Here is a 144179-nt window from a genome sequence, read left to right as displayed (position 1 = left end):
ATTGTATTTTTAGAATTTCCTTTGTTTTTACCTCTTCCTACTTTCCAGTCATGGATGTGGCAATTTTCTTCTGATCAATATTATTTAATGCTAAAAAAAATAATTTTGTATATTTGCACACCAAGAGAGATCTTAGTTTGGGAATGTGTACCCAAAAAAATAGAGTCTATATTGCTTGACACTAAAATATAGGAGAAAAAAGAAATACCCCATTCACTTGCATATTTGAGTGTTTTATGCATTTGACAAGAATTGTGGTTTTCATAATATATACAAGACACATCCTCTTTATTCTGCCAGTTTCAGAGAACTAGTCATAACTTTGCAATTTTCACATAACATCCAAGTCACAATAAGAATAAAAGCATCCTTCACATTTCTTCAATCACTGACTTTTTTCAATTCATCTCCAGAACTTTTAAAAATGTGATGATGGTAAGTAAATCAATATCAATCATATCTATTACATCTGCTCTTTTGTGATGAATTTTTGAATAGATCATAATGTATAACAATACATTATATTTGATCAAGTTCTTACATTTATGAATCAATCAGCTTTAATCTTAATATTTCTCAAAATATTTTTCTTTGGTTTGTTTAGCCAGTATTTTAATTTTTAAAAGTCTATCCACTCAGATATGAGCAAGCACATCAACCACACAAAAAGCCTGAGTCTTGAGGAAATGACATCTCAGTGCTGATACATTTACCTTAAATAGTTCGTTCACACAAACAAGAAGGTCAGCATGACAGTATGTTCTCTGGGTTTGTCGGGAAATAGTTCATTCCAGCATGATGCAGGTTCCTGGGACTGTAGGAAGGGAGTTCTGAGAAAGCTTAAGTGACATGTAAATACAATATTTCCTGTTCACAAACATAAGAAAATAAACAGGCACACAAATACAAACACACACACAATCCATTTAGGATCCATATGTGAAGTGCCCTGAGAAGTGTTCAAGCAAATGCCTCAGGTTCAATGGGAAAAATCCAAATATCAAAATAAATTCTGATGTTGCTATAAGAAAAAACCTTGAAGAAATATACTTCTCCTTTTCATGGGAGGATCAAGGTTGTATTCCTTGCCAGGGTTATTTGGATATGGAAAGAATTTCTCTTTGAAGTCATTAACTTGCTCATTCATTAATCTATGAAATATTTATCTAGCCTCTATTATGAGGAAGATCCCCTGGAGGAGGACATGGCAACCCACTCCAGCATTCTTGCCTGGAGAATTCCATGGACAAAGGAGCCTGGCGGGCTACAGTCCATGGGGTCGCAAAGAGTCAGACATGACTGAAGCGACTGAGCATGCACGCATGTCTAGACAGAGCACTAGGGAGATTTTTAGTATCTTCCTCATAAACCAAGACTGACACTACCATCATTTTTAGAGTAGATTTCCTGGGACCATGAAGTTGCCACAGCCCTCCACATCAGAGGAAGGCGCAAGGGTCCCTCAAAGCCCCTCCTGCCCAAATACTTCTCCTATGGGGACCCACAGTAGATGAGGACCTCTTACTTCCATTCATAGAGCACCTCCTCTGTGCCTGGCACTGCCCTCTTTCTAACTGTGGGAATAGAAAAGCAAATGAGACTCAGACCCTACCTGCCAGAACTCGCACCCTACTGGCGGAGAGGTAAGAAGTCCTATGTGTGTAGCAGAAGCAACAATAGTTGCTAAGGCACCCAGAAGGGCAGCTGGCTCCATCCCTCATGGCATCAGGGGCACTGAAGGGGCATGAAGAGGAGGGGAAAAAGACCACGTGTGCACGGCAGAGGGGGATGCTGGTACCAGTGCAAAAACAAGCATGATCTGTTTGTGGGGAGAAGCTCTGGACAGCTTGAGACAAAGTGAACATGAGAAAGGGGACTAAAGAGGGAAGAAAAGTGAAGACAGGAGAAGAGGGTGGTAAGAAACAAGGCTGGACCAGATAAGGAGAGGTTTTGCTTGCTCTGGGAAGGCTTTCTTGCATGTTACTTGAAGTCTATCGTAGTACAGTCAGATTGCATTTAGAAACATCCCTCCTGTGTTAACCTGGGAGTGAACTAAGGTGAGGAAACCTGACGTTAGCAGGAAGGATTCAGACTACCCCAGAGAGACTTGATATAAGCCAGCAAAAGGGGAGAGCTCTAAGGAATAAAGAGGGGGCTAATGTGAGGTAACCAATCGGAGGTGGAGGATACCTGCAGTGAGCGGGGAACCCTGGGTGACAGGCAGGTTTCCAGACCCCACAGGTCTGGCCCAGGTCTAAGACTGTCTTTTCCTTTACTCCCCCTCACTCACTACCTTATAGGCACATGGACTTTTTTGCTATTTCTTGAACAAGCCAAGCCTGTTCCTGATTTGGAGCCTTTGCAGCTGGCATCCCTCCTGTACAGAATGCTCTTCCCCAGTCTTCACAAGGTAACTCCTTGCCATCCTGGTCTTACCGAAAAGGCATCTCCTCAAAGAGTCCTTCCTGTCCATGGACCGAGATAAGGTTCAAGCTTCACCTCTATCATATTATCTGGTTTACTTTATTTTCTTTCTTTTAATTTACATTTAAAATTTTTTATTGAAGTATAGTTGTTTCACAGTGTTGCATTATTTTTTTGCTGTAAAGCAAAGTGAGTCAGCCATATGTACACATTTATCCCCTCTTTTTTGGATTTCCTTTCCATTGAGGTCTCCGCCAAGCATTAAGTAAGGTTCCCTGTGCTATACAGGAGGTTTGCATTAGCTATCTGCTTTAGACACATTATCAACAGCGTGTGTATGTCAGTCCTAATCTCCCAACTCACCCCACCTTTCCATCCCCTCTGTTGTCACTTTCTTTAAAACATTTTTACTATCTGAAGTTACTGTGTCTATTAAATTGCTCCCTTTTTGTCTGTCTCCCTTCATTAGAGTGCACCCTCTGAGGAGCAGATATGCCTTTCTTGTTTACAACTCTGCCTCCAGGAGCTGGTGCAGAGTAAGGCTCAGTTTTTAAAACTGACTCAGAATGCCGAGCCTCCCACAACACGTGAGGACGCACATGCATGACTTGCTGGAGAGCAAGGGGGAAGAGAACATCAAGAGAAACAGCAGTTTTGAGGATGCAACAGCCTGCTAGAATCTTCTCATGGATGACCTGGGTCAGAGGTGGGGTTAGCGGGAAACAATGAGCCAATCTGCAGAAGGTCATGGGAACAGAGCAGAAGCACATTTTCGGTAACTGTACTGAAATTTACCTGACCCAGCTCACAGTCCCTGGATAGAGAAGCACCGACTCAGGAAGCGTGAGCCTATGTCACGCATTTCGTCACTCAGTTACACCATGTCTGGTGTGGTAATTTGACTCGTCAATGCATGTGTGAGTGCCTAGTCATGAGAGTCACCGTGATGTGGTGAAAAGTACACTGGCCACAGGATCAGAAGGCCCAGATCCTGTGTCCTTAACAAACTCTGTGACCTTGGAGAAGACCCACACAAGACCAGGCCCACTGACTAGTCTGTTCTCTGGCTTCCAAACCTGTTAGGACACAAAACCTTTCTCCTTTGGGCTAGGATTTTAAAATGCTACTGCTTTGATTTAGTAACTTGACCTTGGCTGCTCTCAGTCTTAACCCACACTCGGTTATTTCCACAATGCCCCACTTTTATTTATAGCCTTATTTTCTTTCCTAGGCCAGATTTGCTTTGAGGTCTTGTTCATGTCTGGATCCCATCTTCCAATTCAACTCCTCATCACTACCTACTGCCAACTTTGTCCCACTAGTATTATGCATATGGAAAAAAGTCAACAGTGTTTGTCAAAAATTTTTGGAAAACAAAGTAGTGATACATATGAAGTACTTCAAACATTCTCTGACCTAATTACTTTTGTAGAACCGTAGATTTAATAAATAATTCCAAATGCAAACAAAAACATATTTGCAAAGATGTTCAATCCAGTGCTGCACTGACTGCAAAACAAAACAGAACAAAAAACAATGATAAATAATCAAGAGAAGAAAGTGGAATAATTTATGAACTATCCAATGGTGGAAGCATCATATGTATGATGTATGTAACAGAAGAATATTAAACATCCTTGAAAATGATGTTTTAATGGACAGAAAAGTGAAACATATTAAGACATCAAGTATTAAAAAAAAGAAACCTATGCTTTATGATTCTGGTTGTGCAATGTTATAGCCATAATACACATGGCGAGAAAGAGATAACAATGAACTAAGTATAACAAAATGTTACTCAGGATACTCTTGGAATATTATGCATGATTACTTTCTTTCAAAATCCTTTTTTTTGTTTGTTTTCAGTTTTCTATAATGTATACATATTACTGTTTAATAATCAGAAGAAAAAACTTAAATGTTGCTAATGAATTAACGAATTTTTTAAAATTATTATGCTAATTCATTTAACTATAAAGTGAGACTAATAATGCTAATCTCCTTTCCATATTCTCATATATGCAGCATAATGGAAACACTTACACTTTCCCATATTCTCATACACAAAGCATAATGGAAACACTATCATACTTTGTATTCAAATTGTTAATATTGGTACCTCAGATGGTAAAGAATCTGCCAGCAATCCAGGAGACTCAGGTTTGATCCCTGAGCAGGAAGATCCTCTGAAGAAGGGGATGGCAACCCACCCCAATATTCTTGCTGGGAAATCCCGCGGGCTCATTTTGGTTTTCCCTGGTGGCTCAGATGGTAATGAATCTGCCTGCAATATGGGAGACCCAGGTTGGATCCCTGGATCGGGAAGATCCCCTGGAGAAGGAATGGCAGCCCGCTAAAGTATTCTCGCCTGGAGAATCCTGTGCACAGAGGAGTCTGGTGGACTACAGTCCTTGGGGTCGCAAAGAGTCAGACGGTACTGAGCAACTAACGCCATGTTAGTAAACTTTTAAAGAAAAATGGCAAGGTCTATATTTCTTTCAAATTAATGATTTAAGGGCACATAGTTAGACGTGGCCAAAACATAGTTGTTAAACTACAGCTTGTGAAGATTAATTAATTTCTAAACTCTGAAATTCACAGTAATGCAAATCAGTGCTCATCCACAAACATCACAAAAGAAAAAAAAAGAGCTAGATTTGTTCAGAGCATTCAATTTCCAACTGTTTACTGAGAACTACAGCAGAGACAGGGATCATTAGCCTTGTTTGACAGTCTGAGGAGACGAGATTTAGAGAAGTAACTTCACTAAGATCTCTGTAGTAGATTAGATTCAGACTATTTTCTGCTACTTCCAATGAGTCTATTATACAATCCTACCCTCAGTGAGTCAGGCTTGGCCCTGTGCCTCGTTTAAGCCAGTGAGTAGAAATCTCACATTGTCTATCATGGGCTCTCTTTTTTCACCTCTCCCATGAGGCCAACAATGCTCTCAAGATATGGGCTTCTTCTTCATTTGGGGTTTGAAATAAAAAATCTATAGAGCAGAGGCATGGCCACCCAATAAAACATGCAACACAAGTGAGTAATAATGTTTGCTGCCATGAGCTACTGGAGGATCTGGACACAGTACACAGTATTTTAACCTGCACTGATGCTGACTGAGGGTCACTAGTAACTGGTGAGGACAAAACTCAAATCCAGATCTGTTGACTCCAAAGTCCATGTTCTTTTCACTATTTCATACTGCCTTCTCTTAAGTTTTTAATTATTTTGATGATTATTTTTATGCTGAGAAAAAAATTTATAGTAAAACAATAGTCTTGGTGGTGGATCAGAAGTGAAAGTTGCTCATTCATGTCCAACTCTTCTGTGACCACATGGACTGTAGCCCACCAGGCTCCTCTGGTCCATGGAATTCTCCAGGCAAGACTACTTGAGTGGGTAGCCATTCTCTTCTCCAGAGGGTCTTCCTGACCCAGGGATAGAACCCAGGTCTCCTGGATTGCGGGCAGGTTCTTTACCATCTGAGCCACCAGGGAAGTCCCTAGTGTTTACAGGCGTTTTTCAAATATAAAATCACAATAGTTCTTTGTGTTCCCATAACTTCCATATCTTCTATTATGCAATAAATAATTTTACACATTTAATCTAACACCCTGGAAATTGTTACTCACGCCTGCAGATTGATGCTGAACTAAGAATTTATATATTGGGTTAGCTTTTATCACCTGGGTGTCCAGAGAGAAAACCCACATTTGGGTAAAATCCCTGCCCCTTTGCTTTGGGAAGATTGTTTGAGGTAATGGGTACTTGTCACTTGTTATTTGGAACTTCGACTTCCCTGGTTACTCAGACAGTAAAACATCTATCTACAATGCGGGAGACCCGGGTTCAATCCCTGGTTCAGGAAGACCTCCTGGAGAAGGAAATGGCAACCCACTCCAGTATTCTTGCCTGAAAAATCCCATGGACGGAGGAACCTGGTTATAGTCCATGGGATCGCAAAGAGTCGGATGCGACTGAGCGACTTCACTTTCACTTTGTCACTTCTTATTTGGAAACAAACCATTCTTATAGATGAGGAAACAGGCTTTTTTAAGGTTTCTGCTTTTAACTTGGCCAGGTGCTACAGGCCACTCTGTGGGTGGAAATCTCTCAGTCCTAGTGTTGAAGGTGACTCAGAGACCATCAGGAAGCCTTTCTGAAAGAAATGGCCTGTTCTACTCAGTAGGATCAGCTCCTATTGAGCATCGTCATTTGCTGTCATGGAGATTCAATCATTCAACAGGTACTGCTGGACTGGCTATAGGATTTTACAAAATTTATGGCAAGCTCACCTGTACTGTTTTGAAAGTCTGGAAATTGAAAGTCAGGTTCTAACTTATTACAGATTGTATCAGTAAAATTGATGCTCAAACCCATCAAACTCATTAAGCACTGATTTGGGGACCCAAGAGCACTCACATGAAAACAAATACACACATACCATCTTCTTTGGAATGTAACTCAAAATCCTTAGACTCACCAGTTTCAAAGAAAGTTGAAGCCACAGTAATTTTAATACTCAATGTCTCTGACTCATCTATTACTCTTTCATATAGAATTTTTAATCCTTTTTAAAATAACATCCCTGCCCCAAAGATGCATTCTGAATCAAGTCTGACTTGTACATAACTTGGACAACTTTTCCCAGCCTTATATAGGACAAGCATCCCCTGTGTCCACCATTATTTCTATTACTTCTAGAGAACACTGTCTTGCTAAAGGTGCTTCTGATGTATTGAAATCATATGGCCTTTAAGGTATAGAAACATAGCTGTGCTCACATTCTCTCTAAGCTAGAGATCTGAATCCATATGCCACCCTCGGCTACCTTTATTTCCATCCGCCCACTCTTCCCAGCAGCGATGCACAAGCTCTCTCCTCCCTCAACCAAAATACCAAAACCAAAAGGCAGATTAAACTGTTTCCTCAACACCCCTACCACTTCTTCAGGTTTTTCTCCAAGATGATCCAGCACAAACTGCCATTATAATCTCTCTTTTCTTTATAATATCTTGAGTTTTTCTAAATTTGTATTTATAGTACTTTAAAGTATAATTTATATATTGAACAATAAAACACCTTAGTTGCACAGTTTGATGAACTTCAGTGTGCATTATACTTCATGTAACCTGATTAAAATAGTATTTCACAACCCTGGAAAATTTCTTCAGTCCCTTCACCATCCGTAACATCCCACATCTGCAGATAATCACTATACTGATTTCTATCACCATAAATGAGTTTGACCTATTCTTGAACTTTATGTAGACAGAATCATCCATTTGCTTTCTACATCAGGATTCTTTTGCTCAAATAATTTATTAGTAGTTTATTCCTTTTCATTGCTGAGTAGTAGTCACATTATATATAAATATACATATATAAATCAATATGCCACAGATGGTTTATTTACTATTACAGTAATGGTCATTTAGGTTGTTTCCACTGAGGGGGCCATTATGAACAAAGCCACCATTCATATATTTATGAAGGTCTTTCTCTTAAGAAAGAAAAAGAAGGGTGTTTCTTTATTAGAAAGTGCCAGTTTTACAAAGTCATATACCTTTATAAACACCCTTTATGAAGAAAGAAGGGTGTTTCTTTATTAGAAAGTGCCAATTTTACAAAGTGGTACACCACTTTATGTTCCCACTAGTAATGATGGGAAATCCAGTTGCTCATATACAGAAGGATGTGTAGTGATGTTTCATTGTCTTTCATATGAGTTCCTGAAAGACTGAGCAAATCCAATCTAGTCTATGGCAAACATAACACAGTCCCTGTGTTCAAATTAAACAATGATGATTCCTATAGGCTTAAAGATTTCTAAACACTAGAAGCTCAATATAGATTTTAATTTTTTGAAGTCAGAGAAAAAAACATCACAATAAAAGCCTGTAATCTTTCATCCAAATAAAATTTCTCTCTATAGGTTACTACTGCTGTGCATGCCTTTAGGAGAAGTTATTAATCTTGTCTTGATGTATCTGTTGCCTGATAGATCATTTTCAGAATTCCTCATCCTTGAAGGGTATTTTGTGATTTCATATATCCATTGGCATTCACATCACAGCCTAAGTTAAGGAGATAAAGGTGCTATCATCCTGCATGGAACTCCATAGTCGGTGATGGGTGCTGAGCAAAAATAGCTACCATGATTATGAGTTTTCCCAAAGGAGGTGCCTAGATGTGAAGTTCACTGGTCTGCCTGAACTATGTTCCAGATCAGCACAAAAATCACAGTGAAAGATGTTTCCCACCTGGAGATGCAATCACTGAGCTCTGTATTCCACAGTATATCTCAAATATGCAGCAATGTTTACCAATGAATCTGCAGCTGCCGCGTGCTGTTTACTTCTGGGCTAGTTATTTCATAACCAGCTTAGCTAGGGCCCAAATCAACAGTTACAAAGTGAAGGAACTCAAGGAGATGACAATTTCTTAAGAATCTGTTTTTATAACAGACACCCTCCATACACACCTTCTTCATTGGAATTCTTCACATGCGAGGAAGTACATCCTAGGTTTCCTTTTACTCTTTTGTATCTTGCTGGCATTCAAGGTTCATTAATACGTGAAGTGTATGATTGCCCAATATTTTCTAGGATTATTTCCTTGGATACATTCCACTGTAACAGTAATATATTTTTAAATAAGTTATTCAGAAGAAGAGGACTAGATACATGTAAGGTAACTATTAGTTAAGTTTAAAATGAACTAAAATGATGGCTCAGCAGGTAAAGAATCCACCTGCAATGCAGGACACGTGGGTTCGATCCCTGGGTTGGGAAGATCCCCTGGAGGAGGGCATAGAAACCAACTCCAGTATTCTTGCCTGGAGAATCCCAGGACAGAGGAGCCTGGTTGGCTACAGTCTACGGGGTCGCAAAGAGCTGGACTTGACTAAGTGACTGAACACACACAAAATTAACCAACTTTGTCTAATTTTGCTTTTCACTAATTTGATATACATATCTGTAGACGTGTGTTTGTATATGTGTATGTTTGTACACATGTGAAAGCCTCATAATTAATGAAGTCAGGAGCCTTCAACCTGCCAAATGCTGCAAGCCAAGCCTCACCATCTTTGTCCTTGCACAATCTAAATGAATGCAAAATGTTCGTTCTCTTCTTTGCAATCTTGAACTCTGGGAAAAAAACATCCGATAAAAACTGGGAATTGGTGGGGGGCTGGGTTCTGTAATGTCTTGCAGTCAAAAGACACTTGCCCAGGGAACTCTTGGTGGCCTGAGGTGTGGCTGTAACTGCTGCTGCTGCTTTTTGTTATTTTTCCTTAACTCACTTGCTTTCCAACACTCCTTCTGGTTATTTCAAACCATGGAAATTCATTAAGCCTTTTGAGGGAATTGCCTATCGACTTCCCCAAGAGTATTCTTTTGATGCATGGTACTTTGTCCACTCATGCAGAGTTGCATGATCTTCAAGAGCATCAGTTTCCTACTCTTAAAAACAAAACTCACAACACTTTGTCTTAGGATAGTTGTGAAAGTGAACAGACTAGTGAATATGAAAGTCTTGTGTTAACTTTAAGGCATGGCAAAATATTGCCTGTTATTCTTTAAAAGCAGAAAAACCAAAATGCCTGCCTAGAACAGGGTATCAACTAAACGTCTTCATTTGAAGGTAGGAATAAAATGTATATTTTTCTCTATGTGTTTTATATTTCATGTCAATGAGAAACATAAGATAATGTCCAAAAGAGAGGGTGCTGACAGAAGGTATGCCAAGACGATGTCTGACAGAAAAGGGAGACATTAACACTAATGCTAAGAATAAGAGTAAAGGAAGGGCAACTAGGAAAGGTAAAAAAAAAGGAGTGGTACAAAAGTGATACACAAACAAATGAAACGTAATCACATTCATAAAATGTAGCTAAGGCTGATAGAGTATATGATAACTAGTTCTACTAAAATATACATTAAAGCAAGGTTTAGAGATCATAAAATCAAAGAACCATGTCAGTTCTCTTTACAGGTATATCTGATGTTCCCAAAACTTGTCCCTACCTAATGTTCAGCCCTTGTGCTAAGGAATCATCTTGAAGCTTTGACCCAAGAGTTGTTCAGTGATTGTGCTTCAGACTGTTCTGTGCTATGGTTGTTTATTGTCTGCATCCAGGCTGAGGATCATCTGTGCTCTAGACTATATTGGCCCCAGTTCAGTCCCCTTACAAACATTCTGGGGGCCATCCTACTTTTTTATACTCCGGTAGCTCAGTGGAATTACCCCTGGATGCAGGAGACCTCAGTCCTGATCTTCATAATTTATTACTGCTAATCAGAGCTTGACCCACTGAAGTGAACTGAGAGGTGACTCTGATTAAAGTTCTCTGATTTCTGTATGTGGTGGGGCTTTGTCTACTGCAGATGTCCTTCAACCTCCATGTGACAAACCCAATTCACAAAAATGCCTATCACCTCAATAGATCCACTTGAAAATGCCCCTCGGGTTTAAGAAAAGATTTGCTACAGGATTTCTTTAAATAACTCTTTTGCTGCATTTGAGTAAGATTTTATCTACTAATTTTCAGGAATACATCTATCACAGATAAAATGTGATATCTCTGCATAAGAATATCCTTAAAAGCCTAAAGGTCTGCCTAGATAGCATAATAATAAATGATGAATATTACTAGAAGACTAGTAGAAAATGCCCTCATTCCCTACACCCACCCAAGTCCTTCTATGGCTCTGCCCAAGCAGGAGTCCTTTGCTTAGACTTGACACCTAGGTATCTAGAATCACTATATATTTTTTTTAAGGATAAACCCCCTTTCTTTTAGATTAAAAAAAAATGAAAGAAAGTAGACTCTGAGAGGGAGTCCTAAGGTTGAAATTTTATTTCAAAAATAGAGGGAAAAAAAGAGTAGAAGCAAGTCATCCTCAATCATCTATGTTAATAAGGGGCAAAACTAGATTACTTAATCCAAAAATCTTCATTTTAGACAACACATTCAGTTTTTAAAATTCATTTATTCATGATAAACACTGCTTTTATTTTTTTCCTTAATACCCTCTCCTTCCTAAGTGAAAGTGAAAGTTACTCATCTGTATCCGACTCTTTGTGACCCCAGGGACTGTAGTCCATGGAATTCTCCAGGCCAGAATACTGGAGTGGGGAGCCTTTCCCTTCTCCAGGGGATCTTCCCAACCCAGGGATCGAATCCAGGTCTCCTGCATTGCAGATGGACTCTTTACCAGCTGAACCACAAGGGAAGCAATCTCCATCTGATTTTTTTTTTTTCCAAAAAACCCAGCAGCATTCTATAGACATGAAGAAGTTAGATCATACCTCTTCAACTAATTCGTTTAATTACCCAACTCACCCCCAAGCCATGTGCTAACCAGAAAGACTACATATTTCATTAGTGAGTATCTCTGGTTGCCAAAACTGGATCAACCAGATTCTGCTCTGTTCTGCTCTAGAAACAGGTCCTAGTTTCTGAATTTCTGTTCACAGTGAAGCACTGTAGGGTCAGGTGGTATAGCAAAGGTACTGAAGGCTTGGGTGAGTTTCTGGCTTCTTCCTCTTTCAATATTCTTCAAACATGTACAAGACTCTTCCATTATCTTTTTTTTTTTTAATCTCCTTTGGTCCCATTTCTGTCTTCTGGTGTACCCTTCAATTTTTTTACCCCTTCTCCAAATATCTCAAAAGCACAACCTACACTCCCATTTGCTTGAGAACTCCGCAAAATCTAACATTTGCTTCATGACTAGCCTGAAATTGTTCTCAATGCTTCCCTAAGTTCCCAAGCAACTTCTGAGTTCCCACATCCGAGGGCTATTTTTCAGTCTTTACCTGTGGAAGGCAACTTTGTTTTAATTCTGTTGGTCATCTCCTGCTTCTTAAAACTCTAGCCCCTTGGTCTCTGAGCCAACTTCCTGATCTTCCTTATTTCTGTGAGTCTTCCTTTTGCCTACTTTCCCTGCACAAGCATTCAATATTGCTCAGATCCAGAGCTTTACTGCACTTTTCTCCATCTACAATGTTTGCTTCCTACTGTGGTTTCACCCACACCTGTATTTTAACAACCATATGTCTACTAATGGCTTCCAAGTTCAAACTCTTGGTTCTGATCTCCCAGTAGAGATACATGATGAACTATAAGTTGGATAAATCCAAAGAATAAACAACAAAATTTCAAATTCAACATGCCCAAAACAATTCATCAGATTTCCCTTAATTTTGTGCCTGTTCTATGTTCTCTATTTAGTGTATGATACTGCTGTTCAAACAAATATTTAAACTAGAAACCTAGGTATCATTCTTGACTTTGCCATCTACCTTCATTTTCACATGTAATCAGTGAAATCACAAAACTTTGATGATTTTACCTCAAAATGCTTTTAAAATCTTTTGTATTACCCCAACGACTACTTTATTCCCAGGTCTCTTGTCTCTGCTTAAACACTTCGCATTACCCCAACTCCGTATTAGTTCATCTACTACTTTAAAACTAGGTCTCTTGTTTCCACTTAAACACAGTGGCAACCTCCTCTCTCACCTCATTTACATTCGTTTTGTTTTCTCTAGCCCTAGAGTTATGTCTAAAATATCTGTTTTTTTAATGGAGTCCTAGCTCCTCAGAATGAAGTCCAACTTTCTTGATATGGAACATGGCCCGTTGCCCACCTCTATGCCCCCATTTCCTGCCATGCAATCTCATATCTTTAATTTTTCACCTTTCAATCTCACGCTCCACATTTGAGAAAGCTTGAAATGACTGTTGTTTCCCACACAGCATTGAATTCTTTGCCCTCATACTTTGCTCAGACTCTCTCCATTCCTCTCTCTTCTTATTAACCCCTCACCTCTGCCTCCCTGCCTAGCTTCTACTCAGCCTTTGACAATGAGCTAAATATAATTTCCCAAAGTTTTTCTAATAGCAGCACGCCCCTCCATACCCCAGGTGGAGTTGAATCTCTCTCCTCCAAGATCTCATAATATCTTGCATAGCTCTCCCACATATTATACTCATCCTCAGTCTTTAACACAGTGACTGGCAAAAACTGGCTCTCATGAATATTTATTGAATGAATGGGTGTGAAAGAACAGGTTGACTTCCTGCTGACTGTGCTTTTAGCATTGTATCAGACTAAGAGGTGATGTCACTTCTTTCCAGGGTAGAGGAGACTAAGCAGGAGAGTGTGACAAATGATTTTATCACCATTTCCTCTTAACAATTCAGCCTCATGATTGTGCTGGAAGTGTAAAAGCCTTGCAGATTATCAGACACATTTAGATCTAAATGTAGCCATCAAATTACATTCCTAAATAATAATTTTAAAATAGGTCTCATTGTTCAAAAATGGATAATGTTTCCTCCGATTGAGGACACAAATCAAAGTTTGTCTACAGTTTTTATGTCTTTAAATTCCAAATTTTTCACCGGAGACACCAACAAGCAGGACCAAGTTCACCTGTGTGTCTGGTTTCTATCCAGACCCTGGTATAGGGCTGGCAATTGATGTGAATGGTTAGGAAGTTCGTCACCAAAGAGAAGGAAAATGTAAAAGCATGAGAACCACCCTTCCAATAATCAAGAGATAACACAGTGCATTTTTACACTATTTTAGCATTTTCAACTAGGGAAAAAAAAAAAAAGGAACAGTGCTTCCTGTAGCTCACAAGTCAGTGCCTGCGCTTTGTCTCACAGGAAGCATCTGGGTGCTGCTGGTCAGAGGAGATGAAGGTCACAATGGGCAGGTTTCACAGGGAGTGATTAAGTGTGCGGAAACTGCAAGTTTCAGGGAATAGGATGTGAATGCTTTTTAAGATGAGCAAAGAGGCACAGACAACAGAACTATCTGGAAAGACCTACAAAAACAGCAACAAAAACAAAACAAAACAACATACAAAAAAGAGGCTTTGAGAGGCACAAACTAAGACAATTACTACCTAGAATGTATAAATGATAGAAAGGGAAAAATTGAAAAATGGGGTCTTAACTAAAAAAAAAAAAAAAGTGACAAAAGAAATGCAGCAGCATCTGTAGATGTTGTTGATTAGTCACTCAGTTGTATCCAACTCTTTGCAACCCCATGGATTGTAGCCTGGCAGGCTCCTCTGGACACGGGGTTTCGCAGGCAAGAACACTGGAGTGGGTTGTCCTTTCTTTCTCCAGTGGATCTTCCTGACCCAGGAGTCAAGCCGGTGTCTCCCACATTGCAGGTGGATTCTTTATCACTGTGACTTCCCTGGTGGCTCAGATGGTAAACAATTGGCCTGCAATGCAGGAGACCCAGGTTCAATCTCTGGGTTGGGAAGATCCTATGGAGAAGGATATGGCAACCCATTCCAGTATTCTTGCCTGGAGAATTCCATCAACAAAGGAGAATGAAGGGATACAGTCTATTGGGTAACAAAGAGTCAGACATGACTGACTGACTTTCACTTTCTTTCACTTCAGTTCAGTTCAGTCACTCAGTCATGTCCAACTCTTTGCAACCCCATGGACTAAGCACACCAGGCTTCTCTGTCTATCACCGATTCCCAGAGCTTGCTTTAACTCACGTCCAATGAGTTGGTGATGTCATCCAAACATCCCATCCTCTGTCTTCCCCTTCTCCTCCCACCGTCAATCTTTCCCAGCATCAGGTCTTTTCAAATGAGTCAGTTCTAAATATCAGATAGCCAAAGTAATGGAGTTTCAGCTTCAGCATCAGTCCTTCCAATGAATATTCAGGACTGATTTCCTTTAGGATGCATTCCTTGGATCTCCTTAAAATCCAGGGGACTCTCAAGAGTCTTCTCCAAGACCACAGTTCAAAAGCATTGATTCTTTGGCACCCAGCTTTCTTCATAGTCCAATTCTCACATCCATACATGAATACTGGAAAAACCATAGCTTTGACTAGACAGACCTTTGTTGGGAAAGTAATGTATCTACTTTTTAATATGCTGTCTAGGCTGGTCATAGCTTTTCTCCCAAAGGGCAAGCGTCTCTTAAATTTATCACTGCAATCACCATCTGCAGTGATTTTGGAGCCCCCAAAATAAAGTCTCTCACTGTTTCCACTGTTTCCCCTTCTATTTGCCATGAAGTGATGGGACCAGATGCCATGATCTTAGTTTTCTGAATGTTGGGCTTTAAGCCAACTTTTTCACTCTCCTCTTTCACTTTCATCAAGAGAGTCTTTAGTTCTTCTTCTCTTTCTGCCATAAGGGTGGTGTCATGTGCATATATGACGTTATTGATATTTCTCCCGGCAATCTTGATTCCAGCTTGTGCTTCATCCAGCCCAGCATTTCACATGATGTATCCTGCATATAAGTTAAATAAGCAGGGGGACAATATACAAACTTGACATATCCCTTTCCCGATTTGGAACCAGTCTGTTGTTCCATGTCCAGTTCTAACTGTTGCTTCCTGACCTGCATACAGATTTCTCAGGAGGCAGGTAAGGTTGTCTGGTATTCCCATCTCATGAAGAATTTTCCTCAGTTTGTTGTGATGCACATAGTCAAAGGCTTTGGCATAGTCAATAAAGCAGAAGTAGATGTTTTCTGGACCTTTCTTGCTTTTTTGAAGATCCAACAGATGGCAATTTGATCTCTGGTTCCTCTGCCTTTTCTAAATCCAGCTTGAACATCTGGAAGTTCATGGTTCACGTACTGTTGAAGCCTGGCTTGGAGAATTTTGAGCACTACTTTGCTAGCATGTGCGAAGAAGACAATTGTGTGGTAGTTTGAACATTCTTTGGCATTACCTTTCTTTGGGATTGGATGAAAACTGACATTTTCCAGTCCTGTGGCCACTGCTGTTTTCCAAATTTGCTGGAGTATTGAGTGCCACACTTTCACAGCATCATCTTTTAGGATTTGAAATAGCCCAACTGGAATTCCATCACCTCCACTAGCTTTGTTGATAGGGATGCTTCCTAAGGCCCACTTGACTTTGCATTCCAGGATGTCTGGCTCTAAGTGAGTGATCACACCATCATGATTATCTGGGTCATGAAGATCTTTTTTATATAGTTCTTCTGTGTATTCTTGCCACATCTTCTTATTTCTTCTGCTTCTGTCCATAGCATTTCTGTCCTTTATTGTGCCCATCTTTTCACGAAATGTTCCCTTGGTATCTCTAATTTTCTTGAAGAGATCTCTAGGTTTTCTCATTCTATTATTTTATGCTATTTCTTTGCATTGATCACTCAGGAAGACTTTGTTGTCTCTCCTGGCTATTCTTTGGAACTCTGCATTCAAATAGTTTTATCTTTCCTTCTCTCCTTTGTCTTTAGTGTCTCTTCTTTTTGCAGCTATTTGTAAGGCCTCCTCAGACAACTGTCTTGCTTTTTTGCATTTCTTTTTCTTGCGGATGGTCTTGATCACTGCCTCCTGTATAATGTCATGAACCTCAGTCCATAGTTCTTCAGGCACTCTGTCTATCAGTTCTAATCCCTTGAATCTATTTGTCACTTCCACTGTATACTCATTAGGGGTTTGATTTAGGTCATACCTGAATCACCTAGTGGTTTTCCCTACTTTCTTCAATTTAAGTCTGAATTTGGCAATAAGGAGCTCATGATCTGAGCCACAGTCAGCTCCCAGTCTTGTTTTTGCTGACTGTGTAGAGCTTCTCCATCTTTGGCTGCAAAGAATATAATCAATCTGATTTTGGTGTTGACCATCTGGTGATGTCCACATGTAGAGTGTACAGGGGGTCTCTAGTGGAGGCATGCGTCAGTGGAGGCCTGCTGCAGGGTTGGGGGCACTTAGTACTGTGGTGTCTTCACAGGACCTTTTGAAGGAGGTCACCATTTTCTTCATTACCTCCACCAGAGTTTGGTCTCAGGCCAAACAACAGGGAGAGAACACAGCCCCACCCATCTACAGAAAATTGTATTAAAGATTTACTGAGCATGCCCCCCCCCATTAGAACAAGACCCAGTGTCCCCCACAGTCAGTCTCTCCCATCAGGAAGCTTCCATAAGCCTCTTATTCTTATCCATCAGAGAGCAGACAGAATGAAAACCACAGTCACAGAAAACTAACCAAACTGACCACAGCCTTGTCTAACTTAGTGAAACTGTGAGCCATGCCACGTAGGGCCACCCAAGATGTATGGGTCATGGTGGAGAGTTCTGACAAAACGTGGCCCCCTGGAGAAGGGAATGGCAAACCACTTCAGTATTCTTGCCTTGAAAACCCCATGAACAGTATGAAAAGGCAAAAAGATAGGACACTGAAGGATGAACTCCCCAGGTCGGTAGGTTCCAAATATGCTACGGGAGATCAGTGGAGAACTAACTCCAGAAAGAATGAAGAGACAGAGCCAAAGCAAACAACACCCAGTTGTGGATGGGACTCTGGATGGAAGTAAAGTCTGATGCTGCAATGAACAGCACAGGAACCTGGAATGTGAGGTCCATGAATCAACATAAACTGGAACTGGTAAAACAGGAGATGGCAAGAGTGAACACTGACGTTTTAGGAATCAGTGCACTAAAACTGACTGGAATGGGTGAATTTAACTCAGATGAACATTACATCTACTACTGTGGTCAAGAATCCCTTAGGAGAAATGGAATAGCCCTCATAGTCAACAAAAGAGTCTGAAATGCAATACTTGGATGCAGTCTCAAAAATGACAGGATGATCTGTTTCTTTCCAAGGCAAACCATTCAGTATCACAGGAATCCAAGTCTATGCTCCTGAAGAAGCTGAAGTTGAACATTGCTATGTACACCTACAAGACCTTCTACAACTAACACCCAAAAAAGATGTCCTTTTTGTTATAGAGGACTGGAATGCAAAAGTAGGAAGTCAAGAGATACCTGGAGTAACAGGCAAATTTTGTCTTGAAGTACAAAATGAAGCAGGGCAAAGGCTAAAAGAGTTTTGCCAAGGGACACACAACAAACATCCTCTTCCAACAACACAAGAGAAGACTCTACACATGGACATCACCAGATGGTCACTTTCTTTACCACTATACTATGAGAAATGACCAAATCTAAATTCCTTTGCAGGGAAATGGTGGGGAACAAGGACACTTGAAGGAGGAAGAGTATTTTTTTAAAATCAGAAAGTTTCCCAGCTTCATAAATAAGAAAGTATTTAATTCTTTTCCTGAATAGTGTTCATTTATTAAATCTTACGTTAACTATCTCTAATTTTCATTTAGTTTTGAAAGTAAAGAATTTGGTTGCCTTAAATATTTGATTCTAGGTAAAATGAAACTCATAAGACTGTTCCACTTATCCTGGTTTTTCTAATTCACAAAATTAGCATTTGGAGATGTGTATTCTCTTATCCAGTTGATATCTCCCATTCAATGTATCCTCGGAATCCTTTCTGATCTTTGCCTAAGATCAAGTGCAAAGAACCTTAGTGGAAGTCAACCTCCAAACTCTCCAGGCTCCTGTGCTCCCTCAGCTACCAGAAGGATTCAGGCTGATTCTATATTTCCCAGGCCCTTTCTCCAATAGCTCAGCCACTATGAACACTGTAACAGTTTCTGAAGACCCAGGATTTCAAATGGAATAAAGTTCATACAAGAGAGTTTATTTTTGTCCCTCTGGTAAAATTAATAGAAAAGTGCATGCACATATTATTTTATATTAAAAATGTGTTTGATCTGAGTTCAGTTGTATAGTATTGATTAATATTTTATAGTAACAAATACATAGGTACCATTAATACAAAAGCTATCGCTTCAGACTATTTGGACAAATTTTTAAAGTTTAGGTTTAACAAATCATTTTATATACCAGAAGCTCAAGCTCCACAAAGAACAGCATATAATCCAGTGTTTTAGACCTAGCAGTAAAAAACAACATGTACTCAGAAGTCAAATTTATTACTATGTTGTAGAATCCTAAATTCATCTACTTGTTAAGCAAAAATTGAGTAATTTTTTTTCATTTCTCAACTATAAACATGCTTGTAAATGTTATAAATAGGACATCTTATTGATGCCTAAAATTAACTCCATTATAAAACTTTATTCCAGGCTGTTCTCCCTCAACTATAGCAAATCAGAAGTATAAGAAGAAAAGGCATTAGCACTTTATATTTTACTTGGCTTCAGCATTTCTTTTTTGCTTGGGGTTGGTCACAGGTAGTAATTCCATTAATTTTCATGTAGGACATTCCTATTATTCCAATGAGAAGGCATTCTGTTAATATTCCTCCACAGCAGTTGAGGTAAAAATTAATATGCCAGGAAAAATAAAATGTCCCCTGTCATACAGGAAAGTAGAATCTGGAGAAATCTACTAAGCAGAGGTGTAGAAAATTACAGCCTAAATCTCTGCATTTTTCACTATCCTTTTGGTTGGGACAGAATGTGGCTTATTGGTGTGTTTGATATTGTATGTGAATTACTTATCAACAGTGGTTACAAATTACCCACAAATTACCACAAAAAAAATTTAGTACCTCAGGAATACCAGAAAGTCAGGGCTCTGAGAGGGGTTAGCTAACGGGTTTTGAATCGGCAGGGGTTGGGGGGTGGTCTCAGAAGATTGCAGCCAAGCTAGGATGACCAACTATCTCAGCTTGCCTGTGACCCAGGAGTTTTCCTGGATACAGAATTTTAGTGCTAAAGTAGGAAAGCCCCTGGAAAACCTAGACAGCTGTCCCCCCCATCCCCCAACCCCACACACAAAATCATGTAATTTGGGGCTGCAGTCTCTAAAGACTTGTCTGTGGCTGGAAGATCCATGTCCTTCATGCATGTGACTGTTGGCCACTCACTGCTGTGTATACCTCTCCGTGGGACAAGTTCAGGGCGCGGCTTCCCTCAGAGAGAGGGATTCCACACTGTCTTTTATGGCCTAGTCCCCAAATCACACATCCTCACATCTGCCTCCATCTTTTCATTAGAAGCAAGAGATTTAAGTTCAGCTCACATCTGAGAGTAGGTGATTACAGAAGGGTATACATACCAGGAGAAAAGGCCATTAGGTCTGTCTTGGAGACTGAAAACACCACAGGTAGGTGTCCAGGTAAAATCCTTTCATGTTCTCATTCAGCAAACATTTATTAGGGAGTAGATATCACATTTTTTTCCCAACCCAGCAATTTTATTTCTAGGATGGTGTCCAGCATATATTCCCACACATACAAAACACAACATATCCACAAGGTCATCTATTGTAGTTTTATCTGTAATCACAAAGAAATTAAAATATCCTTATTATATACATCCATATAAAGGAATATTATGCCAACAAACAAACAAAAAAGAGAATAAGTCCTCTTTATACTATTATTGGATGATCACCAAGCCTTATAGTTTATAGAAAAAAAAAAAGGTAAAAATCAGGATAAAGAACTATCTGCACTTATTTTTTTTTCAATTTTGTATTGGGGTATAGCCAATCAACAATGTTGTGATAATTTCAGGTGGTGGTGAAGGGACTCAGCCATACATATACATATATCCATTCTCCCCCAAACTCCTCTCCCATCCAGGTTGCTGCATAACATGGAGCAGAGTTCTCTGTGCCATATAGTAGGTCCTTGCTGGGACCAAATGCCATGGTAAGCACTCTTGCTTGCGTTTACACCAGGGGGATATTGCAAGCAGAGCAGTCCCCAAGGCAATGGGCCCTCTAACAAGTCATTCCCACAGCAGTTTACACAGGAGAAACTGGACTGAAAAGAATTTCAAGGTTAACCTGGAAAGGGAAAAGTAAGTATAAAAGGTGAAGTACGGTAAAGTGACTATGGTATCTTACAGCTTCTCCAGAAACTTAATGGACCAAACTCTCAGTACAATACAATGGGACATACAGGCTCAGATGCCAGAAAGGCTGGGTTCAAATTCCATTCTTACCATCTTCTAACTGCATGACTCTGGCCCAGACACAGCTCTCAGACGGTGATAAACAACAGCACCCAACTCGTGAAGTTGTTGTGAAGGCAAACGAAGTGAATTGTAGAGTATCCAGAATAGTGTTTGGCACACAACGGACAATTGTGAGCCTTTATTGCCAATCGTCACTATTCTAGAAGCCCATGTCCCTCACTTCTATACCGCTGTGCTTTAGTTCTGTCTTCTTTACAGACCCTTTCTCCTCTAACTCAATTTTGGCTGCCATTCCTCTTCCTCTCCCTGTGTTTCTCAGCTTCCTTGCTTCAAACCACATTTTCCCTACACATTCTCCCTGGGAAATGTCATATTCACACACAGTTTAAACCACCAACTGCATGCCAAAGGCTTTCAAAATCCATTTGCATGTTCATGCTCCTCTCCGGTCAGCTTTAGACATCAGTTAGATGCATAAGCCATAGGAACACAATAGATCCAAAGCTGACATTACTACATTTCCTGTTCCACTTCTCACCCCTCTGGCTCCCTTTCTTGGTAACAGGTGTCACTATCTTCCTACTTGCCCAAGCCAGAGTTCCACCCAAGAGTCACCCTTACCTATTCCTTCAGTCATACTCAGCATTCAGTCAGTCACCTCATCTTCACAGTTCAGTTCAGTTGCTCAGTCGTGTCCAACTCTTTGTGATGCTATGGACTGCAGCACTCCAGGCTTCCCTGTCTATCACCAACTCCCAGAGCTTGCCCTACCTCATGCCCATTGACGATGCCACTGGTGATGCCATTCAACCATCTCATCCTCTGTCATCCCCTTCTCCTCCCACCTTCAATCTTTCCCAGCATCAGGGTCTTTTCCAATGAGTCAGTTCTTCACATTAGGTGGCCAAAGAAATGGAGTTTCAGCTTCAGCATCAGTCCTTCCAATGAATATTCAGGACTGATTTCCTTTAGGATGGACTCCTTGGATCTCCTTAAAGTCCAAGGGACTCTCAAGAGTCTTCTCCAACACCACAACTCAGAAACAACAATTCTTCAGCACTCAGCTTTCTTTATAGTGCAACTCTCACATCTGTAAGTGATTACTGGAAAAATCATAGCTTTGACTAGACAGACCTTTGTTGGCAAAGTAATGTCTCCACTTTTTAACATGCTGTCTAGATTGGTCATAGCTTTTCTTCCAAGGAGGCAGCATCTTTTAATTTCATGACTGCGGTCACCATTTGCAGTGATTTTGGAGCCCCCCAAAATAAAGTCTCTCACTGTTTCCACTGTTTCCCCTTCTATTTGCCATGAAGTGATGGGACCACATGCCATGATCATAGTTTTCTGAATGTTGAGCTTTAAGCCAACCTTTTCACTCTCCTCTTTCACTCTCATCAAGAGGGTCTTTAGTTCTTCGCTTTCTGCCATAAGGGTGGTGTTATCTGTGTATCTGAGGTTATTGATATTTCTCCTGGAAATCTTGATTTCAGCTTTGTCTCATCCAGCCCAGCATTTCACATGATGTATTCTGTATATAAGTTAAATAAGCAGAGTGACAATATACAAACTTGACATAACCCTTTCCCAATTTGGAACCAGTCTGTTGTTCCACATTCAGTTCTAATTGTTGCTTCTTGACCTGCAGATAGATTTCTCAGGAGGCAAGTAAGGTGGTCTGGTATTCCCATCTTGTGAAGAATTTTCCTCAGCTTGTTGTGATCCACACAGTCCAAGGCTTTGGCATAATCAATAAAGCAGAAATAGATGTTTTTCTGGAACTCTCTTGCTTTTTCGATGATCCAACAGATGTTGGCAATTTGATCTCTGATTCCTCTGCCTTTTCTAAATCCAGCTTGAACATCTAGAAATTCACGGTTCACAAACTGTTGAAGCCTGGCTTGGAGAATTGTGAGCACTACTTTGCTAGCCTGTGCAATGAGTACAATTGTGTGGTAGTTTGAATATTCTTTGGCATTGCCTTCCTTTGGGATTGGAATGAAAACTGACCTTTTCCAGATCCTGTGGCCACTGCTGAGTTTTCCAAATTTGCTTTCATATTGAATGCAGCACTTTCACCACATCATCTTTTAGGATTTTAAATAGCTCAACTGGAATTCCATCAACTCCATTAGCTTTTTTCATAGTGCTGCTTCCTAAGGCCAACTTGACTTTGCATTCCAGGATGTCTGCCTCTAGGTGAGTGATCACACCATCATGGTTATCTGGGTCATGAAGATCTTTTTTTGTACAGTTCTTCTGTGTATTCTTGCCACCTCTTCTTAATATCTTCCTCTTCTTTTACAGGGTCCAGGGCACTGAGTGTGGCACCGAGTGTGGCACATGTGCACAGGACCTTTTGAAGGTCACCGTTATCTTCACGACCTCCACCACAGTTTGCCCTCAGATCAAACAACCCGGAGGGAACACAGCCCCACCCATCTACAGAAAATTGGTTTAAACATTTACTGAGCATGACCCTGCCCATCAGAACAAGACCCAGTTTCCCCCTTAGTCAGTGTCTCCCATCAGGAAGCTTCCATAAGCCTCTTATCTTTATCTATCAGAAGGCAGACAGATTGAAAACTAAATCACAGAAAACTAACCAAACTGATCACATGGACCACAGCCTTGTCTAACTCAATGAAACTATGAGCCATGCCATGTAGGGCCACCCAAGATGTACAGGTCATAGAGGAGAGTTCTGACAAGATGTGGTCCACTGGAGAAAGGAATGGCAAACCACTTCAGTATTCTCGCCCTGAGAACCCCACGAACAGCATGAAAAGGCAAAAAGATAGGACACTGAAGGATGAACTCCCTAGGTTGGCAGGTACCCAACATGCTACAGGAGATCAGTGGAGAAATAACTCCAGAAAGAATGAAGAGAAGGAGCCAAAGCAAAAACAACACCCAGTTGTGGATGTGACTGGTGGTGGAAGTAAAGTCCGATGCTCTATCCAGCAATATTGCACAGGAACCTGGAATGTTAGGTCCATGAATCAAGGCAAATTGGAAGTGGTCAAACGGGAGATGGCAAGAGTTAACATCGACATTTTAGGAATCAGTGAACTAAAATGGACTGGAATGATGCACCAGAACACTGACGTAAGCTTCCCTAACCAGGAAACCTTGACAAGCCAATCGTCCAACCCCACCCACTGGGTAAAACCTCCACAATAAAAAGGAACCACAGACCTCCAGAATACAGAAAGCCCACTCCAGACACAGCAATCTAAACAAGATGAAAAGGCAGAGAAATACCCAACAGGTAAAGGAGCATGAAAAATGCCCACCAAGTCAAACAAAAGAGGAGGAGATAGGGAATCTACCTGAAAAAGAATTTAGAATAATGATAATAAAAATGATCCAAAATCTTGAAAACAAGATGGAGTTACAGATAAATAGCCTGGAGACAAAGATTGAGAAGATGCAACAAATGTTTAATAAAGACCTAGAAGAAATAAAAAAGAGTCAATTAAAAATGAATAATGCAATATATGAGATCAAAAACACTCTGGAGGGAACCAAGAGTAGAATAATGGAGACAGAAGACAGATTAAGTGAGGTAGAAGATAAAATGGTGGAAATAAATGAAGCAGAGAGGAAAAAAGAAAAAAGGATCAAAAGAAATGAGGACAACCTCAGGGACCTCTGGGACAATGTGAAATGCCCCAACATTCGAATCATAGGAGCCCCAGAAGAAGGAGACAAAAAGAAAGGCCATGAGAAAATACTCAAGGAGATAGCAGCTGAAAACTTCCCTAAAATGGGGAAGGAAATAGCCACCCAAGTCCAAGAAACCCAGAGAGCCCCAAACAGGATAAACCCAAGCTGAAACACCCCAAGACACATATTAATCAAATTAACAAAGATCAAACACAAAGAATAAATATTAAAAGCAGCAAGGGAGAAACAACAAATAATACACAAAGGGATTCCCATAAGGATAACAGCTGATCTATCAATAGAAACCCTCCAGGCCAGAAGGGAATGGCAGGATATACTTAAAGTAATGAAAGAGAATAACCTACAACCTAGATTACTGTACCCAGCAAGGATCTCATTCAGATATGAAGGAGAATTCAAAAGCTTTACAGACAAGCAAAAGCTGAGAGAATTCAGCACCACCAAACCAGCTCTTCAACAAATGCTAAAGGATCTTCTCTAGACAGGAAATGCAGAAAGGTTGTATAAACGTGAACCCAAAACAACAAAGTAAATGGCAATGGGACCACACTATCAATAATTACCTTAAATGTAAATGGGTTGAATGCCCCAACCAAAAGACAAAGATTGGCTGAATGGATACAAAAACAAGATCCCTATATAAGCTGTCTACAAGAAACCCACCTCAAAACAAGAGACAGATACAGACTAAAAGTGAAGGGCTGGAAAAAAATATTTCACGCAAATGGAGAACAAAAGAAAGCAGGAGTCACGATACTCATATCAGATAAAATAGACTCTCAAATAAAGGCTGTGAAAAGAGACAAAGAAGGACACTACATAATGATCAAAGTATTAATCCAAGAAAAAGATAAAACAATTATAAATATATATGCACCCAACATAGGAGCACCGCAATATGTGAGGCAAACGCTAACAAGAATGAAAGAGGAAATTAATAGTAACACAATAATAGTGGGAGACTTTAATACCCCACTCACAACTGTGGATAGATCAACTAAACAGAAAATTAACAAGGAAACACAAACTTTAAATGACACAATGGACCAGCTAGACCTAATCGATATCTACAGGACATTTCACCCCAAAACAATCAACTTCACCTTTTTCTCAAGTACACATGGAACCTTCTCCAGAATAGATCACATCCTGGGCCATAAATCTAGTCTTGGAAAATTAAAAAAAATTGAAATCATTCCAGTCATCTTTTCTGACCACAGTGCAGTAAGATTAGATCTCAATTACAGGAAAAAAATTGTTAAAAATTCAAACATATGGAGGCTAAATAACACGCTTCTGAATAACTAACAAATAATAGAAGAAATCAAAAAAGAAATCAAAATATGCATAGAAATGAATGAAAATGAAAACACAACAACCCAAAACCTATGGGACACTGTAAAAGCAGTGCTAAGGGGAAGGTTCATAGCATTACAGGCTTACCTCAAGAAACAAGAAAAAAGTCAAATAAATAACCTAACTCTACACCTAAAGCAATTAGAGAAGGAAGAAATGAAGAACCCCAGGGTTGGTAGAAGGAAAGAAATCTTAAAAATTAGGGCAGAAATAAATGCGAAAGAAACTAAAGAGACTATAGCAAAAATCAACAAAGCTAAAAGCTGGTTTTTTGAAAAAATAAACAAAATTGACAAACCATTAGCAAGACTCATTAAGAAACAAAGAGAGAAGAACCAAATTAACAAAATTCGAAATGAAAATGGAGAGATCACAACAGACAACAATGAAATACAAAGGATCATAAGAGACTACTACCAGCAGCTCTATGCCAATAAAATGGACAACTTGGAAGAAATGGACAAATTCTTAGAGAAGTATAACTTTCCAAATCTGAACCAGGAAGAAATAGAATATCCTAACAGACCCATCACAAGCAAGGAAATCGAAACTGTAATCAGAAATCTTCCAGCAAACAAAAGCCCAGGACCAGACGGCTTCACAGCTGAATTCTATCAAAAATTTAGAGAAGAGCTAACACCTATCTTACTCAAACTCTTCCAGAAAATTGCAGAAGAAGGTAAACTTCCAAACTCATTCTATGAGGCCACCATCACCCTAATTCCAAAACCAGACAAAGATGCCACAAAAAAAGAGAACTACAGGCCAATGTCACTGATGAACATAGGTGCAAAAATCCTTAACAAAATTCTAGCAAACAGAATCCAACAACATATTAAAAAAATCATACACCATGACCAAGTGGGCTTTATCCCAGGAATGCAAGGATTCTTTAATATCCGCAAATCAATCAATGTAATACACCACATTAACAAATTGAAAGATAAAAACCATATGATTATCTCAATAGATGCAGAAAAAGCCTTTGACAAAATTCAACACCCATTTATGATTAAAACTCTCCAGAAAGCAGGAATAGAAGGAACATACCTCAACATGATAAATGTTATATATGACACACCCACAGCAAGCATTACCCTCAATGGTGAAAAATTGAAAGCATTTCTCCTGAAATCAGGAACAAGACAAGGGTGCCCACTCTCACCACTACTATTCAACATAGTTTTGGAAGTTTTGGCCACAGCAATCAGAGCAGGAAAAGAAGTAAAAGGAATCCATATAGGAAAAGAAGAAGTGAAACTCTCTCTGTTTGCAGATGATATGATCCTCTACATAGAAAACCCTAGAGACTCTACCAGAAAATTACTAGAGCTAATCAACGAATATAGTAAAGTTGCAGGATATAAAATTAACACACAGAAATCCCTTGCATTCCTATACACTAACAATGAGAAAACAGAAAGAGAAATTAAGGAAACAATACCATTCACCATTGCAACAAAAAGAATAAAATACTTAGGAGTATATCTACCTAAAGAAACAAAAGACCTATACATAGAAAACTATAAAACATTGATGAAAGAAATCAAAGAGGACAAAAACAGATGGAGAAACATACCGTGTTCATGGATTGGAAGAATCAATATTGTCAAAATGGCTATACTACCCAAAGCAATCTATAGATTCAATGTAATCCCCATCAAGCTACCAACGGTATTTTTCACAGAACTAGAACAAATAATTTCATAATTTGTATGGAAATACAAAAAACCTCGAATAGCCAAAGTAATCTTGAGAGAGAAGAATGGAACTGGAGGAATCAACCTGCCTGACTTCAGACTCTACTACAAAGCCACAGTCATCAAGACAGTATGGTACTGGCACAAAGACAGAAACATAGATCAATGGAACAGAATAGAAAGCCCAGAGATAAATCCACAAACCTACAGACACCTTATCTTCGACAAAGGAGGCAAGGATATACAATGTAGAAAAGACAACCTCTTTAACAAGTGGTGCTGGGGAAAACTGGTCAACCACCTGTAAAAGAATGAAACTAGAACATTTTCTAACACCATACACAAAAATAAACTCAAAATGGATTAAAGATCTAAATATAAGACCAGAAACTATAAAACTCCTAGAGGAGAACATAGGCAAAACACTCTCCAGCATGAATCAGAGCAGGATCCTCTATGACCCACATCCCAGAATATTGGAAATAAAAGCAAAAATAAACAAATGGGACCTAATGAAACTTAAAAGCTTTTGCACAACAAAGGAAACTATAAGTAAGGTGAAAAGACAGCCCTCAGATTGGGAGAAAATAATAGCAAATGAAGCAACAGACAAAGGATTAATCTCAAAAATATACAAGCAACTCCTGAAGCTCAATTCCAGAAAAATAAATGACCCAATCAAAAAATGGGCCAAAGAACTCAACAGACATTTCTCCAAAGAAGATATACAGATAGCTAACAAACACATGAAAAGATGCTCAACATCACTCATTATCAGAGAAATGCAAATCAAAACCACAATGAGGTACCATTACACGCCAGTCAGGATGGCTGCTATCCAAAAGTCTACAAGCAATAAATGCTGGAGAGGGTGTGGAGAAAAGGGAACCCTCTTACACTGTTGGTGGGAATGCAAACTAGTACAGCTGCTATGGAAAACAGTGTGGAGATTTCTTAAAAAACTGGAAATAGAACTGCCATATGACCCAGCAATACTACTTCTGGCATACACACTGAGGAAACCAGATCTGAAAGAGACACGTGCACCCCAATGTTCATTGCAGCACTGTTTATAATAGCCAGGACATGGAAGCAACCTAGATGCCCCTCAGCAGAGGAATGGATGAGGAAGCTATGGTACATATACACCATGGAATATTACTCAGCCATTAAAAAGAATTCATTTGAACCAGCTCTAATGAGATGGATGAAACTGGAGCCCATTATACAGAGTGAAGTAAGCCAGAAAGATAAAGAACATTACAGCATACTAACACATATATATGGAATTTAGAAAGATGGTAATGATAACCCTATATGCAAAACAGAAAAAGAGACACAGATGTACAGAACAGGCTTTTGGACTCTGTGGGAGAAGGCGAGGGTGGGATGTTTCGAGAGAACAGCATGTATATTATCTATAGTGAAACAGATCACCAGCCCAGGTTGGATGCATGAGACAAGTGCTCGGGCCTGGTGCACTGGGAAGACCCAGAGGAATCGGGTGGAGAGGGAGGTGGGAGGAAGGGATCGGGATGGGGAATACATGTAACTCCATGGCTGATTCATGTCAATGTATGACAAAACCCACTGCAATGTTGTGAAGTAATCAGCCTCCAACTAATAAAAATAAATGGGAAAAAAAATGGACTAGAATGGACAAATTTAACTCAGATGGCCATTATATCTACCACTGTGGGCAAGAATCCCTTAGAAGAAAGGAAGTAGCCATCACAGTCAATAAGAGTCCAAAATGCAGTACTTGGGTGCAATCTCAAAAACGACAGAATGATCTGTTTGTTTCCAAGGCAAACCATTCAATATTATAGTAATCCAAGTCTATGCCCCAACCAGTAATGCTGAAGAAGCTGAAGTTGAATGGTTCTATGAAGACCTACAAGACCTTCAGAACTACCACCTCATCTTACCCCTTATAAATCTTTTCAACCTATCTCTGTCCTACTGTTTCCATCTCATGCCTCAACAAGACCTTCCCAGCCCTAGAGGAGTTGGCATAGTATGGGCAAAGGACATGGGCTCCAAGTCTCAGCTTTGTCTCTTCGTGTTTGTATGACTCCTCTAAGCCTCAGTGTGCTCTCTATTAAAAACAACAAAAACAAAACCTCTTGCGACTGCCCAAGGGACATTGGGAACCCCCTATTCAAGGCTCCCACAGTAGCCTCTATCAGGATGCTGGTATCTGACTGTCCCCACTCTGCTACAAACCCCTTGATGGTAGAGGTTTGCCTCTGTGGTGGTATCTACTCAATAAAGTGTGAAGCCTGGCCCAGAGAGTCTCAGAAATATTTGTGGAATAAACTGCATTGCAATGTATGCATACTAATTCAATTCAGTTGTGTCCAACTCTTTGCGACATTATGGACTCTAACCCACCAGGCTCCTCTCTGTTCATGGGGTTCTCCAGGCAAGAATGCTAGAGTGGGTTGTCATGCCCTCCTCCAGGGGATATTCCTGATCCAGGGATCAAACACGCAGCTCTTAGGTCTCCTGAATTGGCAGGCAGGTTCTTTACCACTACCACCACTTAATAGGTCTTAAATTTTTCCAGCACCCAGAGTTAGAATCATCACTGCTCCCTTGCAATGGCATCCCTGAGCCCAGGGTATGGATGTCTACCATACCACCCACGTTTGACCACCACGAATGACTTACTGCCTGCTGATCATTTTACATAAAACTGCATTCTTACCATACAGCAGCATGTACACATTACATGAAGTATATTTTCCTCTTTTTAAAATTAACTAATCAAACCCATGATAAAAACCACTTTAATTTGATAAGAAACATACCTTTTATATAAAATTTGTCTTCAAAGATAGGGAATTGGGGAGTAAATAGTATTCATTACATTTTGTTTTCCTTTTAAAAAATGTAATAATACCTTATGTAATTTTCTCCCCACTTCAGGCCTGACAGCTTAGATAATGATTTCAATCAACTTTGGAAAAAGAAATAATTATTTTTGCTGGTATAAGCCCTTGAAGTATAATTGGGTTTCATGCTGGGGAAAACAAAGTATGAGTTGTTATCAAGCCTTCTCAGTTCTCAAACTACAAATATAAATTCTGAGTCCTTTGCAGCACTGACAGAGAAGGCAATTCAGGTGTCCAATATCATCAATAGGTAGAAATACCCCCACTGTGGCTGAATATCACAACTCTAATATCTTGTCTTCAGAACCCACAGCTCTGCTAAAGCTTCCCAAACCCTGGATACACCTCAACATTCTGAAATATTCTGAGTCTGGCTGAATTAGTTTATACTTAAGAAAATGTTTTTGTTAAGTTCAGGATGTTTCTATGTTTGTGATTCAGAGCAATTGACATCTGACATCTCACAGCTAAACAGCAACAATTCTTTATACAAGGACAACCTGCCATTTGTCACAGATTCCATAACAGTAGAGATCTCTATACAATTTCATCTTTGGTCTACTTTGGGTATTAGTCCCATAATCACAGATCTGGGAAATGACCTTATCAGTTACATGGTAAATATTCCTGGAAAGGACAAACCTATCAGTGTTCACATTAACCTGTGTAATTAAAGTCAGTGTGAAGTATAATTAGACTAGAATTGAAAAGAAATGAAACTAAGTTTTTAAAGCTCTTTATTCAAAGAGAGCAAACATATGTAATATTTAACTTTAGAGCCTGAGGAAGATTTCTAAGAATTTTTCTTTTTTAAGAGAATTTCATTTTTTCCTCAGAAAGACGTGTTATTATTTCTCACGATTTTGATAGTCCCTTATTTTTAAACTTAAAGCTTTATCCTTTGTCCTTTTGAAAATTAAAAAGATAGCAGGATAGCACTGACATATAAAAGAAGCATCTCCCTTTACAATTTTGTTAAAAGACACTCAAGCACAAGTTTTTTTCCTTATTCCTCTCTTGCCCCCCAATTTATAATGCACATGTGTGCATGCTCAGTCACTGAGTTGCATCCAGCTTTTTTGTGACCCCATGGACTGTGGCCTAGCAGGCTCTTCTGTCCATAGCATTTCCCTTCATAGACAAGAATACTGGAGTGGGTTGCCATTTCCTCCTCCAAGGGATCTTCCCAAGCCAGGGATCAAAACTACATCTGCATTGGCAGGCATGTTCTCTACCACTGAGCCACCTGGAAAGCCCCCTAATAGTGTACAGTGGGAACCAATTACTGATTATTGCAATGATGATTATCAGAAATAGCCAAACACTGTTAAAATTTTAATAAAATTTGTTGTCCTTTTTATTATCCCTAAATCATTTAAATTTGTAAAACTTGTTTAGAAAATGTAAATAAAACATGAAGAAGAAAACATAGGACATAATTTCACTTCCCTAAAAATCACTTTAATATTTGGAGATGGTTCTTATTTCTATCTCTAACTTTTAAACATTTAAAGAAAATATACTATGCTTATATTTTTATAACCATCTAAAATAGTTCATGTTGATATCTTGCTTAGTGAGATTATTACAAAGAAGAAAGCAGTAACGAAAAAGAACTATTGATACTCTATGATGCCGCATACAGAGCACTTATAAAAGTGCTCAATTAAAATGAATGAATGAATGATTGCCTGATTTATGAATAATTATTTTTGTGGAATATTGAATGGTTGTTTTAACATAGTGCTTTTGCCAAAAATGATGAGTATTCACTGGCATTTTTAATAGCCCTTTGCTAAGCTTCCTGGTAACCTGAGAAGATACAATTTGTCCTCCATCTCCACCATTTTAAGGGTCTCTGAGAGATGAAGAACTTGCTCAAGCCAGGATTCAAACTCACACTTGACCGAATTTAAAAACTATACAGCTCTTTGCACCATGACACAGTGCCTTTTAAATATTGCTAACATAATAAAGTGAAGCACTGTTGAAAGGACAGCCCAACCACCTACAATAAAGGGAATCACCTAAGGACCAGCTTCTCAGAACTGTGCGGTGCACGTACAATTACTGTCTTCCCTGGTGTTAGAGTGCAGCTGTTGCCATCCATTTGTGCGCTGACTGTTTCACAGTGCATTGTGAGGGTCACTGAAATCACAGACACAGTCACTCAGAAGAAAATGAGTGGATTTTCTTTTTCTTTTTGAGAAAGCTTTTTCCATTAATCCACTTAATCCCATGGCTGATTTGCCATTGAAATCTGAAGCAGAGCTTCTTTAAGGGAATTCCTAACATTGAGAAAAAATTTAAATTAACCAATAAGATCTTTTTATTGCCCCTTCCTTACCTTTCAAAAAAAAAAAATAAAAGTATGTGAGTGTGTGTGTGGTTGGGAGGGCAGGGCTGGGGAAGTGGGAGGCAAGGAACAGATGGATCCTTTCAGCAAAATGAAGATTATTTTACCTCTGAGGAAAACAACAACATATTCCATAAAAGCAAAGAAAATGTGGAAATTTATTTGCTTAGTAATAGCTAAAAATAACTTTTTTTAAGTGGGATTTTGGATAATGTTATTATACATTTATCAAAATCTATAGAATGTACAATACCAAGAGTGAACCCTAATATAAACTACGGATGATAATGATGTGTCAATGTAGGTTCATTGATAGCAACAAACATCCCACTCTGGTGGGAAATGTTAATGGTGGGGGAAGCTGTGCATCTTGGAGACAATAATTTTATGAGAACTCTGTACTTTGCACTCCATTTCCTGTGAACTTAAAATTGCTCTAAAAATAGTTATTAATATTTTTTAAAGTCAATTGGCATGACACAAATAAATGTACTCTGTAGGTTTCCAGAGAAGTAAAAGATATTTTTCTCATTCCAGTGGGATAAATAGAAATGTATATATAAGTACATATAAATGTGCATATATAACTGGCCTTGCAGCAGTTTAATTATTTGTAAAGGACGTGATCCTATAGTTATAGAATTGTGCCTTAGTTCTCCCCAATCCTGAATAATGACATCACAACCTCACATTATTGGGCTCAGCCCAACATAGAATCAACATGACCTGAAAACTTGAAAGAAACACAAATTCTTAGGTACTACTCAGACCCACTAGATCTGAAACTCTTGTGGTAGAGCCTGGCAATCTTTTTTTTTTTTGAAACAAACCTTCCAGGTAATTCTGATGCATGCCAAAGTTTGAGGATCATTGGTTTAGAGCTCAACATTACTGCATTCCCTGGCCAGACCATTCTTATCCTCAGAAGTAAATAGGACTACAGAAATCCAGCATTTTCTTTTCATAAACACAGGACCCAGTTTCAGAGATCAAGAGTTTAATCATCTGTAAAAATGGGAAAACACTTCACAAGATTCCTATGATAATTAGTGAGTACATATAAAATACTTAGAACAAAGCCTGGCACATATGTGTCCCCATATATTAGATTATTGTCATCACCACTACCATTATACGGTAGCATTATTCATGAAACTGTTCATGAGAATAACTCAAAAACTCTGATTCAACAACTGAACTTTGATTCTGTTATCTGCCCTTAAATTCTTTATTGAGAGGAAGTGTTTGTACACCTTGCACTGACAGCACACCTGTGGACCTGAGGCAGGCTCCACACAGGTTCCTTACTGCCTGGCACCACAGGCCACTAACATCCTCTCCTTAGGGTCTAGTATGAGAGTGATGACAAACCAGTCTTCCTGGACAAGATGTTGAGAGCAGGTGAATAACGTCAGAGCTCTTAAACAGGCACTCAATTCCTGGAGAAGGGGGAGATGGATGCCAAACAGCTAAGAGAAGTGTGATAAAGACACGTTTAAAAAATAATGGGGTAGGAGGTGGGAGAGAAGGTTGAGAAGGTGGGGACATATGTATACCTGTGGCTGATTCCTGTTGATGTATGGCAGGAACCAGCACAAAATTGTAAAGCAATTATCCTTCAATTAAAAATAAATTAAAATGTATAAATAAATAAAATTTATATCTGGGGGAAAAACACATTAAAAAAAATCTATGTAGATAAATAAAATTAAGCCACGTAGCCTAACTGTGGAGACCCAAACAAGATATTTTCTACAGCTGGAGGGGTAATGCTGAAATGAAGGAGGGAGGACCAGGAATATCAGAATGAATGGCAAGGATCAAACACAGGCCAATGACATGGGTGCATGGCCTCATCAAGATGGTTCTAACACATTAAGAACTCAACAAGGAAAGAGTAAGAAAGAGTTCAACCTAGAACAATCACAATGGCCATTGCTGCAACTGGACTCTTAAGATCCAGATCAGACCAACATAAACTTCTATGACCCAGTGTGCTCCTAAGATATCTGCACCTTTCCAGTGGATTTATATTCTTATGGTACTCATCAAATTAATATATCTTATGGATTAATAATAAGAGCTAACATACTTACCAAACCAAACTCTGTTCTCTGAGCTTTACAGATACCTTGTTTAATATTCACAACAACCTTAGGGGAACTATTACTATTATCACAGGAAACTGAAGCACAAAGATAATAACTTCCTGAAATTAAGCTGGTAAGCATTGTTGCTAAGATCCAAGCCCAGGCAGTTAGGTTCCTGAGCCCAAGTTCTCGTCCATTAAGTTTTGCTGACCTAATACTGTCCTGTCTTTCAGGTGTCGGACAGTAGGAATGTACTCTTTATTTGATTTACAAAAAAATAAAAAAGAGAGATAGAGAAAGAAAATGAAAAAATGATCACACAAAGTCTTTATGTAGCAGACTTTATTAAAGGTTTAAGGAAGTGGACGGAACAAGTCTGCCTCACAGCTATTAAAGCAAAATTGAATTGTAAACACCAGTGTACCTAAAAGGCCTTTTTTTTCTGTTCTCACTTTCCAGACTGAACCTTCCGAAAGAACCTAGGGCTTCTTTTTCACACTCTATTGGGCCACTTAACCTTGTTTATAAAGAAAGAAAAAACCCAAACAGCTTGTGCCCTAAGAATAATCCTGTCACTTGCCACCAGGGTGATTGTTTTTATTTACCTTTGTTGCCCTAGCATTCAGAAACCAGAGAAAACCAAAATCCAGTTTTAAGTAAATACCCTCGAAAGGGCTAAGAAGCTGGAATTACACTGACAGTAGTCTCTAACACAGGAGAAGGCAATGGCACCCCACTCCAGTACTCTTACCTGGAGAATCCCAGGGACAGAGGAGCCTGGTGGGCTGCCGACTATGGGGTCCCTAAGAGTCAGACACGACTGAGCAACTTCACTTTCACTTTTCACTTTCATGCATTGGAGAAGGAAATGGCAACCCACTCCAGTGATCTTACCTGGAGAATCCCAGGGACAGAGGAGCCTGGTGGGCTGCTGTCTATGGGGTCGCACAGAGTCGGACACGACTTAGCAGCAGCAGCAGCAGTCTCTAACACACATCTGGCTTCACCAGAATGTAATGTCAAAAGGACTGTTGTTCATGGTTCTTTTTAGGTCACACACGCATGTCAAGGGACAACTCTGTTAACAGCAGCAATATCTTCAAACACTGAGGCCACATGGGCCTGAGGACACCCTAGAATGACCTTCAGAGGGATCCCTCCTAGAGCATCCAGCAGTGCAAGCACATGGTGTCTTGCTAAGGTATTAAGTTCAGCAGGGGCAATTTGAGTATGCCAGTCAAACATCATAGGTGTGTGACCTTGCCAATTGCACAGAGCACTTGCTACCCTCAGAACGACCCTGCAACTTGATTTAATTCCCTGACATTGCTGTCTTGGAATTCTTAATAATTCCTGAGTAAGGAGCCCTGTACTTTCATCTAATACTGAGGCCTGACCACTGTAGTGCTAGCACTGGCCCAGGTGGCTGCTTGGCATCTTCCTTCTGCTAAGTCAGCAAAATACCTTCCAAAGGGACAGAAAGTGAGTTTAAAACTGTCAGAAGATGTTAAGTCAAACAGCATCACAGCTTGATTACACACCAGCTAGAATTCAACTTTGAATGGCATCAGGTATTATTAATACCTTGGAGCTGTGCTTCTTCAAGTACAGCCCAGATGCTGTAAGCCCATCTGCAAACTGTTACCAACCCTCAAAGAATTGAACACAGAAAATGAAAGTAAACATTAGAAATGTTTTTAACAATTTGACATTTTGTGGCAACAATATCCAAATACATGACCACTTTTCTAGTCATTTGCATTGGACTTTATAAAAATAGAGTCCATGACAGATTAGGGGTGGGGTGGGGGGGTACCCTGGTCCCTTTCCACAGATATATTGAAAAATCCTGCCCAAGAGTCAGAATGTCTTTTCTAATCAAGACTAAGAAACAAGTCAAGAAGACCAAGAAGAGAGAGACCACCACCATATCTGAAATGTCAGATGGAGATGCTGCCCTTAAGAATTCTGGTCTCTGGGACATCCTACAGAGATTTACAAAACATCTAAAATATTTTAGAAACTGACTCTTATATAACACCTGACATCGAAAAAAATACTTCTTGGAAAGTCTTCTTGATGTTATTAAAGTATATTCTTTAGACTCAAATGTACGACAACAGTAGTTTTCTATTCCTACCATTTTCAGGTTAGAATTAGAATGTTACCAGGCGGTATGCTTTAGGCTGGACCTGGCCTTTCCACGCCGCAAGGAAGACCAACTGAACTTAGGGAATTGTTTACTGCCCTAGTGTGCTAATGCTAATTAAAGATTGTATATGAAAACATGCTAACACAATTTATCTTCTCTGGAACTCAATTTTCTAGGCAGTATTCACTTCCTCTTGGGAGGAATATGACTCAGTTAGCTTACATTCCATGTAGATGGGGATCTAGGTGTTGGCCTCTGCTCAAACTAGGCTGCCTTCACTTCCTCTCCTGAGCTTTGTAAGGCACACTTTTCTACGAAGCACACTATAAGAGGCTAAGCAGTGACTAACGCTCATCAAATTGTTGTTACCAACCAGAGTTTTGGCAAGATGCCATCTGCTCACACCAAGATTTGCTGGATGAAATAGCCCCACAAAAAAATATTCTTGTGTCTACTAAGAGGTGGTTTATTGGGTTTTTTTGTTCATAACTTTATACCCTCAGGAGAAATTCCTGTCTGTCCTTATTACCAGCAATAGTTAAGGTTTTTTTCTGTCCAATTAGTCTCTTTTTATGTCAAAGACTCTCTAAGTTATATAATTGATCAAGCAGTGTTTTCTTCTTGGCTGCTAGGATGCCAATTAGCATCAGATTCATGGTCCTTTTGTAGGTACTATGTAGGCTTTTATGGAACGTGTTTTTATACTTGGTTTGTTCTTAGCTCTGTATTATATTTCACTCTAGTTTGCTTTCTCTTTTCTGAACTACTAATAATTTATATCTCACTGTGAAATACTTCAGTGACTGTTGGAAGAAAAATATCAGGAAAAGATAGACTGTAGGAAAAAGAGATGGGGCGCAGATTAGGGTAGAAGGGAGAAGATGAAGAAGGAAAAAAGGGAGGGAGGAATTTAGGGGGAAAAGTGAAGTGAAAGACAAGGAAGGGGGGTGCATATTCTTACAGTGATGAACTGAAGACTCTCACAGGATGCAGACAGTGAAAGGGTCGTAGAAAAGGAAGTACAGATTACTATGGACTTGAACTATGTAGAAATAATACAACTGCAAAAATTTGAGTAATGCCCTCCAGCTGTGTTGTTCATGATCTATCACTACTAGAGTACATCCGAGTTCAAATGTAACAAGATATGAAATAAAGCTTTTCCTATTGTTTCAAAAGTTCAGCTTCAAATCTAATGACCAAAGTTGACTATTATCCCCTTCTGCATTTGCAAAAGATGTTCTAGAAACATCCCCACACAACTTAACTAAGAGGTGGTCAAACTGGTTTCTTTCACTATCAAGTACACACACGCACGCATGCACACACACAGAAAGAAAAAGGGCCCTAAGGGAAACTCTCGTAGAGATTGAAATTATCTTCTCTAAGAAGCACTGGGTGCCTCAGCCTCCAACTAGGTATGTGCTCAGCTGCAGAATCTTGGCTGCTTATCCTTGAGGGAGGGCTGGAGAAAACCTGACATGTTGACAAGTGTCTCCAGAACTTTGGGACTATACATGAAGAGAGATACCAATGGCTGCCTCTCCTTAGAGAAGATTGAGGATGGGAGGCTGTCTGGAGGAAACTAGAACAGAGGGCGAGGAGAGAGGGCAACCGTGGGGGTAACCTACACTTCCTGAGTTTTCCTCTAGGCCAAGAGAAAGTTGCAGAAGGTAGCCAGGCTCCAGGCATCTTCAAAGGATCCCAGTAGAGAGGGCAGGCCATAAGGTGGAGGACACCATGGGGTGTATCTCTGAAACAGGAGAGAAGCAGGCTTCAGAGGACTGGACCAGAAGAAGCCTCGCCTGTGGGAGAACTGCAGAGCGGACATCCGCAGACGGGCCTCCCCAAAGAAGTCACCAATGCATCAGCAGAAAAGCAAGCACTCGGTGTCTGCCATAAAGAGGACTGACAGCTGGATCAGTGCACAAGAATCATTGGGCGGGCGGAGGCGGGTCGCTTCTTTTCCCTCTGATGCCTGGGAAAGCAGAGGCCATGCCTGAGTTAGGCCTTAGTTAGACAGAAGTGATACCCCTTCTGAACTGAGTGCCAGCTTAAATTATTAAATTAATCTTGTTCGTAACTAGGGGAAAAAAAGACAGTCTAACACCTAAAAGCAACTACAAAAGCAATGGGCTCTCTCGTTCCTGGCAAGGGAACTCTCAGACATAGAAGGAGAAAAAACGTTTTCCTCATTTATACCCTGTCAGGTCCCACCCATTTAATAAATCATTTACATAACTTTAAGAATTCTGATTCAAAAGACAAAACACTGGAAACATTACAAAAAAGATAGGAAATCTACTTATAATATAAAGCACTAACATTCTCCTCCAAACACTTATGTGTTAACTAAAAATTAAATTGATATTATCTCACACCTTATTTTTTTCTCTTTCTTAGGTAAATGTCTGATTTCCTCTCTTCCTTCTCCTTTCCCAGATTCTCGCCTTTTTAATTTACTGCTTCTAATAGTTTAATTAAAGGGAAAAAAAGGAAAAATAACAAAGGCAGGAGTTTGAAAATTTCAGGAAATTAGTACGGTTCCTAAATTCATAGGGTATAGCAGTTATAATAACTTAGTTATGGACACAGTTTCATACAACAGTGAATTCATTTGATTTTGTATGAGGCACTATACCCTGTGCCTTGCTTAGAGGACTTATTCTCTGAGAACAGAAGGTTTATAAGCTGTATATGCATACTGACTTACTCAGACTATATCACTTTCGACAATGCAACATCATAAGTCCTCACCAAGTTCCTTGCTCAAAGCAGCTTCATATTCTTGCTGCAATCAGCAGTGCCAAATGTTTTGCCATTTGGATAAGAAATTCTCCACTAAGAAATCCTAAATCATTTGCAAATTGCTTTCATAACTATACCCTAAATTGGGCCTTCAAATTTTTTCCTCTCCATAAAATTGAGTTTTCAAAATGAGTATAGTTTATTTTCTTTCCTAATGACTACTTCCAAAATCTCTGCATACAGGCTATTTTAGCTCAGTTGAAACAGGTGGCTGGAGCCAGAAAAAGTGGGGCCTATGTCTCCAGCCTGTTTAAACCTGTTTCCTTCCTGGCAACAGCTGCCCTTCTGAGCATAAACTATGAATCCTCTCCACTAATAACACAATTAACCAGTGACTGCTTTCAGATAAATGCACGGAAAATCTAGAATACACAATTAAAATTGGACAAAAACTGGACAGTACTGTAAATCATTTTTTTGGACTGTATGTGATTCTAATTGGTAAAGACCTTCAAATTTACAAATTTGTTCCAGAAATACATAAGTAAATAAATAAATCAGTGATTTCATACAAATTTTCTGATACTTTTCTAGTTACATGTGCTGTGTCAGAAATCATTACAAAACGTAGCGCCTTAAAATAACTGCTTTATTGAGGGTAGTATTTTGTGGATCAGTGATGTAGGAAGGGCGTGTCTGGAAAGTTCTCAGTTGAGGTCTCTCAGGAGGTGACGGTGAGGTGTGAGCTGGGACGGGGTCAACGAAAGGCTCGAGAGGGCTGGCTCTCCAACATGTCCTCCTCACAGGGCTGGCGACTGAAGCTGGCTGCTGTGGGGCATTGAGCCGGGGCCAACCAGAGTGCCAGCACATAGCCTCTCCTACATGACAGCCTCAGGGTTGGATTATATGGCAGCTACTTCCGCTGGAGTGAGTTTCCCAAGAAAAACTGGAAGAAGTTGTAAGACTTTTTTCTGAACAAACTTTAGAAGCTCCCCAGTGTTACCTCCACCGCAATCAACTGTTTGCATGCATGCTCAGTAGTGTCCAACTCTTAGCATCCCCATGGACTGTGGCCCTCCAGGCTCCTCCATCCATGGAATCTCCCAGGCAAGAATACTAGAGTGGGTAGCCATTTCCTTCTCCAGAGGATCTTCATAACCCAGGGATAGAACCTGGGTATCCTGCATTGGCAGGTGGATTCTTTACCATTGGGAAGCCCTAATCTGTTGCTTACAAGCCAGTGACTATGGATAGCCCAGATTCCACAGCAGAGGACATGGATCCCACATCTCCATGGGAGGAATGTCAAAAAATTTGAGGACATGTCTAAAACTTCCACATTCAATTCATCTATTACAATGAAATTATCTATCTCTTTGTATACTAACTTCTGAAATTCCATTCTCCTTTAAAATTTTTGACTGACATGTAAAGCACTTGAAAATACAAGATTTAGTTATTTAGTTTAAAGCCAACATTTTTGGTTTAGATTTTCTTTGGTGGGGGGCGGGGGAGGGGCGCTGTCCACAGTTTGACTATTTTCATCTGGATGGAATAGATGAAATTTAAAGATTTTTAAATGGTTTTGATGCCATTTCACTGAGATTGAGCTGTCTCTACGAATAATTCAACTAATGAATTTGGTTCTAAGGTATGGCTTGATTAGTATTTTGACACATCCATTCAAACAAATTTTCCAAAAAAGAGTTCCATTCTGTTAACTATAACATAATGAATCATCAGGCTTCTGACAATGCAGAAGTCAATTAAATGCTTCTGTATTTCTTTTGCAATACATAAATCATTATTCTTTTCCATAGCTCTGAAGTTATCTTGCCTTGCATTATCTTTTTCCCAGGGAGACTAGAGGAACTTGACTCTTAGATTAGAAGTTCCACTGGAAAGATCATGAATTCATCTAAGAGTTTGGGTGTTTCAAAAACTTACTTTCCTCCCAGAAAAACAGCATACTCCATTTTCCTATCCCATTTGGCCTGTGTATGGATCACCAGGGAAGTCCCTAAAACACTTTTTAAACTTTCATTTTGAAATAAATCTAGACTTACTTAAAAGTTGCAAAAGTAGGACAGCCTTCCCTAATGTTAGCATCTTACAAAACTGTAGTATAATTTTCAAAACTAAGAAATGAATATTGGTACAAAACATTCAACCCAACTACGGATATGAATCAGATTTACCAGTAATTTTACAGTAATGTCCATTTTTGTGTGTTCCAGGATCCAGTCTAGGATCCCACATTGTATTTAGCGGTCGTGTCTCCTCAGCCTCCTCTGATCTGTGACAGTTTCTATTCTTTTCTTGTCTTTCATGACCTTAACGCTTTTAGAGAGTACTGACCTGTTGATCTGTAGCCTGTTCCTCAATCTGGGAGCATTTAAGGTTTTTCATTTTTGCCAGAATACCACTGAAACAACGTGTTCTTTGCTAATAAAGTAATTTTGCCACCCCTTTTTCCACCTTTAAGAAACTTTTCTTTTCATCAGTGTGGCAGAACTCTTTTCTACTCACTAGATGGGATGCTGACCAATCCATACCTTGTTCAACAAAGCCAATTAGATCTTTAAAATTCACTCAGTTAGATTTTATTTAACACCACTCAAAGTGTGACTTGGAGAAGGAAATGGCAACCCAGTCCAGTACTCTTGCCTGGAAAATTCCATGGATGGAGGAGTCTGGTAAGCTACAGCCCATGAGGTCACAAAGAGTCGGACATGACTGAGCAACTTCACTTTCTTTCTTTCTATAGTTCCTTTTGGAGAAGGAAATGGCAACCACTCCAGTGTTCTTGCCTGGAGAATACCATGGACAGAGGGGGCTACAGTCTATAGAGTTGCAAAGAGTCAGACATGACTAAGCAACTAACACACACACACACACAAAGTGTGACTTACAGACCAACAACATTGACATCTTCTGGGTGCTTATTAGCAATGCAGAATCTCAGGCCCCATAATGAACCCTACTGAATCAGAATAAGAAGCAGTGTTTTAGTCCATTGAGTCATTAATTTAATGTGTAAAAGAATAACCAGAGGATTTTACCAAAATGCAAATTTTGATTAGTAGATAAAGAGTGGACCAGAGATTCAAAATTGCTAATAAGCTCATTGATGATGCTTATGCTGCTGGGTCTCTGGTCTACACTTTGAATATCAAAAATCTAGTCCAGTCATCCCTAAAATGTTGTTGTAGAATAGTATTGTCAGTATCACCTGGGAAATTTTTAAATATGCAAATTCTTGGGCTCTATTTCAGAACTACTGGATCAGAAATTCTGTATTACTCAGCATCTGTGTTTTAGCCAGTCACTTTAGTGATTTTTGACACAAACTAAATTTGAGAACCACTGGTCTAATCTGTTCTCAAAGTTGGCTATACATTAAAATCATCTGGAAAGCATTAAAGAAAAAACACTGACGCCTAGTTCCCTCACTCATAGATTCTTGAACACAGAATATGTTCACTTCTCTTTTTTTAAAGTGTCCATGGATCACTTACTAACACAGATTATATAAAGTAAGTCTCGATAAATTTAAAGGGATTCAAATCATACAAAATCTATTTTATGCCCACAGGATAGTTAACTTAGAAACCACTAAGAGTAAAAATATCTGGAAAATCCCCAAATATTTGGAAATCAAATATACATCTAAATAACCCATGGTACAAAGGAAATATCAAAAGGGAAAATATTTTGAAATGAAAACTTCCTCTTTTTTGTAGATAATGCATCTACAAAAAAATTACAGTTAATATCTTGTTTAAATGGTAAAAGACAGAAAGCGTTTCCTCTGAGATCAGCAATAAGACGAGGATGTCTACTCTCATTATTTCTACTTAACATTGCCATGAAGATTCTTGCTAGTGCAATAAGACAAGAAAAAGAGACAAAGACATCAATATTGGGAGAATATGGAAAGAAGTAAAACTATCTTTATTCAAAGAGAACACAATTTCTATATAGAAAATCCTATGGAATCTACCAAAAAAACGAATAGAGCTAACATAAATCCTAATTTGATCTATATGTTCAACATATCGCCATCAAAATAGGCTCCCTCCCCCCACCCCTGGTAAAATTTGACAAGTTGACTCTAAAATTTAAGTGAAAATTCAAAAGACCCAGAATAGTCAAAAATCTTTGAAAAAAGAATAAAGATAGAGGAATTATACTACCAGATTTAGTCTTAGGATAGTAATCAAAACAGTGTGGAACTGACATAAAAATAGGCAAATAGATCAGTGTAACAGAATAGAGTCCAGAAATAGATGCACACATATATAGTCAGCTTGTTTTCAATAAAAATGCCAAGATAATTCAACTGGGGAAAGGATAATTTTCTCAGCAAATGGCTTTGGCACGATTAGATGTCCATATGGAAAAATAAATAAAACTTGACCCTTTTCTCACAATTAATTAAAAATGAATTATAGACCTAAATATAAAAGCTAAACTATGCAACTACTAGAATATCAATGAAAATCTTAATGACCTTGAATCTGGCAAAAGCACAAACCACAAAAGGAAAACTCAATAAAATGGACTTCATAAAAATTAAAAACTTTGTTCTTCAAAATACACTGTTAAAAAATTGAAAAGGCAAGTCCTCAGAGTGGACTTTTATCTATAACACATTTAAAAATCCTTACTATTCAATAATAAAAGGAAAAATTACCTAGTTTTTTAAAAGTTGAAATCATATATATATATATATGTATATATACATATATATATATATAATTAGCAAATGAGCACATGAAAATATGCTCAACATCATTAGTCACTGTGTTGTTAGTCACTCAGTCGTGTCCGACTCTTTGTGACACCACAGACTGTAGCCCACCAGGCTCCACTGTCCATGGGATTCTCTAGGCAAGAATACTGGAGTGGATTGCCATTTCTTTCTCCAGGGATCTTTCTGACCCAGAACTCAAACCTGGGTCTCCTGCATTGCAGGCAGATTCTTTACTGTCTGAGCCCCCAGGGACCATCACTAGGGAAGCACAAATTAAAACCACAATGGGACATCACTATTAAATCAATTAGAAATGACTAAAAATATAAAAGGAATGACCATATCAACTGTCATCAAGGATGCAAAGGAACTAGAAATCTTATACTGCTAGTAAAAATACAAAATGATACAGCCATTTTGAAAAATAGTTTGTCAGATTCTTAAAAAACATCTATCATATGACCCAATCAATTTATTCTTAGACATTTATACAAGAAAAATGAAAGCCTACTCCTACACAAAGAATTGTACATGAATGTTCATAGGATCTTTGTTATAAGAGCTACAACTCGATGCCCATCAAAAAATGAATTGATAACCAAATTATGCTTTTTCCACACAATGGAATACTAATTAGCAATTAAAAAAAGAAAAGCCATTGAAACATACAATTTCTCTCTGTTAAAAAATAAAAAACCAGACCTTACAGAGTATGTACTGTATGATTCTATTTCTACAGAATTACAGAAAATGCAGACTATAGTGCTAGAGAGCAGACTGGCAGTTGCCTGGGAATGGCAGGGAAGGGGCAGGAGGAGGAAGAGTTTACACAGGTGCATGAAGAAACATAGGATTATATTCATTATCTTGATTGTAGTGATGGTTTCACAGGTGAACATATACGGCAAAACTCATTCTTTGTTCAAGATAACCAAAAAGGGTGTTTTTTAAATATATATATATATAAGAAAACAAAATCACACATCCAAGTCCCTCATGAACATAGATTAAACAACAACCAGATCTCAAGTTCCTTCACCCAGAAATTTGAGTTTAATCAGTATATGATATGACCTAGATTCAAGATTTTAACTTCCCTACATAATTTTGATACGCAACAAAATATAAGAAGCACAGTTCTATTCATGATCCTAAACTGCAACCCCTGCCATGAAAAACTCTCACTTAAATGAATGCCCATAGTTGCAAGGGAACCATGGTGGAAAAATACAAGTGGACAATATAGATCCATCATCACTTCCAGAAAACAACCTGAAATATCTAATATTTCTGGCTAATCAGTAGTATCATCTTAGTAAACTGAAGGGTAACTTCATTTTAAAAATAAACAAAAAACAGAAGTGGGATGCTAAGAGTTCAGTGCAAGGTGCTGAAAACTTGCACTGAAAACAACTGAAAAACATGTAACCACAGCTGCAGCATGTAAGGAATAAATAACAGTAAAGGAAGTTTTCTGAAATGCCCTGATGAACAGGGTAAGGTGAAAGGTACAAGATAAGCTTAAGGAAAAATGCGTAAGTTCTGGATAAGGGTCAGGAAAGAAAGGAAGTCAACACTTGAATCATCACTCTTAAAAGCACTCTCTGTCAATAGAAGCTTATATTTACTTTCTTTTATTTGGTGCCTTCAATATTTTTTTCTATTGTATAGTATTTAATATTGTTTTAGTTTTTAACCCACTCTTTTATAGTTCTTTTCTTCAAAAAGATACCTGAAATTCTTTTCTTCTTATCGTGAGGCAAATAGTTGCACAATTTTATGTTTTGGTTTACTGGTTTATTAATTTTAAGGATTTAGGGCTTCTTTTTGAACTCCTTTTACTGTAAGAATGTTTACATTCCTTTTCACCAACTACTGTTTATTGAAGGATGTGGGGAAATTCATTCACTGTGCTCAATTCTCAGCTGTTTTCTTTCAGCTACTCTGATAAAGCCCAACAGAATTCCTTTAGGAACAAGAATAGAGACAGAAACTGTTGATTTCAGTCATCTGTCTCTCTCTAATACTGACTAACTTTTGTCCTGAATTCCACTGAAACACTTTGTAGATAATGATAAATCTGTATGATCCTACCTGAATACTTGCCAACATGCTGTTTTTCAACGGCAAGAACCCAAAAGGGAAGCAAGAACACTTCCAGATAATCTTTGACCTTAGATCAATGTGCAAAAATTAAACGTGCTAAAATCCCTAAATTGTGTCCAGGTCTTCCTCCACTTACAAAGAGGTTAGGTTCTGATAAACTTCTCACAAGCTGAAAATATCATAAATCAAAAATGCATATAATCCATCTAATTAGCCCAACATCATTGCTTAGCCTAGCCTACCTTAAACATGCTCAGAACACTTACTAATGTAAGTGTTTAGCCTATAGCTGGGCACAAATAACACAAAGACTATTTTATGATAAGGTGTTAAATATCTCATGCAATTTGTTTAATACTGTACTGAAAGTAAAAAAAAAAAAAAAAACAGAATGACTATGTGGGTACAGAATGGTTGTAAGTGTGTGGGTTGCTCACCTTCATGATTATGGGGCTGACTGGCAGCAGCTGCTCACTGCTATTGCCCAGTATTGTAAGAATATCGACTGCATATCACTAAACCAGGGAAAGATCAAAATTTCAAAATTTGAAGTATAATTTCTATTGAATATAAATCACATTTACACCATTGTAAAATCAGACCATAGTAAGTCAGGGACCACTTGTATAAGGAAAAATTTAACATTCTTTATTTATTAGAAATGGTAAAACTGCAGTTTTCTTTTCAAAATCTTTCTAGTTGGGATATTATTGAATGGTAAAAGATGCAGAATTCTTTTCCAAAGGAAATGAAATAAGAGAGCTCAGATCTATATTATAATAATAATAGAAATATAGCCTATATTATTTCATATGGAAATATGTCAGGTAACATTACAAATTAAGACATGGATCAAAAATGACCCCTAAATATTTGTACCATTAGGTGATACCAAACAAATGGACCCTGGTTCTACATAGCCACATTAATCAGAAGAGAAAATAGAACTTCCAGGCATTCTCTGTGAATGTGAGGGGTGAAGCCTTAATGAATTGGGCTATAGGACTGATGCTGACTTGAAGCTCCAATACTTTGGCCAAAGAGCCAACTCATTGGAAAAGCCCCTGATGCTGGGAAAGATTGAGGGCAGGAGAAGAAGGGGATGACAGAGGATGAGATGGTTGGATGGCATCACTGACTCAGTGGACATGAGTTTGAGCAAACTCTGGGAGATACTGAAGGACCGTGAAGCCTGGTGTGCTGCAGTCCATGGGGTTGCTCAGACTGAGCAACTGAACAATAACAACAAATAGGAGATGAAATATATTAGGGTTTCTGGAGAGAATCTAAAAGAGAGAATGAAAAGTCTTTACCACAGGCAATCTTGAGCACATTTTGATAAATGTGAGTCATGATAAGAACATGAGGGGAAAAAACTTCACAAAGACATATGCATCATTACTGACAAGTATAAGGACAACTCAAATACAGAGAATTGCAAAGTATATTTATGTAGTAGACAGAGTCATGACCAAGGTCCCATTAAGATAGGATGACCTTATAATTTAATATCTAAACAGGACAATTTTGAGAGTAAGAAGACACAATTAATAATTGCTCTAGAGTTAACAGGAATAAAGCAAGACTATCTTGGGTGAACCATGATATATAATTCCTTACAGAGAGCAGAGGGCAGTGAGATTAGAGGAAAGGGGGCCATGGAAAGACCAGAATTGCTTGAGAGGATACATAAATTTGATGTGACAGTTTACTGGAAGTTACTATTAGAAAAGAAAATAATATTTTTTGTGTGAATGCAGCTGTTCAAATGAAGATAGACTAAAGACAAGGAAATTAGCAAATAGGTTGCTAAAGTCTGTGTGACTATAGAATGAAAAGATGTCAAGAGTGGATTTTGGAAATATGTGAGGGAAAGAAACACAGATAGATGGTAAACTGATGTAGGCCAGTCAAGCAAAACAATACAGTGATATGACCAACAATGTAGGGATAGGAAAAGAGTTCAAAAAAGAAACCTGGAGCAATGTCAATATAAAGATGCTCAGAAAGCACATGCCAAAATATGTGCACATATTTTTGCAGAATATAAGATGGGGAAATAGCAGAGTCCAGAAAAGTGTGAACAAAAGGAGAAAATAAGGTGAGAGAATGGTGAAAAGTGCACATACGCTTAGAAATCAAGAGGACCCAAGATGAGTAGATAGCCAGTATTGTTAGAACAACATCAAGACTGAAAAGAAAGAGAAAGATAGTAGATTTTGCTTGAGGGACCTCACCAAGAGGTTTTGTTGAGCAACTGAAGCCAGAGATTAATTTTTGTTAACATGGTTATAAAAAAAAGATGAGAGCTATTACAAGTTCTTTGAGAAATACCTGCAATTCTTTCCATGCAATATAAGGAACTGATTGGAAATAAAATTAGAAAATAGGAATTTTATACAATTTTGGAAAAATGCATAATGACTGCTGTGTTGCTGCATTTATTTATTGTTGCATTCAACATGCAGAACCCTTATTATTATTTCACTTCTTTGATACTCTCATTTCTGGTTCCTTTGGGCTCTCCTTGGTTTACTGACGTACAACTGCTCTCAGTTTTTAAATTTAAACTCCTGTTAGTCAAGCTTCACTTCAATCAAATCCCATCCAAGCTAACTAAAGTATTTTGAACCTTTACTCCTTAGAATGTATTCACCTTTCACTGTGATATAAATTGAGGAAGTATTGAGTATGATAGTAGTCTCAAACAGAGCTAGGGAAAAATGAAAATAATCCTTTGGGCAAGTTCTTCAAATGACCTAGAATCTTTAGATCTCTCAGTCACCTGTGAAATAAGGTGGAAAAAAATTCCTCTTTTCCTAAATCGCTTGATAGTTGAAGTTTTGTAGATTTATTTTCTAATTAAATCTAATTTTTTGAAAATTAGGCCTGCTGTTTGAAATTTCTATACTCACAGTGTTATCTGATGAGACACCTATAATATGTAGAATGTACTGTTTTTCTTTTTGCTCTTAAATATAAATTGGGTTGTATTCTCATAAATTGCCTTCTAGATTAATTGGCTGTGAATAAAGAATTCTAATAACTTTTTTTTTTTGCTTAATTCTCATCTTTTTCCATAAATTTGCCCTGATTCAGAACCCTAGTTGCCTTCAACTTTTGTATAAATTAGAAAGACACCTTTTCCCCAACACTTTCCTTCTCTCTGTTGGAACAGTATCATAGTCAGTGTGAAAGTCTATAACATCTTTGATTTGAATGGTGCCTCTAAAGTTGTGTAGTGCACAGCCTGCACAACTGTCCACAGCAGCCTTGGGAAGCAGCCTTGATGTCTGTCTGCCTCTACTCCAGTGCAGAGTCACCTAGATGAGGTAAGGCATGGACCTGAAGCCCAGAGGAATGAGGCAATTCTTCCATAAAACCTCCTAACACACAGTGATAAAACCAAAGGCAGAGCTCTGACTTCCTGGCACTTCTGTCTAGGATAACCTGAATCCCTCTCAGTAAACCTGCCAAAGCTGCCAACCTCCCACTCAGCAGTGATGCCCCAGCACGCCTGGGAGAGATGACATCAAAGCTACCTCTGCTGAGGTTGAAGCTCGGCTACGGAAGCAGCCTTGTTCTGGTACAGAATGTCATTTTCTGACAGTGTGATTCTAATAACTGTCTGTGCTTATACATCCAAGCAGGATGGTGATATCTACCTACATATCTTACAGACTTTAAGACTCTCCAAAGGAATAGCCTATATGAGCGTTTCGTTAACTATAAAGTGCTATGACCCCATAAGTTGTTATAACCTTAAAACATGAAGATGTTGACCTTAAAACATAAAAGGTAAAAATAATAATAATAATAAAACTTACAATTAGTGGGAGGAGAGGCTGGGTTGGCCTTACCCTGGGGCTTTTTCCAGGAAGCTCTGGTTCCAGTACCTCCCTCTCTCTGGTCCTGTTATTGCAACAGGCATACATCATCTCCCCAAAGAACCTGGCTGCCGGCTAACCAGGTGAGACGCATCCTAGCCAAACACAAACCCGGCCCCGCACAGTCACTCTGTCCTAAGAATAATTTTATGCAGTGCCTTTCATCTAAGGATTTCTAAATAGATTTTAGTCAGTAAGTCTTTCAGCATCTAGTCAGCCTCCTAAATTTTAGAAAAGTTGCAGAGTTTCAAAGCTAAAAATCAATGCCTCAATGGAAATGAACTAATCACTAAAGTTCATTCCTCTCCTTAGACGTATGTGATAATCTCATTTTAACTTTCTTTTTTATCCTTTGTTAAATCAACATCCATGAACCAGATTGGAAACTGAGTCTTGACAAAATGTACAAAATGTACAAAGCGGCTTTCTAGCCGCCCAGACCTGTGGCCAAGTTCAGCCACCTCACCTTCCTGGGTCTCACTGTGTACATTTAAAGAACTTGAGACCACTGGGGCTAATGGTGGGAGTATATTTAGGGACACAGATGTGAATTAATTGTGAATGAAAGGAAGATTACATAGCAAACAGCTGCACGAAAATTCAAATGCATGTTCTCTACATTAGCTTTTCATCTTCTCTTCTGTATCTGGTCTTTGTTCCCAAACCTGTCACCCTGTTGATTGATTGGACATGAACAGTAATGAGACAGTAATCAATTGGTTCCAACCAACTAAGATGTAATCAGATTGTTGTTTTGAATATCAAACACTTTGCAGAGTTTTCAGATAACCGATCAACCTGCTTTGATTACTACTAACATACTTGAGCCTCTTTAGTAGTAGTACCTATTTTTCCCTCAAGCCTTCTGGCTTGATTAAATGTTCCTAACACTTAGAAGTGCAACATACTCAAGTGTACTGTCATAAGATATCTTACAGCCTCTTGCCTGCTGAATCTTCACACATGTCCTTCATACTTGGCTTCTCTTTGAAGTTAATAGACAAAGTTTGATTAGATTTAGTTAAGCTTCTCCCCAGCTCTCATCCCATGTCACTTTCAAAAGCCTCACATTAGATTTGTCCTGAAGAGGTAGAGGAATGAAGAAGAAAAAAAAGACTGAGAAATGATATGCTTGATATGTATCCCTTCTTTCCAGGGACATGCTGTTGCTATTAAAACATTGATTTAATGGAATTACTTTATACCCTAAGACCCCAAGCAGAAGAAGACTGAAGGAATTCAGATATTCAGTTCTTTTCAACCTCTTCTTAGAAACCATAAGAGATAATCAATGCTATCCTGAGGGTCCTCCTCCTATAAAATAAGAATTAAAATCCAACAAAGTTTCAAAGCAGTATTTTGATTTTTGCTTTAACTTTTGGGGCTGGCTATGCCAGAGGACCATTTCATGACTTGAGGCTAATACTTAATCCTCATGGACCCCTCAACTTCCTTAACTGAAGCTCAGGAGTTGGGACCGAATGACCTCTGAGATTTCCCTTTCACCAACAACCCAGACACTTTAGAGGCCCTAGGTGGAGATGGGGAGGGTTGAAAATTGAAGGCTCTGGGGTTGACCTGTTGGCTCTGCCACTCCCCTGCTCTAATTTCTGTAATATGTTCATTATTCTCTGCCCAAATATGGCCTCTTCTCTATCAAACTGCTCAGATGCAAGTGTGGTAAATTCTTCCCCAAATGGGTCTTCTCCCCTCCAGTAACCAGATCCTCTCCAAAAACCTCACCACATTTTCTCTTCATTAAGCTGAACATCTTATGGCTGCACCACATACAATCTACCAGGGAGGGGAAAATATTTATCAATACTGCTTATCAAATAGCCTACACAGAATTGGACAGAATCTGTTCCCAAATTCAGGGTACTGTCAATAACCTGGATATCACAATGGAAAGTTCAAGTTGGAAATTCAATCAGTAAGACATAAGAAATTAGATTTTCTTTTTTTACTCACAATGAAGATAATCATTTACATTTATCCATGTCTTCATTAAAGGAGAACCCTTTTTTATTTCCTGATTTTTTTTTTCTGCTTTGTTCCTTGTGGTGAAAAAACCATCAAGTGACTCTCTCGATTATTGCCCTGTGTAATTACACCCGTATTTACACCCATGTGTAATCTTTCCCCTTGAGTGTAGATCAGATCTGTAATTTGTGCCTTACCAACAGAATACAGCAAAGGTGACATGGAGTACAAGACTGTTGCTGTTTGTTGTCTTAGTCACTAAGTCATGTCTGACTCTTTTGCAACCCCGTGGACTGTAGCCCACCTGTCTCCTCTGTCCATGGGATTTCCCAGGCAAGAATACTGGATCAGGTTGCCATTTCCATCTCCAGGGGATCTTCCTGACCCAGGGATCAAACCCATGTCTTCTGCATTGCCAGGCAGATTCTCTACACTGAGCCACCAGGGAAGCCCATACAGGTTTACATGTACATGCTTATATTACATAAAGTTGTAATGTCCTTCCTACTAGGAGACTCTCCCTTCATTCCTGGCTTAAGGAAGTGAGCAACCATGTTTGGAAAGTCCACAAGACAAAGAGCTGGACATTACCGCCAACCAAGAATGAAGGCCTTCCATCTGACAGCCAAGGACTGAAATGCTGCCAGTAATCCTCTGAGCGTAGCACTGGCTCCTTCCTCAAACAAGCCTCAGACAAAACCCCCAATCCCAGTCAGCAGTGATTGCAGCATTTGTGAGATAACTTAAGCAGAGGTATCAGCTAAGCTGTGCCTCAAATCTGGATCCCCAGAAAACTGTAAGATAAAAATGCACATGTCTTAACCCACCAGGTTTATGCTAATATTATTATGCAGCAATGGACAAGTAATACAATCTTCAACTATCTTCTTGAGTCAAACCTGTTTCCTCTCTCCTGTCTTAGTCAGATTAGGCTGCTATAACAGAATACTATAGACTAGCCTTATTATATATATAGCTTTATTGACTATGCCAAAGCATTTGACTGTGTGGATCACAACAAACTGTGGAAAATTCTTAAAGAGATGGGAATACCAGACCACCTATCTGCCTCCTGAGAAATCTGTATGCAGGTCAGGAAGCAACAGTTAGAACTGGACATGGAACAAGAGACTGGTTCTAAATCAGGAAAGGAGTACATCAAGGCTGTATATTGTCACCCTGCTTATTTAACTTACATACAGAGTACCTCATGAGGAATGCTGGACTGGATGAAGCACAAGCTGGAATCAAGATTGCTGGGAGAAATATCAATAACCTCAGATATGCAGATGACACCACCCTTATGGCAGAAAGTGAAGAAGAACTAAAGAGCCTCTTGATCAAAGTGAGAGAGGAGAGTGGAAAAAGTTAAAAACTAAGATCATGGCATCTGGTCCCATCACTTCATGGTAAATAGATGGGAAACAATGGAAACAGTGAGAGACTTTATTTTGGGGGGCCCCAAAATCACTGTAGATGGCGACTGCAGCCACGAAATTAAAAGATGCTTGCTCCTTGGAAGAAAAGCTATGACCTAGATAGCATATTAAAAAGCAAAGACCTTTGCCAACAAAGGTCCACTGAGTCAAAGCTTTGGTTTTTCCAGCAGTCATGTATGGATGTGAGAGTTAGACTATAAAGAAAGCTGAGTGCCGAAGAATTGATGCTTTTGAACTGTGGTGTTGGAGAAGACTCTTGACAGTCCCTTGGACTGCAAGGAGATCCAACCAGTGATTCCTAAAGGAAATCAGTCCTGAATATTCATTGGAAAGACTGATGTTAAGCTTAAACTTCAATACTTAAGCCACCTGACGTGCAGAACTGACTCACTGGAAAAGACCCTGATGCTGGGAAAGATTGATAGTGGGAGAAGAAGGGGACGACAGAGGATGAGATGGTTGGATGGCATCACTGACTCAATGGACATAAGTTTGAGTAAGCTCCGGGAGTTGGTGATGGACAGGGAGGCCTGGCATGCTGCAATCCATGGGGTCGCAAAGAGTTGGACATGACTGAGCAACTGAACTGATAGACTAGATGGCTTAAACAATAGACACATTCCCCACAGTTCTGGAGGCCAGAAAGTTCAAGATCAAGGTGTAGCCACATTTAGTTCTTGGTAAGGGCCCTCTCTCTGGCCTGCAGACAGCTGCAATCTTGCTGTATCCTCCATGGTGGAGAGAAGAACTCTGGTGTCTCCTCCTCTTATAAGATCACACTACCACCGTGTCCTGCCATCACCACCTCATCTAAACTTAATCACCTCCCAAACGCCCAGCTCCTAACCATCACATTATGGGGTAGGGTTTCAACATATGAACTTGAGGGGAATATAATCATTCATGCATGTGTTCGTGCATTCTACAACAACTCTTTTTTATTCCTTCCATACTTTAGTCATTCTATTACCACTTCCTGAAACATTCTGCATTTTTCAAAAACAAACACAATTGGCTCTTACTTTTCTGGACTCTCAAGGAACCAAGTTATAACATCAGCACTTTTTAAGAGTTAGTTATTTTTAAATGCCACTATAGGTATAATGCAGCTTCCTGGCGGCTCAGCCAGTAAAGAATCTGCCTGAAATCAGGAGACCAGAGCTCAATTCCTGGGTTGGGAAGATACCCTGGAGAAGTGAATACCCACTGTAGTATTCTTGCTGGAGAATTCCCTGGACAGAGGAGCTAGATGGGCTACAGTCCACAGGGTCACAAAGAGTCTGACATGATTGAGTGACTAACACTTTCATAGGTATAATGGCTGTGCCTGCATGCTTAGTCATGTCCAACTCTTTGCGACCCCATGGACTATAGCCCACCAGGCTCCTCTGTCCATGGGATTTTCCAGGCAAGAATACTGGAGTGGATTGCCATTTCCTTCTCCAGGGGATCTTCTAGACCCAGGGATCAAATACGAATTTCCTGTGTCTCCTGCATTACAGGAGGATTTTTTCTTACCATCAGGGAAGCCCCATAGGTATAATGGTCTTTGCTTTTTGAAACCTAAATAAATAATAGAGCACCTTGCATATAACAGAAACTCAAAATGGTTATCTTTATGTTAATAGAAAATACTGTTCCAATTTGTATTGATGAAAAAATACAATGATACATACTTTTAATGAAAACATTAACTACTGCTAGAAGTAAGTGTTAATAGCCCATTAAACCAAATATATGTTTTAGGGACAACCTACAACTTGAAATTGGGTATTATACTCCATTCATCAAGGGTGTAAATATTCTTGTGGAAAGAATTCTTAACAAATGGGTGAATAAAAAAAATAAAAACTTTATAAATAACATATTTGTTTTGCTTATTATATTTTCTTTTTGGAAATAATTATTTGTTTCCAGAATGGTACTTATTATAGATTCAAAAAGTTAAAATATACACTTAAATCTTTAAATTTCTGTTTTTTAGAAACTGTCTTTGAAAAAAGATAATTACTTGCTTTAAAGATGGAGTATATTTTAAATAATTCATTCATAAATACAAAAGACTCTTTAATATCTTAGTCTATTAAAACTAACCCTCATTAAATTACTCACAGTAGTGAAAAAGAATGGATGCTAAAATGCTGAAGTTTAAAATAACCCCAGGCACTGATGTTGTTTTCAGGGTTCACAGTGAGCTCAGAGGGGTCCAATCTGGCCTCTCTGACCAGGGCTCTTGAACTACATGCAGGACTCACTGGTCTGTGGGAGGCAGAGTGACTCACTCAAGGATGCTCTTTTTCATACAAATACATTACAGCACTGCTCTGAGACTCAGACCACATTCCCCTCGGGCAAATCAGAAGAGTAGGAGCTTTGTCTGTATCTGTGGACTAAGAAAATATACAATGTTCATTCTAAAGAACAGTTGAAACCAGATAAGGCCAAGGAGGGAAGAACTTTGAGTTCAATATGAAAAGAATTGTAGATAACCATTCATTTTTACTTTATGGAAAACCAAAAGGAATTTGTCCTGGAAGATAAAAAGACTGACAATGTTCTGATGAGGGAAAAAAGGGAGTTTTCAATTTTAGTGTTTGACCCTATTGTTTCCCAGCATTATTTCTCTCTTTGCATTTTATCAGACATACACACTGTGAGACAAAATAGAGGGAATAGTCATGTGGGCGTGTATGTGTATGTATTTATATACATTATTAATGCATATGTATGCACAGGCATATATACATACTTAGAGAGAGTGAGGGAGAAAGGGAGAGAGTAAGAAGGGGAATGTAAAATGACCTTTGTTCATCACCAATTTAATATATCTTTCCACCAATGTTTTCAGGGCTGAAACTCACTCACTCCCTCCTACCCATTTTTATACATATATATATATAAAAATATACATATATATATATATACACACACGCACACACACACATATATATATTATAGAAAGCATAGAAATGTATTACAAAACTTGGCTATATTACTAATAAAATATTAAAAGTAATTGGGGAAAAATATTTGTAACCTTAAGGCTTATATGCCCCTGTAACAATATACAATGTCTTTTTTTAATTTGAAACAAAAGTGGAAACTCTTAACAGTTAAGGAAAATAAGTCTAAAACAAAGGACATATACTTTTATAGTAAATATGACAAATGCTCTTCACCTTGTAGTTATTAGCTCAGCTCTAGCATCACAGATCATTAGGTAGCAAATGCCATTAGTACTTGAAGAAATCTGAGTGGTGATGCAGAGTAACCTGTGGCTATTAAGAAAATGAATGGAGACTGGAACATATTATTGGTTCTTCTTAGATGATGTAATTTTAGAAGACCTGAAATGTTGTGTCATCGACCATGAGGAATAACAAAACACATAATTACACAAATACTTAATTTTCCTCAACTAAGTGTATTTACTTGTCAGGAGTATAAAAACAAGAATCGAAAGAAAACTGACTGATGGAATGCTAACTCTTTAAAATCAAATTGTCATGTGAATGGTTGAAACCCAGATTACAAGAAAACTTTCAAGATGGTCACGAATTAAAAATACCATATGATTGTTTGGTTTCCTTAATTCTTAATGGCCCTGAGACGTCCTTTCTGAAATCACTCATACCCACCAGAAGTTGACTTAGACCATTCAGTTGTTAAAATATCTTGCAAATTTTCCTTTGCTGATGAAGTTGGGAGAATTTGGCCGTGGCTATTACTTCCCTAGTCATTTACATTTATTAAATGCACTTTAACTTCCATTAAATTATCAGGCATAAAATGGAGCAGAGCTCCAACCTATTCTGAATTCTACCGTGAAGGGCTGAGGAGAAAGACAAGTGATAGGTGAGAGGTTCTTAAAATGCACCTAAGCAGGCTTTCCTAGAACCTTTGCCTTGGGGTCTGGAAGCTAAGTCAATGCTTCTCTCTGCAGCTGGTCAAGTGGCAGTGGGTAAAATCCCAGAGTATTCAGTTTCAGCTCCGGAAGCATTAACAATGGGAGCCCCTTCAGATGAGAACAAATGATTTGCAAATAAGCTATCACATTCTCCACTGTGGATAAGAATCTAAGTCAAAAACAATGATATGCTCTTTTTTTTTACTTTGCCATTATCATAAGTATAAAGAAGTTTCCAAGAAGCTTGCTTCAAGGTTAGGGCTGTCAGGCAAACATTGGAGGCTGCGGAGCTTATATACTTGGGTCCTCAAGTCTCTCTCCATTATCTCCTCTCAAATTCTTTTCCTCCCACTCCATTCTCCAAACCAACCCCACACATAAATATACTCTAAATCTGCCCTCTGGATTTTTATTCATATTTTCTATGTCAACAGCTGATTGCAATTTACCACAATCAAAGCCAGACACTTAAGTGTTATCAATCCAATGGTGCGGTATCAACAAGCTGTCAGAGCAAAGACTAGGTCTTGAAACATGAGGAACACTTTTATGTTTAATTTTGTTGACTGGGTGGACTGCGTAACACCAAGTCAGTTCTGGGAAAGCCCAGAGTCCAGTCTTCATTGCCAAGAAGAGTAGAAAAGGAAAATCCTTTCAAGGAAATAATTGAAGTCAAGTTGTTTTTACATCAACTGATGTTCCAAATGATTTTGAGATGACATGGTAGAGTGGCAAGTGTACAGAATTTGAAGACCACATCCAAGTCTAAGGCAGAGACCACAAAAGTTCTGATGTTAAAAGAGCTGAGAGCAGACTAAATGCTCTTACTTCTGGAGATATGCCTAGAAATACAAATAAATGATCTTAGTTTTCTTTTGCCATACTAGCTTTGCCCCTCACTAGCAAATGCTCTCTTAAAAGTCACTGGTGTTTAATTTTAGCAAAGTAATTCAAATATATGGTTTTGAAAAGTCAAGTAGTTTCAGAAAACACAGTGAAAACTAGCATCCACCACTGCACACCTCCACACTAGTCTTACTTCCCAACAGAAATATTTGCAAAAACGTCTTAGCTATTTTTTCTGACTTCTATCCCCATACTTCTAATTAATATGGTTATATATCATCTACTGACTTCCAATTACGGCAGATATTTTTTCTTTCTTACACTAAACCTCTCCCTTATACTAATAATCACTTCCCATTCCCACCATCTTCCTAGTGTATGTTTACAACAGTTTTTGGTTAAATTCCTGAATGGAGATAATTTATTATAACTGTGCAATTATTGTTTGTTACTGAGCCAAGTAGTAGAATATGATTATGTTTCCATTTCTGTAGTATTTTTACTATTTCTAAAAGTGTATAGTTGTTCCAATTTTTCATTGACTTAGACTTCTGTACACAAAACCTATATCTAATTTGTGTATATATTATATATATTATATCCAATTTGTCTCAAAAGTATAAACCTAACACATAAAACATTTCATAACACTACTTTTCACATGATCAAAAGCATCGGATAGTCTCACCATGGCATACGTCTTCCTGGAAATCTCTCCCTCTGAGACCTCTTTCACTCTCTCCATTCTGGACTGTCTATTCTTCTAGACCCACTGCATAGCTATAGGGCTATCATCCTAGAACTTGCCTCACCTCTGTCCTGTCAATGGCTCCCTCATTTCTATCATCCAGTAGTTTCCCTCTCTTCTTTTTCTCTTCTGTGGCTTTTCTCTCTTGTGATTTTATGACTCTCTTTAGCGTTATGCTTAGATTTCTTTCTCATTTTTTGTGTATCTATGCTTTATGGTTAAGTTCTTTAAGATTAGCAAATGAACCTTCATACATCATACAGTCACGTCTCAAGCTGTAGCCTTCACTACACTGAGACCCAGGCTGAGTAAGTCTACTCCTGAGTCCCTCAAAGCAAGTATCCCAGATCCCCACAGGCCTCCAGACCCCCTGGATGTCAGCCCCATTGGTTTCTAAAGCCAGATATTGTGAGGACCTCAACTCTTCATTCATGTCCCAAGGGTTGGGGTACCCAGTGTGAGGTAGGCACCCCTCATGCTCAGGGAGATACTCCTGCCAGGGGTAGGGTTTGGAGACAGACTACACCTCTGCCACTCCTACCCATCTCTTTGTGACTTTTTTATCTCTTATTGTGCTGGGAGCTGTTCGGCTAATCCACAATTCTCTTTCAGCAAAAATTATTTCACAATACCTACAGATTTGGTATGTCCATGGAAGGAAGGGAGTTCAGGGTCTTCCTATACTGCCATATTGGACCCTCTTCTGATTAAATGTTAGATTTAAGAGGAAAAAATTAGTATCTCAGGAGTGCTTAACTAAGGAGGGAAAAGGAAATAATGTAATTTTGCCAGTCATAATTGTTATGCTGGAAACTGTTACAAAGTTTCCAGCTCTCCTGAAAAGAAATAACCTATCCTTCTTGCCTTACTTCAAGCACAACTTTTAAAATAATATTTCTCTGGTTACAAAAATAGGATATGTTTATGTTTACTGTAGAAATTTGGAAATGTGGAATTATAGGAAGGCTTAAAGGAGAAAATGAAAATCAACTGCAACAATACTACTGAAAGAAATATTCCTGCTATGATTTTGATTTATATCTCTTCTGTTTGTGTATAATATACATTTTTGTTGTTTATAAAGGTGCAGTGTTTTTATCAATACATAACTAATATTTTCATGCCATTAAAATACTTTAAGCCATAGTATCCAATCACAGCTTCATCATAATTCACTTAATCTCTTGTTGACATTCAGGTGGTTTCCAATTTTTCACTTTCATAATAATGCTGCAATGAATAGTATATCCTGGAACATAAATCATTTTACACACCATAGTAATATCTTTGACATAAATATTTAGAAATGAAGTTGATAGAACTTAGGTAATTAATATTTTTTAAACTTCTAGTACATCCAACCATGTTACCCTCCAAGAAGACTTCATCAATTTTACACCACCAACAACAAAGTGTTAAAAAGTTTGTCTAACAATATCGCAATAGTGCAAATTATTTTGCATCTATCCCTTTGATGAACTGCCAACATCCGTTAGATCACAGAAAAAGCAAGGGAGTTCCAGAAAAACATCTACTTCTGCTTTCTTGACTACACCAAAGCCTTTGACTGTGTGGATCACAACCAACTGTGAAAAATTCTTAGAGAGATGATAATACCAAACCACCTTACCTGCCTCCTGAGAAATCACGTACGCAGGTCAAGAAGCAACAGTTAGAACCAGATATGGAACAACAGACTGGTTCCAAATCAGGAAAGGAGTACATCAAGGCTGTATATTGTCACCCTGTTCATTTAACCTATATGCAGAGTACATCACGTGAAATGCTGGGCTGGATGAAGCTCAAGCTGGAATCAAGATTGCTGGGAGAAATATCAATAACCTCATATATGCAGATGACACCACCCTTATGGCAGAAAGCGTAGAAGAACTAAAGAGCCTCGTGATGAAAGTGAAAGAGGAAAGTGAAAAAGCTGGCTTAAAATTTAACATTCAGAAAACTATGATCATGGCATGTGGTCCCATCACTTCATGGCAAATAGAAGGGGAAACAGTGAGAGACTTTATTTTTGGGAGCTCCAAAATCACTGCAAATGGTGACTGCAGTCATGAAACTAAAAGATGCTTGCTCCTTGAAGAAAAGTTATGACCAACCTAGACAGCATATTAAAAAGCAGAGATGTTACAAGGTCTGTCTAGTCAAAGCTATGGTTTTTTCAGTAGTCATGTATGGATGTGAGAGTTGGACCATAAAGAAAGCTGAGTGCCGAAGAATTGATCCTTTTGAACTGTGTGTTGGACAAGACTCTTGAGAGTCCCTTTCTTTCTCCAGGGGATCTTCCTGACCCAGGAATAGAGTTGGACATGACTTAGCAACTAAACTACTCTCTTGGACTGCAAGGAGATCAAACCAGTCAATCTCTGGAATTGCACAAGCTCTGGAAGTTTGTGATGGACAGGGAAGCCTGGTGTGTTGCAGTCCATGGGGTATAAAGAGTCAGACATGACTGAGCAACTAAACTGAACTGTAAGTTACTTCTTATCTAACCTTTGATGAATTGAAATGTATCCTCTGCATTATTTTCATACATGATGCATTTCTGCAAAACAACAGGAAATTTAATTGTGCAAAAGTTGAATAATAAAGTAACATCATTATGGATTCTAAAGAAAAGGCAAAAAATATAAAATTCCTAATGGTCTTTTGCTTTTTCAGACACTGGTATGGTGTGGATTTCTCCTATTTTAGAAACAAAGATTATTTTTTCTAATACAAGATGCTAACTCTCAAAGTAGTAAAACTTAATTTAAAAAAAAGTCTGATGACCACCAAGCAGGCAATACCGATTTTTTCATTTTATCTATAAATGTGATAGAAATGTATCAGTGTAACTCTAAGATTTAAATTTTTTTTGTATTGCCGGAATATGATTGCCTTCTTTTCTTAATAAATTGCCAAATATCAGTTGTGAAACTTTTGGCATCTATTTCTAAATGAGATTTTTTTGTAGATTTCTATGCCATTTGGGGGAAGATCATCATAAGCATTGAAAGTAATTTGGAAGATTTTACATTTTCTTTCTCTGATTTAAACAATTTTATATACTGTGTGAATCATCTGTTCTCTAAAAGTTTATAGAATTTCATCCATGAAAGCACTCAAGCTATGTTTTTCTGGAGGTAATCAATAATTTCTACAGTTTCTATGTCTTCTTAAATGAATGTAATTAAATTTTTCTAGAAATTATTCATTTAACTAAACTTTTAAATTTATACATACAGACTTATTATAATTTCAATATCCTTTATATCTATAGCTTATATTCATTTTTGGAATCTTATTTTGCTTTTCCCTTGATTATATTAGCTAACTTTGTTATTGTCATTATTATTGTTTGTTTTGCTTTGTTTAAAAACAGCTTTTTAATCATTTATCTACTGCCATCTGTTTTCTGGAACATTCTAAGTCATTAACTCTTCATATTTTTACCACATTCTCTTTCTTTTTTTAGATTCCAAGTACACATATGTCAGATATGTTCCCTATATTTCATTGGTCTCTGATGCTTGTTTATGTATTTTCCATTGTTTTGTTTCTTGACACTTAGGTCTGGATACCTGGATGCTTTCTTCTTACCAATTTGCTAATTCGTTAAATCCGTTTTAATGAAACCTATATATCCAGTTCTTACTTGCAATTACTAAAATTTTTTCAGTTCTCAAATATGCTTTTAACTTATCTATGCTTTTACAAGTTCTTGGCTAAAGTTCTCCATTCTTTTTTTTTAAATAATGTATCACAAATATTTTAAAACCCATGCCTGATAATTCCTATATCTGGATCTCTTGTGAGTCTGATTTTATTGTTTGTTTTAATTTTTCTCTCTTAGTTTTGGTCAACATGACCAGAAATTTCTTAATGTAATGCTGGACATCATATATGAAAAATAATTTGAAACTCTGGACAATGGTGTCTTTCTCCAGAAGGGATTTACTTTTGTTTCTGACAGAAAATTAAGGCAAAGGACTATCACTTTAATATAATTGATTAAAGTTGATTGAAATGACTCAAAGTGAAAGTCACTCAGTCATGTCTGACTCTTTGCGACCCCATGGACTATACAGTCCATGGACTTACCTAGGCCAGAATACTGGAGTGGGGAGGGAGCCTTTCCCATCTCCAGGGCATCTTCCCATTGAACCCAGGTCTCCTGCATTGCAGGTGGATTCTTCACCAATTGAGCTATCAGGGAAGACCCGAAATGACTCAAAACTGGGGCTTTATTTTTCCTGTGAGAGTTGGCCCATACTCCTAGGGTATAACTGTCTGGGAGCCCCAGTTGAAAGCCTTGGGTATTTATAAGCAACTCTTCTTTGTTGTTGCTGTTCAGTCACTAAGTCGTGTCTGACTCTTTGTGACCCCATGGACTATAGCACATTAGGATTCTCTGTGCTTCACTATCTCCTGGAGTTTGCTCAAACTCATGTCCAGTGAGTCAGTGATGCCATCCAACCATCTCATCCTTTGCCATCCCTGTCTCCTCCTGCCTTCAATATTTCCCAGCATCAGTGTGTTTTCCAATGAGTCAGCTCTTCACATCAGTTGGCCAAAGTACTGGAGTTTCAGCTTTAGTCCTTCCAATGAATGTTCAAGGTTGATTTCCTATAGGATGGACTGGTTTGATCTCCTTGATGTCCAAGGGACTCAAGTTGGCTCTCAATTTTAGTTTGGGTCACCCCATAAGACTACCCTAAAATCTGCTGAGCCTCTAAGCCTCTCAAGTACTACTTTCTGTAAAACATCTAGCCTCTCAGCCTTCACCTATGCTTCTAACTGGCAAATGCCTTAAATTGAAAAGTGGCACCAAAAATGGGGTTCATCTCTTAAGGCTCTTCTTCTCTCTAGTATTCTGGCCCTTAAGTCCTTGCTATCTTGGTAGCTCCTCAATGTCATCCAACAGATTTTGTTGTTCGTCTAAGCTTATTTCCATTTTCTCAGTGTGTGTGTGTGTGTGCACGCACACACACATGCATACTCAGTCACTCAGTCCAGCTCTTTGCGACTCCATGGACTATAGTCCGCCAGGCTCCTCTGTCCATGTCTTTCTTAGTGTATTGAACTGTTTTAAAAGTAAACAGTCTTCTATGATCACAAAAGGAAGAATTTCACTGTTTTCTCAGTAATTAATTTCTGCTTTTCTGTTTATTGATTTATTTAATTTCTATTTTTGGTTTGTTTTATTAAAGTTTTTCTTACTGAGTTGAATATTTGTTAACTTTTTCTTCTTTATTCCTTTGAACAATGTAAAATGTAAACTCATTTTCAACATTTTAAATAAATCTCCATGAGTGGTAACCAGCAAGATCACAGAACCTGATGTAGTATCCCAAAATTTATCTAATAAATATTTGATGATTTTCTATTTGGTATTAATTATTCACTTCCCATTTTTTTAAATAGGCCTCAAATTTGGCCCTATTCTCCTTCCAGCTAAATTACTTTGAGGTAAACCGATCCTACCCTTATCTCCAATGTTAGGTCCTCAGCTCAGTTCAGTTTAGTCGCTCAGTCATGTCTGACTCTTTGCGACCCCATGAATCACAGCACGCCAGGCCTCCCTGTCCATCACCAACTACTGGAGTTTACCCAAACTCATGTCCATTGAGTCAGTGATGCCATCCGACCATCTCATCCTCTGACATCCCCTTCTCCTCCTGCCTTCAATCTTTCCCAGAATCAGGGTCTTTTTCCAATAAGTCAGCTCTTCAAATCAGGTGGCCAAAGTACTGGAGTTTCAGCTTCAACATCAGTCCTTCCAATGAACACTCAGGACTGATATCCTTTAGGATGGACTGGTTGGATCTCCTTGCAGTCCAAGGGACTCTCAAGAGTCTTCTCCAACACCACAGTTCAAAAGCATCAATTTTCTGCACTCAGGTTTCTTTATAGTCCAACTCTCACATCCATACATGACTACTGGAAAAACCACAGCCTTGACTAGATGGACCTTTTTTGGCAAAGCATTGTCTCTGCTTTTTAATATGCTGTCTAGGTTGGTCATAACTTTCCTTCCAAGGAGTAAGCGTCTTTTAATTTCATGGCTGCAATCACCATCTACAGTGATTTTGGAGCCCAAAACAACAAAGTCTGACACTGTTTCCACTGTTTACCCATCTATTTGCCATGAAGTGATGGGACCAGATGCCATGATCTTAGTTTTCTGAATGTTGAAGTTTAAACCAACGTTTTTACCCTCCTCATTCACTTTTGTCAAGAGGCTCTTTAGTTCTTCCTCACTTTCTGCCATCAGGGTGGTGTCATCTGCATATCTGAGGTTATTGATATTTCTCCCAACAATCCTGATTCCAGCTTGTGCTTCATCCAGCCCAGGGTTTCTCATGATGTACTCTGCATATAAGTTAATTAAGCAGGGTGACAACATACAGCCTTGAGGTACTCCTTTTCCTATTTGGAACCAGTCTGTTGTTCCATGTCCAGTTCTAACTGTTGCTTCCTAACCTGCACACAGATTTCTCAACTTTAGGTCCTGAGTTAGTTTAAATCAAAAGACATATCTTATTCTCCTGGCCACAATAATTGGTTCAGTTGTACACATATGCTCTAATCAAATTCACTGTGTCATTTCAATATCTTGCTTGGAATTTTAAGATAAGAATACTCTTTCTTTCCTTTTTTATGAGTGAGAAAAATCAAGCCCTGTTTTCTCTTGGTATTCATCTTGCAACCACAGAAGCCTTTCAGGGAGTAACATGATACATGCATCGTGCTGGACAGAGCTGGAACCGTCACTGAGCAATTGACCTGGAACCCTGATTAAACCATGCTGGAAGCCCACCTTCCAGCTGGACTTTTAAGTTACAGAGCCAATAAATTCCCTTTATTGTTTAAACCAGTTTGAATTTGATTGATTTTTCTTTCCTTCACAGCCAAATGCATTCTACCTCACACCCTTTGTACCTAACAAACTCTTTGCAATGATGATGATATTAAAGAAAAGGAAAACACACAAAGGAAAAAAAACTAGATTTATAGTTTTAAGACCACATTCAGTTGCCCATTGAATAAAAATATAAGCCACTCATTTTTAGCATCTAGAATCTTATTTCTTTTGTTCCTCACTATATCCCAAGTACCTAGTCTAGTGCCTACCAGTTTTCAGTAAATATTCAATAAGTACCTTATTAAATAAGTGAACAGTTATGAATATGAATTATGTTTTCTAAAGCTATTCCCATAGACTCAAATAGTGGAAGAAAAACATTTTCTCAGAGTGTAATTGAGAAATGTCTCAACCCCATGCCTAGGAAAGACTCTTAGCACTCAATGGTCTCATTCAAACAAAATGCTTTGTTCCTAAGATTACCCACATTCAAAGGTAAGGTGCATAAACAATGGACATAAATCCAAAATACTTATAATAATAAATTTCATGACATATGTTCTTATACAATATCAATTAATAAGAATAGCACCAATGTGCAAACCACATATAACCAAGCCATAGGACTTTTGGTTCTCTCATTTGTAAACTATGTTGAATGAAACTAGAACACTTTCTAACACCATACACAAAAATAAACTCAAAATGGATTAAAGATCTAAATGTAAGACCAGAAACTAGAAAACTCCTAGAGGAGAACATAGGCAAAACACTCTCCGACATAAATCACAGCAGGATCCTCTATGACCCACCCCCTAGAATATTAGAAACAAAAGCAAAAATAAACAAATGGGACCTAATGAAACTTAAAAGCTTTTGCACAACAAAGGAAACTATAAGCAAGGTGAAAAGACAGCCCTCAGATTGGGAGAAAATAATGGCAAACAAAGCAACAGACAAAGGATTAATCTCAAAAATATACAAGCAACTCCTCCAGCTCAACTCCAGAAAAATAAATGACCCAATCAAAAAATGGGCCAAAGAACTAAACAGACATTTATCCAAGGAAGACATACAGATGGCTAACAAACACATGAAAAGATGCTCAACATCACTCATTATCAGAGAAATGTTAAATGAATGATTCTAAGATAACTCCTGCTCTAAAAATAGTATGAGTTTATGATGCTAATGCTGATCTTTCATCATTTGGGGGATCAAATCCATTCACACCTCTTGCCTCTCCTGATGGCCTCTGTGGCACTTCCACTAGCTCGATGACTGTACTCAGACTGCAAAAACTTAACGGATTGGGATTTGCCTGTCCAAAGACCAGGAGCATTTCAGAAGTGGGGGTAAGCTCAGCTGATTAAAGACAGCATGAATCAGTCCTCGTCCTCACCCAAAGATCTCTTTAGTGAGGACTGGGGATGGCAACCACGATGGGCAACATTAGTCCTATCAGATCTACTCCGAGTTAAAGCAGTGAGTCAAATTAAGGTAGGAGTTGGGATTGGAGTAAGGGAGGGAAGTGACTGTAGACTAAGAGGCCAGCATATTCAGTGTTGTTATATTCTGCCAGGAGAGGAGGATCTGAGTCTCTGCCAGGCTGGTAACTGCAAATGTTTGGCCCTCAAAGTGTTTCCCGCCCTGACATCTGCCATGGAAGAAGAGACAGCGCTCAGCGAGGGGCTGTGGGGACCTGGAGTCTAAGGCTCTGGACAGAGGAGTGCAAGGGTCCTGGGCGGCAACACAGGTGGCAGCCTTGTAAGTGGCAACTTACATGCCAGATGGGCGACTGTCACATGCTGCCCTCTGGCATACACAAAACCCATTTTAGGGAATTAAGGAAGCCCTGCACTTCTCAAACAGACATATGACGCCAAGGTACAAAATCCTACTCTGCGGAAACTGATGAATAAAATCAAATAAAGAACTTTTTCTTAGAGAGGAACTGTAAATAAATGAAATGATCAATTACAATTCACTAATAAGGAAGACAACAACTTCCACTGTAACCTGAAGAAAGAGAAAACTGCTAAAATGAGTCCATTCTACAAGAAGCTACACCCAGCTTCCCTTTACAATCCACCTCCTTTCAAGGCAATAATTTTCTCCCATCTTTAACCTGCCTGCTCATCTCAGTTCTAAGCGTTCTCCATAAGTATATTCACCACCGTGGGTAGCTACCCACATTCTTGTAGGCATGGTAATGGATCATTTCAAAAGGGAAATACTTCTTTAAAGCTACAAGCCACTTTTAAAGCCAAGACAGTTGAAAAGATGTCATTGTAAATTAATACAACAAACAGAATCTGGAAAAAATTCTTCCCAAATGTATTTGGCCATGAAGAAGGAAGTGGGTCAGAAAATTGTGACCCCTGCATACTTAGCCTAACATACATCCTCATTCCAGACAACTAATTGTGAGCTATTGAAAATGGAAGCCTAAAGAGAATATCATAAAAAGACATTCTCATAGCTTCTTCTCTGAAGATTCTATAAATAGACTGGAAATAATCTCCAGGGGACTTTTTGCAACAGCTTGTGGACTGGTAGCAGTAATTAACAGAATCCAAATAAAATGCAATCTTGCACTTAAACACTTTTACAATTTCTTATTTTTCTTTAAAATTGTGATTATTTCTTGCTAGCTTCCTTGGCTCAAAAGGTATATTTAAATTGCCCCACTTCTGCTCCCTGTATATCAACGAGTGGGAAAAAAATAGTCTAGTGAGCCAGAAAGGAAAATATTCCTATAAGCATATAATCTTACTTTAAAACTGGTGAAGCAAATAGAAGTAACTAAAAATATTATATCTTTGATTTCCATGTTCATTACCTCCATGAGATTATATGTAGTAGTTTCAGTAACTGGCTCTTTATTTCTAATGAACTGTATGTAAAAAAGTTAGAGCATGAATCCTAAAAAGGGGGTTTTACTTAGATATTAGAAAGAATAATCTGTCTTTAGGGAACTCTGAAATACTGAAAGAAAAAAACAAGCAAGTTACAGAATTTTATTTTATGAGATTATAAAGAAGAGAGTCACAATTTTAAGGATATTTTATCAATATTTCCCAAAGAAAGATATGAATTATCTTATATTTCATAAATTCACTAATGGCATGACACTGTACATTTTAGGAGGGTGATGGGACCACTCTTTACTGCAGAAAATTTTTGCCTAGTAATGGTTCATAAATTCTCTAAATTTCTAACTTTCTTTGTGCTTTTGAGTAGCAAGATGATCCTGAAAATTATTCCAATCATAATCAATAAATGAGGTTACTGAATAAATGAGATTCATAATAAAATAAGACACAGAAAGCAATTAGGTTTCCAAGCTACTAGTGAATATGTGTATAAAGTACAAATTCTGTGGGCTCCTCTAAAGCACTTTTTTTTGTTTCACTCTGAGACCTTAAAAAATACATATGTAATTTTAGAATCTTTGTGCATGTGAATGTGTGTGTTCAAAACCAACACTGAAATTAATAATGGGATTTTATCTAGACACAGATACACTAATAGGTATCTATCTGCATTAGTTTACTAGGCAAGGTACCACAAGTTGAGTGGCTTATATAACGGAAATTTATTATTTCACAGTTGAGGCTGGAAGGCCAATATTAAGGTGCTGGCAGTGTTGATTCCTTTAAGGGTAGGCAAGAAGAATCTGGTCCATGTCTCTTGCCTAACTTCTGGTGGTGTGTAAGCAATCTCTGGAATTTCTTGGCTCAGAGAAATATTACCCCAATCTAGATCTATACCCTCTTCACATAGCATTTTTCCTGTGTGCACATCTGTGGTAAAATTTCCCCTTTTTATAAAGACATCAGTCACACTGGATCAGGGCCCACCATAAAGACTATTTTGAACACCTTTGTAAAGACCCTATCTCCACATAGCATCACATTCTGAGGTGGGTCAGGTTAGGATACCAACATATCTTTTGGGGGAGATAGAACTGAACCAATAGCATATCCCCTAAAAGAACAATTACACTGATAGAGTAAAAGATACAAAAGCAAGCAAGACCATTTAACCAAACTAGATGTCTGTTTCTGTTTTGTTTTGTTTTTTAATTAAACAAAAACTAATTATCTACAATTGGTAAGAAATCTGCCTGCCCATGCAGGAGACATAGGAGACACGGGTTCAGTCCCTGGATCGAGAGGATCCCCTTGAAAAAGAAAAGGCAACCCACTCCAGTATTTTTGCCTGGAAAATTCCACAGACAGAGGAGCCTGGCGAGCTACATACAGTCTATGTGGTCGCAAAGAGTCAGACACAACTGAGCACATATATACAATTCTCTATAATACCAGAAAACATGGACATTTTAATTCTGTCCTCGATTGAGCTAGTTCCTAGTATTTTGCAGGCAAACTACCCACTGGTTAATTTTTTAAATTCAATTTTCCTAAAGTTGTATACAGATACTGGAAAAAACTAAAACTGTCATACCACTGGAATGACTCAGCTATAATCACAGGTCACATAGGCACAGCATTTTGTTCTTGTGATGAATATCAGGCAGGCACCACAAAGAAAATCCTTAAAATTAATTATTTCACTGAAGTATGTGTTGGGTTGGCCAAAAAGTTCATTTAGGTTTTTCCACAAGGTGTTACAGATAAACCCAAATGAACTTTTTGGCCAACTCAATAGATACCTTGAAACAGTAGAAATATTTTTCAAGTTTTATGTTCAGTGAACTCTTTGGAGAAGGCAATGGCACCCCACTTCAGTACTCTTGTCTGAAAAATCCCATGGACGGAGGAGCCTGGTGGGCTGCAGTCCATGGGGTCGTGAAGAGTCAGATATGACTGACTGACTTCACTTCCACTTTTCACTTTCACGCATTGGAGAGGGAAATGGCAACCCACTCCAGTGTTCTTGCCTGGAGGATCCCAGGGACGGCGGAGCCTGGTGGGCTGCAGTCCATGGGGTCGCTAAGAGTCGGGCACAACTGAGCGACTTCACTTTCACTTTTCACTGTCATGCATTGGAGAAGGAAATGGCAACCCACTCCAGTGTTCTTGCCTGGAGAATCCCAGGGGCGGGGGAGCCTGGTGGGCTGCCGTCTATGGGGTCGCACAGAGTCGGACACGACTGAAGCGACTTAGAAGCAGCAGCAGCAGCTCTTGTTTGAAATAATGGAAATATAAAATATTACATCCAAAAGGGACTTCAAATTTGTCTAGTTCAATTACAGACTTGAAAACTGTGTGACAGAGTGAGTGACTGATCTAAGGTAATCTCACAAGTTAGAGCAGAGCCAAGAACACAACTCAAGACTTGACTTTCCTTCCAGGTTAATGATGTTCTGTCTCAGCATGGCATCACCTTTGTCTGCAATCATCTCTTATACCCAGCATTAGGCTCTCAGGGGCTACCTGGAGCCTAGAAAAAAGGTGAGAATCTGTCATAAATCTCATGAGCTATTTCTCCACAGGCCAGAACTAGAATCACCCTCAAGGACTAACACTAGAGATTTAAAGTGCAGTATGTAATTTTGTTATTGTAGCTGTCTGCTTTTACCTTTAAAGCTTTAGTTCTCCCTAGATTATGGTTATAACGGCTGGGTTTTCAAATGTAAAAATAAGAATACATGTCTTACTAGGAAATGTGTTTATTTCAATACATCTGTACATAATGATTACTCATTTAGTATTATTGCAAAATGACCTTTTTATGAAAGTTTCAAATTGATTTGAATACTTATGTACATATGAATATCATATTATTGACATTCATAGTGACAATGAAACCACAGGATGGAAATTTTTAAATCAGGATTGCCCTAGACTGTTGTTGGGCTGGGAATAAAGGGCTCTTAGAACACCATGGTTATAGCAAACAAAAGAAGATTAGACAAGTTTGAATGGGTAGGGAAGTGAGAGTGATTGTAATGAGGGCCCTACAAAACAATGGTTTCAGAAGCAACAGATGACAAAACTACCTAGGTGAATAGTATGAAGTCATTTTTGTTTAAGGTTAAATATACCCTCTGACCAGCGCCCAAAGTAGGGCACAGCAAGTGAGTCACCAAGGATGTAACATTTAAGGAAATACTCTTAACTTACTTTCATGCTAGCCTGAGTGCCTTCCTAAATATTACACCCTAGATGCTTCCCTCTCTTCATTCCAGTCCAGACCCGTCTCTCCTATCCCTCGGTGGTTCCTGAGAGATCATCATGTTACAATCGTTTATAAAAATTAATATGCATAATTATAATTCTGAATCATTGGAACACTAAATAACCTCAATCATTCCATCAAATAAGATAGGGAAATACACTTACAAGTTTTAAATAATTTAAATTTTACGTTTCGGCAAACAGAGCATTAAGCTTGTGTTATCAGCAATATACAGCCAACCAGAATGCCTCAGCTCTGGCACGGCCAGGTGAGTCCTCAAAGACTTCATAGTGCTGCTGGAACATGAGATGGAGACGTGGCTTCCCCTGCGGTGGAAGCCGTCTGTGATACCCAGAGTCAGCTCCAACAGCACTGCTGTACTGCTTGCGCCTGCTACCTTCCTCCCCTCTCTGATTGGTCCAGAGCAATCACCTGACACAGACCCAAGCTGGGCCCATCAAAGTTCACCTTCAGAGAATTTGAAATTTAGAGTCAAAGGCTGGAGGTCACCAAAATATAGGCATACTTGTCATTAAAGCAATTTCCACATTCCTGCAGCCTGGCTGCTGACCCTTCCTTTCTAGTCTTGGCTGTTCACCATTTTACAGTCCATATGATGGCTCAGCACCTTTCCAGTAAGTCCTCCACTGGGCTGAAGTTTGCTGTTAATTTGTAATTCATACTTCCTAATATCCAAAACCTGATGCGAAGAGCTGACTCATTTGAAAAGACCCTGATGCTGGGAAAGATTGAGGGCAGGAGAAGGGGACGACAGAGGACGAGATGGTTGGATGGCATCACCGACTCAATGGACATGGGTTTGGGTGGACTCCAGAAGTTCATGATGGACAGGGAGGCCTGGCGTGCTGCAGTTCATGGGGTTGCAAAGAGTCGGACACGACTGAGCGACTGAACTGAACTGAACTCCCAAAGCAGAAATAGACAGACTCTCCTCAAGATGGGAATTGTGCTGAGTGCTAGAGTACTGAGGAGAAACAAAATACAATTTCCACTTTCACAAATATCACAGAGCATCTCAGTGGTAAATGTGGCACTGAAACTGAAAGTGTCAGCCACTCAGTCCTATCCAACTCTTTGCAATCCCATGGACTGTAGTCTTCAATACTCCTCTGTCCATGGGATTTCCCAAGCAAGAATACCATAGTGGGTAGTCATTCCCTTTTCTAGAGGATCTTCCTGACCCAGGGATCAAACCCACGTCTTCTGCATTGCAGGCAGATTCTTTATCATCTGAGTCACCAGGGAAGCCCCTAAATGTGGTATTACTCCCACTTATTTGATAATTCCATAATTTATTTATGAGTCCATTTCTTTTTTCCAATGAGGACTTGCCTTGGGGTTGTCTGAGGTTAGAACTCTAAGACACAAAGCTATGTGGTCTTATGTATTATATATAGCCCTTGTAGGATATAATCTCTTCATAAAATGTTTCATTTAAGATACCATTTGATCCTAATAAATTTTAAATATTAAAGATATTTTGGAGAAAAAAAATACCTTTTAAAGAAAAAAGATAAAAAATACGGTAACCATAAGGTTCCCATAACAAGGAAGGAAAGGATATTAAAAGTACAATAACTAATATTAAGCGGAATTTTTTTCATACTTTGAAAAATACCTTTTGTTTTAAACATGCAGTATCTCAGCAGCTGGAAAGCTGTGTTATGTGTTTGATTAAATGGCCCACACATGTGTTTATCGTACATCACACTGGTCTATGACCAGATCCCCGGGGTGTACGGTCAGTCTTTTGCCTCATTGAACTCCACACTGGAGGTCATGGGAAAGGGGTTCCTTATTTGAGTTTTCTCCTTCTCGGTTCCACATTTCCTCCACCAACTACCGGCAGATAAACAAAGCCCTGTTCAAAAGGTGACGGACTCCACTGACCTAATCCACTCCGAAATGCCAGCCTGGTCCACACGCCCCCCTGGACTAAACAGCCTCCTCCAGCTCACCGGGACTTCCCCTAAGGAATGGCGCAGCCTGCCTCCCTCAGGCCAGGTTCCGTTCGTCTGACTGATTTGCCTTTTTGCTCTCTTCCTCCCCTGGGAAAAGAGATTCTCAGCACAGACTGGGGCAAAGAGAACCGTGAGGCTGAGATGCTGCTTCTTCCTCAATGAGCTGAAGTTCTCCAGATGGCAGCAAGCGTTCGTCATGCAAATTCTTGGCAGCAGGGAGCCTGTCAAGTGGCTACTGCTGCTCATTGTTACCACCACTCCCCCACCCCCTCCACACAAACGCAGAAGAAATACCATCTGTCTGCTGTGGGGCTGAGGGGTACTTTCCAAGCCCCGGAGTGGGTGCCGCTTAGCAGCCCGGTGCCGTATGCACAGCCTCAAGATGGCATCCAGTCTCGAGGGTCCCTGAGCCGCGGAGGCCCAGCCCAGCTGGCAACCCCCCTCCTCCCTGGCTTGGCCCCTGCCCGGCTCCACGCGGGGCAGTTTGCTAGCAGATTTCTCATAAGATATTTATGTCACAAAAATAGCAAAACTGGTTCTGTTTATCCCCTCATATTCTGGGAACAAGATAAACTGAATTAACGACATGTCTCAGTCCATCACTAGTGGGACACACAATAGCAGAAAGCACGCTCCGGAAGTGAAAAGCACAGGAAATGTAAAAAAAAAAAAAAAAGTACCTCGAACATCAAACTCATTTGTTTGCTTTCCCTTCTCTCTTACAAACATCATCTGATTAATAATCATCTCTCCTTAGAAGTAAGTTTTCTGTAAAAATGAAAGCTGTCTCTCAAAAGATTCTAAATTCTAGAGAAAGCTTAATACTTTGTCCGTCCTTGAGTCCTGGGATAACCGCTATCATTTATTAACTTTATTTTTGTGGTAAGATTTTTTTTGGTCATATATATATGAATGCAAATAACAGCATAATAAAAAATGCCATATCATCTCTGCATTCCTAATGTTGTCTTTTTAATCCCAGTAGTACAGAAGTAAATTGTTCATGTGCCTAAATTCAGGTGACACTATCTTCCTTTATCTGTGCAAAACTCCTCTTTTACTTTTTAAACTTTTAATCTCCCATAGACATTTGCAAAATATATGTACTCCCCACCTTTCTAATCTACCTTCTGTATATTTCCTGTATTTTCAACCTTCAAAAATATGCTTTTTGTGTACTTTTTAAAAATTACATGTGTATATTTTACTTAACTATAAATTGTCTCATGATGACATTTTTAACAATATTATGCTTTTAGATCTATCCCTATTGTTAATCTTCTTCACAAGGAATGTCAATTTCCCATAAAGAGCCCCATTCTGCCTTGTTTTTCACTCTGCCTTTGAGAGGTAGAGTGACTTTTCCATTGCTACATTTGCAAATGGTTGGCTGGCATGCTCTGCTCTGTTCTGCCTATTTTCTCACAGGTCCTGGCTGCCTGCAGGGGGTCTACTTTATCTTCTGCTCAGAGGTGGAGACTCTGCCTACTCTGGTTTTCAGGTAATGCTTCCCTTTTCTCTCACACTAAACTATATTTTCCAATGCTGCACTATCCAACAATAAGAGTAATATTTAGATTTCTATGGAGTCTTGCTTTTATTACTCCATTTATTCAGAATCCAAGAAAGGAAGAGGATCATTCCTTATGGGGGATTCCTGAGAGACCCCAATAGCCTTGGTAAACCTAGTTTTTATGGTTTGCATCCTACCTATGTATGATACCTACATATTCTTCTGGTGATAGGCACATGCCTCCCTCTCTTTTGCTAACATAGCTATCACTGTAAGAAACAGATTTTCCTATGAATATGAGGAGAGTTTCTGTGAGAGGTTCACCAGGAGTGGGATTGCTGAGTCATAGTTACACGAATATTTAATTTCACTAAATACTGGTGAATTACTGCCCAAGGTGACTACATCACTTTACTCCACTAGCAATTCATGTTATGAGAACTTGATGTTCTTTCGAGTCTTTGTCTATCTGATAATAACTCTTTTTTGTTTAAATTAGTAAGTGTATGTTATTTATTAACTATTCAATCCCTATCCCATGTATTCCTGAACTCTTACTCATATATTTCATTCATGTGTTATTGGGTTTACAAATTTTCTTCCTTAATTGCAGGAAACCAATATACACATTGTGTATGTACTTTGTTTTCACATTATAAATATCTTCTTCTAATCCATTCCTGCCCATTAATTAATTTTGCTTATGGAATCCTCTGTTAAAAAGAATGTTTAGATATTCTCACTTGTGCTCTGGGATATTGCTGGGGTTTCCCTAAATGAGATCACAAAGTTAAATTCCTGTATTTTCTTCCATAAAAGCTTTGAATTTTTGCCATTCAGATTTAGGCCTTTGATTCACTTGAAGAGGATTCTCTTTCTTTTCTTTGTGCAATATGAAGCATAAATTGCAAATTTATTTTTCTTCATGTCTTGACCTAATTTTTCTATTGCTTATATTAAAGAATCCATCTTTTCCTGCTAATTTACAGTGTCACCTCAATCATATTTTTTTCTCCACTTTCTGCACTTTATTCCATTCCACTATCTACCTATACATTCCCATGCTAGTACCACATTTTTAAAAGTTTTTTTTTTTTTTTTAGCACAACATTTTTTTAAATGATAGTTTCGTAATATGCCTGAAGTTCTGCTTAGACAAGTCCTTCCTTGGCTTCTTTTTAAAAAATTACTATAAATATGCATGGACCTTCATTTTTGTACACATATTTTAGAATCAATTTTTAAAGTTACTCAAAAATTCTCTTGGGATTTTGACTGGATAGGATATAATTTCTACATTAAATTCTGAAAAATTGAAATATATGTGATATTAAGTATATCTTTACATTTATTCAAGTCTTCTTTTTGTCCTCTTATTATGTTAACAATATATTGAACCTCTTAAATTTTATGGTACATAGTATAAGGCTATTTTTGTCTCTACCCTTGTAGTACTTATTTGTTCGTTCTTTCCTCATTTCATTGGCTAAAAGCGCCCACAGTGTTATGGCAGCAGGGTTGAATGTGACCATTCTCGTCTTCCCCTCAGCCATAAATGAACTGGGCCTAGAACTCCTCCATTAGAGCTGATATTTGTTGTAGGCTTTTTGTCACACATATGACAAAATGTATGTCATATCTAATCTTTCTCATGAATTGGAATGGTTCGAATTATTTGATGATGCTTAAAATCATAAAATCTTACACTTTCAAGTATAATAGAACATTACAAAATGGTGAATCTCAAAATATTAGCAATCAAGAATGTCAAAAACTTTCCATTATCTTATTGAAACCCACTTTTTCAGATATAAATCCAAGAATCATTTTAATGGTATTCTCTATCTATTACTTTCATTTGCTTCTCACTTGAAAAAATATGTTTCAAAACACAAAAAAGCATTTGCTCTGCTATAACCCTACACTAAAGGAGCTAATATACTCCACCTTAGCAAGTTCACGGAACCTGTAATCCTGGTTTCATGCTCTGAGCAGCAGTCTTAGACCTACTTATAAGACCGGCATTCCTGTGTTTGTTCTACTACCTTAAAACTCCTCAAAACACCGGACATTGTACAAATCTCTGTTCCTTAGTTCCTTTCTCTTATTACTTTTTCTTCCAATTAGCAAACCATCTTCTCTTAACATTTAGGTCTTTACTTCTATGAATTAAAAACCTTACAATTATGATTAAATATGTGCCAAGTGGCTTTATTTCTGTCTTCAAAATCTCACTTCCTTTGATAAGACAAAAGTAGCATTTCCTACTACCATCAAAGATTTTCCAAATGGGAGAATGAAAGGATAGCATAAAAGACAGTACTATGAACATATAATAATGCCAATGATCAAATGTATAAAGTAAAAAGATTGCCATTGCTGTATTTCCTGTCAGTTGGCATGTAAACTTAATAAATGCAAGTTCAACTCAACTCAAGTCTCAGTGATAGTGAGGACATAGTTTATGCTAGGAAACACATAGTCCAGTGGTTCTTAAATGTTAGCATACATCAAAGTCAACTGAAGGCTAATTAAAGCACAAGTTTCTTAGCACCACCCCACAGTACAGGATTTAGGGAGGAGCTATAGTAAACATTTTTAAATTCCCAAGTGACACAGTTCTGCTGGTCCAGGGATTCACTTTAACAAGACTTGACACAGTTACTTTCGTTTAATATTTATCTTCTCACAGGCAATGTAGTTTTTTATCCCCAAAGTTGCTTTTTGTGTCTTGAGCCAATAATCATGACATCTTTAGCAAATTTCAGTATCTCAATGCATTATGTGGAAGTATGTAACGTTATTGCTAGTCATCCATTTTTGAGCCTATAAAACTGAAATTTCATAATGATTTAAACTAATATTAAGCTTTGCCAAGAGAAGATTTTGAAATATTTACTTCTATTCAAACAAAAAGCCTCCTGATTATAGCTTTCACATAGTTACCCACAGTCCATTTCTCAGACTGAAGAGCCTGGTTAGCTTCCTCAGGTTCAAGTTACATCTTGCTTAGTTCTTTAGGGAAGGATAATAGAGGGAAAATGTTCTTTGCTTCAAATAATGTGTATGATTAAAAAATTCTTAAAAACCAAAATAATGTATCTTGCTGGAGTAGACCATAGCCTTTATGGTTAATTTTCTATGTTTCGAAAATAACTCCCTCTCATTTCAAAGTACCAAAAAAAAAAGTATCTTTTATATGTCAGATAATTTGTATCACACAATAGTTTTATGGGTTAAATATCAACAACACATAAATAGAAATATTAGAAGTTTAAAAGCCATAGCTAACAATGCATATCCATTCGTTGTTGGATTTAACTCAAAATACTAAAAAGAAATTAATTTAAAAATACAATTATGCAGTTTTGAATACTTTTCTAAAATTTCTCAAGTTTTCAATTCTTTCTCTAATCAAATTAATGGTTTGTGTTGTGCTCAGGAGCACAGCAGGATCTTCTTTCTAATCAATTAAGAGGACCTCTCGCATTATTTTCAAGACTCTGGGGATGAAGTTCTTATTTATGGGAGGGCTTGGTTTCATATGTAAAAAATCAGTTTGTGAGTTTCAAATGAAACTAATTTCTAAAGACTGGCTTGGACATTTAGCTCAGACTGTCACACATCATAAATTGCACTGATCATCTTAATAACTTTTGGCCAGTCAGACTAAACAAGTCTTTGTCATACCTGGTTTTGCTGCCACTGTAGGTAAAGCCAGTGCTTCTATATCAGCACTTTTAAGTTGACAGGAAACTGGGAATTCAGACTCTCAAGGAGGAAGTTTTGTAATCATCCAAAACATGTTCTGCCACGTTGACTTCCTTTAAAAGGTCATTAACCAAAAAAGAAAAAGCATCTTGGCAATCAAATTATCATTTTTGTCCTTGTCAAAAACATTAAAAAATGGGTTTTTTATCATTCATAACCATAACTTTTTTACTCTCTATTCATCATGTAGGAAATTTTATTCCATTCCATCTTCTTTTTCATTTTCTCCCTCTTCTTTTCTAGTACAAACTAGCTTTGTTTTGTTTTGCTTTAATTTTTACAGTTGAACTTTGCACAGTTTGGTTGTGATATCTGGCTTCTTCTATGGGGTCGCAAAGAGTCAGACATGAGCTATTAAGCATAGCACATTAGCAATTTACTCAATGATTCCAGTATTTTATTATGTGTTATTTAGAGAGGGGGAGGCTTACTTTAATTTACACACAGTATAAAGAACATAGACTTTTAAAACAGATAAATGTGAATCTAATCCTTAGTATGCCACTTATTAGCTCTGTGACCTTAGGCAAGTCACTTACCTCTTGACACTTCAGATTCTCCCTTTTAAAATAAGCATATTAAAACCTACTCTATATGAGAAAAGTCAATATAGTTACTGAAATTCAGTTCAGATGCACAAATCCTAGAAGGCAAAAGTATAAATATATTATCCAAAAACATTACACTTGAAGAGAAGTTAAAAATACCAGACAAACCTGCATGGTATATGAAACTGATTTGAATTTTTAGAAATCACTTCATCCTACAAATATATATATCATTTGCCTGTCAAGTTTGGGATCTGGCATCTGGATTTAGCCCAGAATTTAGAGCAATTCACAGGATGAGTCTCTAAGGCAGTATAACTGCCAGGCACTCTGCTAGGCCCTTTGCACACAGCCACAAAATGTTACTTTGGGACGTTGTTACCTTGGCCCTTTTTCCCTAAGGCCTGTGTTCTACTATTAATACAACATCATGCCATGAAAATAAAGCCCAGCTGTTACACCAGGCTGAGCAGACCTTTATGGTATATCATCATACCTATGATGTGATATCCTATAAAGCAACCCATGATTTTATATGCCACTAAGAATGATTAAATGGGCCTTCTCAGATGACTTAGCATTAAAGAATCTGCCTGCCAATGCAGGAGATGGGAGTTTGATCCCTGGGGTGGGAAGATCCTCTGGAGAAGAAAATGGCAACCCACTCCAGTATTCTTGCCTGGGAAATACCATGGACAGAGGAGCCTAGCAGGCTACAGTCCATGGGGTCACAAAAGAATAGGACACAACTTGGTAACTAATACAACAAAGAATGACTAAAAAATTACAAATTAAATTATTACCCTTCTTTTCTTCTCTTAGAATTTTAATTTTATACATATTAAACAAGCCCATTTAAATTTATTCTGGATCATACATTACTCGTGTGCATCTATAAGAAGGAAAACATCAGCAAAATAGATAGGTTAAGACATTTGAAAAGCTTTTGCATAGTTCAACTCTCTTACCATGTTTTGTATGAGAATTGTTAACACCTCTGTTTTCCCCACAGTGACATCATCTGTGCGATTGAGAGCCGTGATGATGCAGAATTTCTTACAAGAAAGCTCTATCATTGTGTTCAGAATTTTCTTTCAAGCCCCTAACACTAATTCTGCTAGTTCTTGTACAGGTGTGCAAATAATAACATCCACAATAGGAGTGCCACCTAGCCAACAGCAATTGAAAAACATCCAATGTCAGTGATAAAAATATATAAAAATACGAAAAAAGGTACATCTTAGAATCAGTGAGCTACAGTACTTACTGAATAAGCTATATACTCATTAGGTAGAAATATTTACTACTTCATAAAAATTTATATGAATTTGGAGTATGAGAAAATAGTTTTCTACTGTGTTGTGTTTTGTCCCATTTTTTCTTTTTTTCTCATTTCTTCCTCTAGAATTATTGTTTTGTCCCTCTCTTAAATTCTATGAAATGGAAACCTGACCACAGAGACCAAGCCAAATAGGAATTTATTTTTCTCACATAACATGCTAGTCTCAAGGTGGAAGGGCTAGAGTAAGTGGCATCACAATGCCATCAGAGACCCGTCCTGCTGTCTTTCTCTCTGCCCTGGTTCAAATGCTGTCACATCCTCATGGTTGCAAGATGACTGATGCATTATGGCCATAATTCCAGGAGGAAATAGGGGGAAACAAAGGCTAAAAGACATCATAGAAGTTTCAGTCCTTTTCCATCAGATTTCTTCTTATGTCTCACTGGTAAACAGTGATTATATGACCAACTCTATTTTCAAAAGAGTCTAAGGAGAGAAATGTTTTTTAACTGGGAACATGGATAGAAGAGAAAGATAGCCATTGGTAGGAAACTAGATATACCTGTTACTTTTCTGACCTGAAAAATTTTAAAGTATGATGTAGTATGATCATCACATGCCCATGGAGGCCTACACTTTTTATTTTATTTAGTCTGAGAAATTGGGTAGAATTTGGCTGGGAATTAAACTAGTGTTTACCAAACACTCGTGTGTTGTATACCCTTCTCTTCATAAAAAGCACTAGCAATAGGGTAACCATAAATGAAAGACATCAAAATGCTTAAGAAGAATTAAAGTAACATAATACTACAGTAGCTTCCTAATCCAGAACAATGTTTTACCCATAACAAGCTGTTAATGAATGTGTATAGAATGAATTAGAATTCTCATTACTTTTTAATAGCTATATTTTGGGTTTATTTTTTCTAACTCAGATGGGAAGGGAGGAACCAATGACAGTGGTATAGTAATAACCCCTTACATATACATTTAGCCCCAAATACTCTGTCACATTCTAATTTCAACTTTTAAAATATGAAATTATAAAAAGTGTTTATTTAAATATTAATCATAAGTTGGTACAATAATTTCTCCAGCAAAGCAAACAGCATGTCCTCTGATTTTACAGTTCAAACTTATATGAAAGTTTTACTCTGAAATATTTGTGGTTTGCCCCCCATCAGTCTCACTGTCAGTTTTTCTCAGCATTCTGCTCTGCTTACCAGTTCTCTTGACTCTCTCACCCACCTATGTACTTGGACTTCACTACAGTTCCAGAAAATCATCATCTCAATATCATGATTTCTTATTATTCCTTATACCAGTAAGGATAAAATACTGTAAGCTTTCCCTCTGTAACTATAGGCTGCCTGGCTTTTCCTTATCTCTTCTCTCCAATTTCCTTCTCTCCAATTATCTCAGTTTTCTTGATCCTGTTTGCACAAAGTACATTCAGAAAATGCTCTTTGCTATAAGCCTTGTACCTTTCTCTGGGAAGATACCATTTCTGAAACCATAGAGTTCTACACAGTTTTAATCAGAAATTATTACATAATCTATTCCACTGATATCTGTTTTGTATCAATTTTTAGATTTCTTACAAACAGTTGCCAATCATTATAGTATTCTAACCCTCAAGTCTATCAATTTCTATTTTACAATTACTGTTCAGATTTGATAGATCTTAACCATATCCCATAGTTTTTGTTTGTTTTTGTTATTTAACCCTCTTGAGGTCCCTTATGTTCATGCTAATGTACTTTATCTGCATTAGATAAATACCCCATAGAGTATTTCATGTAGAAATGTACAATAAATGTGTGTTGGGTGAATGAATAATTCTTATCCCCAGATTTTCTATAATTCTCCCTTTCTATTAAAAAAAAAATACGAACAAACAAAATATTATAAGTGATGTGCCCATTTAACTAGCCTCTTGACATGAGGCTATCACTAGCCTCAAGCCAAATCTGAGGAATGCTCTCTTAATTGTTCATGTGTTCAGACTTCCATCATAAATACACACATTACACTTGAAAAACACCCAGGCTGGTGTGCCTAGACTCTCCTGCCCCCTTGGCGAACACTGAGCTGTTCTCCTGTTTGCAGTGTTGTTTCATTCTCTGAACAGTGAAGTCGCTCAGTCGTGTCCGACTCTGCGACCCCATGGACTGTAGCCCACCAGGCTCCTCAGCCCATGGAATTTTCCAGGCAAGAATACTGGAGTGGGTTGCCATTTCCTTCTGCACGGGATCTTCCCAACCCAGGGATCGAACCCAGGTCTCCCGCATTGTAGGCAGATGCTTTACCGTCTGAGCCGCCAGGGAAGCCCGTGGTGGTTGTTTCATTAGGTCATGATAAAACCCCCATCAGAAGGTCGGTACACCCCATGAGTAGAATCACACTCAACTATGGTTTTAAAAACAAGTTGGCAACAAAAAGATTAATAATAATGATTTGTTCAATATTACTCTTTCTAAAATTTGGTTTGCTTACTTTTCTACTTTGTATGTTTTTATTCCTCAATTTTCTTTTGCATCTTCTGATCATTGCAGTGTACTCAGTACTTTCAACTAGCCCTTTAAAATTTGTTTCCTCAACAAATATTTATCCAAACCACCTCGGTGGAAAATGCCCCCCACCCTGCCAATCATGCTATTCATGCTCCCTCCAGACCGTGTTCTCCCCAAATTGGTCTATCTCTTGTACTGAGGCTAAACATTTTTGTCCCTACGCAACTGTCCTGTTGGAGCTGGTATTCACTGAAGGGAGAAGGTGGTCCTTTTGTTAATTATATGGAAATTACATAGATCATAAGCTGGAAAATTATGACTTCAAAGGCAGAATGTAGACCGTGGATAAACTGGATTCCCTTCACTTCTGCAGCCACAATATCTTGACTCTAGAATCTAGATATCCTTGAACTATCATAGGGTGGTAGGAGAAAGATGGCCATTGCCATATTGAAGTCGGAATGAGAATTCGGCAAAGCAGTTAGTATACATTTGGACTGGAGCCTGGAGAGCAAGAATAACCAGTCACTAACTTACTTCCTGAGTAAGCTATATACTCTGTTGCTATCCACTACATTCTGTTAAGGCTGCTAGTCTCTCTTCGTGGTATTAAGGGACAGGCTCGTGTCCACTCACTTCAGAATGAGCTAAGGAGAGCACATCACTCCCTGATGCCAACAAGGAAACAGCAATTGTTTCTGATGAGAGCTCAAAGGAGGTCAGCTCATGGTCCTTCCTTCACCAGGATTTGTCTGCCGAAATTGCAATCTGATAGTTTGCAATTAGAAAGCGAGCCAAGAGAGTGCCTATAGAGCATTCTGTGTGCTGCTCATTTTGCTGTCATACAAGGATAGAGAAATGAACAACTCTGACCAGAAAGAGTTTAGATTCTAGGAGGGCACGCAGCCCATGAAACAAGCAATTATAATAGTGTCATACATGACATGATAATACTACGTACAAAGTAAAGGTCTGTCTTTCTTTGATACCTTCAAAATTATAGTAATTTTTTGTCTCTCCTTTTTAAGGCTCTCCACTTTGCTTTTTTTGTTGTTGTTGTTCTACAGCCACCACAGAATTTAAACCTTTAAATATTGCCTCTTTTTATAGGATAGTAAACCTGTGTTTACCATATGAAATATACTACGGTTTGCTGGGGAGTCCTTAAAGCCATAGAATTAAATGGTTAATTTCCTTAAAACTTAAATTCTACTAAAATTTATGGCAATGGCTTAAATTTAATATTAACATAATCACTGGAATATGAAGTAGAATGCAAAATTAATGGTCAATATTTTTTAAGTCACTGAATTCAAAAACCCTCTTTGCTTAAAGCAAGGGGGATTAATTCTATCCTGAAACCCTCAGGAGTAATGGACGTTTAATGAAATCTTTTCTGATTAAAAACTCTAAGCAAATACTAGCCAACAAGCCACCATCCTTTTTCTTAAAACTATGAATTGTACAAACACACCAAAGAACACACAGTGCAATACCACTGACATTCTCATGCATCCCATCCTGTCCCTACACCACCATCCTGAAATTTTCTTCATTCTGTTTTTGGTTCAACCTTTTTATGACATATACATGTATCCCTTAGCAATATATTGCTTTTGTATTTTTTTTTTAAGACAAAAACATTTTTTTTAAATAAAAGGTATTCACACTGGAGGACTTCCCTGGTGGTACAGAGGACAGGAATCCGCCTGCCAGTGCAGGGGACACGGGTTTGGTTGCTGGTTCAGGAAGATTCCACATGCCATGGAGCAACTAACCGCATGCACCACAACTGCTGAGCCCAGGAGCTGCATTACTGAAGCCCTGCACCTGGAGCCTGTGCTCTGCACTAAGAGACGCCACCACAATGAGAAGCCCATGCACCGCAGCAAAGACCAGACCCAGCGCTTGGCAACCAGAGAAAGCCTGCACTCAGCATCGAAGACCCAACGCAAGCAAAAAAGTAAACATAAATTAATTAAAAAATATAAAAGATGCTCACTTTATATTTATCCTGTTGAAATATGTTTTTTCCACTCACACTGATACTTATTGTTTATTTTGTATATATACATATATATAGTAGATATGATTAATTGACTTTCACAGCTGTATAATTGACATGGCATGAAAAAGATAAAAAATATTTATCTAGTCTCATGTCAATGAACATTTAGGTTGCTTCCAAACATTTACTTTCACATGCACTGCTCTGCTGGGAACATTATCGTACACATTTCCTGGTGCACATGGGTAGAAATTACTCTATTTATCTAGGAGTAATTTTCTAGGTCATAGGATATGCATATTTTTAACTCTACAAAATAGTGCCAAGTAATTTTCCAAACTATTTATACTATTTCCTGTCCAAAATACATGAGTGCTTATTGCTTCATATCCTTTAAAACATTCATTGTCTGACTTTTTAATTTTTGCCAATCTTAAGAGTTGAAATGGTATTTGATTCAGAGTTCAATGGGCACGTCCTCAGTGTCGTATAAGGTTGAGTCTTTTTCCATTTGTCTGTTGGCCTCTGACTTTCCTCTTCCCTGAAATGACTCTTTGGCTATTTTACCCCCATATTTCTATTGAGTTATTTATATTTTTCTTATTGATTTTCAGGAGTTTGAGGGTATATAACCCATTCTGGCTAAATATACTGCATAGACAATCAGTCTGTACTTGGCTTTTCATGTTGTTTATGTTTCTAATGAAAGTAGTTGTTAATCACAGTGTATTCTAGTTATCAACCTTTTTATTGTGGTTTGCACTTTGATGTTCTTACCTAAAAAATCCTTCCCTATTTCTAAGTAGGAGTAGAAGTAAACAATCATTTCTCTTTTTAGGAACAAACATCATAACAAATGAATAGAAGCTTTATTGTCTGATTTTCATTTAACAGACTAGCCTGGGTACACAACACTCCCCCCCCCAAAAAAAAAAAAGTTGAACCCTCAAAGATTAACAGATTGCTTCTTTGCTGTGGTAAATTACGAAAATGATCACAAATTCCTCCCTTTCTTGCATGTACTCTTCTTTGCAATGTGATATTGCTGCCTCTGCATCATAAGACGATGTCTATTTTTCTACTCCTTGCGTCTTGAAATTGCCATATGATTTGCCTTGGTCAATGAGACATCAGCAAATATATACAACCAGAAGCTGAAAACTGCTTATTCTGTGAACCTTGCCCTCTTCTTACTTTATACACTTGAGGTACCTATAAAAAGAATCCTGGGCCAGCTTATCAGGGGATGAGAGACCAAATGAATCAAAAATAAATCATCTTGGTGAGACCACCCTAGATCATACAGCCCCCATTAACCCAAGCAGACCAGAAGTACTAAACAAACCTATAGGATCAGGAGGAATAATAAATGTTTGTTGTTACAGCTAAGTTTGGGAAGGTTTGTTGTGCAGCAAAATCTAACTGATAGAATAGTACACAAGACTCACTTCCATGTTTATAGGGCCATAGACTGCTAATGCAAAGATTCATCCTCTCCTTCCAGTAGTAGAAGTTTCCTCTTTATGTGACTACATGGACAGCTATGGACTACATTTTCCAGCCATCTTGTAGCTATCCAAGGCTAGGAGATCAGATTTAGGCCAATAGAATGTGAGTAGTAATGAAAAGTACAATCTCACAGTTGTCTCCTTTATAGTATTGTTTGCATTGGACTCTCTCCTTTCTTCTCTAATTTTTGGACTGAATGTAGGTATATCACAGTTTATCTTTAACTAAACAACAACAACAAAAAAAGAATCACATCAAGGGTTATTTTTTACTCACCTAAACTATTCACATGCTTTTGAAACATTCTGTGAAAACATATCAATGCTTCTATCATAGTAAAGCTATTCTATGTTGGACTTTTTTGTTATAGCAACTTAGTTTTACTTGAACTAACATACTTACCAAAAGTCAGTTGTGCTTATCTTCAAACTTATTATGACAAACGTATTTGTTATTGTAAATTATATGATTTTTCAAAATATTATTTCACCCAACAAAATAGGAATGTAAAACAGAAAGAAGTTATTATCTCTGTAAAAACTAACTTGAATACTTTGGAACAATTTAATAAGGATGAGTCACTAAAAATGAGATGTGAATGAGATAGCTGGAATGCTGGGGACAAAGTCATCAAAATCTAAAGGATTCTTCCTTCAAGGTGATTTATAAATGTTTTTAAATGCTCCTTTTATTTTAAAAAAAAAAGTTGAACATTATAGAAGTGATATTGTGTGTGAGATTTATAGAAAAATAATTCTGAGTTCCATCAGAAGACATATGTTTAAAGAAAAGCCTGACACAAGATTATAATCAAGCAAAAAAAGTAAATTATCATACTTTGGGGTAGTATAGAAAGTCTAAAGAATATTTTTTAAAATTTCCTGTTTTAGCTGTTGTTTTCATTTGTTTTAATGAACCAAGGACTTCCCCGGTGACTCAGCAGTAAAACAATCCATCTGCAATGAAAGACTCACAGGGAACAGGAGTTCCATCCCTGGGCTGGGAAGATCCCATGGAGGAGGAAATGGCAACCCACTCCAGTATTCTTGCCTGGAGAATCCCATGGACAGAGGAGCCAGGTGGGTTACAGTTCACAAGATTGTAGAGTCGGACACGATTGAGTGACTAAGCACTACACTGAAAGAAGGCCTCTAACTGTATAATCCCTTCAAGCTTGAGTCGATCATGCTTGGATGAAGTGAGGTAGGACCAGGATTGGGACAAAAATAGAAGTGGTGAGGATGACAGCACCCTGGAGAAAGGATGCTCCTTCCAAAGGGGAGCTACTACTTGGTTCCATCCAATTGTTGTCATGTGGAATCTTATCAGAATTGTCAGGTCTTTCCATTTTAGGGGAAGCTAGAAATTGGAGTGTATGTGTGTGAGTGTGTGTGTGTGAGAAATCTGTGAGTTTTAAATGTCAGCAGCTATGATAGAGACTGCTAGCTATCATCAGAGGACGTTCTCCTCTTCAGCGAGACTACATTTCCCAAGACCCTCTGCTTTGTGCTGGGGTCTCAAGACTGGGTTCCAGTCAATGGCAAGCATGCAGAAATGACTGCTGCCTTTTCTTTCCAGGCCTGGAGTATAAAACGTCCTCAGAAACTTTCCCCTTCCACTGCATGAGATGCTGATAACCAGAGCACGAGCACACGTCACATATTAAAAACGACAGAGTCGCTGTCATCCAGGTTCCCTGAAGACAACATGAAGAGAGTACTCCCTCCTCCCCCCAACCTGGAACAGAGGAACATCCATTCTGGATGGAGTGAGAAATAAACTCCACTTGTGGTTGAGCCACAGCATTTGACACTAACCAGTATAACTACTAACTTCATTTAAAAATATTATTGAAGTATAAATTTATAACAGTTAGTTTCAGGTGTACAGCAAAGGGAAAAAGAAAATGTATATTCTTTTTCAGATTCTTTTCCCTTATAGGTTATTACAAAATATTGAGTGTAGTTCCCTGTGCTATACAATAGCTCCTTGTTAGCTATCTATTTTACATATAGTAGAGTGTATATGTTAATCCCAAACTACTAATTTACCCCTTCCTTCCCCTTTTACAACATTGTAAATCAAATACGCTTCAATTTTTTAAAAAGGTATAGAGTTCAGTATTCAGTTCTCTGAGCTCCTATCTTGGAAGCTGCCTTTAAGGATCTTCTTACTTTTATCTCTCCTTTCAGAAAATGTGGGGAGTTGTTACTGTTTTTCTTCCTTCTGAGTCTCTCTCTCCATGCATATTCTGTTTTGAAGAAGATGAAAGACTAATAGTTATTTCTTTCTTTCTTCTTTGTCATTTTCTCTTCCTCCATTATATCACTTTCTCTTTTATTCTGCCCTAATCTTCAGCTACTCCTTTCAGCTTTTTTTTCATTTCTCTCTTTTGGAAGCTCTCTTGAGTAAGTGTGAATATGTACCTGTGTATCCAAGCTCATTATTCCAGTATTCCCACAGTTTTGATGTTCTCAACCTCTCCATTTTTTTCAATTGAGTTTTTTATGACCTGGTCTCACAGTCTTCAACTCTAACAAATATTTTTTAATTAAATGGACCTGGAAGAGAAAGCCTTCTTATCATGATGGGATTTGGAGCATAGCAGCGTTGGGAAAAAGTGAAGTGGCAATAATTGCACACTGGCAGTTGCATGAGGTCCCACGTCTCTTCCCACTGGCTAATTCTGACTCCAGAGCCTTCCCTCACAGCTACACACCACAGGTGACAATCCTAAGGCACAAGAGAAATATCTTTTCCAAAGTCTCACCATTCATCAGCACAGAATCCCAGGTTTTATATGTCATAGTGTAAGACTTATTCCAATAAATCAAACATTCTCTCTGAATTTCCAACTGCCTTCCTATGTTAGGCATCCACATCTTAAAAAAACTTCACAACATATCTGATTAGAATGTTCCACAGAAACTGCTCTTTTGAAATACCCTCGTTTTGGATAGATGTTCCTTATAGAACAAATACATTGATGTTCTAACATAATGCTCTAGCTATAACAGGTCCAAATTCCTGAATATTTTAAAATATCTCATGTTTTCCATTTTGTAGAAACAATATCCAAATATTTGACAGTATTTTTCATTTCCATTCCAAAGTTGTTATATAGACTCCATTTAGTTGTTATATAGATAATCTTCAGTGTTTTTGTTCGTAAAAACTCTATTTATCTGAGTAATTAATGTATACATTATAGCTGACTTTTTTTTTGTAAGAGTACTATGTTGAGATTGATGAAACAGAAACTGGGATTACAAAATCCTCCCATCACCTATTCTTAGCTCCCTGGGTAGATACAAACAGCTTGGTCCCCCAAGAAATATTTTCAAAGTACTAGTCATCTTTTTTTTTTTTAACTCAGCATAAAATAGTATATATCACCTCCTTCTCCAATAGGGTAGGGCAAAAGGTAGAAGAGAATAAGGTAAATAAGATAAATCCATGAAGTTACTAAACCAATGAAGCAAGGAAGCTCATGAAAGAATAGTTTAAAATTAAAATTTGGCTAAAATACTATCCTTCACATTTCTCCAATTCTAAAGTGATGTACTTGTATCAAAGTAGAACGGAACTGTAGCAATTCTCTAGATAGGTTAAGGACCACTTTCACGTATAATGATCCACACAATGATAGCCTCTTTTTGGTTTGGCTGAAATTATTCAGGCAGCTGCCTCAATTTTTTCTTTCACTTTCCACATATAGGAACACTTCAAAGTAAAAGGAAAACCCATAGCTGGAATTTTTTTTTTTTCCATTTATTTTTATTAGTTGGAGGCTAATTACTTTACATCATTACAGTAGTTTTTGTCATACATTGAAATGAATTAGCCATGGATTTACATGTATTCCCCATCCCGGTCCCCCCTCCCACCTCCCTCTCCACCCGATCCCTCTGGGTCTTCCCAGTGCACCAGGTTGTCTCATGCACCCAACCTGGGCTGGTGATCTGTTTCACCCTAGATAATATACATGTTTCAATGCTGTTCTCTTGAAACATCCCACCCTCGCCTTCTCCCAGAGTCCACAAGTCTGTTCTATACATCTGAGTCTCTTTTTCTGTTTTGCATATAGGGTTGTCGTTACCATCTTTCTAAATTCCATACATATGTGTTATTATACTGTAATGGTCTTTATCTTTCTGGCTTACTTCGCTCTGTATAATGGGCTCCAGTTTCATCCATCTCATTAGAACTGATTCAAATGAATTCTTTTTAATGGCTGAGTAATATTCCATGGTGTATATGTACCACAGCTTCCTCATCCATTCATCTGCTGATGGGCATCTAGGTTGCTTCCATGTCCTGGCTATTATAAACAGTGCTGCGATGAACATTGGGGTGCATGTGTCTCTTTCAGATCTGGTTTCCTTGGTATGTATGCCCAGAAGTGGGATTGCTGGGTCATATGGCAGTTCTATTTCCCATAGCTGGAATTTTAAATGCACAGTTCCACATTTTATTCAAAACATGAAACTTGTCAGCCTGGAGACGTCACTTCAAGAGGGAGATCATTCAACAATGACCAAAACCAAATCTATTCATAGGATCCTGCTAAAAGAATGAGGTAGTCAAATTTTACCATTCACAATGCTCTGTTTTTATCCAACTTACCAAGACAGGCAAAGAAAAATAACTATTTGACTAGGTCAAAGACTGTGGATGGCAGTATACTATAGTTTATTTCATTTAATTCTGATTTTAGAAAATTCTCTGTATAGCAGATATATTTCTATTTATTTTGCAGACAAATCCAGTCAAGAATTTTTACAATATAAGAAATTTGCCCAACAACATAAAGAATTAAACTTTTCTCTTGATATCAAACCCAAAAATCTATCTACTGCAGAGACATAAATTAGAAAATTTACCAATCAGAGAATTGGAAAGTAGCACTTTTTGGTGGTTTCTTTTTTTCAATGTAAAGCCTCTAAAAACTAGGTCAGTCAGTCAGTCAGTTCAGTTGCTCAGTCATGTCCAACTCTTTGCGACCCCATGAATCACAGCACGCCAGGCCTCCCTGTCCATCACAGACTCCCAGAGTTCACTCAAACTCATGCCCATCGAGTTGGTGATGCCATCGAGTCATCTCATCCTCTGTCGTCCCCTTCTCCTCCTGCCCCCAATCCCTCCCAGCATCAGGGTCTTTTCCAATGAGTCAACTCTTCGCAGGAGGTGACCAAAGTACTGGAGTTTCAGCTTCAGCATCAGTCCTTCCAGTGAACACCCAGGACTGATCTCCTTTAGGATGGACTGGTTGGATCTCCTTGCAGTCCAAGGGACTCTGAAGAGTCTTCTCCAACACCACAGTTCAAAAGCATCAATTCTTCGGCACTTAGCTTTCTTCACAGTCCATCGCTCATATCCATACATGACCACTGGAAAAAACATAGCCTTGACCAGATGGACCTTTGTTGGCAAAGTAATGTCTCTGCTTTATAATATGCTATCTAGGTTGGTCATAACTTTCCTTCCAAGGAGTAAGCGTCTTTTAATTTCATGGTTGCAGTCACCATCTGCAGTGATTTTAGAGTCCAAGAAAATAAAGTCTGACACTGTTTCCACTGTCTCCCCATCTATTTCCCATGAGGATGGGGCCAGATGCCATGATCTTAATTTTCTGAATGTTGAGCTTTAACCCAACTTTTTCACTCTCCTCTTTCACTTTTATCAAGAGGATTTTTAGTTCCTCTTCACTTTCTGCTGTTCTCTAAATCAGTAATAGTAATATCAAAAACATTTGGAAACTTTCTCAAGTTCTGTCCCTCAATAAATATAATAAATTAGAAGTCTTAATTACTTCTGAAAGTCAATTGACTTAGCGAACCAAAGGGAAATTAAGGGAAAAAATAGGAAAAAATAATAAAATCTTTTCTGAGAATCCTTTTACTTCACAAAATCAGTTAAATCCAACAAGTTGCTTTTGTTTTTCCCATTTTGTGTTAGGCCTAATCCTTACATTGAAATGTACTACATATAGTTGTCTAAATAGTTAAATGAAGCACATATGCTTAGTTTCTTGGTTGTATCAGACTCTTTGCAACCCCATGGACTGTAGCTCACAGGCTCCCCTGTTCATGAGATTCTCCAGGCAAGAATACGGGAATGGATTGCCATTTCCTTCTCCAGGGGAATCTTCCTGACCTAGGGATCAAACCCACATCTCTTGTGTCTCCTTCATTGGCAGATGGGTTCTTTACCACTAGTGCCACCTAGGAACCATAGGTACATACAAAGTAAACTCCCAACGGGGTTCTGACATTTACATCTAGGAATTCGTTTCTCACCAAGGGTTGGTCTTAGGATTCTACTAATCAGGAAACAGATCAGGATGACTTGGAAAGCATTACCCAGTTACACCAGTTCGATTTTATCCTAGGCTTATAGAATTCAATTCCTCTAGGATGTGTTTTGAACATAAATGCATTGTGAAATTTTTCAGTATACTGTATGATTTAATCCCCATCTTAGTTAAGAACTACTGAGCAATGTATCAACCTGAATTTGCTAGAGAAGTCAGAATCTTCCATGACGCTGGTCCACATGCCCCTCTTTTTCATTGTGTGTGTGTGTGTGTGTGTGTGTGTGTGTGTGTGTGTGTGTGTGTTTACACTGCTTCTATATCAGCCCCTCATCTGCCTTAGCCACTTCAGCATGTGATTGCATCAGCATTGCAATGACTCCTGCATGCATAGTAGAAGGGAGGAGCTGGAAGCCTGCTATAGGTTAAGCTTTCAACTAGGCCTCCACAATCAGGGGCTCAGAGTCTGTGGGTTCTCTGTGTTGCCCCTGTTTGTCAAGGTTCACTCAATGCCACATCCTAATGCCCTGTAGTTTTGATGAGTTTTTTCTTCCCTTCATCTTCCCAGTCCTCTATTCATACCTCTCCTATACTGACCATTGTGATGATCAAGAGGGTTTCCAATATGCATTGGATATTTCTGTTATTAATAAAACTAAAACCATTGTCGTGGGCAGCTGAACTTTAAAATTCAATTGGTTCTTTCTAACAATGCCATATCAGGCAAGATGTTCTAAGAGATTATAATGGAAATTTTGCTACAGTCTTGGGGAACAATCATGGTCTATCACACTTTAAAATGTTTACATCTCTGTAGCTCTGTTTTATGGAACAGAGCTGTGGGTTTCTGGATTTGCATTTATTTGTGTTTGAGATTTAGAAGTGGGAGTTTGTTCTGTGGGAGTTTGTTAGGCAATACTGCCTTAGCCCAGGTGATGCAAGTGGTAACAAAGCTGCCTGCCAATGCAGGAGGAACCAGTAAGAGACACAGGTTTGATCCCTGGATTGGGAAGACCCCTGAGGAGGGCATGGCAACTCACTCCAGTATTCTTGCCTGGAGAATCCCATGGACAGAGGAGCCTGGTAGGCTATGGTCCATAGGGTTGAAAAGAGTTAGACACAACTAAAGCCACTTAGCATAGGCATGCACTACCTTAGCCTAGCAATTGTGGATCAGTCCACCTATAAACAGAGTAAAATCTCCACATTTAAAATTTTTCTATGAAAGCATACCAACCCTATCCTCCAGATTTAAATTGACCATGGGGGTTCCTTGGTGGCCCAGAGGGTAAAGAATCTGCCTGCAATGCGAGAGACCTGGGTTTGATCCAAGGGTTGGGAAGATCCCTTGGAGAAGGGAATGGCTACCCACTTCATCATTCTCACCTGAAGAAGTCTATGGGCAGAGGCGCCCGGTGGGCTACAGTCCATGGGATGGCAAAGAGTCGGACACAATTGAGTGACTGCTGCTGCTGCTGCTGCTGCTGCTAAGTCGCTTCAGTCGTGTCCGACTCTGTGCGACCCCATAGACGGCAGCCCACCAGGCTCCCCCGTCTCTGGGATTCTCCAGGCAAGAACACTGGAGTGGTTGCCATTTCCTTCTCCAATGCATGAAAGTGAAAAGTGAAAGTGAAGTCGTTTAGTCGTGTCCGACTCTTAGCGATCCCATGAACTGCAGGCCACCAGGCTCCTCCATCCACGGGATTTCCAGGCAAGAGTACTGGAGTGGGGTACCATTGCCTTCTCCAAATTGAGTGACTAACACACTGTTAATCAACCTAGAGGCGACATCTGTATTCTACATTCTTTTCAGGTGCAACACTAGATACACTGCAACTTAATCCTTGTGAAGAATTTATTTACAAATTATAGTAGTAACACTTATGGGAGATTTTCTGAAGGACATGCAATCCTACCATCACACATATGTTTTTTTCCTTGGATCAAGACAGACCTTGAGGGCTACATGCTTGCACTACACTGTTTACTCCTTTGTAAGATTTCTAATACTGAGTTGCACTTCAAATTGTGCCATCAGCTACTTACATGGCTTCCTCTGTCAGTGACAAAAGTCAGCGATTCTCTTGGGATAGCTACAGTAATAGCACAAACCCACTCCTTGCAGGAAGAGCAGAAGCACAGTAGAGTCAGGCCCCGGGGAAACCCACTGTCACTCAGAAACCACCACAGCCCCCAGGATGGGCTCTCCAGCCCCAGTTCAGCAGCAGGAGCTTATTGATGACACCATTTCTGTCCACATGAAATCACCACCCCATCTCTTGCTCTGTGTCCCTTTCACTTTTTGCCTATTTATTGTCTCAGCTGCCTCTTGGCCTTTGCAACCTAACTTTTCTCTCTGTGCCCTTTGGGTCCTGCTCACACTTCCAAATAATTGCCTCCCTCTGTGTGTCTCTTAACATCAAACACTCCAAAAGAAAACATCTAGTTGTTTCCTCTCAACTTCAATCACCCTTTCTGAGCAAACCTTTTTTGTCAGATGGTCTTGTCAGGCCACTGGCCAGTCTGTAAACATTAGTTCCTCTTGAGTCAGATGCCCCTCCCTTCCCCAGGCCAATTAGCTGTGGCCATAATATTTGTAATTGGGAGGTTTGTGAGTGAGTGTGTGTGTGTGTGTGTGTGTGTGTGTGTCTGTGTGTGTTAGAAGGGAGGCTACATAGTACAGAGAACAGTTATTTGTGGTCAAGCCAACTATGACTACTTTCCTTTTTTTAGAGGAGCTCTGTGGTCATTGGAAGCACTCTGAATCTCAGTCTGTCTTGTTTTGAGCTGAGGAATAGTACCCAAAATACTTATAAGAGCCATGATATTGCATTTATTTCAGCATGGTATTGAGAATGCCTTTTCACAGATCTGGTAGGGAAATTTCTCTCATATCTCAATACAAGTAAAAGTTTGTCTTATCATTTATTTTTGCTGGCTCTGCTCTTATGAACACCATGAATTTTGTAAACAATATTCTTTGGACTGGCTGCTAAAAAATTCAAGGTTAAATTTATGGATCACTTCTGGCAACAATACAGGGTTTTTGGGTCTGTTTCTAGAGCACACTCTATTCTTTGATCTCATTTTCTTTTCCTGTCATTTTATTTCACCTATTCATCCTCTTTTATCTTTTCTCATATGTACCTAAGCCATCTCAAATCTTAATTTCAGAAGAGATGAGATATAAAAATGCTGTGATTATCTGTTAACATAATTATCCATTTCGCTAAACTATGAATTTTTCAAGAAAAGCAAAAATATTGTCATCTATGTACAAATAGAATTAAGTCCAGTTCTGGTCTGCAATAGACATTAAAAGTTTGTTGAATGATTAAAGATAATACTAATAAACCTATTTGCAGAGCAGCAATGGAGACAGAGACATAGATAACAGACTTGTGGACACAGCTGGGGTAGGCAGGGGGTGGAAGGAGAGGGTGGGATGTATGGAGAGAATAACATGGAAACATCATCCTATGTAAAACAGATAGCCAATGGGAATTTGCTGGATGACTCAGGGAACTCAAACTGGGGCTTGGTAACAAGCTAGAGGGGTGGGATGGGGGCTTGGTAACAAGCTAGAGGGGTGGGATGGGGGCTTGGTAACTACCTAGAGGGGTGGGATGGGGGTTTGGTAACAAGCTAGAGGGGTGGGATGGGGGCTTGGTAACAAGCTAGAGGGGTGGGATGGGGGCTTGGTAACAAGCTAGAGGGGTGGGATGGGGGCTTGGTAACTACCTAGAGGGGTGGGATGGGGGTTTGGTAACAAGCTAGAGGGGTGGGATGGGGGCTTGGTAACAACCTAGAGGGGTGGGATGGGGAGGATGGTGGGAGGAATGTTCAATTGGGAGGGAACATAGGTAAACCTATGACAAATTCATGTTGATGTTTGGTAGAAACCAACACAATACTGTAAAGCAATTATCCTTCAATTAAAAATAAATAAATTTTTTTAAAGTTTGACAAACGAATGGTTTAATGATTTTTGCCAAACTACTGGATAGTGATAAATTTCACACTGCAGATATTTATTGAGTAAAATGTGCATCTGGAAATAAGATTTTAAGAAAACTGCCATATTTTTGATACAATCTTGGTAACAATATCATCAGATCTCAAATTCTGATTCATCAGAGCTACAATATCTCTTTTCTTTTCATCAAACAACACTACTATAGACACTAATTGCATGAAAGCAAGATTGATATAAGTTCATAAGTTTATGAGAAAAAAAACATGAATTACAGGGAAGACCAAAGCCAATACTTTAAAAGCAAATTGCAAATTCTTCTAGTAATCATTTTGGCATTACTATTCATCATTGTGACCTGACTCTGAATGAAGTTGTATTTTGGTATTAGTGTCCTTTGAAATATGTAATTCCATAAGCATTCCATTGTGATGAAAGTTCTTGTGTCTATCAGAACAGAGAAAACACTGTATCACAAGTTACTCATGACAAGTTTCTGGCAACTACTTAAAGGGGACAAATAAAAGGAACAATACAATTCAATCAAGAACTGGGTAATACACAGGAGAGAAAAACAGAGCTGGACAGAAAATTAGTAGTCAGCATTATTCCTGAATGCAGCAGTTTACAATGCTTTAGAACTAACCAGAAGGAATGTATTGTGCTAACTTGATACAACAGCTAATTGATATGTGGGGCTGCTTAAGTCAAAGCAAAAATTTAGCTGTAAGAGGCATTAGGAAATCTGCCATGAGAGTGTCACGTCATGGTCATGTTTCTGGAAGGAAAAAGAGCAAGTTGGGATTCCTTATCATTGATCCCAGAAGCCCAGGAATGCAAATGTCGTGGGCGGCTCCTGTGTGCGGCTTCAGCACTTTCACCACGTCACTGGGGATAACTCGGCCCCATGTTCAAAGGCTGCCTGGAGAGCAGAGCAAGGTTTTCCCATCGCACTCCCCCAGCGGCCCAACTCTAAATGCTTTCTTAGACTCAGAGATAAAAAGCCCTTGACCTTTTTACCTAAAACTGAAGTGCATGATCACAGGAACTGATAGTCTACGCACAGCCCAGGTCCCTCCTGGAAGCAAATCCTCTTGGTTTCAGATTCTTATTCACAACCTTTTAAAAGGGAAGCATCATTGAGGCTGCAATTTGGACTCATAAAACTCTGCATTAATTATATACTGACTCTGCACTACTAAAACAAAGCTCTTTGACGAGTGGCCATCAGATACCTTTCAGCGGAGGGAGTCTCGGCTGTTATTCTTCCAGAGCCCATGAAAGAGCACTGATCCTCTCTCGCAGCAGCTTTTGTTTCCAGCCCTTCTTTTTCAATGGTTGTCATGGAATCAACTTATTAACATATGAAAAGCCATACACAACACTTTTCCCTTTACCCCCGCCTCCTCCACCACCAAAGCCTGTTGCTAAAGCCTTAGTTCTTAATATTCATGTAAAGGAGGGTGGAGTGTGAGAACAGAAATAAAATTGTGGGTGAAAAAACAAAGATGTTTTCAACTTGCATCTTCTGGGGCAAAAATGGTTGATTTTCTTAGTTTGAATTTTCTCAATTTCTGTCTTTTTACGGAATCTTTCCCAGATTATGCTTACTACCATCTCCTATCCTGTTAACAGCCAATTTATTCACCAGAATTGCTTTTAATTACCTCATGAGTCAGAGGATAGACACGCAAGCTTCACAAGTACTATGTCAACAGCTTTTGTTTATCTTAGGGTTAATTTTGATGAGCAATTCTCATTTGTTTTTAAAATAATTTTTTAATTTCTTTAAAATTTTCACCTTAGTCCAGAAGTGACATAATTTTTTTTTTTAAGTGATCTTATTATCTGTACTGCAGCTCATGAAAAAAGGATAGGATCCTGTTTGGTTTGGGGAGTTGTTCTAGAGCATAGCAGTAAACTACCTCTTGTCTGCCCCTGTGTATGTAGTCCAAGTGATAGATTGTTTTTCCATGTAAAAATTAAACCTTGCCAACTCCCCCCAAATGCACTTATGTAACTGACTTGGAAAGGCTCTGAGAATACTAACAGAAAGACAGGAGACTTTTTAAACAAAACAGCAAAAATTTCTGAAGCAGATTCTACTCTGTATACTACAGACATACAGAGTAAACCCCAGTACTACCTGTAAAATATTCTTGCATAACATAGATTTACCACTTATCTGGCTTCCAAGCAATATCTCAACCTAGTCCCCATCTCAATAACTTTCATTGAACATAATGATGATGATGATGAGAGTTAACAAACAACTAGAACCATCTGCTAAGTTGTAAAAGCTTTATATGATTGACTTATTTAATGCTCATAAAAATCATCTGAGTAAAAGTTGATATTCTACAATCCAGGGACATACTATGCTCAACTGAAAAAGTTCTTTTAGGGAAAGAAGTTTGGTAAAGTATGCTTTGTCTAAAATTGACCAAGTCGGTTTGGGTAACTTCCTTGGATATTCCACAGGTAAAGTTTAATTGTCCGTGGCAAACAACCAATTCAAATGAATAAGTAAGAAAGTAAACAATGAGGATATTTATTGACTCTTGTAACTAGGAAATCCAAGCAAGGCACTGACTTTAAGCATGATTAAATCTTGGGGTCAATAAATGTCCACTATTTGTCTGAACTTTTCTCTCCATCCTCCCTCTCTCCCTTCATCTCTTGGCCCCACTTCCCTTGAAAGAGCTGCCTTAAGCTCTGTTACAGTCAAGACTCCCTCTAAGCAGCTCAAGAAAATTGCTGAAGGAACTTCACATCCACTCTCTGTTCAGTAACCCCAATGGAAAGTGGTGACTCCTTTCTCCTTTGGTTCCCATGTGACAAAACCAGGGAAAGGGTCTGTCTGGTTCATGTGCCCAAATTTTAACTACAACTTTCCAGCTAGGGGAATATTTGGCCAGTATTGTTACTGCCTACTCCTAAGGCTAGAGGTACAATATCTGTTATTCAATAAGAGAGATAAGAAAGCTTCTTGAGAATAGATAAAATCAATAGTCACCTATATTCTACACAGGCCTTTACCCCTCTGTGTTTAAAATGAAATATAACTCAAGTTAAGTAAGGATTTCTAATAATAAGCTTCCTTAGTTGTTCAGTCGTGTCCAACTCTTTGTGACCCCTATGGACTATAGCCCACCAGGCTCCTCTGTCCATGGGATTCTCCAGGAAAGAATACTGGAGTGGGTTGCCATTTTCTCCTCCAGAGGATCTTCCCAACCCAGGGGCTGAACCTGGGGCTCCTGCATGGCAGATGGATTCCTTACCATCTGAGCCACCAGGGAAGTGTCATCTGAACTAATGAAGGTAGTAGAGGTGTGTTTATTACCAGAAGAGTGCGTAACATCAAAATTTCCTTCAATGGAGATTTATGTAGCAGTGTGAAGTCCTGAACAAGTTGGAATGGATCAGTGATAAGGAGACATGGTGGAGGCCCAATTTATTGAGATGAAGCACTTGAAAAATCATTCAAGATATACTTACTTAGTTCCTACCATGTAGCCCACATTATGTTTCACGTACAGGGGAAGGAAAAATGAGAAACATCCGGAGTATCAGAAGATAGAAGCAACATAGAATTACCTAACATACAGCCTAGAGGGTAAACTGAAGGTAAACAGAAACCAGGACGATCCATAGGAAAGTGATAAGGCAATGAGTTAGCCTGTGTCTAAATAAAGGAAGGCTTGAGCTCAGAATGCTCCACTCCTGCTGCCCTTTGACATCTCTGAATCCTGGGATCGCTGATCAACCCCCAATAGCAGAGGTGAGATGCAGGATTTGGCTCACGTGGGATTGGGATAAGGAATTTGTAAAATATCCTGTTTATCTCCTGCCTGCTTGTTACCATTCCACGGGACTTAGGACAGATGGCAGGACTGCTTTGTAGCCTCATGTTCTTGTAGTTTTCACCTACGAAGTATCTGAGGGAAGATGGTGTGAAGAGAGCTCATTGCCTACTTCACGGCATCTCATCACCCTCTCAGTCCCCTCACAAGCAGGCGTGAGGGAAATCATAGATGTGAAAACATAAAGCATCTCCTCATAGTGAGCCTGTAAACCATTCTGTCACGCACTAAAGGGCCTGTGCAGACACGAACAGTCGCCATTCTTTGGATAATATTTGGAGAGTTGTCAAGGCCCTAAGGAAATTTTGAAGACCAGAAGGAAATTTTGAAATTTTGATACACTTCAATCACTTGTCCATTGTTTGTGGGGTTTTTTTTTTTTTGGAGGAGGGGGATGATGTTTTTGTTGTTGTTGTTGTTTTTGCCCACCAGGGAATTTCCTATTGTTACTTTGTTTGCTTTTCCTTCCCTCTATATATGGAAACAAATGGGCAACTTGTCTGTTGATAATTAGATATCACTACAATTACTTTAAAAACCACAACATTGATATTGAAAATTTTACCCAAAATACCTCATTCAATGAATCTAAATATATTTCTATACCCAGTGGATTATGTTTCAGTGAAGATAATTATTAGAAATTCATATTTCTTTTAATAAATTAAAAAGCTTCATTAAACAGCTTTAATTTCCCATTTCCCCATACAAACACCCTCCTTTCCAATCAAGTATTCCTTCTTCAAAAATCAGTTTTGAGTACACATCTGTGAGGAACTTTCCCATATTGAATCCATTCTATCTTGATCAGTCCATCACTTTAACTTCTATAGAGATTTACAAGAATTGGTAGATAGCCGATCAACCCACAAATAATTACTGGGCATCTATAACACGCTTAGTAACATGTGGAGAAATTGAAAAAAGCTATAAGACATGATCCTGTCCTCCAAGAAGCTTATAGTCTTATTGAAGAGAAAAGATTTATACATGGAAATATTTTTAAACAATACAATATTTGATTTATTTTCTCATCTTAAATAAATGTTCATTTTATTTATCATAAACGGAACTCTCCAAATTGTACAAAATTCCATTCCCTATAACCTGAATCTGCCTTGCTGAGGACAGAGACTTGCAATGAATTACTTTGTCACAAAGATAGGCCTTGACCTGGGCTTTGAATAGAAGCCTCCCCTGCTGAGTAGAGAAAGAAATTGTATTTCAAGTGGGGAAGTTTTGTCTCTGGGATGCTTTAAATGCAGACTTTCCCAGAAACAGAAGTAGACTAGATGGCCATGAAAGATCCTGTTCTGTTTTGTGAATTTAAATAAACAAGATGTAAGTATCAGATACTTAAACAAGTCACATTGGAGCTACAACCTTAAAACTGTGGATCCCCTACTTGTAAGACTTGAGTGTGACCAGTTGTTAAGGGTAAGCACAGCTCTGAGTATATGTCAGAATTCATACATAAACTTCAAAATTAAAAAGCAGACTACTCAGGTCAGAAATAAATGTAATTTAAATAGAGGCTCTAAACTGTTGTTTCCCTTCTTGTGTTTGTCTAGATTTAAACTAGGTAATCCATTTTGTAGGTAGTATTTTATATTAAGCTAGTAATACATCTTCCTTCAAGTGTCCTGGCTTAGGCCAACATTATAGACTAAAGAACTCAGTTTGTGCTAACTAGAAAAGCTGTCTGCTGCAATTGACAGAACTCAAGACTTGGAGTCAGAAGACCTGAGTCTGGGTCACAGATCTCTACCTTCCTGATAAATGTACACAGTAACATCCATTCTAAGGGGTTTGTGGGAGGAGAATTAGAGGAATCCGTGAGACCAACCAGTATTCTACAGTTGGCGTCCGCCTAGATGGATTGCTGCAATGCCTATTAAATGTTAAATATTTCGAGTGTCATCTGGCATGGCGAAGACAGTTAAGAGCTCTGCCTACCTCTAGCAGAACCTAGGCAGACCAGTCTTACTCACTGCTCCAAGCAGAGAACTGACTGCAGGCTACAGCACAGCGACCCTGCTATTCTGGAAATGAACATCTCCTGAGCCATGATGGTTCTGAGTTTTTAGGGGTAAGGTAAACACAAAGGTGACTGCTCTGGGGTTTCGGAAGCAATTTCATTAGGCTGGACTGCTTGGTTCTCAATTTTGTCTGCTCATAAAGTCACCTAGGAGCTTTTTAAAAATACTTGGACCTACAGCAAAGGAAACCATTGACTAAACAAAAAGACAGCCAACCTACTGAATGGGAGAAAATATTTGTAAATGATATAACTGATGGGTTAATATCCAACATATAAAAACAGGTAAAATAACATTAAAAAAAAATAACCCAATTAAAAAGTGGAAAGAAGAACAGAACAGATATTTTTCCAAAGAAGACATGCAGATGGCCAACAGGCCATGAAAAGATGCTCAACATCACTGTTCATTAGGGAAATGTAAATCAAAACCACAATGAGATGTCACATCTGTCAGAGTGACTGTCATCAAAAAGAACGCAAATAACAAATGTTAGGTAGGATGTAGAGAAAAAGCAACCCTTGAACACTGTAGATGGGAACATAAATTGGTACAGCCACTAGGCAAAACAGTGTAGAGACTTCTTAAAAAACTAAAAATAGAATTACCATATGACCCAGCAATTCCACTCTTGGGTACATAGCTGAAAAAAACAAAAACACTAATTTGAAAAGAGACATGCACCTCAACATTCATAGTAGCATTACTCACAAGAGCCAAGACATGGAAGCAATCTAAGTATCCATCAGTAGATATATCTATCTCAATCAGTACATATATATATAAATCAATTCAATTGTGTGTATACATATACACAATTGAATACTACTTAGCCATAAAAAAGAATGAACTTTTTCCATTTGCAGCAATATAGATGGACTTGGGGAGCACTTTGCTAAGTAAAATAAGTCAGAGAAAGACAAATACTGTATGATATCACATATCTGGAATCTAAAAAACACAAAAAACTAGTGAATATAAAAAAAGAAGCAGACTCAGACATAGAGAATAAACTAGTAGTTATCAGTGGGGAGAGGGGAGAAAGGAGGAACAATATAAAAGAAGAGGATTAAGGGATTAAGAAGTATAATCACAACAAACTGTGGAAAATTCTTAGAGAGATGGGCATATCAGACCATCTGATCTGCCAGTATGCAGTGTTAAGAAGCAACAGTTAGAACTGGACATGGAACAACAAACTGGTTCCAAATCAGGAAAGGAGAATGTCAAGGCTGTATATTGTCACCATGCTTATTTAACTTTTAGGCAGAGTACATCATGAGAAATGCCAGGCTGGATGAAGCACAAGCTGGAATCAAGATAGCCGGGAGAAATATCAATAACCTCAGATATGCAGATGACACCACCCTTACGGCAGAAAGTGAAGAACAACAAAAGAGCCTCTTGATGAAAATGAAAGAGGAGAGTGAAAAAATTGGCTTAAACCTCAACATTCGGAAAACTTAGATCATGGCATCCGGTCCCATCATTTCATGGCAAATAGATGGGGAAACAGTGGAAAGAGTGGCTGACTTTATTTTGGGGTCTCCAAATCACTGCAGATGGTGACTGCAGCCATAAAATTAAAAGACACTTGTTCCTTGGAAGAAAAACTATGACCAACCTAGACAGCATATTAAAAAGCAGAGACATTACTTTGCCAACGAAGGTCTGCCTAGTCAAAGCTATGGTTTTTCCATTAGTCACATATGGGTGTGAGAGTTGGACTATAAAGAAAGCTGAGTGCCAAAGAATTGATGCTTTTGAACTATGGTGTTGGAGAAGACTCGAGAGTCCCTTGGACTGCAAGAAGATCCAACCAGTCCATCCTAAAGGAAATCAGTCCTTAATATTCATTGGAAGGATTGATGCTGGAGCTGAAACTCCATTACTTTGGCCACCTGATGGGACAAACTGACTCATCTGAAAAGATTCTGATGCTGGGAAAGATTGAAGGCAAGAGGAGAAGGGGACAACCGAGGATGAGATGGCTAGAAGGTATCACCAACTCTATGGACATGAGTTTGAGGAAGCTCCAGGAGTTGGTGATGGACAGGGAAGCCTGGTGTGCTGCAGTCTATGGGGTTGCAAAGAGTCGAACATGACTGAGTGACTGAACTGAACTGACTGAAGAAGTACAAATTACTCTGTATAAAATGTTACAAGAAATACAGCAAATATTTTTATAACTATAAATGGAGTATAACTATACTTCAATTTTTAGAAAAAGATTAAAAATTAAATACATGTGCCTGGACTCCACCCTAAACCAAATTAAATCAGAATCTTTATGTGTGGGGTCATAGAAATCTTCCTCGAGTGATATCACTATGCATCCATAATAGAGAACCATCACAGGTATACATTCATTACAATCCAGTTTATGAAGCTAAGAGCACATTATTTTGATGAATCTCCATCTGCTATACTGTAGTGGTCATGGTAGCAAGAATTCACTTTCTGAAGGAAACATCCTCCTATAAAGGATCAACATTATATGCACGATCCATAAATCCAAGCTAGAGGGCTAACTTCTGTACCCTGCATCTTACAATTGTGTCCAACCTCATCTTTTAACAGCAGCTCTCTTAATGGGATGAAGAGTCCATGGGGTCAAAAAGATATTCCCCCAATCCCGACACATACCCTCAATCATACTTTAGTTTACCAGGACCCCGAATTCCCTTTCCAAGCAGCCAGAGTCAATATCCAGAAACTGTATGAGGCCTCTTTCCTGGGACTGTGCGCCTGAGTGCAAGGAATGGCCCTGGGGGAACTGATGGCGGGAGTGTAGGTGGGACTTGGAAACAAGAGGTTGAGGGTCCAGCAGGAATTTGAGAGGCCACACACATTGCAATCTGGAGCCAGAATGTGAACAGAAGGGCATGGACCTGGGACCAAGGACAGTGTGTTGGGCACTAAGAGGCCAGCTCTCCCTGACCACTGTGATCCAGAATGAAACTCCAAGGAGTCAGAGAAATTCAAGTTTGAACCCAGCCACTAGATGATCAATAAAAACATGTTTATCACAGAAGGAGAGTAGAACATATTTTACATTTATCAAAAGAGGTTACAAGCTTGAACCATAACTTTTAAGTATTTCGGCATATGGCTTGTGCACCTCCAACTGGATGCTTACACTGGGTCCACATGAGTTAGAGGCGAGCCTGAAGAACATGTCTTTGCCCTGCTTCCCTATGGCATGTTTTCTTATTTGAAATCAGCAGCCATGGAAGCTTTCCAAGACTGTTCAAATGCAATGAGAATGTGGTCCATCAAAAATGCTGTCTGGTTTTACTGCACACAAGAGGTTGTTAGCTCTGGCAGCCTAACCAGATTCGTCTCTGTTCTCGTTGTCCCTTCAGGCTCCCCAGCCAAATCCTAATGGGGTAATGAGTCTGTGCCTCTGAGATTTGAGAGAGAGGCCGAGGGAAGCATAATCAAGCAAATCACCAAGTGTTGAGCTAAAAGACAGAAGGCCTCTGCTTCTTGGACTTCATTTCCAATTCACTTCATTTGGGTTTGTTTTTTTGTTTTGGTTTGGTTGTTGGCAGTAGAAAAAAAAAAAAGGAATGGTCTCTGCTTTTCCTCTTAGAAAACCTGAAGCATGATAACTACCCCAGTTCACAGACACTCTGTAAGGAAGATCACAAAGAACAGGGACTGTTTATAGCTTACATATGAAAATGCGTAAGAAATCATCCTTCCCCCTCCCCCCATTTGTTAATCTGGCAGGATTTCCTAGGGCTTTAGAAAGGAAATGTGGCTGTGTTTTAAGAGAAGCTACAATAGGAAAGTTGGGGGAATTGGGCAGAGAAGGCCAAGGGCAGAATTCAATTCACACTTTATAAATCTGGCACCCGTGTGTGCGAACTGCTTCATGAACTGGCCTGTGCTGGGCAAGGAAGAAACCTGAAGAAAACCAAGAGTTATTCTCAAGCAGGCAGTGCTGCCAGTGAATTCACCATGAACCAGCAGGGGTAGGAAACTCTGGAATCCAGGAAAATTCTACAGAGACCACTGACAGAGACTCTGCAGTTGCCAAAGCAGCTCGTGGATATTGCACACCAAAGGGGTGGTTTGGCCCTAGGAGGAAATAGAAGTCCCCAAGTCTGGGCCTCTGTGGAACGTGGCACAGGCCCCAGGATGGTGGGGCTCCTCTGGGGCTAAGGTGGCCCCGTGATGCTGCTGATATTTTGGTGAGAGCAGGCAGGCAGGCAGGCAGGGAGGAAGGAGGCAGTGTGGGAAGTAGCCCTCACAGATGCTAGCATAAAAGAGCCTGTTTACTTGGTGATTAGCAGAGTGAAATGCAAGGCTCAGGTTTCATCTGCTGAGGGAAGAATGGTTATTTTCCCCTCTGTGTGGCCTCGGTCAGGCACTGGGAATGTGCTGCGCTAATCAGCTTCCTCTCAAGAAGGTGGGATTTCAGAGGCAGGTGGGGTTATCTCCCTGGTGCCATGATGTGTGAGGACTGGGGGCTTGTCTGGGCTTCTGAGTTTATGTAACAAGTAAGGGGCTGAGTCACAGAGGAGTTCCCTGTCAACCAGGCTCCCCTCCGGGTCTGCGTTTACCATATCTGTGTCACTACAGGAAAGTCACCAACACTGCCTCGCAACGCCACTGGGGTGAGATGGACTACCATAGAGCTTCTTGGGGTGCAGGGAAGGAATAATCCATCCTCTCTTTTTGCCACACATGGACCTACCCACATCCATTGCACCCCAATTGTACGTACAGCGGAAAGGTTACTCTCTGTGCCTCGAAGCCTGGAATCACTGGACTACTGAATTCTTCTACCATTTCCCCCAGAGAAGTCTGAACCAAGAAGCAGTTCATATAGTGGAAAGGATACAAACTGCGAACACAAAGAGCCCTTGGTTTGACTGCTTGTTCTTCTACTGTCTAACTGTGTGACCTTGGATAAATTATTTAAGCCTCCCACATCTCAATTTCCTAACATGTAAGATAGAGATAATAATAGCTACATCATAGAATGATTAGGCTGATTAAATTAAATAACTCCTTATAGGCACTCAGTATGAGGAAGCTGTTATTAACAGGAAATGTGCTTTTCAGAGGAGCCAGTCCCTTCTACCCTTCCTCCCCTTCATAAGGCTTGGACCTCAGCAGGAGCATCATGGCAATTCCACTCGGAGCTACAATGCTGACTTCTGCTCTCCAAACAGTAACTCTAGATGCTCCCACTGCAAATATTACTGTTTGGACAGAACTTTCAGAGAAAATGATTTCAGAAAACAATCTAAGGGGCTCCTTCCCTTCTCCTCCATGCTATCCCACCCACCTCCACATGTGACAGACAACGTGTTAGAAAGCTGAGCTGGGGAAATAAAGTCTGGGGAAAGGATGAGGGATGTGGTTCCTCTGGGAAGTAGTGATGGGTAAAGGCAGTCGAGGGCCATGACCTTGAAAAGATATTAGAGGTTGTCTAGGGAGATCCAACCAGTCCATCCTAAAGAAGATCAGTCCTGGGTGTTCATTGGAAGGACTGATGCTGAAACTGAAACTACAATACTTTGGCCACCTCCTGCGAAGAGTTGACTCATTGGAAAAGACCCTGATGCTGGGAGGGATTGGAGGCAGGAGGAGAAGGGGACAGAGAGGATGAGATGGCTGGATGGCATCACCGACTCGATGGACATGAGTTTGAGTAAACTCCGAAGTTGGTGATGGACAGGGAGGCCTGGCGTGCTACGATTCATGGGGTCGCAAAGAGTCAGACACGACTGAGCGACTGAACTGAACTGAACTGAACTGAGGGAGATCCTACACGGCATGGCTCATAGTTTCATTGAGTTAGACAAGGCTGTCATCCATGTGATCAGTTTGGTTGGTTTTCTGTGGCTGTGGTTTTCATTCTGTCTGCCCTCAGATGGATAAGGATAAGAGGCTTATGGAAGCTTCCTGATGGGAGAGACTGACTGAGGGGGAAGCTGGGTCTTGTTCTGATGGGCAGGGCCATGCTCAGTAAATCTTTAATCCAATTTTCTGTTGATGGGCAGGGCTGTGTTCCCTCCCTGTTGTTTGACCTGAGGCCAAACTATGGTGGGGGTAATGAAGATAATGGCAACCTCCTTCAATAAGTCCCCTGCACGCACTGCTGTACTCAATGCCCCTGACCCTGCAGCAGGCCACCCCAGATCCACGTCTCCACTGGAGACCCCTGGACACTCACAGGCAAGTCTGGGTCAGTCTCTTGTGGGGTGACTGTTCCTTTCTCCTGGGTCCTAGTGCGCACAAGGTTCTGTTTGGGCCCTCCAAGAATCTGTTTCCCCAGTCCTGTGTAAATTCTGGTGGCTCTATGGTGGGATTAATGGCGACCTCCTCCAAGAGGGCTTATGCCACACCTAGGTCTACTGCACCCAGAGCCCCCGCCCCTGCAGCAGGCCACTGCTGACCTGTCCCTCTGCAAGAGACACTCAAACACAGTTCTGGCTCAGTCTCTGTGGGGTCTCTGGGTCCTGGTGCACACAAGGTTTTTTTGAGCCCTCTGAGCATCTCTGGTGGGTATGGGGTTTGATTCTAAACACAATTTCACCCCTCCTACCATCTTGCTGAGGATTCTCCTTTGCCCTCGGATGTGGACTATCTTTTTTGGTGGGATCCAACATTCTCCTGTTGACAGTTGTTCAGCAGTGAGTTGTAATTTTGGAGTTCTCACGGGAGAAGAAAAACGCATGTCCTTCTACTCCACTATCTTCAATGAATATATGGTTCCAAGTCGGGAAAGGAGTATGTCAAGGCTATATATTGTCACCCTGCTTATTTAACTTATAGGCAGAGTACATCATGCGAAATGCCAGGCTGGGTGAAGCACAAGCTGAAATCAAGATTGCCAGGGGAAATATCAATAACCTCAGATATGCAGATGACACCACCCTTATGGCAGAAAGCAAAGAAGAACAAAAGAGCCTCTTGATGAAAGTGAAAGAGGAGAGTGAAAAAGTTGGCTTAAACCTCAACATTCAGAAAACTAAGATCATGGCATCTGGTTCCATCACTTCATGGCAAACAGATGGGGAAACAGTGAGAGACTTCATTTTTTGGGCTCCAAAATCACTGTGGATGGTAACTGCAGCCATGAAATTAAAAGACGCTTACTCCTCGGAAGGAAAGCTATGACCAACTTAGACAGCATATTAAAAAGCAGAGACATTACTTTGCCAACAAAGGTCCATCTAGTCAAGGCTATGGTTTTTCCAGTAGTCATGTATGGGTGTGAGAGTTGGACTATAAAGAAAGCTGAGCACCAAAGAATTGATGCTTTTGAACTGTGATATTGGAGAAGACTCTTGAGAGTCCCTTGGACTGCAAGATCCAACCAGTCCATCCTAAAGGAAATAAATCCTGAATATTCAGTGGAAGGACTGATGCTGAAGCTGAAACTACAATACTTTGGCCACCTGATGCAAAGAACCGACTGATTGGAAGAGACCCTGATGCTGGGAAAGATTGAAGGCAGGAGGAGAAGGGGACAACAGAGGATGAGATGGTTGGATGGCATCACCAACTCGATGGACATGAGTTGTAAGCTCCAGGTGATGGACAGGGAAGCCTGGTGTGCTGCAGTCCATGGGGTTGCAAAGAGCTGGACATGACTGAGTGACTGAACTGAACTGAACTTAGGGAGATCCTTCATTTTGTTACCAATTGGTTGCTCTGGATCCACGCTGGGGACCTAGCCTGGGCTGAGATGTGCACTGATCCCATTCTCGTTGCCTTTGAGAGGAAAAAAGAAAAGGAAATGTTCCTTACTAGGGTAAAACTCTTGTAGTTGAGTATCTTGGAGAAACTGCATGGTGGTTTTCAACTGAAGATCACAGACAGCTGAATTCTGACATTAAAAATTGTTCAGCACAGTGCTTATTATGGGAATGCTTTATCTAAATATTAAACACTTCACCATGCCATCACCAAATTGAAGCTTTGAAAAAGTGCAGAAGAAAGACTTTCCTGGTGGTCCAGAGGCTAAAACTCCAGGCTCCCAAAGCAGGGGCCCTGAGTTCAATCCCTGGTCAGGGGACTAAGTTCCCACATGCTGCAACTAAAGATCGCTCTTGTCAAAACTACAACCCAGAGCAGCCAAATAAATAAAAACAGATTAAAAAAAAAAAAAAACAGAAAAACCACAGATGAAAGGAGGAAAAAAACACAGAAAAAGAAAAGCTTTACTTAATTGTTTTTAGCAGAATGTTCTTACTGAGCAGTGAAAGGTAGTAACTGGTTAAGAGCCAGGTTTGTATACATCATTTAATACAAGACAATTTGTTTCTCTGCATTCTCACTATGATGAGTATTGGGCTAATATTTTTTGGGGGGGGGCTAATATTTTTAAAATATCAATTTGGTATTAAATTGCACATTATCCCAAGTTGCCATCATGTCCAGCCCCTCGTGGTATTATCTCAAAAACAATTTTTGTTTTTTTAGAATAAATAACTGAAGATCTATTGAAGTTGTTCATGGTCTAAATAAAGCAGAACCAGCATTCTAGAGACAGTCAAATGGATATTTCCCCTGGGAAGTACCTACTGATGAAAAACAATAGGCTGAAGAGCTGAATGCATTCCAGTTTTCCTGTGGTCTTAATTACTAAATCTGTTTGATTATGTGGTTAATCAAATTGACTGTGAATTAGCTTAAATGGCTAGGAGAGGGAAAAGCACATTGATCCTGTTTTCTAGATGGTAGTTTATGTCAAATAAACACCGGCCTTTCCTAAATATCTCTAGGGAATGAGGTTTAGTATTGTTTTTTGATTAATTTTTCCAATGATTAAATGCCTTAAAATCCAAATATTATTTTGCAGACCTAACCCAAACTTTCTTGGTGTAGACAAAATGATCTTTGTTCAAGATTATTTTTGAAGTATGGATGTCCTTCTCTCAGATTCATTTTACACTCTGGAAAAATTGCCCATCTCATTCAGAATAAAATTCAAGCTCCTTAATTGTTGCCTAAAAGACCCATTCATAATCTATCTAATCACCCTTTTCACCTCTCTGACCATATATCATCCACTCTCTTCTGCACCCTCCATCTGCTTCTTACAGGCACACTGACTACAGAACATTAAAAACACTGGAGACTCCTGTCCCATGGCCCTTGCATCTGCTGTTTATTCTGTCTAGAGCCACTGTTCCCAGATATCTACCTAGCATGTTCCCTCACATCATTCAGGTTTCAGCTAAATGTCCCTTGACTAAAGAGCCTTTCCCTGATAGCTCTATGTAAAACAGCCACTCAACAATTTAACAATTGCATAAATATCTCCATATACCCTGGACTTTTCAACATCTTCTCCTCAAATATACATATATATACACATATATATTTATATATTGTATGTCTTCACTATTGATGATAAAGTTTATGAGATCAGAGTCCTTGATCTCACTTTTATTCACTAGTATATCCCCTCCATCTTTTATGGAGTATTGAATATCTCTATGTGACAGACCCTTGAGACATGTACCAAAATGAAAAGTGCACTTAAAAGATGTAGGACCAGTCTCTCCAGCATGAGAAGGGTAGGATGTCAAGAGATTATGAATTTTGTGAGCCTTTCTATCACTTTTATTCTCCAGTAAAGCAAAGATAACAGCATAAACAAGTTTCTTCCAAAGTCCTTTCAATTTTTTTTTTGAATATGCAATCGTCCTATTGTGATTGCTTTCACAGTTCTTAATGGTCTTATCTTTACAGATTAGTTTCTCTCATTCATAAAACATTTTTAACAGATTGAATTTTCTCTTAAACAAAACGTTAATTTTATGGTTGTAAAAAGGCATGACATGTTTGGGGAATTAATTGTTTCCGACTCTTGCATATAACTTGAAGTCATGGGTTTCAGCAAGACTAACTACAGACAAACTCAAGCAATTTTAGGGGCTCAAATGTGGCTAGGTTCAGGAAAAATACTAGGAGATATCTATCCAATGGGGCTTCCCTGGTGGCTCAGTGGTAAAGAACCCTCCTGCTAATGCAGATGTAAGAGACATGGGTTTGATCTTTGGGTTAGGAAGATACCTTGGAGTAGGAAATGACAACACGCTCCAGTATTCTTGCCTAAGAAATCCCTGGATAGAGGAGCCTGGCAAGCTGCAGTCCATGGGGTCACAAAAGAGTCTAACATGACTGAGCAACTGAACAATACCAACAATTTATTTGATACCTATCTGTGTGTTTGGGTCGAATGCCCACTCTGAATGAAAGCTCCATGCGGAGGGCAGCACACTGATCTTCTTCATTCGTGCGGTAGCCACCTAGCCCTCTACCTCGCAGAGGGCCAGGGAGTAGTAAACTATTAGTGAACAGTTGATTCTGTGTCAGCCTCAGCGTGTTCAGCGTGTTCCCCGACCTTCTGGGTTATTTTGTTTTAGGCATGTTTGTGTCTTTGCTTCATACTCCTATAGAAAGATACTGTCTTTCTAGATAAAAGTTGAAATACTATCTTCCCAAGGAGCCCTTTGATTGTGAGCACCCTTGGATCATCATACTTCTCAGTATTTCTACTTCTCTTCCCACCAAAGGAAACACCTGCAGACTTTGAAACAGACAATGAAGCTAACTACTTTATTTATCCATACAAAGCATTTGGGCTTAGTTGGAGATTTTGGCCACTATTTGGGACAGTTCCTATGTTGTCAAACATGTTTAGCCATCCCCAAAGGGAGCCTTATTACACTGCTTCCTACACAGCAAGGAGAGAGGAGGGGTTGTGAGTTATGTATGGGAAATAGGAGAAAGGCCTTTCTCTTACCTCTGGGGATTGTCAATGGTTGATATGGAAGATTACACTGGAACAAAGATTGCATTGCTGGTTTGTGTAGTTTCTGCTCTACTTGTACTACATTATTATAGACTAGTTCTATTGTCTTGGGGGACAATAGAGGGTTTTATTTCAACATTATGTACAGAATGCCTGTATGGCCTCTTTCTTCTCTCCCCCAGATGCAGGAAGATATTTAGTATCAGATTTCTGAAGGAGCCATGTCAAAATGAGGAGGTATAAACATTTCCTTTTTTTTCTTCTTCTCCCATGTCAGCTTTCAAAGTCCAGTGATTCTGTCATTTGGGATAAAAGTCATAGCACAGTAGAATACAACCTTAATGGGCAACTCTGTACAAATAAAAATGAACAATAAAATAAAACCTTAAAAGGATGAGTTCTATTTCAAACAGTGAAGGATAGGTCTTTAAGTAGTTTAAGGAAAAGATAGTTTAAGCATAAATACTCAGAAAATTCCACTTTTGGGTAAAATCTCTCCTTTTCCTTCTCTTTCCCTGTTCCTACTTCATCATATACATATGCTAAATCAGAAGTTTTATATACCCAGATAGATACACAAATACACAATGTATAACCAGTGCATTTCCACAGTTGGTTCAATTAAATCATTTCTTCCTAGTGTAATTTACTAGGATGTATATTCAGTAATGCTTTCAAAATCTGCATTCAACTACAGTTTATGTTCTATCTGATTTCATGATTGTCTCCTCCCATTGATGAGTCAAGGATAATCCCTACATAGCCTAGTCCTATGTAGGCAGCTAGTCGACTGGAACCTACTCAATGCAATGTCAAGTATTAACAAGCCTTTTTTTTTTTTTTTTTTGTAAATTTGACTAAGAAGATAAAAATTATTCCAGAGGATTCAAGACAACAATCCAATGTCATTGTCCTAAACATTCTAAATTATCCATGCCAGCTTTAGCAATTAAGGACGGTTCCTTGTTAGAAGACAAATCCCAGTCCTCCATATATACTTAACCTTAATTATCCCCCATTAGACATTTCATCAAAAATTTGACCTGCTCAAATTATTTCACTATTAACTAACTGCCACTTAAAGCCATCCTAATCTGTCTCTTGCTAAAGAAAATTGGTTTAGTGGGAATATTGCCTTTGTGCCTTCCTGTATACTTAAAATTTCTGTGCTGTAGTTTCTCCATCTTCAAACAGAAATGCTTCGTCAGAGGGACGGGGGAAGGTTGAACAGGTAATGTCCATAATGCGCCCATGCTCTTGCAGAATGTAGGGAGTGGAAGGTTGCAAAAAGAAGCATATTGGACTTAAGATGATAATCATTATCTATCATTTGATTAACGTTTTTTAAATCACTGACTGAATTTGTTTCATAAATAAATCATGGGCAAAATAAGTTGCACATTTTTTGAAGTCTTAGCAGAAACATAACTGATTTTATTGGTTTACTAATCAACACAAACTCAATTCCCCAGGGAAATAAAATAACACTCCCGCATTCTGTATCTTCTCTTCCTTTTATTCATATCGCTACTACCACCTTTCCAACTCTTATCACATCACACCTTGAGTGTTGCAATAATTTCCCAACTGACCTTCTTCCCTTCTGTGGGTTCATCCTGCAAACTGCTCTTAATCATTATCTTAAAGCACAGAGAAGTCACCAAGCTCCTACTTAAAATCTCACTCTCTCTTCACTGCCTAGAATTTAGACCAAACCACTTAGCCTTAATATCTGGCTCCCAACTATTCTTCCAGTTTCCAGCTCTATTACTCAAGGTTGAGCTCTAAATGCAACTTTTTAAAGATTCTTTTCTGATCACAGAATGCCCTTCTAGTGCCCATACTGCTACTTATGCTGTGGCTTCTTAGCCAAGCATGGTTTTCTAATCTTTACCAAAAGGAAGTCTACATACTTTAGCTTCAAATATTATTTCTACTACAGCCAGAATACCTTCTATATCACATTTCTGGAGCATACAGTCTTCATCATGTATTCATATAGCCTGCCAGGAATACTACCTGTGTAAGTATTAACCCTCCCACCAGAGTGTAACAGAGAGGAGGGCAGAAGTCATATCTTGCATGACACAGTATCTGGAACAATGTCATGATGAAAGAGAATGATGTTACTGATTGGATGCTCTCTGAGTGACTGAATTAATAATATCGATAAAAATAGAGCTTTCAGGAAAAAAAGAAAGACCATGATTTTTTTTAAAAGAATGAAAAATCATTTTGTCAATAAGATAACTAACACAGATTGTGAACACATCATGCTATGAGAAATTTCTTATGAAAATTCCCAGGGGAAGATGATACCAGGACCAAATCCTCATATGTATCCTACTTGTATTAGGAATAAAATATTCTCAACCTAATACCATAGTTTTTGCCAGTCAGGGCAAATGAATCTTTACCATTGATGGATGCTCCAGTATTTCAGAAATGGACTGGTCATTTGCATCATTAAATGATGCTTGTAGTTAAAGCATAAATGAACCCATGGTCAATTCACAATGATGATTCAGCCTACAAGACAGTGCATGTCTAGATAATGAATTCCATTAACACTGTGCAGAAATTCTGAGCTAGATGTCTGAAAGCATTTGCAAAGATAATGTTTTCACTAGTTCTTAAATACCTTGGGGCAAGGGAAACCATAAAACCTAATGAATCAGTGACTGAAGGGTGGAAGGGAAATAATATCACAGACATTAGAAGGATTTTGAATGATCTAATGAAATACTCTATATTTTTCTAAAATTGTTCTATGGGAAACAATTCACCAGAATGTATTTATATCATAAGACTTTTCCCCTCACACAATAAAAAGTAATTACCACACAATTAGATTGCTAGCTGTATGCCAATTTAATTAAGGAAGTGACTTAAATATGGCATGCATATATTGCTCTTTTATATCAAAAATCCTGGCATTACATTACACTAATCTCAAATATTTCCTGTCTTCCAAGTATGAAATGATAAACACATTCTGGATCTATGTTTGCTTTCTCATAAATGCTGTTTTCAGGAACATATAACATGGAACAACAGATTGGTTCCAAATAGGAAAAGGAGTACGTCAAGGCTGTGCATTGTCACCCTGCTTATTTAACTTATATGCAGAGTACATCATGAAAAACAGTGGGTTGGAGGAAGCACAAGCTGGAATCAAGATTGCCGGGAGAAATATCAATAACCTCAGATGTGCAGATGACACCACTCTTATGGCAGAAAGTGAAGAAGAACTAAAGAGCCTCTTGATGAAAGTGAAAGAGGAGAGTGAAAAAGTTGGCTTAAACTTCAACATTCAGAAAACTAAGATCATGGCATCTGGTCCCATCACTTCATGGCAAATAGATGGGGAAACAGTGGAAACAGTGGCTGACTTTATTTTTCTGGGCTCTAAAGTCACTGCAGATGGTGATTGCAGCCATGAAATTAAAAGACGCTTACTTCTTGGAAGGAAAGCCATGACCAATCTAGACATCATATTAAAAAGCAGAGACATTACTTTGTCAACAAAGGTCTGTTTAGTCAAGGCTATGGTTTTTCCAGTGGTCATGTATGGATGTGAGTGTTGGACTATAAAGAAAGCTGAGCACTGAAGAATTGATGATTTTGAACTGTGGTGTTGGAGAAGACTCTTGAGAGTCCCTTGGACTGCAAGGAGATCTAATCAGTCCATCCTAAAGGAGATCAGTCCTGAATATTCATTGGAAGGACTGATGTTGAAGCTGAAACTCCAATACTTTGGCCACCTGATGCGAAGAGCTGACTCATTTGAAAACACCCTGATTCCAGGAAAGACTGAGGGCAGGAGGACAAGGGGACAACGGAGGATGAGATGGTTGGATGGCATCACTGACTCAATGGACATGAGTTTGGGTGCACTCCGGGAGTTGGTGATGGACAGGGAGGTCTGGCGTGCTGCAGTTTATGGGGTCACAAAGAGTCGGACATGCCTGAGCGACTGAACTGAACTGATAACATGGCTTCATAGCCCAAGAAATGAAAGTATTTGATAGGAGAAGGCTGTTTTCTACCTAAGTGTTTCATATCATTTACACTGGGGAGTACTGCTGATCACCTGTCTATTGGCTTCACTGACTTTGATAACTTAGATGTAAAAGTAAATGAGAAGCTGTCTGAGCAGTATGATTTTAAGGATGAATGCCAAAATTCCACCAAGGAAGTTTTCTGTCTTTCAAGTCTTTCCTCCTTTTACAACTTCAACTAACCCTCAACTCCAAAAAGCAAACTTTTAAAGCTCTTATCAATTATTTGCAGATGGGTACTAGTGGAGAATCTGAGAACGTAAGGCCTTGGAAAAGGTTCAGGAGAGATGAGCAAGAACCCTGAAGGTGGGGAAGGTTAAATGGATGTGTGTAATTGTGGAGTAGGTCATATAGACGGAGAAGGCAATGGCACCCACTCCAGTACTCTTGCCTGGAAAATCCCATAGACGAAGGAGCCTGTTAGGCTGCAGTCCATGGGGTCACTAAGAGTCAGACACAACTAAGCGACTTCACTTTCACTTTTCATTTTCATGCATTGGAGAAGGAAATGGCAATACACTCCAGTGTTCTTGCCTGGAGAATCCCAGGGATGGGGGAGCCTGGTGGGCTGCCGTCTATGGGGTCACACAGAGTCGGACACAACTGAAGTGACTTAACAGCAGCAGCAGCAGCAGCAGCAGGGCATGTAGAGGATTACCTTATAGAGAGCAAGACATTAATCTGAACCTTCTCACTTCTCAGTGAAGGTTATAGTCACTCCTGGATACAAGATCATGACCAAATGTATCATGTGAAAATGGTGGAACTTCTGCCAAGAGGTGGTAACCTTAGGCTTTAAAGATAACCCTCTTCCCGATAAAATCATAATTGTAGACAGGAAGTCTTCCATAGTGGCTTAGTGGTAAAGAATCCACCTGCAATGCAGGAAAGGCAGGTTTGATCCCAGGGTCAGAAAGATCTTCTGGAGAAGGAAATGGCAACCCACTACAGTATTCTTTGCCTGGCAAATTCCAAAGACAGAGGAGCTTGGTTGGTTACAGTTCATGGGGTCACAAAGAGTCGGATATGACTTAGTAACTAATCAACAACAACAAAAGACAGCAAACTAAACTGCAGAAATACACTGTAGGAAGCACTGAAAAATTATTGGGAAGACCATGTAATTTATCATTCAAATGAGGATACAAAAAGGCCACCATTTCTAATTATATCAAGATGACAGGCAAGCTATAACATATGATTATCCTACTTACAATTCCACTTTTGCCCATGAGTGACTATTAATATCTTTCTGGTATTTTGGATAACTAATTTTCATCTTTAATTGTCCTTGAAAGTTGAATGATTGATTCCACAGCCACTATTGTCCTCAAACAGCATTTGCTTTCTAACTTCTGATCTAGTTTGCAACAATGTATTAGATGTTCAGTTAACTTAACAAACCCTTGGATGACAGGGGACCTTGGGATAAAGCGTGGCATGATTGCAAATGGTTAGATGCTTTTCCAACAAGAAGTCAATTCTTTCACAAAGGATGGAGACTGCTCCTGGAGCACTCTGAGACAGTAGGGTTCTGGAAAGTAGACTGAACTCTTCCAAGAGAAAAAGAAACCTTTTTAAGCATTGAAGGAAAAGTCTGACTAAGAGAGAATGAGGGAAAGTTCTTAACATCTTTGTTATGAAGGGGGTGAATGGCTCATTTATTTTACAAAGATACTCTATAGTTTTATTCCATGTCTCCATAAATGGTATTGGATTGATTCTCCAATGCCAAGCTATGGCTATCCTTCCCCTTCCCCTCCTTGAGAGTCAAGACTTTGTATGACTATCATCCTCAAGTTAAAACCTACATGGCTCATGGATAGGATCAGTCGCTGGGAATAGACTATGAATCATATGAAACAACTCTTTGGCCTGTTTTGATTTTATTTTCTCTGCATAGAGAACAACCAAGATCACTGAGAAAGTTCTGAGGTTTAATCTCCCGAGCTAATTTTAACAACAACCAAAAAAGCAGTGCTGAGAATGGTGCATGGATTTCAATATAAAGACCTGAAAATGCTTTCAATTTTGTGCTATGGTTTTTGTCAATAAAAAAATAAAAAAAGCAGAGGTTGCATTTCAATGCAATCACATGCACAAACCAGGCCATGATTTTCCTAAATTGCACTTACTAAATGGAATTTACCAAAGCACAGACCCATTTTTTCCCCCCTGTGGGGCATACTATTTTAGTTCTCCAATGAAACTCAGTTCTGTGCAGTTCAAGATTGAGCTAAAGCTATAATAAATCCACATTTAAATACTTCCATTTATTTATCAGGAGATTTAAAATTATTAGTTTCTATATACTCTATTTTAACAGACCAGGATATATATGGCCATGGAAGTTAATCCCTTAGCTTTTTCACCTACTTATTCTCTGTTTATCAATTCACTTTGGTTGGAGACATTTATTACAATGCTATTGGCTGAGTAAAACATAAAATGGATAGATTTGCCGACAGTTCAGAACATGGAAAAGACTAACAACAACTTTCTCACATTTCTCCATCTCTCCCACCACCGTCAAAGAATGTCAGCTTTGGTTGGGTTTTCTAAGTGTGTTTTTCAGAAACTCTGAGTAAACTTAATTTTGAAATCTTTAAAATGCCAGCAGCAAGTGTCACCCTGTGCACTGGCCTTTAGCAGAACAGCCTGGGTTGTCATGGTGAAATGGGTCAGCGCTGTTTGCCAGGCAACCCCGTGAAACTGCAAGCAGGCTGCTGGCCTAGTGGTGGCCACGCAGGCCAAAGCAGTCCCTGATCTATAGCTGAATCTAGGTCAGCAGGATTCTTTGATGTTGCAGCTGTGGATGTGGGCCCTCCATCTCCAGCAGGGTTCACAGAGCTCTCCTGCACGCCGGGCCTACCCTGTGGCTGTAATCACTGCCACTCTGCCGGGTCCCCTCCTTCTGCTGGCCATGTGTTATGCCCCACATTTAATTGAAAGTTCTTAGCCACGGGAGCCAGAAAACATTCTCCGTGCATGTGTGCGTGTGCATGTGCGTGACAGAGAAAGAGAGACAGAGACAGAGATCTTCCTCTGGAGCCTGCGTGCTGAAATTGCCCCTATTTAAATGCATATTTCTGCAGAGTGAGCTAAATATTAATATCACATTTCTCTCTTAATGTAAACACCAGCAGCAAGATTTGGCAGCTCATAAAAAGAGGAAGAACTTGGGCTTTTCTCCATACACAGCATGCGCTTTTTTTCCCTGGGTACGTTTAAGTTAACACCATGTCTACAGCGTGTCTGAAATAGCAGGAATTCAGTGAGATTGGAGGGGCGCTGAGAGAGCAGAGGCCTCAGCATCTCTGCACCCTTGACTGTTCATCAGAGCGCCTGTTGCTAGGAAAACTCTAAATTGTTCTTCCATGTTGGAGCTGTAAATTATACATTTGTGCCCATTTATTTGACATTCCCTTTGAAATATTCATTACCCTTTTCTGTTCTATTTAAAAGCAATGATCTGCCTTTTGAATACAGACAAGCAATCTTCCCCAGCATTTATATTTTAATGATTGCTTTTTTCTTTAGATGAGTTTCCCATTTTTGATACTTTTTTAAATTGAAGAGCAAGCATTTTTTAAATTGTTTGTCCAAACATAAATTAGGATTTCCCAGTTTTCATGCTAACTGCCAAATGCACCCACTTACACATACATACATGCACACCCACACACACCTAGTATGTCACCTGCTCCTACCTAACTGGCACGCTATAAAAATCTTAAAACAAAAAACATTTCCTCAGTTGAACTAAGGAGAAAGTAAATAGTATATATGCAGGTCAGAAAGATTTATAGTTATCCATCTCTTTTTAAAAAAATAAGTAAATAAATAAATGAATAGCAAAAGGAGATATGATATGAAGCCCCAAATATCAAGCCACTGGAAAAGAAGGAGGCGATACCTGATGGGATGGAGGCCATGTAGAAGGACTAACCTTGACAAGAAAACATAACACCATGAAAGCAGAGAACTGGGACCAGTAACAGTGAGGCACTGAATTTGGTCCCCGCCCCTTCCAAATTTGTATGCTGAAGCCTTAACCCCTAGTACCTCAGAATGGGGCTGTCTTTGGAGAAAGGACCTTTAATAAGGCAATTAAGGTTAAATGAGGTCATATGAGTGGACCCTAATCCAATCGGACAAGTGACCTTATAAGAAGAGGGAGAGCCACTAGGTTTGTGTAGAGAGAAAAGACCATGTGAGGACACAGTGAGAAGCTGACCATCTACACGCCAAGGGAAGGGCCTTAGGAGAAACTAAACCTGCCAATATCTTGATCCTGAGCTTCTAGAGTCTAAAACTGTAAGAAAATTAGTTTCTGTTGTTTAAGTCACCTAGTCTATGTTATCTTGTCATGGCAGCCCTAGCTTTCTCATGGTTACAAATGCAAGTACGTTTTGAAGGTGATGGACAGAAGCCAAGCAAAATTCTGCTTTATTCTGGCATCCAAGTAATGAAAACAGCTATCATTTTCATCAGGCATTGTATCAGGCAGCATGCTAAGTGCTTTCATGCCCTGTTTCCCTGAATCCTCACTGTAACACTGGAAGATAAACACTATCACTGCCATTACTTCACAGGTGAGAAGGTATGTGTGTGTGTACACCCATGCTCATAGGAGATGAATAAACTACAGATATTCAGAATCTCAAAGACAGTCACTGGTGGTCATTAAGATGCAGGCAGTCTCCCTCCAACCCTGTGCTTAACCAGCACACAATAGGCATGTCTCCAACCACATGCATCTCCTCAGGTTCTTCAAGCAGAGAACGTATACTCCCAATCCCCTCACATTCCCTATCAGGAGATACATATTCCCTGTTTTCTTCCAATTCAAAGCCCAAGTGAGATTCCAGCTACCCATAGAATCCCCCTCATGCTCTTAACTCCCTCTGTATCCTGGAGCATAATAGTCTATGTATCCTAAAGCACAATCTATATATTGCTGGGAATTATCTGCTTAGGATATGTCTTGTGCCCACATCTAGAGAAAAGGTTTTTGGAGGTTAGTGGCTATATCATGGACTTCCTACCCAGCATTTACTACCAGTCTAGTACATTGAGAGACTTACAAAACATTATTTGACTGCAACTTCCAAAGATAAATTTCAGTACAGACACTGTAAATAAACTGAAATCTATGCAAACACCTCAATAATAATCTAGGATGTGTGATTACAGCTGTGTTAAAGAGTTTGGACTGCCTTGACCCTTTGAGACTCTACATGAATGTAGAAAGACGGTGATACAAAGAAAAGTAGGGAGCAAACCAAGTGGCCCTCTGCTGAGTTCTAAACTGTCTTGATCCCCTATTCAAGTATCCCCGTGCTACCCTTGCACACTCATTTCCAACACTCAGTTTCTCAATTAGAAAATTTGCTCTGTAGACAATGCAAAGTTTTAACATCAGACACTTAACCGTGGAAGAACCTTGAGCAAGTTGATCTCTTTGAACCTCAGTATCTTATTTGCAAAGGGACGATAGTAATGCTTATTTATTCAATGTATGTTAAGGCCCTGTTCTGTCACGTCTTCCTGTACCAAATTTAAAAACAACAGCAACAATCAGTTGTCACTAGTAATTAAATTTCTCTGCCTCGACATTAAAAAAGGGTTCCATTTTTAAAGATTTGATATTTGATATTCCACTAAAGCCTTGCTGTTTACAAAGGGCTTTTGTGAGCCTTAATATTTGATCCTTGATAAAAGTTCTACAAAGCATCAAAGCAAGAAAATGTACCATCTTAATTTTAGAGACGAAAATAAAAATCATTATAAGTCCCCTATAGAACTAGTTTTGTTGGTGTTTAGTCACTAAACCATGTCTGACTCTTCGGGACCTCAAGGACTGTAGCCTGCCAGGCTCCTCTGTCCATGGGATTTTCCAGGCAAGAGTACTGGAGTGGGGTGCCATTGCCTTCTCCAGGGGATCTTCCCAACCCAGGGAGTGAAACTGCACCTTCTGCAAATTCAATACCCCTGAGCCAGCTGGGAAGCCCATATAGAAATTGTTGGTCAACTCAAAAAAATAAATAAATAAACTTAATCAACTAGAAAGTCACATGCTTAGACTTAAGCCCAGAGAATCAGGATCTTTCTGGGGAAGAACAATAACTCCCCAGGTGGGCTCTGTGTAAGGTGACTGTTGTAAAAAACACAATGGAGCACACTTCATACCCGTTCTCTGGACAATCACGACAACAACAACTCTTGCTCCTTTTTCCTCCTGTCATCCTCAAGTTTTGTTTCCTTCTAGGGACATTATCAAGACCTGGAGCTGACTATGGCTCAGATCATGAACTCCTTATTGGCAAATTCAGACTTAAAGTGAAGAGAGTAGGGATAACCACTAGACCATTCAGGTATGACCTAAATCAAATCCCTTATGAATATACAGTGGAAGTGAGAAATAGATTTAAGGGACTAGATCTGAGAGAGAGCCTGATGAACTATGGACAGAGGTTCGTGACATTGTACAGGAGACAGGGATCAAGACCATCCCCATGGAAAAGAAATGCAAAAAGGCAAAATGGTTGTCTGAGAAGGCCTTACAAATAGCTATGCAAAGAAGAGAAACAAAAAGCAAAGGAGAAAAGGAAAGATATTATCATTTGAATGCAGAGTTCCAAGGAATAGCCAGGAGAGATAAGAAAGCCTTCCTCAGTGATCAATGCAAAGAAATAGAGGGAAACAACAGAATGGGAAAGACTAGAGATCTCTTCAAGAAAATTAGAGATACCAAGGGAACATTTCATGCAAAAATGGGCTCAATAAAGGACACAAATGGTAAGGACCTAACAGAAGCAGAAGATATTAAGAAGAGGTGGCAAGAATATACAGAAGAACTATGCAAAAAAGATCTTCATGACCCAGATAATCTCAATGGTGTGATCACTCACCTAGAGCCAGACATCCTGGAATGTGAAGTCAAGTGGGCCTTAGAAAGCATCACTATGAACAAAGCTCGTGGAGGTGATGGAATTCCAGTTGAGCTATTTCAAGTCCTGAAGGATGATGCTGTGAAAGTGCTGCACTCAATATGCCAGCAAATTTGGAAAACTCAGGAGTGGCCACAGGACTGGAAAAGGTCCATTTTCATTCCAATCCCTAAGAAAGGCAATCCCAAAGAATGCTCAAACTACTGCACAATTGCACTCATCTCACACACTAGTAAAGTAATGCTCAAAATTCTCCAAGCCGGGCTTCAGCAATACGTGAACCGAGAACTTCCAGATGTTCAAGCTGGTTTTAGAAAAGGAAGAGGAACCAGAGATCAAATTGCCAATATCCACTGGATCATCAAAAAAGCAAGAGAGTTCCAGAAAAACATCTATTTCTGCTTTATTGACTACGCCAAAGCCTTCGACTGTGTGGATCACAATAAACTGTGGAAAATTCTGAAGGAGATGGGAATACCAGACCACCTGACCTGCCTCTTGAGAGACCTGTGTGCAGGTCAGGAAGCAACAGTTAGAACTGGACATGGAACAACAGACTGGTTCCAAATAGGAAAAGGAGTACATCAAGGCTGTATATTGTCCTCCTGCCTATTTAACTTATATGCAGAGTACATCATGAGAAATGCTGGGCTGCAAGAAGCACAAGCTGGAATCAAGATTGCTGGGAGAAATATCAATAACCTCAGATATGCAGATGACACCACCCTTATGGCAGAAAGTGAAGAGGAACTAAAAAGCCTCTTAATGAAAGTGAAAGAGGAGAGTGAAAAAGTTGGCTTAAAACTCAACATTCAGAAAACTAAGATCATGGCATCTGGTCCCATCACCTCATGGGAAATAGATGGGGAGACAGTGGAAACAGTGTCAGACTTTATTTTCTTGGGCTCCAAAATCACTGCAGATGGTGATTGCAGCCATAAAATTAAAAGACGCTTACTCCTTGGAAGGAAAGTTATGACCAACCTAGATAGCATATTAAAAAGCAGAGACATTACTTTGCCAACAAAGGTTCATCTGGTCAAGGTTATGGTTTTTCCAGTGGTCATGTATGGATGTGAGAGTTGGACTGTGAAGAAAGCTGAGCGCTGAAAAATTGATGATTTTGAACTGTGGTATTGGAGAAGACTCTTGAGAGTTCCTTGGGCTGCAAGAAGATCCAACCAGTCCATCCTGAAGGAGATCAGTCTTGGGTGTTCATTGGAAGGACTGATGCTGAGGCTGAAACTCCAATACTTTGGCCACCTCCTGCGAAGAGTTGACTCATTGGAAAAGACCCTGATGCTGGGAGGGATTGGGGGCAGGAGGAGAAGGGGACAGAGAGGATGAGATGGCTGTATGGCATCACTGACTTGATGGGCATGAGTTTGAGTAAACTCCGGGAGTTTGTGATGGACAGGGAGGCCTCATGTGCTGCGATTCATGGGGTTGCAAAGAGTCGGACAGGACTGAGCTGACTGACTGAACTGAGATACATTATCAGTATAAAGGAGAAAGCTATCTCCTTCCCATTTCCAGTATATAGGAACACAGTGACAACTATCCAACTCTCTTCCATCTAAGAGAGGCCTGGTGAAAGACTGGGAAGGACTGTGTGCATTGCACAGCTTGTTTAAATTATTTTATCTTGTGGTATCTCAGTTTTTTTGCTATAAAACTGAATAAATTTAACCATGTTTTTGTGAGAAATAATTCGTGAAAAATCTAGTGACATGGTTTGTTAAGCTTGCAAATATATTCATCTCAAAATAATAAAGCTAGAAAAGACCTTCTAAAAACTAAATCGATATTGTAAAGCAATTATCCTCCAATTAAAAATAAATTTTAAAAAACTAAATTGAGAAACAAAAATGGGGGAAAATAAGATTTTAAAAGAATCCCATGTACAGTGGGATCAAATGACATAAAACAGAAATAAAAATTAAACAAAAGCTCTTCATGATCTTTATACAGAAAGCAATAAGCATTGCCAGGGACATTTTTAAAGAGTTAAATAATGGAAATATATACCATGATCATGGATGGAAAAACTCAGTATTGTCTTACCAAATTTATCAATGTGATATAATCCCAACCAAAATCCCCAGGTCTTTTTTTTTTTTTTTTTTTAAGAAAATGACAAGCTGATTCTAAACATGTGCATGGAAATGCAAAGGATCTAAAGAAAAAAAACTATTTTGTAAAAGACAAACAGAATTGAAGAACTTACACTACTTAATTTTAAGACTCAGTATGAAGCTACAGCAATTAAGATGATGAAACAACATTAAGAGTTCAGAAATAAACCCAAACAAGTTTGATGGCCTTGTCGTTAGACAAAGGTATTTTAGTCAGGCCAGAAATAGCACTAAAAATAAAATAAAATCAATTAAATTGGATTTAATTAGAATTAAATCCTCCTGCTCTCCTTAAAAGAAAACATCAAGAAAGCAAAGAGGCAGATTGAGGAAAAAATATTTAAGGCAAATAATGCTATTTATCATAAAGGTCAATAAACTTCAGTATATATGAATATTCAATATTCAGTATATACGAATATCCAATATTCATATATATTCACAAAAATATATATGAATATCCAATAACCACATGAAAAGATGTTCAACCTTAATCACTGAGCAATGTAAATGAAAACCACCATGTGACATTATTTCATATCCACTAGAGTGGCTAAAATCAAAGACTGGCAAGATGAAATATTGCCAAAAATGGGGAGCAAAAGGAATTCTCATACATTGCTGGTAAGAGTGTTAAAATGATGCAACTACCTCGAAGAACAGTTTGGAAGTTTCTTACAAGGTTAAAAATACACTTACTATTTGACCCAGCAATTCCACTCTTAAATATCTACTCAAGAGAAATGAAAACATATATGCACACAAAAGCCTTGTACACAAGTGTTGTCCACAGCAGTCCAAACCAGAAGTCAGCCTGATGTCCACAGCAAGTGGATAAATTGTGGTACAGCCATACAATGGAGTACCCAACTCAATAAGGATGAATGACTGTTACACATCACTGCAGAACGAATCACACAGACAGTATGCTGAGTGAAAGGAGACGGCACAAAGTCATGGTGCATGGATACAGTCTATGAAATTATAGAACAACCAAAATAAATAGATAATAATAAAAATCAAATCAGTGGTTTTCTAAAGTGAGGAAGGGGAGACTTGAGCAGGAAGGTAAAGGGGAACTTTCTGAAGAAGTGGAGGTATTCTATACTTGGATCAGGATACAGTTGCACAGTGTCATCAACCTGTGTATTTAAGATATGTGAGCTTTATTTCATGTAAATTATACTTCCCAAAAATTGAATTTTAAAAACAGAATTTGGTCAAACTTTCTTAAGTATTATTTTTCTCTCACTTCATAGAAATATATGAAAATCTTTCTCCTCTGGAACAGACATTGGTCTATACTAAGGGCTATTGAAATGACTGGACTCCCCCCATCAAATCTAACACAGCCCTGTGGTTCCAACATTCTTAAAAACAGTGAATGATGAAAGAGGGTCCCATTGCTGAAACTAACAAAATGAGACATAGCTGAACCTACAAACAAAAGAAGTTCAAAAAAATCTTATCAAACACTACAAACATACCCAAGAAGAGAGCATAGGAAAATAAATCTTTATGTACCAGTTACCTAGTGTCAACGGTCATCCCTATATGGCCAATGCTCTTTATCTACATACTCCCCTTCCCCAGCCTCCCCTTGAACTATTTTAAAGCAAATCTTGGGCGTCATATCATTCTATCTGAAAATACAAGAAGCTCTAAGTGTGATTCACTTGCTTATGCTGTATTCTCTGCCTGAAATGCTTGCGCCTTCCTCCTGAATATGGCTGACCCTTCTCATCTGTCAGATGAGACCTTCTCAGAAAGCCCTTCCCTGACCTCCCTATCAAAATAGCTCACCTTCTACTTTGGCCCCATTTCTTTTTGTGATGGTAATTTTTCACAACCTGTGATTACTAGTTACAGTTTTTTGTCTGTCTTCTCAACTATATGCTCAATGCAACAGCACCAGTACAATGCTTGGAAGATGATTAATGAACAGTATGTTCACATTAATTGATTGTCTGAGCAGATAGTCAGCTAAAGTCTTCAGAGGTCAATAATATTTCTTCAATATGTGGTAATGCCCTGGACAACCCACCAAACATGAGTTGGCACTGTTCGATTAGAATTTCCCAAAGCAGTCTCCAAAGGAATAAAATATGTGTCAAGTAGAACTAGTGGGTATGTTTTTATAAAATCATGGAATGTTATAAGTGAAACCTGTTTGAGAAATAATCTACATTCATATATTTCTTTGGCTTTTAGAATGAAAAGATAACATTTCATTGAACATAGCTAAACTTCTTTCAGATAACAGACAAAAAAAATTACCTAATATTTCAGAATTTGTGATTCACAAAGGCCATAATCTGAGATTTTTGTCTAGAAATATAGTCCATTCAAGCGAGAATTTAATTCCATGAAATATTATAAAAAATACTCAATTTTATACTATCTATACATCAAATACTCAGAATCCATTTATTCAACAAATATTTATTGCCAATCTATTATGTACCAGAAACTATTCTGGGTAGTCGGAGCTATATCAGTGAAAATAATAACAAAGCTTATATTTTAGCCTATGTATCAATACTGTAAAAGTACATTCTCATGAATTTACTATAGTATTGTTATAAAGTAATACAGAACAAAATGCTTTCTATTATGTTCTCGGTAAAGGCAGAATTGACCATTCCTTGTGAAATATTTAACACCAAAATCTCAGTTTCATTACTTAGCTTCTCCATTTTCTAAACTCAAAAGAATTACCCCTGCCAGAGAACCAGATTGTGGTGAGCTGTAACTCCAGCTTAAAAAGAGAATATTTTTTTCCCCAGGAGTTCCCCTCTTATTGACTCACTGATGTGCAATCTGATTGCAGGACCTCTTCTTCAACAATACCAAAACTTTCATTACAACACTGGATGGGAGAAGAGATGTAGTAAGATGTACCCTTGAATCCAGAAGTGCTCAACATATTTAATTACACCTTAGAGTTTCAGGTGACCCAAGGTTGGGCATTCAACCAAGTCTAATTCATATAGAAAGGCATCCTCCATTTCATTTTTTCCAAGAAATTATGTCAAATATTTTGTCCATTTTCCTCATCATTCATTTACTCTTGTTAGAGTACTAGTTTCAAGGTGTGATTGTGGAAGTATGGGAGCCACACTGATACTGTTCTCCTGTGTTGTCATGGAGTCAAGGACAACCTTAAAGTGTAAGGGCAGCAGTAAGAGAGGTGGGACTGGGCAGCAAGAAGGAAGGTGTAAGTCTCAGCAGCAGAGCAGAGGCAAGAGTCTCCCCTATAATCTCAGGATGAAGAAGGAAGGTGTAAGTCTCAGTAGCAGAGCAGAGGCAAGAGTCTCCCCTATAATCTCAGGATGAAGAAGGAAGGTGTAAGTCTCAGCAGCAGAGCAGAGGCAAGAGTCTCCCCTATAATCTCAGGATGAAGAAGGAAGGTGTAAGTCTCAGTAGCAGAGCAGAGGCAAGTGTCTCCCCTATAATCTCAGGATGATAGCTCTGATCTCTGTCTCTTCAGTGTCCTCTCCCACCACCACAACATGTAAGAGAGCATTCCTGCTTCTCTGATAAAATGAACCTCATTCTCTGAATATTGACTTGTTTTCCCAAGGTATTTCTAGGAATTCTAGCCAGACTTGAGCTTTACCTGGAAACCACCAGCCTATAAAGTATCGAACTTGGATGACAAGGATATAATCACAGGAAAGTCAATCCAACAAAAGTGGATTTTTGCAACAATAGGATATTGACTCTACATTACTTTTCCCCTTCTAGAAAGGAAAATAACATGGATTACATTTTTAAAACTGTAAAATAATGTAAATTTCTTATTTTAACTGCTCAGATCTCAGTTGCCAAGTAACAAAACCCACAAGTTCTCTGTATTTTCCATGAGCTCTCAAAGTGTATGTTTCTGGCATACTTCAGGGCAAGGAGGAATTTGTTGCTAAATATATTGCATGTTCTTCCTACAAGATATTTGGGAATTTCTCAGAACAACCTAGGGGGTTGAAGGGTGACTGAAAAGTCACTGCTGGCTTTTATTCCCTGAGCTGTTGATTCTATTACTAATGAGAGACAAAGACTAATTGTTCCTCCCCCTGATGAATGTTGCTTTCAGAAGCCAGAGGCACTTCTGAAAAAAATGGAGCATTAACCCTGGTGAGTTCAGAAAGGGACATGGAAGAGAATAAATCTAGGAGCCTATCTTCCTTGCAGGTAGTTTTCTAACAATTTAAAACCTGTAAAAATGTTTGTCAGCTCAAACATTAGATACCTGGCCCTGTGTCTTATCTTTTTGTTCCACACACATGGTGAAAATTAATGTCTCCCTCTTCCAAATTCTTACAGACCTTATTTTCTACATAGGCCCCTGGTACTCATCATATGTTGCCTCCACTACTGATGTTATGATACAGGTGTTGCATCCCTGATAAGGTCACAAGATTCAGGAAGCAGATATAACTCGTACTTCTTGTGTATCATCCACTGCCCTAGGAAATCTGTCCTGTATGTAGGCTCTAAATATATGTTAAGGGAATAAACATTCCACATATGACTGAGTTAAGGGAATACAAGTAATATCTGCCGACAATATTTCCCACATTCCCCATTTCCTTCCCTGAATCCCAAACAACCACTCACACTCTCTCTCCCCACTTTCCCACCTATAGATATTAAAGCAGAAGTATTTTTTCATTTTCATTAGCCCCAGTTCCTAACATTTCTTGACCTTTCCTGATTTCTTATATTAAAATGTATTAAGAACTGGGCCTGTGTTTAGGTTCATCTTGGTTTTCCTTAGAGTCATGATTCTGTAGAATCAGCACTCCTTGGCTTTCTTTTCTATCTCAGTCTCCTCTGTGGGTTCCTGCCTGGGGTTTCTCTCTCAGTTGCGGGTACTCCTCGGCATTGTGCCTATTTGCTGCCCTTAGATATCACTCCAGGTAACATTTTCTATTACCAGCTACAAGCTGGTGACCGCCACTTTATCTGCAGACCAGCTCTCTCCTCTGAGCACTGGACCTTTGTAATCAAGTGCGCTACTGGCCATCTTCACAGGGCACCGCAAGCCCTGCATGACCAAACCACATACCTCAGCTTCCCTCTTCAAACCTGCTCTTCCTCCTGTTTCTGATCTCTGTAAATGGCATCAGCATCAAGCCAGTTACCTAAACCAGACCCTGTGCCCTCGCTAACCACCAGTCATCACAGCTGTTACGTTTACTTCCTCCATATACCTCTACCTTCTGGTCCTTGGGCTTCCCTCATAGCTCATGGTAAAGAATCTACAATGCAGAAGACCTGGGTTTGATTCCTGGTTTGGGAAGATCCCCTGGAGAAGGAAACAGCAAGCCACTTCAGCATTCTTGCCTAGAGAATCCCATGGACAGAGGAGCCTGGCAGGCTACTGTCCATGGTGTTAAAGAGCCAGACACGACTTAGCGTCTAAACAACCATCTGGTCCTTAGGCTCAGTCAGGCAACAGCATCACTCATATCACATTGTGTTCAGTTGTGTCCAACTCTTTGTGACCCTTTGGACCATAGTCCACCAGGCTCCTCTGTCCATGGGATTTTTCAGGCAAGAATACTGGAGTGGGTTGCCATTTTCCTCCTCCAGGGGATCTTCCCCACCCAGGGATCAAACGCACATCTCGTGTGTTCCCTGCATGGCAGGCGGATTCTTTATCTGCTGAGCCATCAAGGAAGCCCATCAGTCACTCTACTGAAGTCCTGTTCTAACTGGTCTCTTCACAGATGTGTGGCTTTAAGTCCTCCAGGTCATTTAAAGCTGAAACCAGAGTGATCTTCCTAAAATATAAATTTGATCATGCCACCCTGTGCCTAAAAATCTTGCAATAAATCTCATTCTCGTAGATACAGCAAAATTCCTTAGTTTGGCTTACAAATGCCCATGCTATCTCATGCCTGCCATGCTAGCCCCAGCTCTAACCTTTCTGTTCCACCTAAAGATCTTCACTACCTCAAACGCTCCCTCTCATTTTCAAGTCTTGGCTTGTGCTCATTCCTCAGCCTGTCACACTGTCTTCTAAGCCTAGCCCCCAGTTCTTCCCCAACTCCTGTTTATCCTTCGTTTTATCTCCTCCTTGCCTAAGAAGCTTTCCCAGTCCCTCAGCACAGGTTATGTGCCTCTCCTTGGTATTCCGAGTCTATGTGCCCTCTCCCTTTATCTCATTTATCATATGGTGTTGTTCTTGGCTATTTTTTGGTCTGAATTTCACATTAGCCACTCCCAGGAGGGCGGAGATTTCATTTTGTCTGAAGCTTAATCCTCAGCACCTGGCCCAATGCCTAGCACATAATTAGCACTCAAATAGTATTTGCTGATGAGTGTCTTGCATAATAACTCACATGAAATCACTTCCTCAAAGCGAAGGAGATACACTGATGATAAAATTATTTCTCATCTTGTATTTCAAGCCAGAAATGGGTTTTCCCTTTTCCCACCCTTACTGGTGGTTTCAGTTATCAAGAAGAGGCAACTTCCTTATGAAATGAAGTAGAGGTAGGAACTATACAGAGGAGCTGGGTATGAATGGTTGTAGTGTCCAGTGAGAGCAGATTCCCGTTCATCATGAGGTCTACCTGGAGCATGAGCCTAGAATCCTCTAATTTGATACCCTGATGCTGCTGTTCTGTTTGACTTTTTGACTGATCTGAGAGAGTCAACAGTAAGAACATTCCAGACTTCTAGTATACTCTGAAAGGCTATAGATCAGTTTTTCTATGCACATTAAATATATAATAATAATGGTCACTCATATCTCAGACTTGTTTGATTCTACATCAAAAGGAACCTGTTTCTTATTTGACTTTCAGACTACCTGGCACTCCTGTTAATTTCAAAGGGACTCTGGGTTTGACTCCTCTCCAAGTAGACACTGAGCAACCTAAGAAAAGTTGAAATATATTCAATGATTTAGTGATTAGTAACCACATATTGAAGTTAAAGACTGAGGTGTAAACAAATCTACATCTTGCCCTGAGGGGGTTAGGGAAAATGTTTTTAAGAAGGTGATTAAAACAAAGTCAATAAACAAACAAGCTAACTACTAAAGGTCTTGGCTGGCAGGGCCTATAGAACATGTTGATTCCTTTCCAAGGGTAAAAAAAAGGTCTGAATTAGATAATAACTCCACCAAGAAGCATTTAAAGGCCACTTTAAGCAGAATGCCCTTGTCAGGAACATGGGGCCTAATTACCTGCTGGGGACACTCATTAGTCATAACTTTTCTTCCAAGGAGCAAGCTTGACCAACCCAGACAGCATATTAAAAGCAGAGACATTACTTTGCCAACAAAGATCCATCTAGTCACAGCTATGGTTTTTCCAGTAGTCATGTATGGGTGTGAGAGTTGGACTATAAAGAAAGCTGAGCACTGAAGAATTGATACTTTTGAATTGTGGTGTTGGAGAAGACTCTTGAGAGTCCCTTGGACTACAAGGAGATCCAACCAGTCCATCCTAAAGAAAATCAGTCCTGAATATTCATTGGAAGGACTGATGCTGAAGCTGAAACTCCATGACTTTGACCACCTGATGCAAAGAACTGACTCATTTGAAAAGACCGTGATGCTTAGAAAGATTGAGGACAGGAGGAGAAGGGGACGACAGAGGATGAGATGGTTGGATGGCATCACCGACTAGATGGCCATAAGTTTAAGTAAGCTCCAGGAGTTGGTAATGGACAGGGAAGCCTGATGTTCTGCAGTCCATGGGGTCGCAGAGTCAGACACAACTGAGCGGATGAACTGAACTGAACTGAACTTGGAACACTAGTTAATTTGTAAGAAGGAAAAACAAAATAAATGAATAAACAATTCTTTTGTCTATTTCTGGATGCAATATCCTAAATTGTAGCAAGTGGATTCACTGGTCTCCTTGGCAAAGGGTTAAAATCCAGTTTCCATGTTTCTGAGGTGCTATTAGAAGCAACCTGGAAATCTCCTCCATATGCCCAATTACACTGCAAAATGTCAAGCCTGTGAATTTAGAAACTTACTATCAACATTTTGCTGCAAGTAGATTTTAATTGATATTAAATCACCATGAAATGCCTATAGAAATGCACTGCCTGCCAAACGCTTTCCGACTACAGAAAGGTAAGCACAATCAAACAATTAGGTATGATTTTCCATTTCTTTACAAATGTTACTAAATACTTAATTCAGCACCACCTGGGTTCTCTTTTCATTATTAGATTACTTATATTCATTTTGTTTAGCTTTGTGTTTTTTTAAGCCTTTTAAAAGAATATAATATTAACAATCAACTTCATTTGTTAATGCTTGTTAATTATAGTACTCAATTTCTTAGCATTAACTATTAAACTGAAATCTGGGTCTGTGACAATACTGAGAAAATTCAGGACTTAAAACACTTCTAATAAAGAAGATGGATAACTCAGATTTGAGCATGAATCTATCACTATATATTTAGAGGACATATACAAATTCCAAAATTATTTAAAATATTCTACAAAGTTGCGGTCATAGAATAGACATATCAGTTGCTTCCCTGTATCCCTAGGTTTCCTCCCTTGGCACAAGGGAGTATTATTACACTTTCCCACTTTCTTGAAACTACATAGATGTTGCCACATGGCTTCCTTTGGCCAGTGAGTGTTGCTTTCAGGCAGAAGCATGTCATTGGTGGCATGAAACCCTCTAGCATTCTCGGGCCCTGCCTTGGCTAGCACGTAAGCAGAGGTTAATGTGACGACGTGACACTGAACCATCCCACGGAAGGAACTCCCTGTCGGGTCACCTGTTCATGCAGCAGGCTTGGCACAAGCAAGAAAGAAACTTCTGTCACTCCAAGATTCGGGGTAGTTCACCACAGCCTGGCCGAGCCTTTCTAACCAACACAGAGACCTCAAGCCTCATCATAGCAAGCTCCCTTGATTCCCTAAGCATGTCCTTAGAGACTGTCCATTCTTTCCTTAAATCCACTACTCAATTTAGTATCAGACCTATTTTTTAGTAGAACTGATAATACTGGTAACTGGCACCTGAAAAAGCAGTTACTGTATGTATATAGCAGGCAAAAAATCACACATATTAATACACTGGATTAAATGTCTACTGGAATTTTCTTTCCTTTCCTAAGAGAAATGTGTGTTAGTTTCCTATTGTTGCTATAACAATCACAGTGATCTAACACAAATTTATTCTTTAACAGTTCTGGAGAACACAACTCTACATCAAAGTCTTATCAGGGTCATGTTCCTTTGAAAATTTCAGAAGGTATCTATTTCCTTATCTTCCTTAGCTTCGAGTGGCTGCCAGTATTCCTTGGCTTGAGGCCCCATCTTCAAAGAGCATCGCTCTAACCTTCTTTTCCATCACCACATGTCCTACTATTCACTCTGACCTCCCGCCCTTTCTTATAAGGACCCTTGTGGGATCTCCCTGGCAGTCCAGTGGTTAACATTCTGCACTTTCATTGCAAGAGTGAAAGGTTATTGCTGAACCACAAAAGACACCGGGATTCTTGGCCTCCGGAGGAGAAGAATTCAATCTGGGGCCAGAGAGGAGGCTTGATCGCTCAGACCTTTTGTGTAATAGAGTTTTATTAAAGCATAAAAGGGATAGAGAAAGCTTCTGACATAGACATCAGAAGGGGGCAGAAAGAGTACCCCTTTGCTAGTGTTAGCAATGGAGTTATATACCTTTTAATTAATTATTATAATGAATCAAAAGAATGTCTGGAGGTTGTAAAGATCTTATTAGACCCACTCCCATAATATATACATTTTAAGATAACAGGATTAGCCAGAAGGTTTTCAGGAAGGAGAAACGTCCTCAAGCAGGATACATTGTTGTTATATAATCCTTAGTACAGGGTTTAAACTGAGTTGTTCCTTGTGTAATTATCAGTTCCAGGCTTAAAGATAAAAACATTTTATGCAACTAAGACTAAGGAATGTAGAGGGGAAAAAAAAGTTTGTCCTTTCCTCCTCCTTGAGAATTCCAGACCCCTCCCTCCTTGGGGACCCCCAGACTTCTTATCAACCTGCCTAGGAATTGACTCTCTCAGGAGGAACAGGTTCAATCCCTGGCCAGAGAACTAAATCTCATATGCTGCATGTGCAGCTGAAGGGAGAAAAACAAAACAATAAGCACCCTTGTGATTGCGTTGGATCTAAGAGGATAATCCACAGTAAATGTCCCATCTCAAGATGTTTAACTTACACATATCTGCAGAGACTCTTTTGACATATCAAGTAACGTTCACAGCAAGTGTTTAATCATCTGGTAACATCTTGCTTCCTCACCACTCCATACCCCATCTCACCCCTTCTTAAACAGAAGCCCTTGCTAAATAAACAAATGTTTAGTTCAAATGTACCCTGTATCACATCTCCTTTTTCAAGAGCCCAAACAATATGGTTAGTAAAGCTACACACACAAACACACACACAGAGAAAAAGGTCCTTCATAAGAGCAAGAATAGAAGAGAAAGTAGCTTGATTGAGGCTTATCAAAATTAATTGGGAAAGAAGTAAAATATCTTCTTATACTGGCACTCAGTACTAGGTCCTTATGGGAAAAAAGTAAAACTTCAAATCTATTTATGTAAACACTTGTATTGTCCATACCAACAGTTGATATATATGCGTGGATTCAAATCACTGAAAACTAATCAGAACATAACCACTGTCTCCTTGCAATTTGCATATTTTTTTGCCCTCATTCCTCCCATGTGAGATGATTTGCTATAGAGTTGGCTACTTTATTTTTCTCAGTTTAGGGTCTGAGCAGGATAACTCCTGTTTCTGTTCTCTTGGTACTATCATATTTATCAATTCATATGGGCCTGAGGTAAGAAAATAGAGTAAAAGAGCCCTCTTTAAATGTGTGATCTTCCAAATCTGCCAAGTCCCCCAACTCCATGGCAAAACTCCATGACAATTATTTTAACCACTTGCCCCTACTGACACAGCACCTGCAACGCCATGGCTTGACGGCCTTCTCCTTTATGGTCTGTTCAACTTGCTGTTAATCTAGTAACTGACCTATAGTTTTTATCATTTCCCCAGAAGAACCATTCTGTGGGAATTTCCCAAGAGTGAGTATGGAATCATTGGAGCAATCACCTATGAGGCTCCTAAGTAGCAAATGAGTGGCTACTGAATCTAATATCTGGATTGTAAATAAGTCTCAACAACAACAAAGAAAGTTTTAGTTTGAATGCAGGTTATGAAGCAGAAGGTAAAAATGTGAAAGAGTCAAGTTTTTTTAAAAGAGCTTACTATACAGAGAAAACAAAAGTACATTTTTGCCACTGACAACAAGTGCTAGACAGGGATCAGGAGCCACACAGCAGACTAAGAAATGATGGCCCTAGGGCTGCGACTGGACCCAGGACCAGCTGAGACACAATAGTGAATCCCACAGTATTTCTTGATACCCAGACTAACTCCCTGCATGTATAGGATTTCGCCCCTTGAGTTTCAGGTCTGCTCTTAACTCCTTTACATGCTTGTCAGTTCTAGGTTTTCAGCTTCTTTTACTTCTAGCTTGGCTTCACTTTCCTCATCCATACAATAATGTCCGAAGAATGAAATGAAATAACATATACAAAATACTTAGCATGCTACCAATACAGCAGATCACCAAAAAATGCTATTTGATTGATTGATTCATTCATTCAGTGTATTCGGGGCTCAATATGAACAAGACTGTCTATGAAGTGTGCATGATATCATGTCCAAAAAGTCCTAGTGCTTGCCCTCAATGATTTCATGCTATTGAGTTTTTTGAAGCTAGGATTTATGGAACTCTAATGGCAACCCACTCCAGTATTCTTGCCTGGAAAATCCCATGGAAGGAGAAGCCTGGTAGGCTACAGTCCACGGGGTTGCAAAGAGTCGGACATGGCTGAGCGACTTCACTTCAGGGTACATACAGATATGCAAATTTAGAAGTTCTGTGAACTCTAGTAATATTAGCAGAATTATTCCAAGTGGAGAAGTGCTTATGAGCAACTTTCTAGAAATAGAAGGCTCATCCTTTCATCACATACTCAGATACTTAAATGATCTGTGTAATGGTAATTCTTGGTGTTTGCCTGCGCAGCATCACTTCTGCTAATAACAAAATTCATTCCTTCCCTTTAGAAAAGACCACTTTGCCATATGATTTAGATGGGGCTAATCACCCCACCTGGCTCCATGGTGTGCCTGTGACCCAAGCCAGGCCAATCAAAATTTAAGAATCACACATTTTCCATCGGAGCTACAAAGTTTGTTGAGCATAAGCTACAAGTGGGTGACGATCATCTTTGCCAACAAGTTGGGAAACCTGCCTAACATGGAACCCAACAAGAAAGTTAGGTGATAATCTGGAGAAAGAATTACAACTTTTGTTGGAAGACATAATTTCACCCAAAGTTGAAGCCAAATCCAGCTTAAGAGTTTTTTTAGTTACTTGTGGAATAAATTTCAGTTTTTATGTAAACCTGTTAGAAAAGTATTTCCTTTTCAGTGAGAATCAATTTAATTAATTTAGCTTAAATACTTCCCACAAACAAGTAAATAAACAAATACATTAGTTTATTGCTTCCAGATGCTAAGCTCTCCAATCCACAGTTATTGATTCAGCTTCATTCTATTATTCTTGGAGTCCATTACTTTCTCCTTCCCCAAATCCAAACTCAGTGCCCTCACCAGCCCATGGCTTATAATGCTCTCTCATTTTATTTCATCACCTCCACATCCACTTCTTTCCATATTGTGTGTGGGACATGATAGCAGAAATTATCTTTCCACTCAGAGTGGACCTGAGCCACCTGCAAAATCACAAAAGCCAACCAGTAAGTCTCCTCCATACTTTTCACCCTCATCTTGAGCAGGTCAAAGTGAGTTTACACCTTTTGTCCTAATCAACATAGTAGTACTTGATACTTAAGAGTATTCAATAGATATTTGTTAAATAAATGAAATTTTAAAATACTGGAACTTTTCTCTATCACTCTTAAAAGGAAAAGAAAACTACCAAAAATGGAGTTTGAATCAGTGACCTCCCTGGGGATCAATTCCCAGGGCAAGAGAACATTGGCTCCATCTTTACTTGGCACACTATTGGTTGAAAAAGACAGGGTACAAGAAATCAGGAAAGTGGGCAGGTCCACTGCAATAAATTTTAGGAAATACCTAGATTTCTATGACACAAATTTTTTAAGCCTGTCCTAAGAAAATATAATACACGAATAGTACATGAATAAAAAATGAAAGTGAAATCAGTTATTATGCAGAAAGGATGGGATTAGAGTCCTATTTTCTCTTCTTGAAAAATTCCTTTATGATGTGAACAGTTAATGTTAAGTATTTTCAAAGCATTAACACAGATCTGTACTTTAAAAAAAAAAAAAAGATACTGCAGATAGTTCACCTGTGTTGCAACATATCCTCAAGTTGAAAAATCTCCTGGTGACAAAATATCTAGAAAGTAGGGTCCTGGCACACACACACACACAAACACAGACACGCATATTTGGGATAAAAGGATGAATCCATTTGATAAAATTGATTATTTTTTACCATAATAAGTGCAAACTATTTGCACTAGAGAAAAAAAAAAAAACTAAAAAATGACCAGAGAATATTTTTTCATTATAAGACCCAAATATATTTTTGAAAGTGTTTAAAAAAAAAAAAAAAAGACATATGCACTTATGTGCCAGCTCCTCCATCCGGGCAGGGAGGAGCCAGACCAGGCTACTAGAACAGAAGAGACTTCTTAGGAAATCCCTGAGAGCTATAAAGGAAGTGAGGAAACAGAAAATGCAAAGCCCCAGTAACCCTTCAGAACCACAGAAGCCTCTAAATTTCCATTGGGGGTTTCAAGAGTGAGACCTGGTGAAAGCGGAAAGCTGGAAGCACTGGGAGGCACAGTGTCAGAAACGGTGACAGTGAAGTCACCAGGGGCCACTGTGACCAGACCCTTCTCTCCCACTGTGCTCAAGCTACGCAGAACACTCGGGGTAGGTCCTTCTCTGTGTCCAGTCAGCCACCAGGCTGGGGGCTTGCCTGCACAATGTGAAGGAGAAGTGTAAAACTCTAGAGGAGGGGAAATGCCTCTTTTGGAAGGGACTTTCCCTTGCGAGTAAGGTTTCAGATCATGTTCTGCAACAATCTCCTGACTTGTGACAGGGTTTCAGGGAAATGAGACAATGCTGATGCAAATTATGAAGAAAAAAAAAATCACTGATGTCTTGAGAAAACAAGCTGAACCATGCTGAACCTGACAAGGCAGAACTCTAAGAGTGTGGAGAATAGCAAATGCTGTTTTGAAAGGAAGCAGCAAAGAGGAAGGGCAAATGCCTCTTAGTCGTAACAATAACCAGAGCTTCCAATTATTGAGCACCTACTGTGTGCCAGGAGCTCTTTGTGCATTATCTCTTATCCTTACAGCAGGTACTATGAACTATCCCTTTCTCATCTGTAAAGATGAGAAAATATACTCAGAAAAATTAAGGAAGACATTAACCAACACACCCAGTTCCAGGGCCAGGACTCACATTGAGACCCATCTGATACCAATTTCTGTGCTTCGTGCTTCTGCCTGAACCCCTGTCCCTAATTCACAAGACTCACTATGCAAGTCACAGACTTCTTTAGACCTAAATTCTCTTATGACAGGTATAAGTAAGCCTAACATCAGATAAGACAGTAGCCTCAAATTAGCTGATTTCAGCCCTGATCTGTCTCTGCCACTGACCAGTTCTATGGCAATAGAAAACTCATATAATTTCTCTGGGGCTCAGTTTTCTCATCTATAAAATGGAGTTGTGGTGGGGGCCTCTCTGCTTTCAACTTTTATGAAGTATACCTAGTCCTCATGTACTAAAATAAGGAAGGAACTTACAAAATGATTTTTCTTTTCTTAAAAAATAAAGAATGCAATGGGATTATCATATTCTGTTCTCAATGGATAACATACATTTAAGAGTCCCAAGCTACATAAACAAAAGTGCTTTTAAATATTTTTTAGAAGGACTTGCAAATGGAGACAAAGTAACCCTGTCAACCTCACGTTAATAAAAAGTTTAAATTAAAAAAAAAAATTTTTAAGCAAATCAACATTCCTTATCCCTCTCCCAGAATATATCATCACTGTGAGAAAATGATTACTTGCCAAGAGGGCCTGTGAATCATCATACTGCTGTCCTCGGCCTCTGATCAAGCAAGAACTACAGGAGGAAAGACTGAGAAGCTAGGGTGTGAACGCTGACTTGCTGAGAGTTTCACTCACAGCTCCGTCAGTCAATGAAAACGACAGGCCAGCAAGCTGCAGGACTGTCGAGTCACAACACTGCAGTGGTTCATGGCCAAGTCCAGAGCAGAATGACAGGGGCCCCTGGTTTTCTGAGTCACTCTTTGGGTCAGAGTCTTTACAGCTATCAAGAGTGGCTGATCAACCAATGCAAATAATGCCACCCCTGGGCTTGTCTTGACAGGCTTGTTCAGTGATGCTTGTATAAGAGACATCATCCGCATCTGGAACCATCAGCAAACATTACAATGAAAGGGTTAAGTTGCTCAACATCAGTGTTCATATTCTAGAATAGAAATACATGCAAGATAGACACCACAAACATACTTTCTTTCCTCTGTGGTTTCAGCATGTATTATGCAGTAATTTCTCCTTTTTTTCTAGTAAACTAGGGCATATCTATAGCAAAAATTTTTTGTATTATATTTTTCTATGTGGTTTTTCATGTCTTTCGAAATTGTTTGGTTTGAACTAGGACCTATTTTGTGATCAAAGGCATAGAAAGTTAAAATTACACACTGCCTATATAAAATCCTAGAAGCTTATGGAAGGCAATAGGAAAACTGATCTCTCAACTAACTCCAAGGACTATTCTCTACTTTGATGCCTTAAAGGTAGTGAAAATGTAGCTGTGATCATGTAGAAGAGAAGATGTTTAAAATTCTCCCAGGCCTGGAAGGGAATGATAGATATGGTCTTACATAGGTGGTTTTTTTAGTAAGGAATTAGAGTGAGGTTGGACTAATGAATAAAACCAGAGTTAACTCTGGTT

Source organism: Odocoileus virginianus, chromosome 19 (assembly GCF_023699985.2).
Source record: "Odocoileus virginianus isolate 20LAN1187 ecotype Illinois chromosome 19, Ovbor_1.2, whole genome shotgun sequence".
NCBI lineage: Eukaryota > Metazoa > Chordata > Mammalia > Artiodactyla > Cervidae > Odocoileus > Odocoileus virginianus.
The sequence above is the reverse complement of the archived record's forward strand: the minus strand, read 5'-3'. Positions refer to the sequence as shown.